The sequence below is a fragment of the Stegostoma tigrinum genome, chromosome 17 (genome assembly GCF_030684315.1).
Source record: "Stegostoma tigrinum isolate sSteTig4 chromosome 17, sSteTig4.hap1, whole genome shotgun sequence".
Lineage (NCBI taxonomy): Eukaryota > Metazoa > Chordata > Chondrichthyes > Orectolobiformes > Stegostomatidae > Stegostoma > Stegostoma tigrinum.
In genome coordinates, this window is record NC_081370.1 from 64,258,925 (window position 1) to 64,382,378 (window position 123,454).

Genomic DNA, 123,454 nt, shown 5'->3' on the forward strand with positions numbered 1-123,454 from the left:
TCCTCCATCTATCTTTGTATCTCCTGCAAACTTAGAATGTCCACAGTTCCATCATCTAGATCATTAATGTACAAAGTGAAAAGTTGTGGTCCCAGCACTGACGCTTGTGGGACTCCACTTGTCACCAGCTGCCATCCTGAGAAAGACCCCTTATCCCTACTCTCTGCTTTCTGCCAGACAGCCAATCTTCTATCCATGCTAGCACCTTGCCTCTAACACCGTGGGCCATTATCTTACTCAGCAGCCTCCTGTGTGGCACTTTATCAAAGGCCTTTTTGAAATCCAGGTAGATAACATCCATTGGCTCTCCTTGGTCTACCCTGCTCGTTACTTCTTCAAATAATTCTAGCAGATTTGTAGGGCATGATCTCCCCTTGATGAAACCATGCTGACTTGGTTCTACTTTACTATACACTTCCAAATATTCAGAAATCTCATCCTTTACAATAGACTCCAACATCTTACTCATGACCAATGTCAGGCTAACCAGCCGTCTTTTGCCTTACTTCCTTTTTAAACAGGGGTGTCACGTTAGCCATTTTCCAGTCCTCTGGGGCCCTCCCTGACTCTTGTAATTCCTGAAAGATCACCAATAATGCTTCCACCATCTCTTCAGCTATCTCCTTAAGAACTCTGGGGTGTAGTCCATCTGGACCGGCGATTTATCCACCTTCAGGCCAATCAGTTTTTTTTCCTTGATGATGGCCACCGTACTCAGCTCTGCGCCCAGACTCTCTTGAATTTTTGGGAGGTTACTCATGTCTTCCACCCTGAAGACTGACATGAAGTAATTATTCAGTTCCTCAGCCATTTCCTTTATCCCCACTACTATCTCTCCGGTGTCATTTTCCAGCACTCCAATATCCACTTTTGCCTCTCTTTTGCCCTTCACATACCTAAAGAAACTCTTACAGTCTTCATTTATATTACTGGCTAGCTTACCCTTATATTTAATCTTCTCCCACCTTTTTTCTGTTCTCATTGTCCTCTGTTGGTCTTTGTAAGCTTCCAAGTCCCCTGGTTTCCCACTGCCCTTCGCCACATCATATGCTTTCTCTTTTGCTTTTATGCTAGCCCTGACTTCCCTAGTCAGCCATGGTTGCCTCATCGTCCCTGTACCATGCTTCATTTTCCTAGGGATGAATTTTTGCTGTGTCTCCTGAATTACTCCCAGAAACTCCTGCCATTGCTGTTCTACTGTCTTTCCTGCTAGACTCCTCTTCCAATCAATTCTGCCCAGCTCCTCCCTCACACCTCTGTGGACATCTTTATTCAGCTGTAATACCGTTACTTTTGCTCCTATCTTCTTCCTCTCAAATTGCAATGTAAATTCAATCATATTATGATCACTGTCTCCTAAGGGTTCCTTTACCTTAAGCTCCCTTATCAAGTCTGCCTCAGTGCACAACACCAAATCCAGTATTGCCTGTTCCCTTGTGGGCTCTACCACAAGCTGCTCCTTGTAGACATTTCACAAACCCCTTTTCTTGCAATCCACTATCAAAATGATTTTCCTAGTCCACCTGCATATTGAAATCCCCCATGATCACTATGATTTTGCCTTTCTTACACACCTTTTCTGTCTCCTGGTGCATGCTGTGCTCCAGCTCCTGACTACTGTTCGGAGGCCTGTACACATCCCCAACTGTCTCCTGGTGCATGCTGTGCTCCAGCTCCTGACTACTGTTCGGAGGCCTGTACACATCCCCAACTATGTTTTTTTTACCTTTGCGGTTCATCAGGGTAGGGACATTACCAGTGTGCACCAAGGCCCCATACTTAATTTACATTTCACCATCTTCGATGCTGGAATTTGATGTCGCATTCCTAGAACATTGCCAGTTATACAAGACTGATTCCTGGAATGACACTACTGACATATTAAGAGAAATTGGATCAGTTAAGACTACATTCACTGGAGTTTAGAAGAATGATGTGATAGGGAACCTATGAATTTTTAACAGGACTAGACAGGGCAAATGTAATAGGAATGTTCCTGATGACTGGGGAGACCAGACCAGCTGTCACAGTTTAAGAATATGGGAGAGACCATGTAGGATTGAGTTGAGAAGAAATTCCTTTTTCCAGAGAATGGTGAGTCTCCGGAATTCTCTGCACAGAAAGCAGTTAAGACCAAACATTGAATGTTTTAAAGGAGTTAGGTATATTTTTGAGGGCTAAAGGGATGAAAGGTATGGGAGAAAGCAGGAACCGTTCACAGAGTTTGATGATCAGCCATGATCATACTGAATGGCAGAAGAGTTGCAAAGGGCCAAATTTCCTGCTTCGTTTTCCTATGTCTAACTGAACTCCAGAGGAGAGGCGAGAAAGAATGCTGTCAACATTCTCTCAGCATGTTTGTGAGTGCTAGCAAAACTAGATTTGGGAATTGGGCGAAAGACTCTCTGCTATTTTGAGTCATACCTAGCACAAAGGAAGACTGATATGGTTTATGGAGATTAATCTTAGTTCTAGGACATCTCTACAGGAGATAGTGTCCTCCATCCAACCTTCTTCAGCTGCTCTGTCAATATCACAAGGCTGATGTTCACTGTTGCATGAAGATAAAGAACAAAAGAAACAAGGAACACTACAGCGGAGGAACAGGCCCTTCAGCCCTCCAAGTCTGTGTCGACACATTTTGGCCTTCCATACCCAAACTGTATTCGCCCAGGTGCTTCTTGAGTGCTGCTATTGTGTGGGCTTCCACCACCTCCTCTGGCGTGCATTCCAGTCACTCACCACCCTCAGTGAAAAACCTGCCTCGCATATCTGTTTTCAACATTCCCCATCACGCTCCCCGCCCAACACCTTGAACCTGCGTCCCCTAGTAACTGACTCCTCCACCCTGGGAAAAAAGACTCAGATTCCACTCTATCCATGCCGTTCGCAGTCTTATAAACCTGCTGTGTTTCAGTGAAAACAAATCCAGTTTGTCCAACCTTTCTTCCTAGCTAAAACCCCCTTACTAAGGAACATCTTGGAAAACCTTTTCTGTAGCCTTGCCAAAGCATCCACATCCTCCTGATAATATGCCATTTAAGTATCAGGCAATCATTATCTCCAACAAGTGAGTGGCTATGCATTACCATCGATGTTCAATGGTATTATATTGATTAAATAGCCCACTTTCCATTTCTTGATGGCTACCACTGATCAGAAACTGAATTGTTATGGTCATATATATATAGTCCTACAAGAGCAGGTCAGAAGCTAGGAATCCTGCAAATTGCAACTCATCTCCTAACTCCCCAGAGCCTGTCCACCAATAGCATATTGGCAAAAGTCAGCAGCATAATGGAATACTCTCTGTTGACATGAATGAATGCAACTCCAAAGCTACTCAAACAACTTGACATCATCCAGGAAAAAGCAACCCATCTGACTGGCATCTTATCCACCGTCTTGAATATACACTCCCTTTTTTGTTTGGATTTGACTTATTGTTGTCACATGTACCTCGTTACAGTGAAAGGTTTTATTCTGTGTGCAGTACACGCAGATCCTGCACAGCCCAGGCCATCGTGGAAATCAACCTACCAATCACGGGCTCCATTTACGCTTTCCATATACAGCACAGAAAGGCTGCCAACATCAAAGACCCATCACACCCTGGTAATGCTCTCCTACAATCTCTTCTGTCAGGCAGAACTTACAGAAGCTTGAACACATTCATCGGCAGGTTCAGCAACAGCTTCTTCCCCACCATTATTAGACTGATGAACGGGCTCTGTAACTTCAAATATTGCTGTTTTTGTTAATGTTGATCTTGTTTAGTGCACACCTTGTATGATTTCACCTGTATGCCTCTGTCCAAGTTTTTTTCACCCTATGATCTGGATGTACTTGCTAATTACGGTCTGCCCGACTGCCTGCAAACAAAGCTTTTCACGAGATTAAGGTACCCATGACAATAAATCAAACCAAACCAGATCAGATACAAAGTGCATAAGAGTAACAGAACACAATGTTACAGCTGCAGAGAAGGTGCACAGAGTGCAAGGTAAACATTAAATTTAAAAATTGAAAGGTCCATTCAGAAATCTAATAACAATGGGAAGAAGCTGTCCTTGAATCTGAGATAATGGGAACTGCAGATGCTGGAGAATCCAAGATAATAAAATGTGAGGCTGGATGAACACAGCAGGCCAAGCAGCATCTCAGGAGCACAAAAGCTGACGTTTCGGGCCTAGACCCTTCATCAGAGAGGGGGATGGGGTGAGGGTTCTGGAATAATTATGGAGAGAGGGGGAGGCGGACCGAAGATGGAGAGAAAAGAAGATAGGTGGAGAGGAGAGTATAGGTGGGGAGGTAGGGAGGGGATATGTCAGTCCAGGGAAGACGGACAGGTCAAGGAGGTGGGATGAGGTTAGTAGGTAGGAGATGGGGGTGCGGCTTGGGGTGGGAGGAAGGGATGGGTGAGAGGAAGAACAGGTTAGGGAGGCAGAGACAGGTTGGACTGGTTTTGGGATGCAGTGGATGGAGGGGAAGAGCTGGGCTGGTTGTGTGGTGCAGTGGGGGGAGGGGACGAACTGGGCTGGTTTTGGGATGCGGTGGGGGAAGGGGAGATTTTGAAGCTGCTGAAGACCACATTGATACCATTAGGCTGCAGGGTTCCCAAGCGCAATATGAGTTGCTGTTCCTGCAACCTTCGGGTAGCATCATTGTGGCACTGCAGGAGGCCCATGATGGACATGTCATCTAAAGAATGGGAGGGGGAGTGGAAATGGTTTGCGACTGGGAGGTGCAGTTTGTTGTGAACCGAGCGGAGGTGTTCTGCAAAGCGGTCCCCAAGCCTCCGATTGGTTTCCCCAATGTAGAGGCAGCCACACCGGGTACAGTGGATGCAGTATACAACATTGGCAGATGTGCAGGTGAACCTTTGCTTAATGTGGAATGTCATCTTGGGGCCTGGGATAGGGGTGAGGGAGAAGGTGTGGGGGCAAGTGTAGCATTTCCTGCGGTTGCAGGGGAAGGTGTCGGGTGTGGTGGGGTTGGAGGGCAGTGTGGAGTGAACAAGGGAGTCACGGAGAGAGTGGTCTCTCCGGAAAGTAGACAGGGGTGGGGATGGAAAAATGTCTTGGGTGGTGGGGTAGGATTGTAGATGGCGGAAGTGTCGGAGGATGATGCGTTGTATCCGGAGGTTGGTGGGGTGGTGTGTGAGAACGAGGGGGATCCTCTTTGGGCGGTTGTGGCGGGGGCGGGGTGTGAAGGATGTGATTAACTGGGTTGTGTTCACAACCTCTCTAATTTCTTACAGCCTCGGATACAACGGTTGCCATACCATGCTGTGATGCATCTGGATAGTGACAGTAGTATCAGTGCAGTAATGCACCAGGACTGATGCTGCTTAAAATCATGGATTCCCCCTTCCTAACTGAACTGTGGGCGTTCTTACTCCATGAAAGAGCGCAGAAGACTAAAAATGTAGCTCATTATAAACTTCTCCAAGGGAATTTGGTTTGGGCAATAAATACTGGCCTATCCAACGATGTGCCCACCCTATGAATGAATAGAAGAGGTGAACAGATACAGCATCTAGGGCGAGTGGGATCTAAGGTTATGAGGAGAAAGCAGGATTAGCCCAATGAGTTGACAATTAGCCATGACTGTGAAGAATGCTGGAGCATGCTGGAAGGGCCGAATGGCTTCCTCCTGCCCCATCTTCTATATTTCTTTTTAAGAAAAATCACAAGTATTCATTCAATGAACTGCTCAACAAGAATGTGATGCATTTTATCTTTTAATAAGAACTTTTTAAAACCTGAAATGAACTGGTATAATATTTTCAAAACCTTTGCTGCACCCAGGTTACAAATATCTTGTCATAATCAAGATGAAAGTAACATTGTAGTTAAATTATCAAATGATTTCAGTGTTTCTCGAGCTACCTGCACCATTTCAAATTATAAATAGATTTTCAAGCATAAAAATAGTCTTTCATTTTTTACTAGGTGTCTACCTTGAATACCAGAATTAAATAATACTGTTTTACACACTGGAAAATATACATAATTTTACATTTCTTCACCACCATACATAGAATAACTTGCAGCAGAGCAGAGTAACTTCTGAATTTAACAGCAAGCAATTATAGTCTGAAACAAAGTTCACAATCTCACCTCAAAGAAAAACATCTTGACAATACACTTCATACAATACACACAATGTACTAAGAATTTACAGAACTTTAATTCATGCTTGTAATTTTTAGTTTATCTAAAGTTTAGAAAACTGACGAGATCAAACGGAGCATTGATTTTGCATCTCATCTCTCCCCTGACTTTAACAGAGTAAATTATGGTAGCACCTGAAACCAAGATTTCACCCCATATTCTCAGTTTTCTAATGGGCAGATTAGATTAAATCATAAATGCACCATCACCCCACTGTCTCACCACAACTATGCATATAGTTCCCAAAATCGTTTCCTCTAGTCAATGTTATGCACCTATAAGAACCCTGTCAAGCACATGAAAACAAGAACATGTAGTGTCACAAAATACACAAAGACTAAGTAGCGAGTTCTGGCCCTTGAGCTCATTATCTTTGAGCAGTACAAGCTTCGGCTGCGCAGCCACCGTTTGAAGGACAGTGCTCCTCTCTTTACCTGTGTGAAAGAAATATAAATAAAAGATAAAACTGTGGGCTATAGTAAAAGAATGGGGCAAGACACTAGCTGGATAATTCAGGTGGCATAGGCATTGAGACAGAATTGCCTTACTTATACTGGAGTCTTTGATTATTAGCAGAGAGAATAAACTAAGAAAATGTTGTCACTGAACACAAGACGCCAAATTAACATTTCAATGGGCAGAAGGGTATCCATTCAAGAAACTGAATTGGAAGCCTATCTTGATTAATATCAGTGGATGGCAAGGCAGTTAGCACAGGATACTTGTAAGACCACATGACAATACGTATTTACATTTGAAATATTGTGAGCAGTTTTGGGCTCTGTTTCTAAGGAAAGATGTTATGGTCTGAAATAGGGTTCAGAGGAGGTTTACAAAAATTATCACAGGGATGAACAGCGTGTTATATAAGGAGCGGTTGCGAACTCTGGGTCTGCACTCTTTCGAATGTTGAGGGGGTATATCAATGAAACTTACAAAATACTGAGAAACCTGGGCAGAGTGGTCGTGGGGAAGATAATTTCACAAGCAGGAGAGATTGGATCCACGGTCACAGCGTCTGAGTGAAGGGATGACCCTTTAAAGCGGAGATATGCAGGAATTTCTTCAGAGGGCGGAGGATCTGTGGTATTCATCACCACAGAAGGGTTCGAAGCCAAGTCATTGATTGAATTTATGGCAGAAATGGGTAGTTTCTTGATTAGTAAAGGGATCAAAGATTACGGACAGGAGGCAGAAGATTGGGGTTGAGAAACATATTAGCCATGATCAAGTAGCAGAGCAGTCTGGATGAGCTTATAGTCCACACAGGAGCAGAAATAGGCCATTGGGCCCATGGGTCTGCTCTACTATTCAATGACATCATGGCTATCTGAGAACCCTCAACTCCACTTCCCTGCCCAGTGCCTATAATCTTTGATTCCCTTACTGATGAATAAACCTTAGAGAGAAAAAAAACATTTTTTAAGGTTTTGGAGTAGATCTGTAGCTCTGTTGTGGGTGTTGAGGTTGGTTGGCTCGCTGAGCTGGTTTGTTGTTCTGCAGACATTTCATTAACGTGCTGGGTAACATCCTCAGCGCAGCCTCTGATGAGGTGTCGGTGTATTTTCCCGTCTGGTTTTTAAAATTCTGGGGTCCATTGCGATAGATTGCCTCACTTCTGGGTTTCCTCTATAGTGGAATGTATATGGGGTTGAGGTCAATGTGTTTAGTAACAGCATGCTTCGTGGGCTGCCATGCTTCCAGGAATTCTCATGCTTGTCTCTGCCTAGCCTGTCCCAGGATCACGGTGTTGTCCGAGTCAAAGTCGTGGTTCTCCTTGTCCATGTGGATTGAGATGAGTGAGTATTGGTCATGTCTTTTTGTAGCCAGTTGGAGTTCATGTATTCTTGTTGTTAGTTTCATAGAACATAGAACAGTACAGCATAGAACAGGCCCTTCAGCCCACGATGTTGTGCCGACCATTGATCCTCATGTATGCACCCTCAAATTTCTGTGACCATATACATGTCCAGCAGTCTCTTCAATGACCCCAATGACCTTGCTTCCACAACTGCTGCTGGCAACGCATTCCATGCTCTCACAACTCTCTGTGTAAAGAACCTGCCTCAGACATCCCCTCTATACTTTCCTCCAACCAGCTTAAAACTATGACCTCTCGTGTTAGCCTTTTCTGCCCTGGGAAATAGTTTCTGGCTATCAACTCTATCTATGCCTCTCATTATCTTGTATACCTCAATTAGGTCCCCTCCCCTCCTCCTTTTCTCCATTGAAAAGAGTCCGAGCTCAGTCAACCTCTCTTCATAAGATAACCCCTCCAGTCCAGGCAGCATCCTGGTAAACCTCCTCTGAACCCTCTCCAAAGCATCCACATCTTTCCTACAATAGGGCGACCATAACTGGACGCAGTATTCCAAGTGCGGTCTAACCAAAGTTTTATAGAGCTGCAACAAGATCTCACGACTCTAACTCAATCCCCCTGTTAATGAAAGCCAAAACACCATATGCTTTCTTAACAACCCTGTCCACTTGGGTGGCCATTTTAAGGGATCTATGTATCTCCACACTGCCAAGAATCCTATCCTTAATCCTGTACTCAGCTTTCAAATTCGACCTTCCAAAATGCATCACCTCGCATTTATCCAGGTTGAACTCCATCTGCCACCTCTCAGCCCATCTCTGCATCCTGTCAATGTCCCACTGCAGCCTACAACAGCCCTCTATACTGTCAACGACACCTCCAACCTTCGTGTCATCTGCAAACTTGCTGATCCATCCTTCAATCCCCTCATCCAAGTCATTTAAAAAAAATTACAACAGTAGAGGCCCAAGGACAGAGCCCTGTGGAACACCACTCACCACTGACTTCCAGGCAAAATATTTTCCTTCTACTACCACTCGCTGTCTTCTGTTGGCCAGCCAATTCTGTATCCAGACAACTAAGTTCCCCTGTATCCCATTCCCCCGACCTTCTGAATGAGCCTACCATGGGGAACCTTATCAAATGCCTTGCTGAAGTCCATATACACCACATCCACAGCTCGACCCTCATCAACTTTTCTAGTCACATCCTCAAAGAACTCGATAAGGTTCGTGAGGCATGACCTGCCCCTCACAAAGCCGTGTTGACTGCATTTAATCAAGCCATGCTCTTCCATATGGTCATAAATCCTATCCCTCAGAATCCTTTCTAACACCTTGCAGACGACAGACGTGAGACTTACTGGTCTGTAATAGCCGGGGATTTCCCTATTTCCTTTCTTGAAGAGAGGAATTACATTTGCCTCTCTCCAGTCCTCAGGTACGACTCCAGTGGAGAGCGAAGTTGCAAAGATCTTCGCAAGTGGCGAAGCAATTGCATTTCTCGTTTCCCAAAGCAGCCGAGGACAAATCTGGTCCGGGCCTGGCGACTTGTCAATCTTAATGTTTGACAAAATTTTCAGCACATCAGCTTCCTCTATCTCTATCCATTCCAGCATGCACACCTGCTCTTCAAAGGTTTCATTCACTACAAAGTTCGTTTCTTTCGTAAAGGCAGAAGCAAAAAACTCATTTAGGGCTTCCCCTACCTCCTCAGACTCTACACACAAGTTCCCTATGCTATCCCTAATTGGCCCTACTCTTTCCTTGACCATTCTCTTATTCCTCACATAAGTGTAAAATGCCTTTGTGTTCTCCCTAATCCGTTCTGCCAAGCTTTTCTCGTGCCCCCTCCTAGCTTTCCTCAGACCATTTTTGAGCTCTTTCCTCGCCTGCCTGTAATCCTCTAGAGCTGAGCTTGACCCTAGCTTCCTCCACCTTATGTAAGCCACCTTCTTCCTTTTGATGAGAAGCTCCACCGGTCTAGTCATCCAAGGTTCCTTTATCTTACCCCTTCTTGCCTGTCTCAGAGGGACATATTTATTCATCACTCACAACAACTGTTCCTTAAACAGTTTCCTTCCTGTTTGTCTGATGTAGTGTTTCTCGCAGTCTCTGCAGGGGATCTTGTAGACGACATTGGTCCTGTCCATGGTGGGGAGTGGGTCTTTAGTTCGAGTGAGCACTTGTTGTAGGGATGATGTGGACTTGTGTGTCACTCTGATGCCCAGCGATTGTAGAAGTCTTGTAGTGTGTTCTGATGTGTACCTGGTGTAGGGTAATGTGATGAGTGCGTTGGGGCGTGTAGACTCTTTCTGATGCTGTTCATGTAGGCATCTCTTGACCCAGTTTTTTGGATATCCATTATCCTTGAACCCTTCAAAGAGGTATTCCCCCTCCCCTTGGACATTTTTTTTCATCTCTACGCAGTGAGTACAACCTAACCTACTCAGCCTCTCCCCACAGAAAACTCCCTCCATACCCTGAATAACCTAGTTAACCTTCTCTGAACTACCTCCAATGCTAGTTTATTTTTCCATAGATAAGGAGACCAAAACTGTTCGAAGTATTCCTGCTTGTTTTGACTCATGCCTTGTATAGTTTTAGCATGATATCCCTATTGTTATTCTATTTCTTTTTAAACTGAAGAAACGACAGTACAACACAGGAATAGGACCTACAGCACACCAAGCCTAGTCCAACATATGGGCGGTATGGTGGCTCAGGCATTCAGCACTGCTGCCTCACAGCATCGGGGGCTGGGTTCGATTCCACCCTCTGGCAACTGTGTGGAGTTTGCATGTTCTCCCATGTCTGTGCGGGTTTCCTCCGGTACTCCGGTTTCTTCCCACAACCCGAAGATATGCAGGCGACGGCTACTGGCCATGCTAAATTGTCCATAGTTTTCACAGATGTGTAGATTACGTGGGTTATAGGGGGATGGGTCTGCGTGGGACGCTTTGAGAGTCAGGGTGGACTTGTTTGGCTGAAGGGCCTGTTTCCACACAGTGAATTCTAAGTATACAACGCCTTTCAAAACTAAAAATCCTTTGCCTCCACGAAGTCAGCATCTCTCTAATCCCTGTCTATTTATGTATCCGTCAAGATCCCTCTCATACCTGCTTTTACCACTCCTCAGGCAGCACATTCCGCATATAGCGCTTTGTACATAAAACTTGCCCCTCACATCATCTTTAAACCTAGATAATAAAATGTGAGGCTGGATGAACACAGCAGGCCAAGCAGCATCTCAGGAGCACAAAAGCTGACGTTTCGGGCCTAGACCCTTCATCAGAGAGCTACGTCAGCTTTTGTGCTCCTGAGATGCTGCTTGGCCTGCTGTGTTCATCCAGCCTCACATTTTATTATCTTGGAATCTCCAGCATCTGCAGTTCCCATTATCTCTGATACATCTTTAAACCTAGCCTCTTTTACCATAAACTTACATCTCCTAGTAACTGACATTTAAACTGTGATATTATAATCTTCAATCTTTAATAATTTCATGGATTGAATGAATCAAAAAGATAAACTACTATACTCAGAACTAACTTTGCGTGGAATAAACTATTAAAAGGATAACGACAAACGTATGCAGGAATTGCAAGCAATTAGCCACATCTGGGAGTGGAGGCTGCATACAGCAAACTGCTTTGACATCTGCTTAATAAACTGGATGCTCTGTGCCATAGACAACTGATTGCCCTGCAGAAGTTTTTAAGGAGTTAACTACAGGAAAGCTATGTCTTTGAAAGATAGTTAAGGCCAAATTTAACAAGGAACAAGTAAATTACTTTTGATGAAAAGGCAAGCTTCAGGCTTGCAGTAATTTAGATGAAATGACTTTTAAAAAAATCATCAATCCATCACCTCAGAGACCATAGTGCGAAAATCTGTATCAGGATCGAACATCACACATTATAGAGGAGGCGATGGCCTAGTGGCAGTATCACTGAACTGTTAATCCAGAGACCCAGAGAATGCTTTGGGGACCAGGTTTGAATCCCACCATGGCAGATGGTAGAATCTGAATTCAATGAATACCTGGAATTAAGAATCTAATGATGACCATGAATCCACTGCCAATTGTTGGAAAAACCCAGCTGGTTCATTAATGTCCTTTAGGGAAGGGAACTGTCATCCTTACTTGGTCTGGCCCACATGTGACTCCAGACCCACAACAATGGAGTTGATTCTTAAGTACCCTTTGGGCAATTAGGGATGCACAATAAATGCTGCCTAGCCAGCAATGCCCTCATCCCGTCAACGAATAATGAATAAAGCAAAAGCCTCAACAGCAGAGCTTTGAAGACCAACACTGCAGAAGGACTGAAGCCTACAAACTTCCAGAAATAGATCAATACTGGTTGAAGTCCTGGCCAGATTTCACCATTAATCAGACGATAGTGAAGTCAATTGCGGGCTTATACTTGCTTACTTAATATTTGCTACATGCAATAAAATCTGAATTATTGTTTTAGTACTTGATTGCCTGTGAGAGTTCTTATTAAGTAGCCAAAGTAAAGGTAACTTGTGATGATTTGCCTGCAAGTATACCCTGGGAAAAAGGCTTGACTATCCATTCTAACCATGTCTCTCATAATTTTGTAAACTTCTAACAGGTCACCATCAGACTTTCAAGTGAAAACAAACTGAGCTTGTCCAATTTCCCCTCATGACAAATATCCTCCAAAACTGGCAAGATCATGGTACACTATTTCTGTACCATCCCCAACACCTCCGCATCCTTCTTATAGTGTGGCGACTAGGACTGTATACAATATTCCAGGCGTGACCTAACTAAAGTTCTGTACAGCTGTAACATGATTTAGCAATTTTTATACTCTATACCCCGACCGATGAAGACAAGCATGTTATATGCCTTCTTGTCCACCTTAACCGCTATATTGCTACTTTCAGGGAACTGTGGACCTGTATGCCTAGATCCTTCTGTATGTTGATGCCTCTAAGGGTTCTGCCATTTACTGTAAATTTTAGACCTTCCAAAATGCATCACCTCCCAAATTCCAACTGCCATTTCTCTGCCCAAGTCTACTGCCTATCTATATCTTGCTGCAATCCTCCAATTCCACAGCTACGCTAACCTTTACTGTTGTCTGCAAAGCTATTAATCTTGCCACCTACATTCTCTTCCATATATATTATATATATATGTGTATATTATGTACATATACATATCCTATATATAAGAACTAAGGTTCCAGCACTGATGCATGCAGAACACCACCGATCATAGGTCTCCAGTCAGGTAAACACTCTTCCACTGCTACCCTCTATCTGTATGACTAAGCCAGCTCTGTATTCATCTCAGCAGCTCACCACAGATTTCACGTAATTTCACCTTCGGTATCAGCTTTTCATGAAGGACCTTGCCAAAGGCCTTGTTAAAGTCAATGTAGACAACATGCACTGCTCTGCCCTCATGAATCATCTTATTTATATCCTCAAAGAACTCAATCAAGATTGTGAGACATGAATTCCCATTCAAAGCCATGCCGCCGCTCACTAATAAGTCCATATTTATCTAAACATGAGTAAGTTCCGTCCTGAAGGATATTCTCCAATAATCTCCCTACCCCTGACGTAAGATCACTGGCCTGTACTTTCCCAGATTAATAAAGGTACAACATTGGCTATTCTCCAGTTCTTTGGAAACTCTCCTGTGACTAAAGTTGACAGGCAGATTTTAGACAAGGACCCAGCAATTTTTTCCCTCCCCTCTCTCAGTATTCTGGGATAGATCCTATCAGCTCCCGAAGACCTGTCTGCCTTAATATTAAAACTCCCAATACATCTTTCATCTTTTACATCAACATGCCCGAGAATATCACCAGGCCCCTCTCCTGACTTAACATCCATCATGTCCTTCTCCTTTGTGAATACCAATGCAAAGTATTCATTAAGGAACTCAAACACATCCTTTGGCTCCACATATAAAATTTCCTCCTTTGTCCTTGAATGAACTTACCCTTTCCCTAGCTACCCTCTTGTTCCTTAGATACATGTAAAAAAGCCTTGGGATTTTCCTTATTCCTGGTGGCAAGATCATTTCGTAGCCCCTTGTCACCCTTCTAACTCCTTGCTTAAGTTCTTTCCTGCTTGCTTTATATTCATCAAGGGCTTTGTTTGTCTTCAGTTTCCTAACTCTGTTTCATTTCTATTTATCACTAAGCTATATTGCTCCAGTCAGCAAGACTCCCTAATCTTGCTTTCCTTATCCTTCACTCGCACAAGAGTATGCTGGTCCTGAACCCGAATCCACTGGCCTTTAAGAGATTCCCACATGACAGATGTGGATTTACCCTCAAACAGCCACCCCAAATTTACATTCCCCTGTTCCTAACTAATGTTGTCGCAGCTATCCTTCCCCCAAATTAGTATTTTCACTTGTGGACTACTCTTATCCTTATCCATAAGTAACTTAAAACTTACAGAATTATCATCATAAAAGCCAATATTTCATCAGAGGATACTGAGTTCTGAGGAAGGGCCACCAGACCCAAAACGTTAACTGTGTTCTCTTTCACAGATGCTGCCAGACCTGCTCAGCTTTTCCAGCAACTTTGTTTTTAGAACATAGAACATTACAGCACAGTACAGGCCCTTCGGCCCACGATGTTGTGCCGACCTGTCATACCAATCTGACGCCCATCTAACCTACACTATTCCATGTACGTCCATATGCTTATCCAATGACGACTTAAATGTAACTAAAGTTGGCGAATCTACTACTGATTCCAATTCTATTCATGTTACTTCCAAAAAAAAATTTATAAAATCCTTGAGGTTTGATCAGCCCATTTGGTTGGACAAATGATACAGCATCTGCAGTTCGTTTGATTTTTATTTCATTTCCCTTCTTTACTGTGACAATGCTGTCACTTTAAAAGGTTACTTAATCCTTTAATTTTTGAAAAAAAGGGTGTAATGCGGAGGCACGGAGCAGTCTACCAGAACCACGAGAGTAAACACCTTGAGACACCTGGGTTTTGTTTCAAAACAGCCTGAATGGTTGTGACCAGACAACAGGCAATAGACAATAGGTGCTGGAGTAGGCCATTCGGCCCTTTGAGCCAGCACCACCATTCATTATGATCATGGCTGATCATCCACAAGCAGTATCCTGTTCCTGCCTTATCCCCATAACCCTTGATTCCACTATCTTTAAGAGCTCTCTCTATCTCTTTCTTGAAAGTATCCAGAGACTTGGCCTCCACTGCCTTCTGGGGCAGAGCATTCCATATGTCCACCACTCTCTGGGTGAAGAAGTTTTTCCTCAACTCTGTTCTAAAGGGCCTACCCCTTATTTTTAAACTGTGTTCTCTGGTTCTGGACTCACCCATCAGCGGAGACATACTTCCTACCTCCACAGTGTCCAATCCCTTAATAATCTTGTACATCTCAATCAGATCCCCTCTCATCCTTCTAAACTCAAGAGTATACAAGCCCAGTCGCTCCAATCTTTCAACATATGATAGTCCCGCCATTCCGGGAATTGACCTTGTGAACCTACGCTGCACTCCCTCATTAGCAAGAATGTCCTTCCTCAAACTGGGAGACCAAAACAGCACACAATATTCCACGTGCGGTCTCACCAGGGCCCTGTACAGCTGCAGAAGGACCTCTTTGCTCCTATACTCAATTCCTCTTGTTATGAAGGCCAGAATGCCATTAACTTTCTTCTGCTGTACCTGCATGCTTGCTTTCATTGACTGATGTACAAGAACAGCTAGATCTCGTTGTGCTTCCCCTTTACCTAACTTGACTCCATTGAGTTAGTAATCTGCCTTCCTGTTCTTGCCACCAAAGTGTATAACCACACATTTATCCACATTAAACTGCATCTGCCATGCATCCGTCCACTCACCTAGCCTGTCCAAGTCACCCTGTATTCTATTAACATCATCCTCACATTTCACACTGCCACCCAGCTTTGTGTCATTGGCAAATTTGCTAATATTACTTCTAATGCCTTTATCTATATCATTAATATACATCGTAAACAGCTGCGGTCCCAGCACCGAACCTTGTGGTACCCCACTGGTCATTGTCTGCCATTCAGATCAAGATTTCTGGGTTTTGGTTTTGTCGGCAGTCAGAAGCTTGTTTGGGGTCTCAAAAACGTTGAAAGCCTCAGTGAATATGTTTTGGCTGCTACACTCTCAGAATTTTCTCTTAATGTTTATTCCTCCAGGATTGGAGGACTGCACATAAGAATCTGTACCTGAATTTGACTTTTTGCAAGGGGATGTTTTCATGGGATGTTCCTAAACCAGAACTGTTAATTTGTTGTAGGTACTGTATCTATTATTTGTTTAAGTTTTCCAATAGTTAAATTATTCTAAATTCCTAATTTTTTTGTTTGTATTTTAACTATAGTATTTATATAGACTGTGTTTTACTTAACATTGAGTGGTTTGGCTAGTAACATCACATTTGAAACATGCACTTCACATCTATCTTTGAAATAAGAAGTTCAGGACTGGGCTACCTTCATAAAATATTTCAAGGGTGTTTAGTGTGGTCCATAACATATTACCCCTTGACCTTGGTAGTTTGTAATTCATGTACAAGACTCCCAAATCTCTGTGCTGTAAATTTCTTTAGTCCTTCCCCATTTACATTATATTCAGCTCCTTGATTCTTCCTGCATACTTTCCCACATTCTATTCCATCTGCAAAATTTCTGCCTACTCACCTAGCCTGTTTATATTCCTCTGCAAACTCTTTAGTCCTCACGAATTGCGTTCTCACCTATTTTTGTGTCAACTGCAAACTTGGTTATTGCATATTCACTTTCCTCACTCAAGTCATTAATGTATATTGTAAATAATTGTAAAGAAGTTCTTGCTATCCATCTTGATAAAACTCGTTACTTTGCCCTCATATTTTCTCCACCTCGTTAGTTTTTTTCGTCATCATTTTTGGCTTTTAAAGCTTTCCCAATTCACTGGTTTATCACTAATCCTTGCTACATTGTATGATTTTTGTTTTGATTTAATACTCTTCTAAACTTCCCTGCTTCTGATACAAATGACATTCTACAAATGTTGGCGAAACAGGGTTTAGTAAGAGAGATGTTGAAGGAAATCAGTATTAACAGGGAAAATGGTATTGAGATAAATTGATGGGACTAAGCTGATAAATCCCAAGGGCTTAATAAACTATATCCCAAACTACTTGAGGAAATGGCCTCAGAAATAGTGAAAAATTAATGGCAATTTTCCAGGATTCTTTAGACGCCGGAACAGTTTCTACATATTCCAGGGTAACTAATATGACCCCTTCATTTATGAAGACAGGCAGAAAGAAATTCAGAAATTATAGACCAGTCAGTCTGACGTTGCTAGTGAGGAAAATGCTAGAATCCATTATAAAAGATTTAATAGCTGAGCAGTTGGAAAACAATGGTAGAATTTCATAAAGTTACAAAAGGAAAATTATGCTTGACAAATCGACTGGAATTCTTTACATTGAGTAGGTTGATGAAGGGAAGCCAGTGAATGTGGCTTACTTGGGACTTTGTTAAAAGCCTGCTGAAAATCCTCAGAAGTGATCAGTGTGTAAAATTAAAGACACATGGGATTTGGGGTAGTGTATTGTTATGGATAGAAAACTGGTTGGCAAACAGAAATAAAGAGAAGAATAAACAGGTTTTTCTCAATAAAGGCAGTGACTAGTGGGATACTGCAGTCATCAGTAAAAGGACTCAGCTATTCACAATATATATATTTGGATGAGGTAACTAAATGCAATATCTCCAAATGTACTGATGGCACAAAGCTGGGTCGGAGCATGAGTTGTGAATATTTGGGGCTTCAAAGAGGCTTGCCTCCTCATTCTTCTGAACCTCAGTGAACATAATGTTGTGAGGAGGATGTAGAGATACTTCATTGTGATTTGTAGAAGCTGAATGAGCGGGGAAATACATCACAGGTATGGATATATGAGGTTATCCACTTTGGTAGCAAAACCAGGAAGATTAAAGTTTTAAATTGACCTATTTTCTAAACAACCTATTCAGAGATGTTATTACACATCTCCAGAGGGATTGGGACTCGAAACCAGTTGAGGGGTAGGGACACTACAGCTACACCTAGATGGTGGTTTATTATCTGAATGGTGACAAATTGGGGAAGGGAACGTGCAACAAATCCTGGGTGTCCTCATACACCAATCACTGAAGGTAAACACATAGGTGCAGTAGGCAGAAAAGAAAGCAAATGATACACTGGCCTTCACAGCAAGAAGATACAAGCAGAGGTGCAGTTATGTCTTGCTGCAATTACGCAGGGTACTGGTGAGAAAATTGTGTGTAGTTTTGAAGTCATCACCGGAGGAAGAATGTTTTTGCTATAGAGGGAGTGGATTGAAGGCATACCAGATGTTTATTGGGATGCAGGACTTATGCATGGGGAAAGGTTGAATCAGTTAGGATTATATCCACAGGGGGCAAGCCTCAGTGAATCCCCAAATATTCTAACAGGACTAGTTAAGGCAGATGCAGGATGTTCCTATTGGCAGGGGAATCTGGAACCAGGGGTCATGGTCTGAAGATTAACGATAAGCCATTTAGGACAGAGATGAAGAGAAATTGTTTTCACCAGAGTGTACTGAACCTGTGGAATTTACAGCTAAAGAAAGCAATCAAAGGCAAAATATTGCATCATTTCAAGGAGTTGGACATAGCACTTGGAGCTAAGGGGGAAATAAAAGGATATGGGAGAAAAGCAGTAACAGGCTATTGAGTTGAATGATCAGCCATGGTCATAATGAACGGTACAACATTCTCAAAAGGCCGAATGGCTTATGACACACCTATTTTCTATGTTTCTGTGGTTAACTATTCTTGGTTTAACCCCTTCCTAAATTTCATCCACCTCACTGGGATATATCTTTGATGTCAGACATGAATTTCTTAAACATGCATCAACAGGGTCTTTTCTGTTTAAGTCCTTTCTCAGATAACAAAGTGTGGAGCTGGATGAACACAGCAGGACAAGCAGCATCTCAGGAGCACAAAAGCTTTGGGCCTAGACCCTTCATTAGAGAGGGGGATGGGGAGAGGGTTCTGAAATAAATAGGGAGAGAGGGGGAGGAGGACCGAAGATGGATAGAGGAGAAGATAAGTGGAGAGGAGAGTATGGGTGGGGAGGGGATAGGTCAGTCCAGAGAGGACGGACAAGTCAAGGAGGTGTGATGAGGTTAGTAGGTGGGAAATGGAGGTGCGGCTTGAGGTGTGAGGAGGGGATAGGTGAGAGGAAGAACAGGTTAGGGAGGCAGGGAAGAGCTGGGCTGGTTTTGTGATGCAGTGAGGGAAGGGGAGATTTTGAAGCTTGCAAAGTCCACATTGATACCATTAGGCTGCAGGGTTCCCAAGCGGAATATGAGTTGCTGTTCCTGCAACCTTCGGGTGGCATCATTGTGGCACTGCAGGAGGCCCAGGATGGACATGTCGTCGAAGGAATGGGAGGGGGAGTTAAAATAGTTCGCGACTGGGAGGTGCAGTTGTTTACTGCGAACTGAACGGAGGTGTTCTGCAAGCAGTCTCCAAGTCTCTGCTTGGTTTCCCCAATGTAGAGGTAGCCACACCGGGTACAGTGGATACAGTATACCACATTGGCAGATGTGCAGGTGAACATCTGCTAAATATGACAAGTCATCTTGGGGCCTGGGATTGGGGTGAGGGAGGAGGTGTGGGTGCAAGTGTAGCACTTCCTGCGATTGCAGGGCAAGGTGCCGGGTGTGGAAGGAGTTGGAGGGGAATGTGGAGTGGACAAGGGAGTCATGGAGGGAGTGGTCTCTCCAGAAGGCAGACAGGGGTGGGGATGGGAAAATGTCTTGGGTGGTGGGGTCGGATTGTAGATGGTGGAAGCGTCGGAGGATGATGCGTTGTATCCTGCAGTGCCACAAGGATGCCACCCAAAGGTTGCAGGAACAGGAACTCACATTCCGCTTGGGAACCCTGCAGCCATATGGTATCAATGTGGACTTCACAAGCTTCAAAATCTCCCCTTCCCCCACTGCATCACAAAACCAGCCCAGCTCATCCCTGCCTCTCTAACCTGTTCTTCCTCTCACTTATCCCCTCCTCCCACCTCAAGCCGCACCTCCATTTCCCACCTACTAACCTCATCCCGCCTCCTTGACCTGTCTGTCTTCCCCGGACTGACCTATCCCCTCCGCACCTCCCTACCTATACTCTCCTTTTCACCTATCTTTTTCTCTATCCATCTTCAGTCCGCCTCCCCCCTCTCCCTATTTATTTCAGAACCCTCTCCCCAACCCCCTCTCTGCTGAAGGGTCTAGGCCCGAAACGTCAGCTTTTGTGCTCCTGAGATGCTGCTTGGCCTGCTGTGTTCATCCAGCTCCACACTTTGTTATCTTGGATTCTCCAGCATCTGCAGTTCCCATTATCTCTGATCACAAAAGTCCTTTCTCAATTCACTTCACACAATTCAAACCTCCATCCCATCTAAGTCTCTTGTTCAAATTTAGCACCATTGTTTCTGACTGAAGTTCTCACTCTTAAACTTAATGCTAAATTCTACCATGTTACGGTCACTGTTACTTAGGGAATCTTTTACTCTGAAATCATTTATTAAACCCGCTTCATTACAAGTTATCATATCTAGCATTGTCTCATCTTTGGTAGAATCCACAACACACTGTTCCAGGAAACGTATCCCAAATATGTTGTGAATATTTACTCAATGTTAACTTTGCCAATTTTATTTTCCTAATCTATACAAAGATTTGTGGTATCTTCATGAAAAAGCATATTTTATTTTTCTCTATTCATTTGTGGGATGTGGGTGTCACTGGCTGGCCAGCTGCTCTTGCCCATCCATACCTGGCCATGAGAAGGAAATGGTGAGCTGTCTTCTTGAAATGTTCGAAGTCCAGCTGCTGTTTTGGGTAGACACATAAAACCATTATGGAGCAAATTTCAGGATTTTGAACCAGCAATGAAGGAATAGGGATATATTTCCAAGTCAGGATGTGAGTGGCTTAGAGTGGAGCTTGGAGGTGGTGGAGTTCCCGTATGTCTGCTGCCCTTGTCCTTCGACATGGAAGTGGTCATGGGTTCGGAAGGTGCTGTCGGAGGATCTTTGGTGAAGTTCAGAAGTGCATCTTGTAGACAGTACACACTGCTGCTACTGAGCATCGGTGGTGGAGGGAGTGGATGCTTGCGGATATTGTGCCAATTAAGCGGATTATTTTGTTCTGGATGGTGTCAAGCTTCTTGAGTGTTACATAGAACATAACAGCACAGTACAGGCCCTTCGGCCCTCGATGTTGTGCCAACCTGTCATACCGATCTCAAGCCCATCTAACCTACACTATTCCATGTACGTCCATATGCTTATCCAATGACGACTTAAATGTACCTAAAGTTGGCGAATCACTACCGTTGCAGGCAAAGCGTTCCATTCCCTTACTACTCTCCGAGTAAAGAAACTACCTCTGAAATCTGTCCTATATCTTTCACCCCTCAATTTAAAGCTATGCCCCCTCGTGCTCGCCGTCACCATCCTAGGAAAAAGGCTCTCCCTATCCACCCTATCTAACCCTCTGATTATTTTATATGTTTCATTTAAGTCACCTCTCAACCTTCTTCTCACTAATGAAAATAGCCTCAAGTCCCTCAGCCTTTCCTCGTAAGACCTTCCCTCCATACCAGGCAACATCCTAATAAATCTCCTCTGTACCCTCTCCAAAGCTTCCACATCCTTCTTATAATGCGTGACCAGAACTGTACACAATACTCCAAGTGCGGCCGCACCAGAGTTTTGTACAGCTGCAGCATAACCTCTTGGTTCTGGAACTCGATCCCTCTATTAATAAAAGCTAAAACACTGTAAGCCTTCTTAACAGCCCTGTCAACCTGGGCGGCAACTTTCAAGGATCTGTGTACATGGACACCGAGATCTCTCTGCTCATCTACACTACTAAGAATCTTACCATTAGCCCAGTACTATGCCTTCCGGTTACTTCTACCAAAGTGCATCACCTCACACTTGTCTGCATTAAACTCCATTTGTCACCTCTCAGCCCAGCTCTGCAGCTTATCTATGTCTCTCTGCAACCTACAGAATCCTTCGTCACTGTCCACAACTCCACCGACCTTCATGTCGTCTGCAAATTTACTAACTCATCCTTCTACGCTCTCATCCAGGTCATTTATAAAAATGACAAAATGTTGTTGAGGCTGCATACATCCAGGCAAGTGAGGAGTATTCTATCATACTCCTGACTTGTGCCTTGTAGATGGTGGGCAAGTTTTGAGGAGTCAAGAGGTGAATTACGCTTCATGGCATTCCAAGCTTCTGACCTGCTCTTTTAGCCACTGTGTTTATGTGATGAATCCGGTTGAGTTTCTGTTCAATGATAACATGCAGGATGTTGATTGTGGGGGAATTCAGTGATGGTGACACCATTGAATGCCAAGGGATGGTGGATAGATTGTCTCTTATTGGTGATGGTCATAGCCTGGCATTTGTGTGGCGTGAATGTCACTTGCCACTTGTGAGCCCCAGACTGGATATTGTCCAGATCTTGTTGCATGTGAACACCAAGTGCTTCAGTGTCTGAGGAGTCACAAATGGTGCTGAACATTGTGTAATCTTTGGCGAACATCCCCACTTCTGACCCTATGATGAAGGGAAGGTCATCGATGATGCAACTAAAGATTGTTGGGCCGAGGACACTGTCCTGAGGAATTTCTGCAGAGATGTTATGGAGCTGAAACGATCAACCTCCAACAACCACAACCATTTTTCTATGTGTCAGATGACTCCAACCACTGGAGAGTATGCCCCCTGAAGCCCACCGATTTTAGTTTTGCCAGAGGTTCCTTGATGCCACACCTGTACAAATGCAGCCTTGATGTCAAGGGCTGTCACTCTCACCCTCACCTCTGGTATTCTGTTCTTTTGCCCACGTTTGAACTAAGGTGGTAATGAGGTCAGGAGGTGACTGGCCCAGTTTGAACCCAAACTGGGAGTCACTGAGCAGGTGTTATTTGATAGTACTGTTGATGGCGCCTTCTATCACTTTGCTGATGATGGGGCAGTAATTGGCGGGGTTGGATTTTCCTGCATTTTGTGTACAGGACATTCTTGGGCAATTTTCCACATTGCCGAGTAGATGCCTGTGTTGGAACTGTACTGGATCAGTTGGCTAGGGGAGCATTACATTCAGTACTATTGATGGAATGTTGTCAGGGCCCATAGTCTTTGCAGTATCCAGTGTCTCAAACCATTTCTTGATATCACGTGGAGTGAATTGAATTGGCTGAGGACCAATGGAGAAGTCCGAGATGGATCATTCACTTGGCACTTCTGGCTGGCGTTTGCTTCAAACATATCTTCTGTACTGATGTGCTGGGCTCTTCTATCATTGATGATCGAGGTATTTGTGGACACCCCTCCTCCGGTGAGTTGTTTAACTGTTCACCACCATTCACAACTGGATGTGGCAGGACTGCAGAGCTTAGATCCGATCTGTTGGTTGTGGGATTTCTTACCTCTGTCTATCACTTGTTGCTTATGCTTGTTTGGCATGTAAATAGTCCTATTTGGTGGCTTTACCAGGTTGACACCTCATTGTCAGGTATGCCATCCTGCATTCTCCATTCAACAGGACTGACCCCCTGGTTTGATGGTAATGGTTGAGTGGAGGATACGGTGGGCCATGAGGTCATAGATTGTACTGGAGTACAATTCTGCTACTGTTTATGGCCCACAGTGTCTCATGGATGCCCAGTCTTGATTTGCTGTATCTGTGCAAAGTCTGTTCTATTTAGTACGGTGATACTGCCACACAACACGACCCAGGTTATTCTCAATGTGAAGGCAGGACTTTGACTCCACAAAGATAGTGCGATGGTCACTCTTACCGATCCTGTTATCAACAGATGTGTCTGCAGCTGGCAGATTGGTGAGGATGAGGTTAAGTGTGTTTTTCCCTCTTGTTGGTTCCCTCACCACCTGCCACAGACCCAGGCTAGCATCATGTACTTTCGGACTTGACCAATTCGATCTGTACTGCTGCAGCTGAGCCACTCTTGGTGGTGCACATTGAAGCCCCCCCCCACCTATAGTACATTTTGTGCCCTTGCCATTCTCAGTGCTTCGTCCAAGTGTTGTTCAACATGGAGGAGCACTGATTCATCAGCTGAGGGAGGACAGCTTGTGGTCAGCAGCAGGAGGTTTCCTTGCCCATGTTTAACTTGAAGCCATGAGACCATGGATCCAGAATCGATGTTGAGGGTTCCCAGAGCAACTCTCACTGTGCCACCGCCTCTGCTGGGTCTGTCCTGCCAGTGGGGCAGGGCATATCCAGGGATGGTGATGGTGGTGTCTGCAACATTGTAAGATATGATTCTGTGAGTAAGACTACGTCAGGCTGTTGCTTAACTAATCTGTGAGACAGCTCTCCTAATTTTGGCACTAGCCCCCGGATGTTAGTGAGGACGACTTGGCAGGATCGACAGGGCTGATTCTGCTATTGTCCTTTCCGGTGCCTAGGTTGATGCCTGGTGACCCGTCTGGTTTCATTTCTTTGAGACCTTGTAGAGATTTGTACATTCAGTTGGTATTCAATGGCTTGCTAGAGGGCACTTCAGAGGACAGTGAGAGTTAACTACATTGCTGTGGGTCTGGAGTCACATGTAGGCTAGGCCAGGTGAGTGGCAGATTTCCTTCCCTGAAGGAAATTAGTGAACCAAATGAGTTTATCTGACAATTGGCAATGATTTCATGGTGATCAGTAATGATCAAGTCCAGACCTTTTTTTATTGAATTCAAATTCCACCATCTGCCGTAGTGGGAATTGAACCTGGGTCCTCAGAACGTTAGCTACGTTTCTGGGATAATAGTATAGCGATAATACCACTATGCCGTTGCCTACCTAGACAACAAATATGGCACAGTACCATTGGTGACAGTGGATGAGGTGGAGAGGGCAAGAAGATATTTTTTGCAAACTGGGTCAAAAATAGCATGTGAAGAAACAAATGTTGTTACACACCTTTCGGACCACAACTTGTTCGCTGGGATCTATGAACAATGCTTCACGTTCCTCATCAGATTCCAGTTGTATGGTGTACTCTCTAGGTGTCTGTCTGACAGCAGTAATGTCAAGACTGGAAAGAACAGAATGTAAAGTAAAAAGAGCTCAATACAATATTCAACAAAGCTTCCAATGCTCCTCAAGACTTAGGACAGAAAAAGCTTCTGAGTTTCTAAATTAGGTTCAAATGACTAAGGAACAGAGGTTTCTATAGACAGTGGATTTTTTTTGAGGGGTTGAAATAGTATGGGGAGGGAGAAAATGCTTGCTAACCAAGTCGATACAAATGTTTAATAACTGGTTAAATAAAAAAGTCAAGGAAGGAATGAGGAGAAATATATTCAGCCAGTTATAACTGTGATTGCATGGCCTGAAAGGGTAGTGGAGCAGAAGCAAAAGTAACATTCAATAGGGAGTTGGAATTCTACTTAAAAGAGGAAGAAACTGCTGGACTATAGCAAGTACAGCAGGAATGCAGGACTCTTTGGAAACCCTCTTTAAATCATTCCCACAGGCTTGATGAAAGAATGAAGTGTTTCTATGCAATTTGATCCTTTAATTGTCAACTCACATGTCTCTTTCCACCGGACAAACACTCAAATGTATAATTCTGGTTAGTTAAAATGGACAGTGTATAATCTGATATATCACTTGGCTTGTTCATGCAGTAATGACTGTATGTATATGTTTAAGCACTTATACAATGAATAACAAAGACGAGGCAACAATGTGATGTTCCAGGAAAATTTAAGATGTTCTGTTTTAACACTGACCCCTTTAGTATTTCTTCAGCTGCTATCAATGCTTCCTCTGCAGCCCTTCTCCTTAGTTCTTCATGTGCTAACATTTCTGTTAACTGGGACAGCTCGTGGTGAGCTGAATCATTACGTTGATCCGATTCTGCAAGCCTAGATCACATGTACAAAAAAAGAGTCTGACCAATGAGCAACTGACTAAAAACGTCTATTTAACAGAAACTGAAGAATCATGCTAAACTTGAAATGTTAACTGTTTCTCTCTCCATAGATGCTTCTAGACCTTGAGTTTATCCAGCATTTTGTGTTTACTTAAGATTTTCAGCATCCACAATATTTTGCTTTTATTGTATGTATGTGCATGGTGCCTTTAAAACCATTGTAAAACCCTGAAGTAGTTCACAGCCAATGGTGCATTTTTGAACCAAGAAACCTGCAAAGAAGAAGATCCATTTTTTTCTGAAGAAGGGTCTCGACCTGAAACGTCAGCTTTCCTGCTCCTCTGATGCTGCTTGGCCTGCTGTGTTCATCCAGCTCTACACTGTGTCATCTCAGATTCTCCTGCATCGGCAGTTCTTACTATCTCCCCAAGAACAAGATCCTGCAGACAGCCAGACAGAAGAAGGGGACCAGCTAGGTACTGAGGAATTCCTCAAGTGTTTCTTGCTTTTACAATGATGTTGGAAAAGAGTGTAATTCATGGATCCCCTCTGGAGGCCAGTCAGAGGCATGGCAGCAGTGTACATGGTCGACCTGCCCAAGTCAGTGGAGGGGAAGAATGGGGAGAATATAAAGAAGAGAGAAAGGTTAATGGGGGTGAAGGTTTTTTGGTGAGGGGAGTAGACGGGCACTTCTAAGGCCACTGACATCTCTCCAGTATGGTATCTTGCCTCCCGGGTGCTGGACTCAAGGATGTCATGCAACAGCTGGAGGGCATTCTGAAGAGGAAGAGTGAACAGCCATTGGTCCTAACATGGACCATGACCCATGCACAGGAAGGAAGTGGTGAGGTCCTGTACGCAGATTTCAGGGAGTTAGGTGGGAAATTGAAAAGTAGGACTTCCAAGGTAGTAACCTCTGGATTACTCCCGGTACAGTAGTGAGTATAGAGTCATACAGTATGAAAAGAAACTCCTCAGTCCACTTGTCCATGCTGACCATGTTTTCCAAACTAAACTAGTCACATTTACCTGTATTTGGTCCATATCCATCTAAACTTTTCCCATCCATGTACCTGTCCAAATGTTTTTTAAATGCTGTAATTGCACCAGCCTCCACCACTTCCTCTGGCAGCTCATGCCATACTTGCACCACCCTCTGTATGGAACATTTGCCTCTTAGGTCCCTTTTAAATCTTTTCCCTCATAACCTTAAATCAATGCCCTTTGGGTTTGAACTCCCCTACCCTTGGAAAGAGACCTTAGCTAGGGTTCAGGGAAGGGGTCACGCGGTTCATTTTATATATTAATGATCTGGATGAAGGGACTGGGGGCATTCTGGCGAAGTTTGCCGATGATACAAAGTTAGGTGGTCAGACTAGTAGTACTAAGGAGGTGGGGAGGCCGCAGAAAGATTTAGGCAGTTTAGGCGAGTGATCCAGGAAATGGCTGATGAAATTCAATGTGAGCAAATGTGCTTTAGGAAAAAGAATACAGGCATGGACTATTTTCTAAACGGTGAGAAAATTCATAAAGCCAAAGTACAAAAGGACCTGTGACTGCTAGTCCAGGATTCCCTAAAAGTTAACTTGCAGATTGAGTCTGTGATTAAGAAAGCAAATGTAATGTTGTCATTTATCTCAAGAGGGTTGGAATATAAAAGCAGCGATGTGCTTCTGAGACTTTATAAAGCTCTAGTTAGGCCCCATTTAGAATACTGTGTCCAATTTTGGGCCCCACACCTCAGGAAGGACATACTGTCACTGGAGCGTGTCCAGCGGAGATTCACACGGATGATCCCTGGAATGGTAGGCCTAACATACGATGAACGGCTGAGAATCCTGGGATTGTATTCATTGGAGTTTAGAAGGTTGAGGGGAGAAACTTACAAGATAATGTATGGCTTAGAAAGGGTGGACGCTGGGAAGTTGTTTCCGTTAGGTGGGGAGACTAGGACCTGTGGGCACAGCCTTAGAATTAGAAGGGGTAAATTTAAAATGGAAATGAGGAGACATTTCTTCAGCCAGAGAGTGGTGGGCCTGTGGAATTCATTGCCACGGAGCGCAGTGGAGGCCGGGACGTTAAATGTCTTCAAGGCAGAGACTGATAAATTCTTGAGATCACAAGGAATTAAGGGCTATGGGGAGAGTGCAGATAAGTAGAGTTGAAATGCCCATCAGCCATGATTAAATGACAGAGTGGACTCGGTGGACCGAATGGCCTTACTTCCACTCCTATGTCTTATGGTCTTATCTGTGCCCGTCATGATTTAATGAACTTCTGAAAGGTCAGGCTTCAGCATCTGACACTCCAGGGAAAAAAAGTCTCAGTCTATCCAGCCTCTCCTTGTAGTTCAAACACTCCAGACCTGGCAACATCCTTGTAATTTTTTTCTGCATGCTTTCCAGTTCAGCAACATCCTTTCTAAAGGAGGACAACCAGAATTGTATGCAATATTCCAAAAGTGGCCTCACCAATGTACTGTACAGTTGCAACATGACGCCTCAATTCCTATACTGAATGCGCTGAACAATGAAAGCGAGTGTGCCAAACGTCTCCTTCACCACCCTGTCTACGTGCGACACAACTTTCAAGAAACTATGAACCTGTACCCCTAGGTCCTTGTGTTCAGCAACAGTCTTCAGGGCCCTACCAAAATACAACACCTCCCATTTATCTAAATTAAATTCCATCAGCCCACTTCTGGGCCTGCAGGATCATCTGATCAAGATCTCTTTGTAATCTTTGGTAACCTTCTTCACTATCCACTATAATAAAATGTGAGGCTGGACGAACACAGCAGGCCAAGCAGCATCTCAGGAGCACAAAAGCTGACGTTTCGGGCCTAGACCCTTCATCAGAGAGCAGAGAGCTCTCTGATGAAGGGTCTAGGCCCGAAGCGTCAGCTTTTGTGCTCCTGAGATGCTGCTGGGCCTGCTGTGTTCATCCAGCCTCACATTTTATTATCTTGGATTCTCCAGCATCTGCAGTTCCCATTATCACTATCCACTATGCCACCTATTTTGGTCTCACCCACAAACGTACTAACCATATTTACTATATTCTCATCCAAATCATTGATATAAATGCCAAACAACAATGGGCCCAGCTCCGATTCTTTTGGCACACCACTGGTCACAGATCTCCAGTTTAAACAACAATCCTCTACCACCATCCTTTACGTTCTACCACCACGCCAATTTTGTATCTAATAGGAACAGAAGAATAGAGCAGATGAATGCAAGTTGGAGAAACGGTGCAGGATGGAAGGCTTTAGATTCCTGAGGGAGATGGGATCTATGAAAGTTGAATGGGTTACATCTGAACAGGCTTGAGTCTTTGAGAGAAAGTTCGTCAATGCTGTTTGGTTGGATTTAGACTAGATTGGCAGTGAATGCAGTGCTGACAAATAGCTCGGAGGAAAAGAGGCCATGATTGAATTAGCAGTTAAAACACTAGTAAATTGGTTTCATTTCAGAGAAACTTAAGTTAGTTACTCGGCCTGGTCTTGGTCTGCTTGTTGTGAGCTATGGCTGCTCAGTTTTGATCTGAATTGCTGACAGATTCCTCATAGGATGCTTCCCTGAAAAGGCACCATCAGAAGGAAAGCAAGACATAGACTCATGGGCTATAATTTTCAATTTTTAAACTGTCAAATGAAAAACCAGACAATGCAGGTTTACAATTTCTAAAACAGCTCTCTCCGTCGATATCTGCTCTTATACAATATCATTTTTGGTTCTCAAAATGTTTCTCTACTTACACCCGTCCTTTTTTAAGCAATTTTCTGACTAAGAGTATTATGAGTGTGCAAACAACAGTAGATGGGAAAAGGTCTGCTGGTTCATCCAGTCTGTCCAGCACAATTGTGACACCTTGTGTGTCATCACATGCACGCTTTCGTCCCCACCCATGTGATCTGCTGGAAGAGGTAAACAGAAAATGCTCAGGTCAATCTGGTGAATAAAAGGGAAACTGCGTATCGCTCCCTGACTGCCTGGGCCTTTGGTGCGTATCGCTCCCTGACTGCCTGGGCCTTTGGTGCGTATCGCTCCCTGACTGCCTGGGCCTTTGGTGCGTGTCGCTCCCTGACTGCCTGGGCCTTTGGTGCGTGTCGCTCCCTGACTGCCTGGGCCTTTGGTACGTATCGCTCCCTGACTGCCTGGGCCTTTGGTACACACCCTACTTTTTTTTGTATTTTTTGTGTAGGCAGTCAAAACATGTCCAGGAGATCACACTGGCCCTGTTATTGTGATGCTGTACCTACCTACTTAGCAGGCAGAAAGACGAAAAGAACTGTGGATGCTGTAAATCAGGAACAAAATGCCAAGTTGCTGGAAAGGCTCAGCAGGTCTTGTAGCATCTGTTAAGAAAAGATTAGAGTTAACGTTTCAGGTCCAGTGACCCTTCCTGAGTTCTGAGTAAGGGTCACCGGACCTGAAATATTAACTCTGATCTTTTCTTCATTGGTGCTGCCAATGCGCAAGCATATCATCCCCAACCAGAGTCAGACCCAGTTCTCACTCTCTGTTGTATATGCTGGTGGCAATGTGCAGTGAAAATGGAGTGTCATCTCTTGGTTGTAAGCCTAGGCCAATCTTATGAAGCCCCAAGACTGCATAAAAGTCAACTTCCATTCGCAAATCCCAGGTTTATTCGAAAGGAGTCTGTGTGAACAACATCTTAATTTAAATCTAATAATGCTACATCTGAAACTAGAGAGTCCGATCAATTAAGGCATCACTAAATTCCTTACTATTTCTTTTCATACCCTTCGATATGAGTCGTGTTGGTATAATTTTGCTGTTTGGGCCAATGTCTCGGAAGTCCTTTCTCCTTTCATTTAACAGCCAATAGTAATCACAGAGTTCTAGGCCTTTCTACCACCTTTTCAGTTTAGCCACCACAGAGTTATCTTTTGATGTGATTAATTATATGCTGTAAAGGTGGTGATTAACTGACCCTCTGTTTTGTGAAATTCATAAACTATAATTTATTTCTCGACCAAACTCAGAATTACTTGAAACATATACAGGCACATTTTCAAATAACAGAATTTCTCTTTAGGCTGTGAATAGATTAAATCATTGTGGTATTTATTGCTGTAAAACTGCAAAACAAACAGCACTCACCTTCTCCGTAGCTCACTCAGCTCTAAGTTGTCAATTTCAACTATAACACTAGCACGTTCTTGTGGAGCCCCTGGTGGAACTTCTTCATTTGCTTCATTCTACAAATACAATTGAAAAAGGATGAGAATCCAATTTTCCAACAGTTGTTATGCCTATAAATTCAAGGAAAACTGAAGTCAATGGGCAAACCAAACACTGTCTAGCTTTAAACTAACTTGACACAGGTGTCAAAACTATAAAAGAATAGTTCAGGAGGACAATACCAGGGCTTGCAAAATACTCAGGGATATGGCTGGCACGTGAACAGAAAATAGGCAATTAATACATAAAGCCATTGTACGGGAGAAAGAAGTTCAAAGCAGAATTAACGTGCATGTATGCATATACATAGAATACAGTAAATAAGGTTACAGTTGCAGATTGCAAGTGGAAATAAGATACTGTGGCAGTGATAGAGGCCAGGCTCATGGGAAGGGCAAAACTAGATGCTAAATATTCCTGGTATCAGTTATTCAGGAAAAAGAGAATTTGAAGGAAAGGAGGAGGGGTAGCAGTTCTAATCATTCTTCTCTGAGACCTCCTTAGCTCATTCTCTTTCTTTAAGATTCTTATCAAAACTTATCATTCCAGCTAAACTTCTGGACATTTAAATACTTCCTCACATGGCTCAGTGTCACGTTTAAGAAAAGAACAAAGAAAATTACAACACAGGACAGGTCCTTCAGCCTTCCAAGCCTGCGCCGATCGAGATCCTCTGTCTAAACCCGTCATCTATTTTCTAAGGGTTATTAATGACTTGGACGAGGGAATTGAAGGATGGGTCAGCAAGTTTGCAGACGACACAAAGGTCGGAGGTGTCGTTGACAGTGTAGAGGGCTGTTGTAGGCTGCAGTGGGACATTGACAGGATGCAGAGATGGGCTGAGAGGTGGCAGATGGAGTTCAACCTGGATAAATGCGAGGTGATGCATTTTGGAAGGTCGAATTTGAAAGCTGAGTACAGGATTAAGGATAGGATTCTTGGCAGCGTGGAGGAACAGAGGGATCTTGGTGTGCAGATACATAGATCCCTTAAAATGGCCACCCAAGTGGACAGGGTTGTTAAGAAAGCATATGGTGTTTTGGCTTTCATTAACAGGGGGATTGAGTTTAAGAGTCGTGAGATCTTGTTGCAGCTCTATAAAACTTTGGTTAGACCGCACTTGGAATACTGCGTCCAGTTCTGGGCGCCCTATTATAGGAAAGATGTGGATGCTTTGGAGAGGGTTCAGAGGAGGTTTACCAGGATGCTGCCTGGACTGGAGGGCTTATCTTATGAAGAGAGGTTGACTGAGCTCGGTCTCTTTTCATTGGAGAAAAGGAGGAGGAGAGGGGACCTAATTGAGGTATACAAGATAATGAGAGGCATAGATAGAGTCGATAGCCAGAGACTATTTCCCAGGGCAGAAATGGCTAGCACGAGGGGTCATAGTTTTAAGCTGGTTGGTGGAAAGTATAGAGGGGATGTCAGAGGCAGGTTCTTTACGCAGAGAGTTGTGAGAGCATGGAATGCGTTGCCAGCAGCAGTTGTGGAAGCAAGGTCATTGGGGTCATTTAAGAGACTGCTGGACATGCATATGGTCACAGAAATTTGAGGGTGCATCCATGAGGATCAATGGTCGGCACAACATTGTGGGCTGAAGGGCCTGTTCTGTGCTGTACTGTTCTATGTTCTATGTTCTAAGGGTCTGTTGCTCCCTGCTCATTAATGTACCTGTCCAGATACATCTTAAAAGACACTACCGTGTCTGTGTCTACCACCTCCACTGGCAACGCGTTCCAAGCACCCACCTGCGTAAAGAACTTTCCACGCATATCTGCCATAAACTTCCCTCCTCTCACTTTGAGCTGAAGACCCCTAGTAATTGAGTGCCCCACTCTGGGAAAAAGCTTCTTGCAGTCTGCCTTGTCTATACCTCTCATGATTAGTTTGATACTGTACCCACGAAGTACTAATGTTTTCCCACATTACAATCTAAATGTAATGTTTCAGAATTTGTGGAAGATACAAAGCAGAAATGTTATGAGTAACTTGCAAAGTGGCTTCATGGCGGGGGCGGGGGCCGGGGCTGGGGGGGGGGGTGGTGGTGCAGAGAGGGTGATAGACATTAGCTTTAGGAAAAGTGGTGACACCTCACGTCCAGACAGATAAATGAGGCGGCAGGTAGTGCAGATTGTCCTGTGGATATTCCCCTCTCAGACAGGTAAATCAGTTTGGATACTGTTGTGGCGGAATAGCATCTCAGGAGACAGCACAAGCAGCAGCTAGGCCGGTGGCTCCACAACTGGTTCTGCTATACAGCAGCATGGGACAAAGTCCAGGGGCTCGATAGTAGTAGGTGATTCAATAGTCAGGGGCACAGACAGGCATTTCTGTGGCCACGAAAAAGACTCTAGGATGGCGTGCTGCCTCCCTGGTACCAGGGACCTGGTGTCTCGGAGCAGGTACAAGACATCTTGAAATGGGAGGGAAAACAGACAGAAATCAATGTCCACACTGGAACAAATGATGAAGACAGGAAGGAGGAAGAGGTTCTGCAAAGATAATTCAGTGAGTTAGGTAGGGAGCTAAAATGCAGGGCTACCAGAGTAGTAATCTCAGGGCTGCCACCTGTGCCGTGGGCTAGTGAGGGTAAGAACAGAGAGAGAGTACTGTTGAACACAGGGAACGGTGGAGAAGGAGGGAGGGCTTTATGTATATGGATCATTGGGATGTGTTCTGGGGAAGGCGGGACCTGTACAAGAAGAACAGGTTGCACCTGAACTGGAGGGGCACCAATATCCTGGGTGGGAAGTTTGCTAGAGCCCTTCAGGAGGGTTTTAACTAGTGTGGCAGTGGGTGGGAGTGGGAACAACAGGATAGTAAGTGCATGGACTTGGGACAAAGGGAAGACTGGGATATGCATTGCACCCAGTAAGATCAGGCAGAGGGAAGTCATGGGGCTCAGAGGTACTGGAATGCATTTAGTTCAATACAAGACATATAACAGGTAATACAGATGAATTAAGAGCATGGGTTACTGCATAGAATTATGATGCTACTGCCATTACGGAGACATGGTTAAAGGAGGGGCATGACTGGCAGCTTAACATTTGAGCACATCACTGTTTTAGATGGGAAGAAAGGGAAACAAAAGGGGTTGCGTTGCTGGTTAGGGATCACATCACAGCTGTGTTGAGGGAGGACACATTGGAGGAATCATAGGTGGATCTTAGGAATAGGAAGGTTAAATCACAATGCTGGAGTTCTCTACAGACTTTCCACCAGCCCACGTGAGACAGAGGAGCAGATATGTAGTCAGATACTAGCAAGATGTAAAACAGCATGATAGTCGTGTGGGTGACTTCAACTTTCCTCTGAGTGTCTGGGACTCTCTTAAAGCCAGGGGTTTGGCTGGAGAGCAATTTGTTAGATAGGTCCAAGAGGGCTTTTTGAGACAGTTTGTTGACAATTCAACCAGAGAGGAGATCACACTAGTTTTAGTATTAGGGAATGAGCCAGGGCAGGTGATCGATGTTTTCAGTAGGAGAGCATTTTGGGCTTAGTGACCATAACTCCAAAAGATTTCAACTATTTATAGACAAGAAGAGTGGTCCTTGGATGAGGGTGCCTAATTGGGTAAGGGCCGATTTAATCCAAATTAGACAAGCACTGGGGAATGTGGATTGGGAGCGGCTTTTTTAAAAGGCAAATCTACGCTGGCATCTGGGAGCTTTTAAAGACCTCCAAATGATTAAAGTGCAGGACATGCATGCTCCTGCAAAACTGAAGGATAAAAACGGGAGGATTCAGGAACCATGGACAACAAGGAAATTGTAATTGCTCCTGAGATGCTGCTTGGCCTGCTGTGTTCATCCAGCCTCACATTTTATTATCTTGGAATTCTCCAGCATCTGCAGTTCCCATTATCTCTCATACGATAGGTCTAGGCAGCTTCAACCTGTCAAAACCCTTGAGGAGCTTAGAGAAATTAGTAAGTAACTTAAGCTCAGAATTAAGAAGGCTAAAATGCCTTTAGAACACAGAACATTACAGCGCAGTACATCCCTTCGGCCCTCGATGGTGCGCCGACTTGTGAAACCAATCCAAAGCCCATCTAATCTACGCTATGCTGTTATCGTCCATATGTTTATCCAATGACCATTCAAATGCCCTTAAAGTTGGCGAGTCTACAACTGTTGCAGGCAAGGCATTCCATGCCCTTACGACTCTCTGAGTAAAGATCCTACCTATGACATCTACCCCATATCCTTCGCATCCAACCCTATCGCAGGTACCCAATGAACACAGGCCACCAAGTTCTCAGCAACAAACCGAAACAAACAGACAAAACGTGCCCAGAAACCATAACCACTCTCCCCTACATCAAAGACATCTCGGAAATGACTGCCAGACTACTCGGACTTCTTGGCATCATGGTAGCCCACAAACCCACTAACACACTAAAACCGCAGCTAATGAACTTAAAAGACCCTATACAGACAACAAGCAAAACAAATGTCATTTACAAAATACCTTGCAAGAACTGTGACAAACACTACATTGGACAAACAGGCAGAAAGCTGGCCACCAGGATACATGAACATCAACTAGCCACAAAACGACATGACCCACTATCACTCGTATCCTTACATACAGATGAGGAAGGACACCACTTTGATTGGGACAACACATCCATCCTAGGACAAGCCAAACAGAGACATGCACGAGAATTCCTAGAAGCATGGCATTCCAACCGGAATTCCATCAACAAACACATTGATTTGGAGCCAATCTACCATCCTCCGAGAAAAAGAACAGGAAATGACATCACCAACGCAGTAAATGACATCACCAGCCCAAGGAAACCTAAACAGATAAATAGAAAGCGGGACATAACACCAGAGCTTCGTCGGAGGCTCATTGATGATGTTAACTAGAATGGTGACAAAACGTCTGAAAACGAGCCTTCCAGCTCAGCGAGCAAACTTACATCCAGAACCTCAACCTGAGCTACAAATCTTCTCAAAACTCGCTATGGGGAACCTTATCAAATGCTTTACTGAAATCCATATACACCACACCAAGTGCTCATCCACCTGTTTAGTCACCTTCTCAAAGAACTCAATCAGGTGCGTGAGGTACGACCAACCCTTCACAAAACTGTGTTGACTATCCATAATCGAATCATTCCTTTCTAGATGATTATAAATCCTATCTCTTACAATCCTCTCCAACACTTTACCCACAACCAAAGGTCACTGGTCGATAATTACCAGGGTTGTCTCTACTCCCCTTCTTGAACAAGGGGACAACATTCGCTATCCTCCAGTCTTCTGGCACTATTCCTGTAGACAATGACGACACAAAGATCAATGCCAAAGGCTCTGCAATCTCTTCCCTAGCTTCCCAGGGAATCCTAGGATAAATCCCATCCGGCCCAGGGGACTTATCTATCTTCACACTTTCCACCCCGTCCAGTCTAATAGCCTGTATCTCAGTATTCTCCTTGACAACATGATCTTTTTCCTGTGTGAATACTGACGAAAAATATTCATTTAGCGCCTTTCCTATCTCTTCGGACTCCACACACAACTTCCCACTACTGTCCTTGACTGGCCGTAATCTTACTCTAGTCATTCTTTTATTCCTGATATACCTATAGAAAGCTTTAGGGTTTCCTTGATCCTAACTGCCAAAGACTTCTCATGTACCCCTACTGGCTCTTCTTAGCTCCCTCTTTAGTTCCTTCCTGGCTAATTGGAACTCTCAAGTGCCCTAACTGAGCCTTCACATCTCATCTTTACATAAGCCTCCTTCTTCCTCTTGACAAGAGATTCAACTTCTTTAGTAAACCACAGTTCCCTCGCTCGACCACTTCCTCCCTGCCTGACAGGTACATGCTTATCAACGACACACAGTAGCTGTTCCTTGATCAAGCTCCACATTTCAATTGTGCCCAGCCTCTGCAGTTTCCTTCCCCATCCTATGCATCTCAAATCTTGCATAATTGCCTTTCCTCCAGTTATAACTCTTGCCCTGCGGTATATACCTATCCCTTTCCATCGCTAAAGTTAATGTAACCAAATTGTGGTCACTATCATCAAAGTGCTCACCTACCTCCAAATCTAACACCTGGCCTGGTTTATTACCCAGTAACAAATCCAATTTTGCCTCGCCTCTTCTTGGCCCAGCTACACACTATGTCAGGAAACCCTCCTGCACACATTAGACAAAAACTGACCCATTTGAAGTACTCAAACGATAGCAATTTCAATTAATATTTGGGAATTTAAAGTCCCCCATAACAACTGCCCTGTTACTTTCGCTCCTATCCAGAATCATCTTTGCAATTCTTTCCTCTATATCTCTGGAACTTTTCGGAGGCCTATAGAAAACTCCCAACAAGGTGACCTCTCTTTTCCTGTTTCTAACCTCAGCCCATACCACCTCAGTGGATGGGTCCTCATCAAACGTCCTTTCTGCCACTGTAATACTGTCATTGATTAACAATGCCACACCTCGCCCTCTTAACACCTTCCCTGATCTTACTGGAATGTCTAAACCCTGGAACCTGCAACAACCATTCCTGCCCCTGCTCTATCCATGTCTCCAAAATGGCCACAACATCGAAGTCCCAAGTACCAACCCATGCTGCAAGTTCACCCACCTTATTCCAGATGCTCCTGGCATTGAAGTAGACACACTTCAAACCACCTTCCTGCCGACCGGTACAGTCCTGCAACCTTGAAACCTTATTCATGACCTCATTACTCTCAACCTCCTGCTCACTGGAGCTATAATTCAGGTTCCCAACCTCCTACTGAATTAGTTTAAACCCTCCCAAAGAGCATTAGCAAATTTCCCTCCAGGATATTGGTACCCCTCTGGTTCAGGTGTCGACAATCTCATTTATAGAAGTCCCACCTACCCCAGAACGAGCCCCAGTTACCCAGGTATCTGAATCCCTTCCTCCTGCACCATCCCTGTAGCCACGTGTTCAACTGCTCTCCCTCCCTATTCTTCGCCTCGCTAGCACGTGGCATGGGTAACAAACCAGAGATGACAACTCTGTTTGTTCTAGCTCTAAGCTTCCATCCTAGCTTCTTGAATTTCTCATCTCATCCCTTTTCCTACCTACGTCATTGGTGCCTTTGTGGACCATGGCCCTGGGGCTGTTCCCCTCCCCCTCAAAGATCCTGAAAACACGATCTGAGACATCACAGGCCCTGACACCTGGGAGGCAACACACCAACCACGAGTCTCCCTCGCTCCCACAGAATCTCCCATCTGTCTCCCTAACTTTGGAGTCCCCAATGACTAATGTTCTCCTCCTCTCCCCGCTTCCCTTCTCAGCAACAGGGACAGACTCTGTGTCAGAGACCTGTACCACATGGCTTACCCCTGGTAAGTCGTCTCCCTCAACAGTATCCAAAACAGTATACTTGTTATTGAGGGGCATGGCCACAGGGAATCCCTGAGCTGTCTGCCTGTTCCTTTGCCAGCTCCTGACTGTAACCCATCTACCTTTTTCCTGTACCTGAGGTGTGACTACCTACCTGTAGCTCCACTCAATTACCCCCTCAGCCTCCCGAATGATCCGAAGTTCATTCAGCTCTAGTTCCCTGATGTGGTTGGGTGCACTTCCCACAGATGAAGTCAGTGGGGACACTAGTGATGACCCTTACCTTCCACATTCTACAGGAGGAGCATGCAACTGCCCTAATATCCATTCCCACTGTTCTGAATTCCCAAACAGGCTATTGAAAAAAAACTAGTTACCTTACCAAATCGGCACTCAAACGTTTTTTTTTGCTTAGAGGAGGACGACGGGTGGGAGACACTGCCTATGTAGTGTTTTGGGGAAAGCAACTGCCCAAAAATATTACCTCACTTACTCAGCTGTCTCATGTCCGCTCCTGCTCAACCTGCGCAGACTCTGGCTTTGCTTTCCGACCTGCTCCCAGAGGATTTGGTGTCTAGGTGATCACCCCGAAAAGGTAACAAAGAGAGGAGGAAAAAAAATGCAAATAGCTTACCTGCTCACCACACTTAGTCGTTATTATTAGGTTAGAGGAGGTTGAAGGTTGGGAGACACTATGCGTGTAGTATTTCAGGTATCAGTTAACTCCCAAATTTATTGGGTGGAAGCTTACCTTCCATGGCTGCTCTTGTGCTTCCTCCCAGACTCCCGCCGCTGAAACAACTGAAAAGCCGCAGTCAGGTGAGGTAAGACTTTTATAATAGAAAAGCTTACCTTCTCAGGCTACCTGCAGGCTTCCTCCCGGACTCCAGCTGCTGAAACAACTGTAGCAAACAGGATCAAGGAGAATACCGAAGGTTTTTATGCATATATTAGGACAAAAAGGGTAATTGGGCAAAGAACAGACCCAATCAAGGGCAAATGAGAGAAGTTATACATGGAGCCACAGGAAGTGGGAGAGGTCCTTAATAAGTACTTTACATCAGTATTCATCGAGGAGAAGGACATGACTGATGTTGATGTTCGGGGTGAATGTGTGAATACTCTCGAGAACGTCATATTAAAGGAGGAAGTTTTCAGTATCCTAAATTGCATTAAGGTAGACAAAAGCCCAGGGCCAGATGGGGTCTATCCCAGGTTGTGGTGAGAGGCAGAGGAAGAAATAGCTGAGGCATTAGCACATATCTTCACATCCTCTTTAACCACAGGTGAGGTTCCAGAGGACTGGAGATTAGCCAATGTGGTTCCCTTGTTTAAAAAATGAAGCCGGGAAAATCTAGGAAATTACAGGCCAGCAAGTTTGTCATCTGTAGTGGGGAAGCTTTTGGGACAAAATACTGAGGGACAGGATATGTGCATATTTGGAAGAAAATGGACTGGTTAGTGACAGACAGCATGATTTCGTACAGGGAATGTCATGTCTCACCAAACTGGCCAAATTTTTTGAAGAGGTGAGAAAGATGCTTGATGAGGGAAGAGCTGTGGATGTTGTTTATATGGGCTTTAGTAAGGCATTTTGATAAAGTCTCACATGGCAGATTGGTTGAAAAACTAAAATCACATGGGCTACAGAGTGGGCTGGTTTGAATGATACAAAACTGACTTGGTCATACAAGACAGAGGGCAGCAGTGGAAAGGTGTTTTTCCAGGGTGGAGACGGATAATTAGTGGTGTTCCAAAGGGATCAGTCCTGGGTCCTCTGTTATGATCTGGAGGAAAATGTAGGTGATCTGATTAGTAAGTTTGCAGGTGACACGAAGATTGATGGAGTTGCTGACAGTGCTCATGATTATGAAAGGATACAACAGGATATAGATAGGTTGGCGACTTGAGTACAGAAATGGCAAATGGAGATTTATCCAGACTAATACAAGGTGATGCATTTTGGAGGATCAAATTTAGGTGTGTATTATACTGTAAATGGCAGAACCCTTAGGAACATTAACATTCAGATGGATCTGGGTGTGCAGGTCCACAGTTCCCTAAAAGTGGCAACACCGGTGGCCAAAGTGATTAAGGCTGCATATGGCATGCTTGCCTTCATCAGCCGGGACATGGAGTACAAGAGCTGGCAAAACATGGTGCAGCTATAGAAAACCCTTGTTAGGCCACATTTGGAGTACAGTGTGCAGTTTCGGTTCCCACGTTACCAGAAGAACATGGAAGCTTTGGAGAGACTGCAAAGAAGATTCACCAGGATGTTGCCTGGTCTCCACTGACTATGAAGAAAGGTTAAAAAGACCAGGATTGTTTTCACCAGAAAGACGGTGGCTGAGAGGAGACCTTACAGAGGTCTGCAAAATTATGACAGGCACAGATAGGGTGGATACTCAAAAGCTTTTTCCCAAAGTTGAATTTTCAATTACAAGGGGGAACAGGTTGAAGGTGAGAAGGCAAAAGTTTAAAGGAGCTGTGTGAAGGAAGTTTTTCACGCAGCGAGTTGGAACAGCCTGGAATGCACAGAGGTGGTGGAGGAAGGCATGTTGACGATATTTAAGAAGCATCTGGTTGGTTACATGAATAGGGAAGGAATAGAGGGATATGGACTGAATAAGGGCAGTAGGTTTGTTTTTTTTCCCCAGTTTAGTCAGGGCCGCATGATCAGCACAGGTCTGGAGCCAAAGGATCTGTCCTTGAGTTGTACACCTCTTGTGTTCTTCTGTTTAATAAAAGCAGATGGGACCGTAAACTGATTACTGCAGCTGGGTCCTGAGATTTCAGTCACTATTGCCGGTTTACTCATTCATTCATGTAATTTTATGGGAGCGCTATTGATAGTAAGTTTCCTACAGGAGATAAGAGGCCCTATTCAATGTGTATCTCACAGGCACACACTAATGGAAAAAACTTGTTTGTTGTCCTGTAAACTAATCAAGTACCAGTGGATTGTTTTAAGGCCTGATTAATATTATAATCCTTTCATGGTTTCGGGTAACAGAGTGTCTGGAACGGTATTGTTCTGAACAGCTTACAAAATTAACACATAGTTAGGGATAGCCTGTGATGTACAGACAGGTCTGGACACTGCTAGCAGCATGCGGCCAGGAAAGAGTTAAACTGTGGAAGTGCAGTATGGGGTAGAAGGAATGTTTTAATTTAGCCTACCTTTAATAGTGAAATATATTACAAGACCGCGGCTCAATGAAAGAAAGAAATACGGTAATAGTAACATAATGTGCTGTTGATTGTTCAGTAAAATTTATGAATGAATGAGAACACGGTGGTAGCATCGATAGGCTGCTTGTGAATGGAGTGGTTAAAAAAGAGCTCTTTAATACAGAAGTAAAGCAACTTATAATCTAATATCTCACAAAACTATAGAATGTTTTAAGGTAATTGATTCTCTGCACTACTGAAGACATGCCATGTAAACACGCTGCTTGCTAACTCATTTGGGTAAGCTGGGCAGAACCATAGGAGACCACAGGATATTCAGGGGCAAAGGTTACAAGATAAGCAAGTGACCACAGAAATGAACGGGCACTGCATGCTTGAATCTGACTTGTAGATACGTGATACACAACTTGATGTAATCAAAATGCCTAGTTAATTGAATTATAAATTTGATATATTTAATTTGCAGATCTGATGTAATGTGATTAACTCTCTAGGTCACTTGATCTACAGCTTTGATGTAATCGCCACCCATTTGACTGACTTGTGCACTGAATATGATCAAGTGCATTGTAAGTTAATCTGTAGATTTACATAATTTAGATTTAAGAAAGTAGAAATATCGTGTTGCTCTGTTGGCTGCGTGAGCTCGTTTGTCTTGTGTGATGATCTTTAGCTCCTCTCCATGCTGTAATCAATTGCTGCTCGAATACATTGCTGTTCCTGCTGAATTCCTGTTGCCTTCAGAGTCTTCTTGCCTCAGACACTGAGGTCACTCCCACAATAACAAACAGCAATGGGCCTTGCATCGATCCCTGAGGCACACCACTCGTCACAGGTCTCCAGTCCACCAAGTATCCTTTCACTATTACTCTCTGTTTTGTACCATCAAGCCAACTGTGCATCCAATTTATCAGCTCATCCTAGATTCCATGTGATCTAACCTTCCAGAGCAACCTAACATGTACAGCCTTACTGAAATCCATGCAGACTACGACTACAGCCCTGCCCTTCTCAATCTTCCTGGTCACTTCATCAAAGAACTCTAACAAATTTGTGAGGCATGATCTCCCGTGCACAAAGCCATGCTGATTACTCCTAATCAAACACTGTCTTTCCAAATGCATGTATATCTGATCTCAGAATCTTCTCAAGTGACTTACCTAGCACAGATGTTAGGCTTACTGGTCGATAATTCCCAGGTTTTTCTTTGCAGCTCTTCTTGAATAAGGGCACAACATTCACTACCCTCCAGTCTTTGGTGGCGAAAGATGATACAAATATATCAGCCAGGGTCTCCGCAATTTCTTCTTTAGCCTCTTGCAGGGTTCTTGGATATATCTGGTCAGGACCAGGAGATTTATCCACTTTCATACATTCTAGTATGTCCAACACCACCTCTATAGTAAAATGGACCGCGTCCAAGATATTACCCTAACTTCCTTAAGTTCCCAAGCTTCATGTCTTTCTCCACAGTAAGCACAGGACAAATATTCATTGAGGACCTTGCCCATCTCCTGCAGTCCCACACATACATGTCCACTTTGGCTCTTGAGGGGTCCTATTCTCTCTCGAGTTATTCTTTTTCCCTTAATATATTTAAAGAATCTCTATGGATTCACCCTAATGTTCTCAGCCAAAGCTATCTTGTGCCGTCTTTTCACCCTCTTGATTTCCTTTTTCAGCAAACTCCTGTATCCCCTATAAAGATAGCAAGAACTGCTGATGCTGGAGCCTGAGATAACACAGTGTGGAAATGAAGGAACACAGCAGGCCAGGCAGCCTCAGAAGAACAGGAAAGCTGACATGTTGGGTTGGGACCCATTTCTGAAGAAGGTCCCAATCCGAAATGTCAGCTTTACTGCTCCTCTGATGCTGCCTGGCCTGTTGTGCTCCTCCAGCGCCACACTGTGTTATCTGTATCCCCTATATACCTCCAGGGATTCCTTGATACCAGCTACCTATACTGGAACCATGGCTTTTCTGGTCAAAACCTCAGTATCGCTTGTCAGCCAGGGTTCGCTACTCCTGCTAACCTTGCCCTTCACCCTGGAAGGAATGCGTAGACCTTGAACTCTAATTATTACACTTTTAAAGGCCACCCACTTGCCGGAGGTCCTTTTGCGAACAATATACTCCGATCAACCCCAGCATGCTCCTGTCTAATTCCATCAAAATTCCCTTGCCCCAAGTTAGAACCTGAACCTGTGGACCAATTATGTCCCTCTCCATAGCTATTTTAATATTAACTGAACTACAGACAGTGGTCCCAAAGTGGTCCTCTACTGTCAACTCATTCACCAGTCCTGCCTATTTTCCATGAGTAGGTCGGGTTTTGCCCCTAACTGAATTGGATCTTCTATATCAGAGATAATGGGAACTGCAGATGCTGGAGAATTCCAAGATAATAAAATGTGAGGCTGGATGAACACAGCAGGCCAAGCAGCATCTCAGGAGCACAAAAGCTGACGTTTCGGGCCTAGACCCTTCATCAGAGAGGTGATGAAGGGTCTAGGCCCGAAACGTCAGCTTTTGTGCTCCTGAGACGCTGCTTGGCCTGCTGTGTTCATCCAGCCTCACATTTTATTATCTTGGATCTTCTATATATTGCTTGAGGAAACTTTCCTGAACACACTTAACAAACTGTACTCCATATTAGCCCTTAATACAATGGCAGTCCCAGTCTATGTTAGGAAAATTAAAATCAACTACTATGACAACCCTGTTGCTCCTGCAAGTCTCCTCAGTATCCCTGCTTATTTGTTTCTCTAAATCCCGTTGACTATTTGGGGGGCCTACAGTACAAAACCATTAATGTCACCATCCCCTTCTTATGTCTTAGCTTCACCCACAAAGCCCCACTGGATGATCCCTCAGTTCTGACTACTGCTGAGATAGAAACCTTAATCAAAAATGTAACTCCCCCTCCCCTCTTTCCTCCACCTTTGTCCAGCCTAAAGCATATTAAGCTGCCAGTGATAACAGAGTGTGGAGCTGGAGGAACACAGCAGGACAGACAGCATCAGCAGAGCAGGAAAGCTGACATTTTGGGTTGGGACCTTTCTGCAGAAATGTCCTGTCCTTCCCTTAGCCGTGCTTCTGTAATGGCTATAATACTCCGGTCCCATGTATCAATCCACACTGAGTTCTTCAGCCTTGCCCGTCAGCCATCTTGCATTGAAAGAAATGCAATTTAATCCAACAGGGGCATTCCTCGCTTCTTGTCGTGTTCCAGCCTGACATGTCTCTTCAACTCTGATTACTGTAACTCTTTCCAGCCTCGCACTGGCCTCCCTGCTGCTAAGGATTCCACGTCCCTGCCAATCTAGTTTAAACCCTCCTTTGTAGCGTGAGTAAATCTGGCTGCCAGGATACTGGTCCCCTCCAGTTGATAACAAAATAATGTATTATTTAATGCTTGGGTGCCTCAGCAGAATCAAGGTTTGACAATTTTTCTTTTTTGTTTGTATTTTAACTGTGGTGTAAGAATAAAGTATGCTTTGCTTAAAGCCCAGTGGTGGACCAATTAAATCTTATCTGGAATACAGCGCATTACACTTGTCTTCAAATATAAAAAGTTCGGGTTTATGCTATCTTCTTGATACATTTTGAGGGGGTCTAGTCCATAACACTCCCTTCAGTCTTAAACTAAGGTGTGGAGATGTTTCCTGCTGACTCCATTGTGTTGTGTTCTATTCACAAACCTGCCTGCATCTAGGCTTGGGCTCACAAGTGGCTGGTAACATGAGCACAAAACAGTGACACAGTCAGGTGGAAAACAGTGACACAGTCAGGTGGAAAACAGTGACACAGTCAGGTGGAAAACAGTGACACAGTCAGGTGGAAAACAGTGACACAGTCAGGTGGAAAACAGTGACACAGTCAGGTGGAAAACAGTGACACAGTCAGGTGGAAAACAGTGACACAGTCAGGTGGAAAACAGTGACACAGTCAGGTGGAAAACAGTGACACAGTCAGGTGGAAAACAGTGACACAGTCAGGTGGAAAACAGTGACACAGTCAGGTGGAAAACAGTGACACAGTCAGGTGTTTGCAGATTCCAAATCTCTGGCTCCATGCCAACTTTCAATTACAGGTGGCTTTCAAATTCAAACCACATGACCAATCAGCACCGTCAAGTCAATCTTCTAAAGAAATATCAAATTAAGAGGAAAGTATATAAAGGTTAAAGCGCTAAACTTCTGAAAGATGTGCAAGAGTTACAGAGCAGCAATGGCCAGCAATTAGGTGTGAATTCGATAGTGCTTAGCCCAAAAACAAGCTTCCATCTGGACTGAAGTGGAATTCAAGGTCAGTGCTGTGATTGTTCTTATGCAACATCAGTTGAATCTGGTATTTAACAAATGCAATGACACTTTCTTCATATCACTGGACTCTAATGCTATATCTATTGAATAGTGAACATAATTACATATTTAGAATATACAGATGCATTAAACTACTCAACACTAATAAAAAGGTATTTTTACGATACGTATTCAAAACAGGGCCAAACAATTGCCTCATTCTTTATGTTCTTCCTAAGGTTTCCTGTCCTAATCTTCGCTTTACCATTTCAACTTTGTGCATCTACTTTTCAAACTTTTTTAACGTTGAGAAGTAAATCAAGAAAGAAATGGCTTTGGATCTCCTGAAGAGCATTAAGGTGAATAAATCCTTAGGGCCCAATAGTACCTACCCCAGTTTACTGAGAGAGGCAAGAGAGGAGATTGTTGGCGCCTTGACCAAGTTCTGTGTATCCTCGCTAGCCACGAGAGCAGTTGTGGAGGATTAGGAGTAGTTTTTTTTGGGCAGGCGGTCCATGAATAGTGGTGTTCCGCGGGGAACCATACTGGGACCTCTGTCGTTTGAGCGATATATAAATGATTTAGATGAAAACGTAGAAGGGTGGGTTAATATGTTTGCAGACGATACAAAGATTGGTGGAGTAGTGGACAGTTGGGAAGGTTGTCAAACGATACAGCGGAATATAGATCGACTGTAGAAATGGGCAGAGAAATGACATATGGAGATTAATCCTACTCAGTGAGAGGTACTGCACTTTGGGACATTGAATACAACATAGCGATATCCAGCATCGTAACAGATCCATCAGTCCAACTCATCCATGCTGACCAGATGTCCGAAGTAAATCGAGTGCCATTTGCCAACATCCCTCTAAACCCTTCCTAGTCATATACCCATCCAGATATTTTTCAAATGTTGTAACTGTATCAGCCTCCGCCTCTTCCTCTGGTAGCTCATTCCATACATGCACCACCTTCTGCATGAAAAAGTTGCCCTGTAGGTCCTTCCGTGTTGTGCTCCTCATGCTCAATGTGGGAGCTCAGGGACAGGGCTGATGTCCCTGACTCCTTCACGTGCAGCAAGTGTGTCCAGCTGCAGCTCTTGTTAGACCACATGACGGCTCTGGAGCTGCGGATGGACTCACTTTGGAGCATATGCGATGCTGAGGGGGTCGTGGATAGCACGTTTAGCAATTTGGTCACACCGCAGATTAGGATTGCCGAGGGGGATAGCGAATGGGTGACCAAAAGGCAGAGGAAGAGCAGGAGGGCAGTGCAGGTGTCCCCTGCGGTCATCTCCCTCCAAAACAGGTATTCCGTTTTGGATACTGTTGGGGGAGATGGCTCACCAGGGGAAGGCAGCAGTAGCCAGGTTCATGGCACCGTGGCTGGCTCTGCTGTACAGAGGGGCAGGAAAAAGAGTGTAAGGGCAATAGTCATTGGGGATTCAATTGTAAGGGGAGTAGACAGGCGGTTCTGCGGTCGAAAATGGGACTCCCGAATGGTATGTTGCCTCCCAGGTGCACGGGTCAAGGATGTCTCCGATCGGCTGCAGAACATTCTGAAGAGGGAGGGTGAACAGCCAGTTGTCGTGGTGCATATAGGGACCAATGATATAGGCAGAAAACGGGATGAGGTCCTACAAGCGGAATTTAGGGAGTTAGGAGCCAAGTTAAAAAGTAGGACCTCAAAGGTAGTAATCTCAGGATTGCTGAAAGAAATGAAAGAATGATCAGGATGAATGCGTGGCTTGAGAGATGGTGTAGAAGGGAGCGGCTCTGATTTTTGGGACATTGGAACCGGTTCTGGGGACGGTGAGACTATTACAAATTGGACGGTCTACACCTGAGCCGGACTGGAACCAATGTCCTTGGGGGTGCTTTTGTTAATGCTGTGGGGGAGGGTTTAAACTAATGTGGCAGGGGATGGGAACCAAATATTGGACAGAAAAGAGGTGGTAACGATAGCCGGTAGGGAACTAGATAATGGAGTCAGTGTGACTAAAGGGAATAGTAGTCGGGGAGCAGATGATGAACATAAAGGGACAAATGGTCTGAGGTGCATTTGTTTTAATGCGAGAAGTGTCGTAGACAAGGCAGATGAGCTTAGGGCTTGGATCGGTACCTGGAAGTATGATTTTATTGCTATTACCGAGACTTGGTTGAGGGAAGGGCATGATTGGCAACTAGTTGTCCCAGGATATCGATGCTTCAGGCGGGATAGAGAGGGAGGTAAAAGGGGTGAGGAGTTGCAGTACTGGTCAAAGACGATATCACAGTCACACTGAAGGGGGGGCCCCATGGAGGGCTCAAGCAGTGAGGCAATATGGGTAGAACTCAGAAATAGGAAGGATGCAGTAACAATGTTGGGGCTGTACTACAGGCCTCCCAACAGTGAGCGTGAGATAGAGGTACAAATATGTAAACAGATAACGGAAAGGTGTAGGAGAAACAGGGTGGTGGTGATGGGAGATTTTAATTTTCCCAACATTGACTGGGATTCACTCAGTGTTAGGGGTCAAGATGGAGCAGAATTTGTAAGGTGTGTCCAGGAGGTTTTCTAGAGCAGTACTGTATTTAGTCCAACTCGGGAAGGGGCCATACTGGACCTGATGTTGGGGAATGAACCTGGCCAGGTGGTTGATATTACAGTAGGGGACTACTTTGGAAATAGCGACCACAATTCCATAAGTTTTACAATACTCATGGACAAGGATGGGAGTGGCCCTAAAGGAAGAGTACTAAACTGGGGGAAGGCCAACTATACCAAGATTCGGCAGGATCTGAGGAATGTAAACTGGGAGAAACTGTTTTAAGGTATATCCACATTTGACATGTGGGAGGCTTTTAAGGAGAGGTTGATTAGCGTGCAGGAGAGACATGTTCCTGTGAAAATGAGGAATAGAAATGGCAAGATTAGGGAACCATGGATGACAGGTGAAATTGTGAGATTAGCCAAGAGGAAAAAGGAAGCATACATGAGGTCTAGGCGACTGAGGACAGACGAAGCTTTGCAAGAATATCTGGAATGTAGAGCGAATCTGAAACGAGGGATTAAGAGGGCTAAGAGAGGACAAGAGATATTGCTGGCAAACATGGTTAAGGAAAATCCCAAAGCCTTTTATTCATATATAAAGAGCAAGAGGGTAACCAGAGAAAGGACTGGCCACTTAAGGACAAAGAAAGAAAGTTATGCGCTGAGTCAGAGAAAATGGGTGACATTCTCTGATGAAGGGTCTAGGCCGAAAACGTCAGCTTTTGTGCTCCTGAGATGCTGCTTGGCCTGCTATGTTCATCCAGCTTCACACTTTATTATCTTGGATTCTCCAGCATCTGCAGTTCCCATTATCTCTGACATTCTTAACGAGTACTTTGCATCGGTATTCACCAAGGAGAGGGACTGACAGATGTTGAGGTTAGGGATAGATGTTTGCTTACTCTAGGTCAAGTTGACATAAGGAAGGAGGCAGTGTTGGGTATCCTAAAAGATATTAAGGTGGACAAGTCCCCAGGTCTGGATGGGATCTATCCCAGGGTACTGAGGGAAGCGACAGAGGAAATAGCGAGGGCCTTAACAGATATCTTTGCAGCATCCTTAGACATGGGTGAGGTCCCGGAGGACGGGAGACTTGGTAATGTTGTCCCCTTGTTTAAGAAGGGCAGCAAGGATAATCCAGGTAATTATCGACCGGTGAGCCTGACGTCAGTGGTCGGGAAGCTACTGGAGAAGATACTGAGGGATAGGATCGATTCCCATTTGGAAGAAAATGGGCTTATCAGTGATAGGCAACATGGTTTTGTGCAGGGAAGGTCATGTCTTACCAACTTTATAGAATTCTTTGAGGATGTGACAGTTGATTGATGAGGGAAAGGCTGTAGATGTCATATACATGGACTTCAGTAAGGTGTTTGATAAGGTTCCCCATGGCAGGCTGATGGAGAAACTGAAGTCACATGGGGTCTAGGCTGTGCTAGCTAGATGGATAAAAAACTGGCTCGGCGATAGGAGACAGAGTACTAGTAGAAGGGAATTTCTCAAATTGGAGACCTGTGACCAGTGGTGTTCCACAGGGATCTGTGCTGGGACCACTGTTGTTTGTGATATATGTAAATGATTTGGAGGAAGGTGTCGGCGGTCTGATCAGCAAGTTTGCAGATGACGCTAAGATTGGTGGAGTAGCAGATAGTGAAGGGGACATACAGAGATTACAGCAGAATATAGATAGACTGGAGAGTTGGGCAGATAAATGGCAGATGGAGTTCAATCCGGGCAAATGTGAGGTGATGCATTTTGGAGGATCAAATTCAAGGGCAAACTATACAGTAAATGGAAAAGTCCTAGGGAAAATTGATGAACAGAGAGATCTGGGATTTCAGGTCCATTGTTCCCTGAAGGTGGCAACGCAGGTCAATAGGGTGGTCAAGAAGACATATGGCATGCTTTCCTTCATTGGGCGGGATATTGAGTACAAGAGCTGGCAGGTCATGGTGCAGTTGTATAGGACTTTAGTTCAGCCACATTTGGAGTACTGTGTACAGTTCTGGTCGCCACATTACCAAAAGGATGTGGATGCTTTAGAGAGGGTGCAGAGAAGGTTTGCCAGGATGATGCCTGGTATGGAGGGTGCTAGCTATGAAGAGAGGTTGAGTAGAATAGGATTATTTTCATTAGAAAGACTGAGATTGAGGGGGGACCTGATTGAGGTCTACAAAATCATGAGGGGTATAGACAGGGTGGATAGTAAAAAGCTTTTTCCCCAGAGTGGGGGACTCAATTACTAGGGGTCATGAGTTCAAAGTGAGAGGAGGAAAGTTTAAGGGAAATATGCGTGGAAAGTTCTTTACACAGAGGGTGGTGGGTGCCTGGAACGCGTTGCCAGCGGAGGTGGTAGACGCAGGCACATTAGCGTCTTTTAAGATATATTTGGACAGGTACATGGATGGGCAGGGAGCAAATGGACAAAGACCGTTAGAAAATAGATGACAGGTTCGACAGAGGCTCTTGATCGGCACAGGCTTGGAGGGCCGAAGGGCCTGTTCCTGTGCTGTAATTATCTTTGTTCTTCGCTCTCTTTTAAATCTTACCCCTCTCGCCTTCAGCTTATGACCTCTAGTTTGGGACTCCTTATCTATTTACTCTATCCATGCCCCTCATGATTTTATAAACCTTTATAAGGTCACCCCTCAGCCTTCAACTCTCCAGGGAAGATACCCCCAATCTATTCAGCTTCTCTCTATAGCTCAAACTCTCCAACCCTGGCAATATCCTTGGAAATCTTTTTCTGAACACTTTCAAATTTCACAACATCCTTTCTATAGCAGGGAGACCAGAACTGCAAACAGTATTCCATCAGTGGCCTACACAATGTCTTGTACAGCTGCAATATGACCTCCCAACATTTATAGTCAATGAGACAGTAGGAACTGCAGATGCTGGAGAATCTGAGATAAGGTGTAGAGCTGGATGAACACAGCAAGCCAAGGGGCAGGAAGGCTGACATTTTGGGCTGAGACCATGGGGAACGCGGGTGTATAGGGGCTGGACACCATGGTAAAGATGAGGTGTTGGCAACTGGGGAATTGGAAGTCTTGCATTCCCCATGCAGATGGTCTGAAGGCCCTCCGCTTTTTGCAGCAGAGAGCGGCGGGAGATGGGCGGAAGTGAGGTCGCAGTACAGAGGCAGTCGGGAAGGTGAGTGAGTGCTATTTAAGTACTTACCTCGAAGCCAGCGGGCCCTTTTGCCGCAGAGAGCGGCAGAAAGAGCGGGAGCAGAGAGCGGAAGAAGTGGAGCTTGCTGGGAAGTTGAGTGATTGTTTTTAAGTGGGTGCCCTTTGACTCCTTTCTGTGCTTTCACTTGTTGTTGTTAAATGTCTTGTGCTACAATGGGTGGTGTCGTCAGTGAACTTGTAGACGGCATTCGTTCGGAATTTGGCAACACAGTTGTAGGTGTCCAGGGAGTACAGTAGGCGACTGAGGAAGCATCCTGGGGATGGGGGGGTGGTGGGCTCCAGTGTTGAGTGTTATTCTGGAGGAGGTGCAGTTACTCATCCTCAGTGATTGCGGCCTGTGGGTCAGAAAGCAAAGGATCCAGTTGGAGAGGGTGGAGCCAAGACGAAGGTCACGCAGTTCTGAGATCAGTCTGGGCGGGATAATGGTGTTGAAGGCGGAGTTATAGTCAATGAACAGGAGCCCCATGCAGGTGTCTTTGTTGTCCAGATGTTCCAGGGATGAGTGCAAGGCTAGGGATATGACATCCTCTGTGGACCTTTTGTGTCAGTAGGGGATCAAGGCAGGTTGGCAGACTGGAGTTGATGAGAACCACGACTAGTCTCTCAAAGGACTTCATGATTACTGAAGTCAGAGCCTTTGTGCGGTCGTCATTAAGGCACACTGCATCTGTTTTCTTGGGTACGGGGATATATGATGGTATTCTTGAAGCAGGTGGGGACTTTGACTTATTGGAGGGAGAAGTTGACTATGTTGGTGAATACCTTCGTCAGTTGATCGCACAGGATCTGAGTGATTGGCTGGGGACACTGTCCGGGCCCATTGCTTTCCATGGGTTGACTCCCAGGAAGACTGATCTGAATTCTGAAGCGGTGACAGAGGGAACAGCTATGTTGGGGCAGGTATTGCTACACCGTGGAATTCTGCATAGAAAGCATTGAGTGTGTTAGGGAGGAATGTGTCATAGTCTGCTATCTTACACGGTTTCATTTTGTATCCTGTAATTTCGTTTAGTCCTTGATACAGACAGCAGGGTTCTGTTTAGTAGGTTTGGGTCCATAACTTGGTCCATTACTGCTTCCTGGCCTCCCTGATGGCTTTGAACGGCCATATCTGGATTTTCTGTCTTGGTTGGGGTCACCTGACTTGAATGCTGCAAGTCTGCTCTTCAGCAGGGAGTGGGTTTCCTGGTTCATCAAAGGTTTATGGCTGGAGAACACTCGGATTAATTTCTTTGGTACACTGTGTTTGCTAATGAATCTGTGGTGCTGGTGGCATACTTGTCTAGGTTTTCTCCCGAATATTTGAATGCGATCCAGTCCAACGAGTCCAAGTGTTCCCAGAGACTGTCTTCTGCTGCCTCAGACCAGCACTGTACTTCATTTCGTGAAGGATTCTCCCATTTTAGCTTCTGCTTGTAAGCTGGGAGGAGGAACACAGCGCTGTGATCGTATTTTCTGAAGTGTGGGTGGCAGATTAAGCAATAGACATCGTTGATGGTTGTGTAGCAGTGGTCCAGAGTGTTCGATCCTCTGGAGGGACAGGAGAAATCCATACAGGTCATGTCCATTGCCCTGCCCTCATCAATCCTTATGATAGTAAAATGTAGGGTATGCAGGGTAGTTTGATCTTAAGAGGAGGATAACAGGTCAGCACAATATCGTGGGCCGAAAGGCCTGTACTGTTCTATGTTCTAATCTGCTTTGTTACTTCTTCAAAAAACTCAATTAAGTTCATGAGACATGATTTCCCACACAAAGTCACACTGACTATCCCCAATCAGTCCTTGCCTTTCCACTTACATGTAAATCCTGTCCCTCAGGATTCCCTAGCACAACTTGCCCACCACAGAAGAAAGGCTCACTAGTCTACAGTTCTGTCGCTTTTTCTTACCACCCTTCTTAAATAATGGCACCACGTTAGCCAGCCTTCAGTCTTTCGGCTCCTGACCTATGTCTATACACAGTAAACACGTGCAAAATACTCATTTGGTATCTCCCTCATCTCTTCTGGTTCTACACACAGGTGGCCTTAATGATCTTTAAGGGGCCCTATTTTCTCCTTGGTTACCGTTTTGTCCTTAATGTAAAGCTATCTCATGCCCCCTTTTTGCTGTGACTGCTTTTATACTCTTCTAGGGAATCACTCGATCCCTGCTGTCTATACCTGACATATGCTTCCTTCTTATTCTTGACCAAAAGCTCAATTTCTCCATTCATCCAGCATTCCCTACACCTACTAGCCTTGCCCTTCATCATAACAGGAACATATTGTGTCTGGGCAGTTAATGGCAGGACTCTGAACAGCACTGATGCACAGAAGGATCTTGGGGTTCAAGTCCATAGCTTCCTGAAAGTTGGTACCAATTAGATAGGGTGGTAAAGAAGGCATATGGTATGTTTCCCTTTAGTGGTCCAGTACAAGAATCAGGATGTCATGTTGCAGCTATCCAAGATTTTGGTTAGGCCTCACTTAGAATATTGCATTCAATTCTGGACGCCATATTACAGAAAGGATGTGGAAGCTTTGGAGAGGGTGCAGAAGAAGTATACTAGGATGCTGCCTAGATTAGTGCACATGAGCTGTGAGAAGAGGCTGGAAAAGCTTGTGTTGTTTTCTCCGGAGCGGTACAGGCTGAGGAGAGACTTGATAGAAGTGTATCAAATTATGAGATATATACATAGAGTTGACGGTCAGAATCTTTCTCCCCAGATTTGAAATGTTTCAGACTTGAGGGTATCCATTTAAGCTAAGGGGGGCAAGTTAAAAGGAGATGCAAGGAGCAAATTTTTATTTTACACAAAAAATGATAGGAGTCTGGAATATACTGCCAAGGTAGTGATGACAGCAGATACAATAAGGGCATTTAAAGGACTTTTAGATAAGCATACAAATGTGCGGGGAATGGAGAGATATGGGGAAACTTAGTGGCTCAGTGGGTGGCACTGCTGCCTCAGTACTAGGGACCCAGGTTTAATTCCATGCTCGGGCAACTGTCTGCATGGAGTTTGCACATTCTCCCCTTGGCTGCGTGGGTTTTCACCAGGTTCTTTGGTTTCCTCCCATCGTCCAAATTTATGCAGTTTAGGTGGATTGGCCGTGCTAATTTGCCCTTATTGTCCAGGGATATGCATGTTTAGTGGATCAGCTGTGGGAAATGCAAGGTTACAGGGACAGAGCACGGGGGTGAGTCTCGGTGTCATGCTCCTCAGAGTTGGCGTGGACTTGTTGAGCTGAATGGCCTGTTTCCATACTGTAGGGATTCTATTAATTTCTATAGTATGGTCCAAGGGCAGGCAGAAGGGATTGGTTTCATTTGCCATCATGTTCAGCACAATATTGTGGGCCGAAGGGTCCGTTCCTGTGCTGTACAGTTCAACGTTCTATGAAATGAGTGAATCATAAAGTAACTTGATAGCCCATCCACTTACTTGCTCTTCATTGGGCAATGAGCGCATTGCCTGGTACCGTCTTTCCAGTTGATAATAGCGATCCTGAAGATCCCCATAACGTGACTGGGTATCACGTAGAGTCTGACAGACTACTTTTAGCTGGTTAGATAATGTGGATCTCTCTTCAATGCTCTGGATAATCTGTGAGAACAAATTAGTGAATAAGAGCTGATCAGATCGTAAGCCGCACAATCTTCAGAATTAAATTCATACTTTATTCATAGGTTATAGAAAGCTTAAAGGAAACATTTTACATGAACTGAACCGCAGAAATATGTTACCTTGCTATTCAGTTTTTGAAATTCTTGTTCTTTGCGGTGAATCTCTTGTAAGTAACCCTGGGCTTCACTCTGCAGTTGTTTCTTTTCCATTAGCAGAAACTTCACTTGCTCAGTATTATTCTCACTGCTCAGCAAGGATTCAATCTCTAAAGGCTGAAAAAAAATGATCATACTGACATTTAAAACATTTTAATACTTATGTAAAACATCGGCGTCAACCGCTATGTTTATGTACAAAAACTCGCTTTTACTGGAAGGTGGTGGAATATACAGATAAGGCAGCAGAGGAGCAGGAGAGTCGACGTTTTGAATACATAGTCAAATAAACATCTTCCCAGATTTCCCAAACACAGATTGTTATCTTGCTACCCCATGATGATAACTGGTGTTTAACATCTATCAGATAAAAATATATTTTAAGAAGCATGATACATTTAAGGGGTAATGTAAAGAGAATAAAACTTAAAAATCGTCATAATCCCGGAGACCACTGGGCTGCTCTTTCCTTCGAGGCAGACGAATGGAGGTAATTTAACTTGAGTGTCGCCATACCTCAGGTGAGAGGGGACTTTGAGAAGGAGGGACCTTCAGGGTAACCTCAGCTCGTACAGGAATTGAACTCACTTTTCCTTCATTCATTCATGAGATGAGGGCGTCGCTGGCTAGGCAGCATTTAATGCCCATCCCTAACTGCCCAGAGGGCTAGCAAGAACTGTCCAGAGAGCAGTAAAGAGTCACCACATAGGTCTGGAGTCACCTGTAGGGCAGACCAGACAAGGATGGCAGTGTCGTTCCCAAAAGGACATCAGTGAACCAGATGGGTTTCTCCAACAGTCAACAATGGATTCACAGTCATCATTAGACTCTTAATTCTAGATATTTATTGAATTCAAACTTCACCATTTGCCATGGCAGGATTCGAACCAGGATCTTCAGAATATTATCTGAGTCTCTGGATTATCGGTCCAGTGACAATACCACTAGGCCATCACTTCCCCAAAAAGATAATTGCTATGGTCACATACCAGGCGTAGAGCAAAATGCGCTAATCGATTTGCATTGTAAAGACAATAGGGACAGTGATTCATGGTTGTCTCTCTGCTGGTAAGGCAAGCAGTCCTGAAGCTGAAGTACCTTGATGCTTTTGTACAGGTGCATGAATAGGAAAAGTTTAGAAGGACATGGGTCAAACGCAGGAGTAAACTTGGTCAGCATGGACGAGTTGGACTGAAGGATCTGTTTCTATGCTGTATAACCCTATTACAGAAACCTTCATTGGGGAAGCTTAAAGTGAATCAAATAACAACAAATACAGAAGTGTATTTAAAAAGTTACCTTCGTCTGCTGCACACTATTTGCCAGTTCATGATTCCACGCTTCCTGGTTCAATTTTCTCAGATCAGTAATTTGTCTATCACGGTCAACCACTTTTAAGAGATATTGTTCTTTTGTAGCAGTAGACTCTGAAAGCACTAAGGACTTCTCTGATCTAAAAGGGAAAACAATAATGTGTCATTTTATCTTGAATTTTGAAAATAAGTCGTGAGACCTTGCATATCAAGTAATAAGGGTACTAGTTCTGAAGAGGTTGAGTAGATTAGGAATATTTACATTAGTAGGGTGGAGGTTGAGGGGGGGACCTGACTGAGGTCCTCAAAAACATGAGAGGTATAGGTAGAGTGGATAGCAAGAAGCTATTTTTCCCAGAGTGGGGGACTCAATTACTAGGGATCACAATTTCAAGGTGAGAGGGAGAAAAAGTTTAAGGGAGATATGCATGGAAAGTTCTTTACGCAGAGGGTCATGGGTGCCTGGAACCCGTTGCCAGCGGAAGTGGTAGAGGCGGGCATGATAGAATCATGTAAGATGTATCTAGACAGATACATGAATGGGCAGGGAGCAGAGGAATACAGATCCTTGGAAAATAGGTGACAGCTTCAGACAGAGGATCTGGATTGGCACAGGCTTGGCAAGCCGAAGGGCCTGTACCTGTGCTGTATTTTTCTTTGTTCTTTAATTGATTCCATGCAAATCTGAGTAGGACAAAGCCATTATTCAATCAGTGCTGGCTTTGGGGGAAAAAAAGTACCACTCAAATACAAACCAGTTTCTGTAAGATGAGATACAAACCAATTAGTCTGTTTAGTCCCAAAATTAAACTGAAGAGAAAAATCACCTCTCCGTACCACAAAACGAAGTGAGTGTCTTGAAGGAGGGTCATTGGACTCGAAACACTCTTGCTATTTCCCTCTCCACAGATGCTGCCAGACCTGCTATATTTCTCTGGCAATTTCTGTTTCATCTCTCCATAAGTTGATTTATGGTAATAAATAGCATTATAATTCAAAAATTAACCTAAATTAACCAGACCTGCACAGCAAATTTCCCCTTGCCAACATAAAACTTTTAAAAGCAGTTGTTAAGCTTGCAAGAAGCAAGCTCACTTGTGATTCAGAAATTGACTAAGAGCAAGTTATGGGGTCCAGACTGACATTCCTGTGCAGGGCAAAATGACAGCAATTTTGTTGGTGGTTCTGTTCTCTGAATAAGCCCTTACGCTAACAATCCATCTGCTTCTCAAGTGGATGAGAAAGGTCTCAGGGTACTAAGTAAATATGAATTGCATGGACTCTGGTCAATATTTTGCACAAAACAAACAACATTAAAAAAGGCTGTTTACTCATTTGCTACTGGTGGGGCCTCTCTTCATGCAAGTTGACTGTTGCAGTAGCATGCACAAACTACACATTTACGGTAATTCATTGGTTGCAAGGTACTTTGGGGTGTTCTGTGGCATTACGCGAATGCAACTTCCTTATTCAAACTGAAATTTAAAACAAATAATCAAGATAAACCTTAGTTCAGCCAACTCATTCTGAAAGGAGGAAACGTCTTGTTCAGTGTGTTCTTGTAACTTTGCTTGATGTAGTTTTTCCAATTCTTCAATTTTATTTCTCAGCCATATTATTTCCGAGGAGTTCTGACATAAATTCTGGTCTTTAAGGCAAACAGTCATTTTTAACTGCAAAACAAGTAAACCAATTCTTAACTTTTATGTGAGCATGAATGTAAAACATTGTTATAGCATGTGTACTGATCTCATCCATTGATGCATAAATTTTGCTCACTATATACCAAGTCCTGGCACAAAGCATTTTTTTGGCTGGTAATATTACATATTTTAATTGAAGCATCTTGCAACAGTCCTCTACTAAACCCATTTGCTGTAAAGCAGCCCCATTACTTTATGTCATTGCAGGGCTCCAATTCAAAATGCATTTCACTTTGCAAAAACGTAATGGTCAAATCTAAAATAGGGCTCGAATTTGCACAAAACAGTGAACTCAATGGTGTTCTACCTTGTGTTCATCTGGGTGCTTGATTTGGAGTTGCTGGATTCCTCTAATCGTTCGCTGTCTCTCTCACTCAGAGGCATCACTGATTTCTCAGAAAATTCTGTCTGAGAAGTCAGCTCCTTATTCTCATGTATATTATCCCAGCGTTCTCCATTACTCACCAAATCATTTGATGATCCAACTAGTTCTTCTTGAGTTCCTTCCTGAACTATTTCAACAGCTTTCTCAGAGATTTTAAACACAGTTTCTGACTTGGTCAGGCTCTCAACTTCAAAGAGTTTATTTTCATGTTCCTCTACAATTGTTGTTTTAAAGTCAAAGTCTTTTTTTAGTTCATTTGCTTCTGATTTATCTTGTGTGCGCAAAGGGACAGTCTTGAGTTCCATCATTTGTCCCATAAGTTGCTTGTTTTCTACTTGTAAGGATCTTATGCTTTCATTGCATTTTTCAAGGGATTTCTGTGCTTCTTTCCATTGTTCTTCAAAGTTGTTTTTATCTGTCTCAAGATTCTTAATTTGCTGCAGTTGCTTTTGAAGTAGCTCCTTCAACTGATTATCTTTTAAGCACAAGACCTGGTTAAGTTCCTCCCTGTACTGTATCAATTGTGCTCTAAGCATTGCATTTTCAGAATTAAGGTCATCCATTTGGTTCAGCAAATTTCTGATTTCTTGTTTAAGTTTGTTGTTTTCAGTCGCACTGTCCTGAATTAAACCATCCTTCTGACTTAGCATATCAAGGTGGCGTTGTTCAAGTTGCGTATATTCAGTTAAGATACGGTCTCTATCATCTTGAAGAGAAGCCATGGATTTTGTAAATGCATCCGTTTTGGCGATAGCTTTGTCTTTGTCTTTTCTGTTTTTATCAATCTGCACCTGCAATTCTTTGATTTCATTGGCTGCTTTATGGCTATCATGCTGGAAAACCTTCAACTTATGCTTATAGACCTCCATTTGTGTTCTATATTGTTCCTGTAATTCTGCTACATACTCTGATATTTCACCTTCTTTTGATGAAATAAGTTTTGAAATCTCCATATCTTTATTGTTTAGCATTAGCTTCAGCTGTTGGGAAATAGCATTTTGCTTCTCTAGGTCAGCATTTAATTTTTCATTTTCAGAAAGAAGCTGATGACTTTCAGATTGTTTCTCTGCCAAATTTTTTTCTAGCATTTGCTCAGTTATTTTCAACTTGGTCACTGAATGGCTCATATCAGAAAGCTGTGTGCTTAAGTCATTATTTTCTTGCAATAATTTGCTCAAAGTTGCTTCTTTCTCTTTTAACAATCTCTCCATCTCTTCAAGCTTCTCAGAGTGTTTGCAAATAAGCTCTGTCATATTTTCTAATTCATTCTGGTGTTTCACCTCTGCGTTTTTGCTGCTCAGAGTAAGTTCATTTATTGTCTGCTCCAACTTTAAAGATCTGTGTTGCAGCTCTTGAAGATCAAAAGATTTTAGCTTGATTTGTTCATTAAGTTTCTGTAACATTTCTTCCTTTGCTTGCACTTGATGTTCTTTATTTTGGATAGTATCTTTGAATCGAGATTCCCATTCCTTGCTTTCTTCAATAATTCTATCTCTGTCATCTTGAAGAGAGGACATACATTTTGCAAATGCTGCCAAATTTGCCAAATTACTATTCAACTCATCCTGAAGCTTTTTAATGAGCAGGTCACGGCCATTTTGTTCAGCCTGTACTTCCAAGAGTTCGGCAACCACCCTATCTTTATCACGCTCCATCAAATCCAGTTTGTCCTGATAACTGACTATTTCTTTTTGATGAATTGTTTTCTGTTGATCCAAAATCAGAAGGAGTTTCTTCTCTTTTTCAGTAATTTGGGCTTTCGCTTTCTCCTCTTGTTTTTGTAGTTTTTTCATTAACTCTAAACACTGTGCATGAACACCATCGGCTTCACTTTTGGAATTGAGGAGCAAAACTTTATTAGAAGCAAGTTCTTCTTGAACAATTCTGACTTGCTCTTCAGATTTGAAGACTTTTGTAGTTGCACACTCTAGTCTATTTTGCATTTCTTCACAAGCAGAGTCAGATGCTTTGATTGATCGTTCTAAGTCCAAAATGAGCTCCTGGTATTTGATGCAGTCCTTCTGTAACTGATTTATTTCCTGTTGTTTCTCTTTTAATAGTTCCTGCAGTTGTTTGGTTTCACCACTGGATCTGGCTTTATCGCTCCGAGCAGAACGGAGCTTCTCCTCAAATACTTTTGCCAGTTCTGTTTCCTGGGCTTCCTTTGCATTGACCAACTGGCATTTCTCTTGTCTGAAGCTATCCAATTCATTGGAAAGTGAATTATTTTGTACATGAAGTGTCTTCAGTGCATCTGTTAATTGATCAAGTTTGCCTGCATTTTTAAGTAACTCTGCTTCCAGATGCTCTTTTTCATTTTTGACCTTGTCAGACATTTCTTGAATATTTTCAAGTTCTTCTTGGAGAAGGGATTTATCATCTTCTAAAATTTTTACTTTTTCATTTAAGTTCACAATCTCATCCTGACAGGCTTTCACTATTTGTTGAAGTTCTGTAACTGTACCTTCTTCTTCTTGGCTCTCCTCCTTGTGAGACAACTTCAATTGTTGAAGTTTCTCAGTCAATAGTGGTCTTGTTTGCTTCGCACGTTGAAATGTTCCATCCTCGGACTCCAAAATTTGCTTGCCTGGAGATAACGGCTCATTTATTTGGGATTTATTATCAATTTTGGATCCTTTCGACTGATGAAATGATTCTTTGGCCTGTAGCTCATCAAAGATAGATGTGGATGTATTAAGTTCCTTCAGTAAATGCTCATTTTCCTTCTGAGTTTTATTAAATTCAGACTTAAGTTTCTCATAGGTTTGCTTTAGCAATTTGTTCTCCTCTCTGAGTTGATTGCATTGAACAGACAATTCATTTGTGTGACTCTGATTTGCAGAAATAGCTTGCAACTCAGTGCTGATTCTTTCAATTTCATCTTCAAGTTCTTGAACTCTCTGTTGCTTGGATTTTGCAAGTTTTCTCATTTTGTCCTTAGTTTTTTCATTCTGATCACTCACCTCCTCAAGCTGTTTCTCAATACGTTGCCTCTTAGCCTCAACTTCGCGGAAGTTGTAAACAATCTCTTGCTTTTCCTTTCTGGTTGTTTCAACTATCTGTCTCATTTTATACATTTCATTTCCAATGTTTTCATAGGACTGCAAAAGGGATTCATATTCATGCTTTAATTCATCATGTTTTGCTTTCAACTCTGACAGCTCAGTTGCCTGAGAATTTTTCAATGAATCCAGCTGGTGAGAAAGGTCTTGCTTCTCTTCTGTTATTGTTTCTAGTGTACGCTTTAGACTTTCATTTGCAACATTTAAGTTCTGTTTTACTGCAAATATTTCATCTACTTCAGAAAGAAGCATCGTCTTTTCTTCATGATGTGCTGAAATAACTTGCTGTAAAGACTCCAGCTGTTTCTTTATCTCAACTAAGCTTCTTTCAAGGGTAGAAATCTTGGAAATAAGAACTTCTTTTTCTGATGTTAAAGCATTAATATTATGCTTAAGAGTTTTATTTTCTTTCAAGGCCTCTTTCCGGGATATTAGTGCAGCTTGTAGCTTTCTTTGAATCAGCTCTTTAGACGTGCACTCTTCAGGATTGCCTACTGCCTTCCGTTGAACTTCAGTGGTAGAAATCTTTCCTCTTTCCTTTTCTGTTTCATAAAATAATTGCTTTTGAACTTGTAATCCCAGTTCTTCCACGGGCTTCTCTTTCGCAGACAATGTACATTCCAATGTCTCTTCAGCGTTATCCTGTTCTTGTAACCTCTCATACATCTTTGCTCGCTCTGACTGCACAGGCAGTATTTGTGTATGCAGCTTCTCTTCATCTGCTTTTTGAGACTGGGAAGCTTGCTGCAATATTGATTTGACTTCTGCATTCTCCCCCTGGAAAATATTAAGCTGTGCTTGAATCTTATCTTTCTCTCTATGTAAATTCAATAGCTGAGTTTTGAGACAAGTCAAATCTTTAGCTGAATTTTCTAGAGTTTGACAGCAATTTTCTTTATCTTTCAGCGCTCCCTCCAGGGCAATTTTGAGGCTTTCAGCTTCAGCTTGTATTGAACGCAACTCATTTTGAAGCCAGTTATTCTCTGCAGCCTGACGCTCCTTTTCCTCTTGATACTGATGCTTGAGACTGGTTAGAGAATGCTTTACCATTTGAGTTTCTTCAGATGATTCAATAATCTTAGCTTGTGCTCTTCCTAACTCTTGTTGAAGTTGGTTGTTCTCACGTTGAAGGTTTTTCAAATCAGTATCCTTAACTGCTAATGAGGAAACCATGCTTGTTAATTTCTTTTCAAGGATCTGAACTTCATCTTGCTGACTTAAGGCAGCAAGCATTTTGCTTTCCTGCTCCTCAAGTTGAGCTTTAAGCTGTTCCAATGCCCGTTCTTTGTCATTAAGCATAACAGTGACAGACTGCAACTGCTTTTGCAGAGTCCCTGTTAGTTCTCTATTACACTCAAATTCCATTAGCTTTGTTTGATGTGTTTGGAGGAGTGCAGCTAATTCTTCTTTCACATTTTCGAATTCTTTGGTTTGCACAGAATACATTTCTGAAATGAGATTATATTCTTCCTTCTGTAGGGACAACTGCTCTTTATGGTTTTTATCCTCTTCATGAACCTTTTTGATAGCTTCTTTTCGAGCCAAAAGAGCTGCCTGAAGTTTCTTTTGTAAATGTTCCTTTTCTTGTTTAAGCACATTTAGTGGCTCAATGAAATCAATATTACCATTTCCAGGATTGACATTCCTACCAGATGATTCAATGCTGGAACACTCTGTTTGTTTCGGTAAAGAAATTTTCATTTTCTCAAGATCTGAATTAAGTTGAATGCGTTCATCTTCAAATGCTATTTCTCTGTCTTTTAAAACAGCCTGGAGTCGGGCAATTGAGGAATCTTTCTTTTGGATAATTTGAAGGAATTCAGCAGACATGGCTTCTTTTTCCATTTCATATTTACTGAACTTTCTTTCCAACTGTTCTATATCAGTTTCTTTTTTGGAAAGCGTCTCACTAAGAATATTTATATCGCTGTCCTTTTCTACCAACTGTTGTTTGAGGGCTTCAAGATGTGACTCAAGCTGTTTAATTTGTTTCTGACTAATTGTCATTTCTGAGGTCAACTCTTGTGTCTGACTTTCAAGCATTCTGTAATTATGCTGCATTTCTGTGATTTGCTGATCTTTCTCTTTTTCAGCAATGGCTCCTTTCTGTAACTCTTGAACTTTCTTCATCAGATCCCTTCTAGTTATTAGTGCAGCTTGAAATTTCTTTTTGAGTATGTCCCGTTCCTTTGTAAGCACTTCTGTTTGTGAAAGTAGCTGTTCATTTTTGGCAACAATGTCTTCGTATTGGATTTCTTTTGTATTCAAAATAATTTCTTGTTCTTCTAGTTGTTTCTTATATTTGGCCAGTTCATCTGTAAGCTTTTCTACCTTTTCATTAGAAACATGGTGCTGAACTTTAAGCTCTTGTATTTGACCAGCCAAATGTGTTTTCTCTTCTGCTGCTTTAACCATTTCCTTTGATATAGATTCTGTAAGCTGCATGGTTGTAGCTTCTTTTTCTCTCAGCTGCTGGCTGAGAGAAATTACCATCTCTTGGTGTTGGTTCACTTGCAAAGTCAGTAAGTGTGCTGCTTGTTCCTTCTTTTGCAAGGAATCAAAATGCTGAGCCTCTTCCTTGACTGTATCCTCCAAAGTACTGGTCTGCTCTTTTGTTGAATTATTTTGTTGGACACTCTCATCTAAAAAAGGTTGTTTTTCTCTTAGTATAGCTTGTGGTTGTATCTCTTGGAGATCAGCTACTTGTCGTTGTAAAGCTTCTAGTTCTAAACGATGACTTAACTTGGTTTGCTTGAGCTCATTACAAAGTGAGAGCTTTTCTTCTTCAAAAGATTTTAATTTATTGCCCAAGCTTCCTGTAATTTCTGAACTTTGTTTTTCACTTTCTGAAATTCTACTTTGCAAGTTTTCAATTTCTTTTTCTTTCTCAGACAGAATTTGCTTTAACTCAACAACAGCAGATTCAGTACTTAAAACAAAAGCTGACAATTCATCCAGTTTGGATTGTTTCTCAATAATTTGTTGACTGAAGTTTGATGCCAACACTTCCTGCTCTTTCAGACGATTTGAACTGGTTTTTATTACAGATGACTGTTCACCAAGTTTCTCTTGCAAATTATCTAGTGCCTTTTGCAAGCTGTCTATTTTAACATCTTTCAATTCTAACTGATTCGCTAAATTGTTCAATTTCTCTGTTAGCAGATTATTTTTCTCAGTTTCCCTACCAAATTCGAATGATTTCCTTTCTGATTCGGTCAGATTTTGTTCTAATTTTTTAATTTCCACTTTCAGTTTTGTTATTTGCTCTGATTTAACACTGACCTGATTTTGAAGAGATTCATTTTCATCTTTCATGCGCTGTGTAACATCAAGTTTCTCCTTGATATCACACATTGTTGCAAGCTTTTCTTCAAGCACCTGTAATTCATTCACTTTCTGCTGATATGAAGCACTCACTTGTTCCTTTTCAATCTTCATCATTTCAATCTGGTGATCCAATTGTGAATTTTCCTTTTTAAGTTGATCACACTGCTGATAAAGATGTTCAACTAGTGCTGTTTTATCTTGATAGTCTTGAGCAGATTTTTCACTTAACGCCTTTAGCTTTGAGTCAAGTTTCTCAATGTGATGTGTCTGATCCAAATATTTCTTCTGAAGGATTAGTTCATTCTGTTTTAAATCCTGGTTAATCATGTCAAGATGTTCTGCAGCTTCTTTATATTGGATTTTTTGTGCTTCTAGAGTTACAATTTGACTCTCCATGTTCCTCTGACTGATAGCAAATGTTTCAACTTTTTGCTGTAAAACATCCTTGCAGTTAGTTAGTGATACCTGACTCTTTTGCAATTCCTCTTTTAGTGACTTAACTTCAATCATAAAAGCATTTGCATTACTTTCTATGACTTGAATACTGGCATCCTTTGCACAAAGTGCTGCCTGAAGTTCTGTAATTTCTTGCTCCTTCACATGAAGCATTTCAGAGAATTCCTCAAACTGTTCAGTCTGCGCAGCATACCTTTCTTGCAGGTGGCTAAAGGCAGTTTCTTTCTCCTGCAGTAACTCCTCAAGTCGCTTCGACTCAGACATCAGGTACTGCACTTCACTCTGGAGTCGAGAAACCTTTTTGGTACTCTCAGTGAATTCCAATTTCAGAAAATCACACTCACTTGCTCGATCTTGCCATTTTCTGACAAGTTTTCTTTCCTCTAAAATTGAAGCTTCCTTTTGTACAAGATCCTGTTTCAATTGACTTATTTCTGATTTCTGTTGGTTCATTTGATTATTACATTGTGAAAATAAATGTTCAAGATTATTAAATTTTTCATTAAGTTCTGTATACTCAGTTTCCTTTGTTTGTATTTTTAACATTAATGCTTCATTGCAAATTGTGGTACTTTCCTTGATCTGTTGCACTATCATCTCCTTTTCTTGAATAGTCATTCTCAGCAGTTCAGCTTCAGCACTGACAGCTGCCAGTTGCTCTCGAAATTGTGAAACTGTATCCTCTGTTTCAGAGAATGTTGCTTTGATTTTGACACACTCTTCGACTTTACAGGCCAGCAGCTTGTCTCTTTCTTCAATGTTGCATTTTAACTCATTTGTTTTAGAAGTCATGTCCCGGATTTGGTTCTGAAGTTTCAAAATGATTCCAGTATTTTCCACAGATTGCAATTTTAATGCCTCATGTTCTGCTGTCATTTTCTGAAGCTCTCCATCTAAGTAAGCCTTCTGTTGAAGAGCTGTCTCTTTCTCTTGCAAAGTCTGTTTAAGCTGAGCAGTTTCAGATGTGATAATTTGCACCCGAGCTTGTAAATGCGAAATTATCTGCACATACTGACTCATCTGACTGTCCTCCTGCAACACCTCACCTTGCTCCTGTTGCAGCAATATTGTCTGCTGATTTGGTGCAATCTGTTTCCCTTCAAGATTCAATGTAAACTTCCCATTACTAACATCGCAGGTACAGTCATTTTCATTCATCGAGGTTATCATTTCCACCTTTTGTGACAGCAAGGATTGAAGGGCTGTAACCTCATCTGTTTTACTGCATAGTGTAGAATTCACATTTTCAAGGTGCTCTTTAAGTTTCTGATTTTCAGTGACAAGAATTTTTGCCTGATCCTGTGCAAGGGCAGCCACAGACTCACAGTCATTTATTTTTTCCAGCAGTTGACTTTGCTCAGCAGTCCACTTACTTAAAGATATTTGCAGCTCTTCATTTTCACTCTGAAGACATTTTTTGTCAACAGTCAGTGTTTCCATTTGCTTTTGCAAGAATACAATTGTATCCGCTTTCTGATCAAGCTGTTCTTGTAGTGCATGACATTCGTTGGACTTATTACTTAGGAGCGATTCTCTGCTTTCGAACAGTTGCCTGAGATTTTCCCTTTCTTCAGTCAATGCATGTATTTGACTCTCTAAGCTTTTAGCAGTAAGCTGTTGTTGACTCAATGTTTTCTGCAGATCACTGCACTCAGATAGCTTTTGTTTTAAAGCTACATCTTTGACCCCAAGTTCAATATTGGAATCCTGAATTTGATCTTGTAGTCGCATCAATGTTTCCTGTCTTTCACGGAGCTGGTTTTGGAGTGAGATACATTCAGTAATTTTACTGTTTAATAAATCCTCCTTTTCAGCATGCAAAAGACGAAGTTCCCCAAGCTGGACTGTCAAGGACTGCAGTTGCCCTCGAACCTGCTCAGTGCTTTTCTGATTCTCTAGAATTTGATCTTTTAGCAAGTTACACTCGTTTATTTTTTCACGTAATTGCTTTTCCAGTGTTAGTTCCTTCTGTTCCAATGTTTTCAGAAGTTCTAGTTTTGGGACGACAGATTCTTTATGTTTTTGAAGCTCAGAAACTGTACTTATGTACAGTGAAATGTGCTCTTCTTTGGAAGCGATTCCTTTTTCTAACTGCTTGACAACATCATTTTTCTTTAAAAGCTCATCTTCTTTACTATTGACAATTTCCTTGAGATTTTCATTTTTAACGTTCAGTTCTTTTAATTGATGCTCTAAATTGAGCTGGATCTCCAAAGTATGAGCAACTCTTTCATTTGATTCAGATAGAAGTTTGGCTTGCTCTGAAAGGCTTTGAACTTGCTCCTTCACTGTTGCCTGCAGCTGCACATTTGTTTCATTAAGTTTTTGTGTTTGTCTTTGTGAGTCAGTGAATAATTTGGTCATCTCATCTACCTGCCTTTTCAAATCTTGCCTTTCAGCTTCTTTAGCTTGTATTTCTTGGACAAATTGAGAATTGGTTTCTTGAATAGCTTGAAGCCTGCTCTCCAAAGAGGCAACATGCTCCAACTTCTCCTGCAGCCTGATTTCAGCTTCTTCTTTATGTTCAGCAAATTTCTTGGACAACTTTGTCAACTCCTCCTCTTTTCCAACCGTATCAGCGATCAGATTGTTACATTGATTCTTCAAAGTTTTCAGCTCATTCTCCAAACATTGTTCTTTTTCCTCCTTCTCCCGGAGAGAACTGTCAAGTCTTGCTCTTGTCAAGTTGCTTTCAATCAACTGAACCTTGAGACTTTCAATTTCTTCTTGGTTTGCAGCATTTGTTTCTTGAAGCTGTTGAGTGGCTATGATGATCTTATTTTCAAGAAAGGATATCTGAGCACTACAATCCACAAGATGAGCTTTATTTGATATTTTCTGCTTCTGTAATTCCGAATGTAGACCTTGAATTGTGTTATTATTTTCTCCAATCTGTTTCAATAAGGATGCAATTTCTTTCCCCTTTGTTTCGTTGTCACTCCTAGCATTGCTGAGCTCAGACTCCATCTGAGAAAGTTGATCCACAAGTGCAGAAATGCTGGCTTTCATGGTCTGTTCATCAACAGTTTGAGTTTTCTTTAGTAGCATGATCTCCATTTCAACCTTTTCTAAGGCTGCCTTAAGCTCTTCAACCTCCTGCTCCTTACATTTATTTTGCTCTTTCAGTATTTTACTGTGCTCTGAATATTCCGCCACAGTCTTAGAAAGGTCAGTCAATTTGTGTGCCTTCTCTGCAATTGTCTCTTTAAGCAGGTCAATCTCTCTTTCACAGCTTTGTAAATCATCTATCAGGCGGGCTCGCTCCTCCAAGTGGATTGAATTAAGCCGCTCTAGCTCATCATTTGCCTGGTCTAGATCCTGGTGTAGAACTTCCATTGCAACTTCCTGTTTCTGCACCTGAATATCACGAAAGAAGATGTTTATATGACAGTGTAAATACATGGTGGTTTTTTGGAAGACAATGAAATGTGAGGCTGGATGAACACAGCAGGCCCAGCAGCATCTCAGGAGCTCAAAAGCTGACGTTTCAGGCCTAGACCCTTCATCAGATGGAGGGTCTAGGCCCGAAACGTCAGCTTTTGTGCTCCTGAGATGCTGCTGGGCCTGCTGTGTTCATCCAGCTTCACATTTTATTATCTTGGATTCTCCAGCATCTGCAGTTCCCATTATCACTGGTTTTTTAGAATATGCTTTTTACAATGACCTTCAACAGAAAAACAAGATTAACATTTGTTTGATTTTGCACATTACTGATGATTAAATTACTTTATGACAATTTCTCCAAACATTTAAATGAAAGCAAAAGCAAATAAGTACAATATCTCACTGTAATCAAGAAATAACATTGGAAATATCAATATGAGGAAAGGCAATTTGTTCTGCCAAAGCTCTCATCTCTAGAGTGGTCAAGCAGGCATACGTCACGCTTTCATCCATCGGATTGGGTATGAGCACAAGAGTTGGCAGGTCATATTACAGTCGTATAAGACTTTGGGTCGACCACATTTGGAATACTGTGTACAGTTCTGGTCGTCACATTACCAATGGGATGTGGATGCTTTGGAGAGGGTGCAGAGGAGGTTCACCAGGATGTTGCCTGGTATGGAGGGCGATAGCTATGAAGAGTGGTTGAGTAGATTAGGATTATTTTCATTAGAAAGATGGAGTTTGGGGGGTCAGGTGATCCTGATTGAGATCTACAAAATCATGAGAGGTATAGACAGGGTGAACAGCAAGAAGTTTTTTTCCCCCCAGACTGGGGGACTCAATTACTAGGGGTCACGGTTTCAAGGCGAGAGGGGAAAAGTTTAAGGGAGATATGCGTGGAAAGTTCTTTACGCAGAGGGTGGTGAGTGCTTGGAACGTATTGCCAGCGGAGGTGGTAGAGGCAGGCACAATAGCGTCATTTAAGATGCACCTAGACAGACAGATGAATGTGCAGGGAGCAGAGGGACACAAATTCTTGGAAAATAGGCGAAATGGTTTACATAGAGGATCTGGATTGGCGCAGCCTTGGAGGGCCGAAGGGCCTGTTCCTGTGCTGTAATTTTCTTTGTTCTAAAGCTGTATTGCAACATCTCATACTTTTGCATATCCCTACGGTTTTGTGCCACATTCTCACCTGGTGAATTGATCTCAACATTTGTCACTCTTACATAATATCATTTTCCTCATTGAACATATTTCTGGTGAGGTTCAACGTAGTGTTTTAAGAAAATAATTCTAAACCACATTGACAAATCCGTATTTTGACTTCTTTTTACTTGTATATGCATACCTCAAAAGGAATTTTATCTTGCGCAAAGCAAGTTAAGAATTACAATTTGTTCAAATATATTTGAAGTTCTCCAATTCTGTTGAATTCACTAAAACAAACTGAAATGCCTTAAAATCACACCACTGGAAACTTGCTAGGACTGAGTACATGCAGTTGTTGAGTAAACAAGTCTGAATTTGCATTTTGTACAAATCTAGTTTATGTTGCAGTTGGCAAACTGAAATCCACAGTTTAAATTCTGTAGCAGTCAGCTCTAAGCAGGATTTTCTGTCAAAGATTCCACTAAACATCAGCTCAATTCAGGAGCAGCTGAAACTGAATCGTCATTAGCCAAGTCAGAATGGTGTTTTGTATTAAGACCATTTATAATAAGTTAAAGTAGCACAAGCTAATTAATTCAGAGAGTTAAGAAGAGGGAGTGAGACATGCTCTGTTGGTTTTTGGTAAACTTCTTCAGCCTCTGAGAACTGATTCTTACTCTGTGATAGGAGAAGCTGCTGCTAAATTCAGTGAGTATTTAATAAATAGGAATTATCTTATTTGCAAGGTTCAAAATAATTTAGCAGCTGGTGATTAGGTTAATAAAGTATGCAAAAACATAACTAAATATAAAATTGAATACAAAAATAATTCAGCTCCTTACAGCACATTTAAGGATGGCAGAACACAGTTGACATCGCACAGTTGCAGTATGTGGAAGTTGCTGGACACAAGTTTGGTCCTGCACAAATATGTCTACGGCAAGTCTCACTTTTGAGCAGCTTCAGGTTACACTTTAAGAGCTGATGGCTGAGGTACAGACATGGCATAGCATCAGGAACAGTGAAAATGAAGTGGATTCCACTTCAGGATGATGAGTGTCCTGGAGGTAAACTTGCAGGTGATGGTGTTCCCATGTAACTGTTGCCCCTGACCTTGTAGACAGAAGTGACTGTGGGTTTGGCAGGCAGTATCTAAGGATCTTTGGTGAATTTCTGCAGTGCATCTTGAAGGTAGTACACACTGTTGCCACTGAGCGTCAGTGGTGGAAGGATTGGATGACTGTGGATGTGGTGCGAGTCAAGCAGGCTGCTTTGCCCTGGATGGTGTCAAGCTTTTTGGGTGTGGTTGGAGCTGCACTCATTCAGGCAAGTGGGGAGTATTCTGTCACACTCCTGACGTATGCCTTGTAGACGGAACATAGAACACTACAGCGCAGTACAGGCCCTTCGGCCCTCAATGCTGCGCCGACCTGTGAAATCCATCTGAAGCCCATCTAACCGATACCAGTCTATTATCATCAATATGTTTATCAAATGACCATTTAAATGCCCTTACAGTTGGCGAGTCAATGATGCATTGATGAATGATGGGCAGGCTTTGGAGAGTTGGGAAGTGAGTTACTTGCTGATGTCTCGGATCGTGTCTTTGGAGTCCTGAAGGGAGAGGGTGACGAGCCCCAAGTCGTGGTCCACATTGGCACCAACGACATAGGTAGAAAGAGGGATAGGGATGTCAGGCAGGATTTCAGGGAGCTAGGGTGGAAGCTGAGAGCTAGAACAAACAGAGTGGTTATCTCTGGTTTGTTACCTGTGCCACGTGATAGCGAGGCAAAGAACAGGGAGAGATTTCAGCTGAACACGTGGCTGCAGGGATGGTGCAGGAGGGAGGGCTTCAGGTACATGGTCAATTGGGGCTCATTCTGGGGAAGGTGGGACCTCTACAAACAGGGCGGTGTCCACTTGAACCAGAGGAGCACTAATATCCTGGGTGGGAAATTTGCTAGTGCTATTCGGGTGGATTTAAACTAGCTCAGAAGGGGGATGGGAAACTGAGGTGTAGTTCCAGTACACAGGAGGATGAGCGTAGGGAGGACATTTACAGGACCTCACTGTCACAGGAGTGTGCTGGCAGACAGCAAGCTGGGTGGAAGCGTGTCTACTTTAACATCAGGAGTATCCGGAATAAGGTAGGTGAGCTTGCAGCTTGGATAAGTACCTGGGACTTTGATGTTGTGGCCATTTCGGAGACATGGATAGAGCAGGGTCAGGGATGGATGTTGCAGGTTCCAGGGTTTAGATCTTTCATTAAGGTCAGGGAAGGTGGTAAAAGAGGGGGAGGTGCGGGTTTGTTAGTCAAAGACAGTATAACTGTGGCTGAAAGAACTTTTGATGAGGACTCGTCTACTGAGGTGGTATGGGCTGAGGTCAGAAACAGGAGAGGAGGGGTAACACTGCTGGGAGTTTTTTATAGGTCCCCGCAAAGTTCCAGGAATGTGGAGGAGAGGATCAGCAAAACTATTCTGGGCAGGAGTGAAAAGAATATGGTGGTCATTATGGGAGACTTCTCTAACATTGACTGGAAATGCTATAACTCTAGTACGTTGGATGGATCAGTTTTTGTCCAATGTGTGGAGGGGGGTTTCCTGACTCAGTATGTCGAAGGGAGACAAGAGGGGAGGCCACACTGGATTGGTACTTGGTAATGAACCAGGCCAGGTGTTTGATTTAATGGTAGGTAAGCACTTTGGAGAGAGTGACCATAATTCGGTTATGTTTACTTTAGCAATGGAAAGGGATAGGAACGTGCTACAGGGCAAGAGTTATAGATGGGGGAAGGGCAATTAAAATGCGATTAGGCAAGACTTAGGAGGCATAGAATGGGTTAGCAAAATGCAGGGGATGGGGACAATCGAAATGTGGAGCTGGTTTAAGGAACAGATATTGCGTGTCCTTGATAGGTATGTCCCTGTCAGGCAGGGAGGAAGCGATAAGGGAAGGGAACCGTGGTTTACTAAAGAAATTGTATCTCTTGTTAAGCTGAAGAGGGATGCTTATGTGACGATGAGACAAGATGGTTCAGATGAGGCAATGGAGAGTTACAGATTAGCTCGGAAGGATTTAAAGAGAGAGTTAAGAAGAGCAAGGAGGGGACATGAGCAGACATTGGCAGGTAGAATAAAGGAGAACCCTAAAGCTTTCTCTAGGTATGTGAGGAATAAGAGGATGACGAGGGTTGGAATAGGGCCAGTCAAAGACAGAAGTGGGAAGTTGTGTGTGGACCCTGTGGAGATCGGAGAGGTGCTAAATGATTATTTCTCATCTGTTTCACTGAGGAACAGGAGAATATTGTAGAGGAGATGACTGAGTTACAGGCTACTAGAATTGAAAGGATTGAGGTTAGTAAGGAGGAAGTGTTATCAATTCAAGAAGGTGTGAAGGTAGATACACCCCCTGCGCCAGATGGGATTTTTTCGAGGATTGTCTGGGAGCTAGGGAGGTGGTGGTGGAGCCTTTGGCCTTGATCTTTGAGTCGTCATTGTCTACAGATTGAGGACTGGAGGATTGCAAATATTGTGCCCTTGTTCAAGAAGGGCCATCGGGATGACCCAGGTAACTGCAGGCCTGTGAGCCTTACGTCTGTTGTAGGAAAAATTTTGGGAAGGATTAAAAGATATAGTATTTATAATCATCTGGCAAGCAACAGTTTGACTGGAGATAGTCAGCATGGATTCGTCAAGGGCAGGTCGTGTCTCACAAACCTCATTGAGTTTTTTGAGAAGGTGACCAAGCATGTGGATGAGGGAAGGGCAGTTGACGTGGTGTACATGGACTTCAGTAAGGCCTTTGATAAGGTTCCACATGGTCGGCTATTGGAGAAAAGACAGAGGCACGGGTTTGAGGGAGATTTTGCAGTTTGGAGTAGAAACTGGCTTTCTGTAAGAAGACAACGAGTGGTGGTTGATGGAAAATATTCGGCCTGGAGTCTGATTACTAGTGGTGTGCCTCAAGGATCTGTTTTGGGACCACTGCTGTTTGTCATTTTTATAAATGACTTGGACGCAGGCCCAGGTGGATGGGTTAGTAAGTTTGCAGATGACACTCAAGTCGGTGGAGTTGTGGACAGTGTGGAAGAATGTTGTAGGTTGCAGGGAGACTTGGATAAACTGCAGAATTGGGCCGAAAGGTGGCAAATGGAGTTTAATACGGATAAATGAGAGGTGATTCACTTTGGGAGGAATAATAGGAAGGCAGAATATCGGGTCAATGGAAAGATTCTTAGTCGTGTGGATGTGCAGAGGGATCTTGGTGTCCATGCACACAGATCCCTGAAAGTTGCCACGCAGGTTGATAGTGCTGTTAAGGTGGTTTACGGTGCGTTAGGTTTTGTTGGTAGAGGGATTGAGTTCCAGAGCCGTGATGTCATGCTGCAACTGTACAAAATGCTAGTGCAGCCTCATTTGGAATATTGCGTGCAGTTCTGGTCGCCCCATTACAGGAAAGATGTGGAAGCACTGGAAAAGGTGCAGAGGAGATTTTTTTTTAGACTGGATTCCCTACAGTGTGGAAGCAGGCCCTTTGGCCCAACAAGTCCACACCACCCCTTGAAGCATCCCACCCAGACCCATTCCCCTATATCCTACACACCCCTGAACACTATGGTCAATTTAGCATGGCCGATCCACCTAGCCTGCACATCTTTAGACTGTGGGAGGAAACCAGAGCACCCGGAGGAAACCCACCCAGACACAGGGAGAATGTACAAACTCCACACAGATAGTTACCCGAGGCTGGAATCGAACCCGGGTCCCTGGCGCTGTAAGGCTGCAGTGCTAACCACTGAGCCAGCGTGCCACGCCTCAGGATGTTGCCTGGTCTGGAGCGCAGGCCCTATCAAGAAAGCCTGAGGGACTTGGGTCTGTTCTCCTTGGAGAGAAGGAGGCTAAGAGGGGATTTAATAAAGACATTCAAGATGATCAGAGGATTAGATAGGGTGGACAGTGATAGTCTTTTTCTGAGGATGATGACTTCAGCTTGTACAAGGGGGCATAGCTACAAATTGAGGGGTAATAGATTTAAGACAGATGTCAGAGGCAGGTTCTTTACTCAGAGAGTGGTAAGGGCGTGGAACGCCCTGCCTGCCAATGTAGTTAACTCAACCACATCAGGGGCATTTAAACAGTCCTTGGATAAGCATATGGATAATGATGGGATAGTGTCGGGGGATGGGCTTAGATTAGTTCACAGGTCGGCGCAACATCGAGGGCCAAAGGGCCTGTTCTGCGCTGTATTGTTCTATGTTCTGTGTTCTATTCCTAGGCTCTGACCTGGTCTTGTAGTTATAGGATTACATAGCTGGTTCAGTTCAAATTTTGGTGAATGGTGACCCTCAGGATGTTGACAGTGAGACGATCAGCAATGGTAATGTCAAGGAATATCAAGAGCAATATTTTCCCGAGATGGTTCTTGCTACGCATTTGGCAGTGTAATTATTTTTTAACAGAATTCGTAAAATCCCTACAGTGTGGAATCAGGCCCTTCAGCACAACAAGCCCACACCGATCCTCACAGCATCTCAACCAGACCCATCCCCGATAACTCACCAAATCAACTCATCCCTGAACACTACGGGCAATTTAGCATGGCCAATCCACCTAGCCTGCACATCTTTGATCAGAGGTATAGAGAGAGTGGACAGCCAGAGACTTTTTCCTAGGATGAAGGTAGCTATTACATGGGGGCACAGTTTTCAAGTGTGTGGAGGTAGATATAGGGGAGATGCCAGAGGTAGGTTCTTTACTCAGAGTGTGGTCGGGGCGTGAAATACATTGCTGGAGAGGGTAGTGGAGTCGGCCTCATTAGTGGCATTTTAGTGGCTATTCGATAGGGACATGGATGCTAGTACAAGGTAGGGGTGGAGGTTAGATCGACCTTAGGTTTAGGGTAGAGGTTCAGCACAACATTGTGGGCCAAACAGCCTCTACTGTGCTGTTCTGTACTGTTCTATGTTCTACGTGGGAGGAAACCGGAACACTCAGAGAAAACCCACGTAGACACACGAGAATGTGCAAACTTTACGCAGGCAGCAGCCCAGGGGTAGAATCAAACCCAGGACCCTAGTGCTGTGAGGCAGCAGTGCTAACCACTGAGCCACTGTGCCGGCCTTTACCTCTCATCAGTTCAAGCCTTGGCTTTGCTTATTGCACATTGAAGAAGGCTACTTCAGTTTGAGGAGTCTCAAAGGTGGTGCTAAATATGGCTGAATCATCAGCAAACATTTCTTCTTCTGATAATGGTGGGTCATTGATGAAGCAGTTGAAGATGGTTACTCTGAGGAAATCCCTGTCCATGGACTCAAATGTTTAGTCTCTAACACCCACAAACATTTTTCTTTATTCCAGACATGATTCTAACCAGTGAAAATTTATTTTCCTGATTTGCACTGACTCGAGTCTTTCTCGGGCTATGTGATGCCACATTCAGTGAATTTATCCACGACATTCAACCTCAACTCACCTCTGGAGATCAACTATTTTATCCATTTTTGATTAACAACTATAATGAGCTTGGGAGCAGAGTGGGCCTGGCAGAACAAACTGCTCCCCAAGCTGAGCATGAACATGTAGGTTATTGGTAAGCAATACAACAAGAATTCTTAGACCAGTAGTTTTCAATTGCTGTGCTGCAGTGTGGTGTGGGGGATGGGGATGGTGTGGTTTGAGAGGGTGGATAGCTTCCGGATGTATAGCTTCTGGGTGTAGAGCACTGTTATTTAGAGTCATTGTCAGAGCTCTACAGAATGGAACCAGACCCTGCAGTCCAACTCATCCATGCCGGCCAGATATCCAAAATTAAACTGGTCTCATTTGCAAGCATTTGGCCCATATCCCTCTAAACTTTTCTTGCTCATGTCCCCATCCAGATGCCTTTTAAATGTTGTAATTGTACCAGCATCCACCACTTCTTCTGGCAGCTCAATCCATACACGCACCACCCTCTGCGTGAAAAGGTTGCCCTTTAGTTCCCTTTTATATCTTCTTCCTCTCATCTTAAAACCTAAATCCAGTAGTGTTGGAATCCCCCACCAGACCTTACGGTAGTCACACCTACAGGTGTTGTCAACAACAGATCCTGTTGTGGCAGGCAGACAGCTGAGAATGAGATCAAGTTTGTTTTTCTGTCAACACTTGCTGCAGACTCAACTCGTAGCTATAGCCTTTAAGATTCCACATGCAGTAGTACAAGCTACCACTTTGATCAACATTGAAGGCCTCCATCAGAATGCATTCTACACACTTGCTATAGCTAGTGCTCCCTCTAAGTGGTGTTCAATGCAAAGGAGGTCTGATTAACCCAGTAACTATGAAGTAAAAAAGCTAAAACATTAAAAAAAAACCAGCTAGTCATCCACCAAGTTAAACCACCATATTTCATAGAATTTCATACAGGAGGTCAATTGGCTAATCATTGTCAACACTTTTGGAACAACTATCTAATTGTTGTCTGACCCACAACTCTGCTCTTTCCCCACTATTTAAGTATTAGCAATTTAGCAGGTTATGTATTACTCCTGTTTACTGACTACAGCTCAGCTTTCAGCATTATAATTCTAACCAAACTAATCTCCAGACTCTGAGACCCAGGTCTCTGTTCTCCCCTCTGCAACTGGATTCTTGACTTCCTGGCCCACAGGCTGCATTCAATGAGAATAGGCAACAGCACCTCCCCCATGACAATCCTCAACATTGGCGCCGCATAAAGCCATGTACTCAGCCCCTACTCCCTGTGACCAAACTTCATCTTAACTCCAACTACAAGTTCACTGACAGCACCACAGTAGCACACCGGACCTCAAATGATGAGAAAGAATACAGGAAAAAGACAATGCCTGGTGGTGCAGTGTAAAGATAGCAATCTCTTCCTCAAATTTAGCAAAATGAAGAGTTGGTCATCGACTTCAAGAAGTAAGGAGGGGGCGGGGAGGAGCATTCTATCCGCATTGGTGGAAATGGTCGACAGCATTAAGTTCCCAGAAGTGACGATCATCAACAATCTATCCTGGTCCGCTCACATTAATGCGATGGTCATAAAGGCACAACAATGCCTCGACTTCCTCAGGAAGCTAAGGAAATTTGGCATGTCTGCAAAGACTCGCACCAATTTTTATACATGCACTATAGAAAACATTCTATCTGGATGCATCACAGTTTGGTATGGTAACTACTTAGTCTACGAATGTAAGAAACAACAAAGTTGTGAACATATGTGTGAGTGACAATGGGAACTGCAGATGCCGGAGAATCCAAGATAATAAAATGTGAGGCTGGATGAACACAGCAGGCCCAGCAGCATCTCAGGAGCACAAACCCGCAAGCCAACCTTCTATCCACTGATTATATCTATACTTCCCACTGCCATGGAAAGGCAACTAACAAAACCAGAGACTCCTCTCACACTGGTTATAATCTCTTAAAGACTTCTTCTGTCGGGCAGAGATACAAAAGCTTAAACACATGGGCCAACAGATTCAAGAAAAGCTTCTTCCCCGCTGCTATTAGATTCCTGAATGGACCTCTCAATTTCAACATTAATGTTAACCTCGGTCTTTGCGCACCTTCTCCGCAGCTGTAAATTGTATCCCTTGCTCTGATCTATTACCCATCTGGACTTTGTATGGCATGATCTGCTTGTACTGCACACAAAACAAAACTTTTCACTGTGCCTAGGCATATGTGACAATAATGAATCAAATCAAAATTACATACTTTTTCTTTGTTTGAAGAAAGTTTCTCTGAGAGGCCCTGGACCACATTTTTCAGATCAGCACATTCTGTTTCAAAAGAGCTGTATTTCTTGTGAACATTTCCTAGCTGAGAGAGAGAGAGAGAGAGAGAGAGAGAGAGAGCGCGAGACATAGAGAGAGACAGAGACAGAAATACATTCTTTAGTATCACTCCATAAGATCATAAGGCATAGAAGAAATTATGCCATTCAGCCCAACAAATCTGCTCACCATTCAATCATGGCTATTAAGTTTCTTGACCCCATTCTCCTCTTTCTCCCCGTAACACTTGATCCTCTCGACAATCATGAACCTACCCACCTCTGTCTTAAATATACTCAATGACCTGGCCTCCACAGCCTTCTGTGGCAGTGAATTCCACAGATTTATCACTCTCTGACTGAAAAAGTTTCTCCTTATTTCCAATCTAAAAGGTCTTTCCTTTACTCCAAGGCTGTGCCCTTGAGTCCTCATCTCGCTTACCAATGGAAACCATCTTTCCAATATCCACTCTGTCCAGGGCATTCAGTATTCTGTAAATTTCAATTAGATCCCCCCCCCCACCCCTCATTCTTCTAAACTCCATCAAGTATAGACCCAGAATCATTACACGTTCTTCATACGTTAAGCTTTTCATTCCTGGGACCATTCTTGGGCCGTTCCAGGGGCAGTACATCTTTCCTGAGATATGGGGCCCAAAACTAAGCACATTATTCCAAATGTGGCCTGAGGCACTCATTGCTAATGTAGCATGCAAGTCAAACCAGTAAGCACTATTTGCAAAAATATAAATAAACTGTTTTGTTCACCATCATACACAAACAAAATGAAGGTTTGTGATTTCTTGTACTCTAGACAAACAGGAGGAAACCTCACTACTTGCATGGAGCTTGCAAAGGAAGGACTGGCTAAAGGAAGAGGATGAAACTTCAAAATTACACAGGGAGTGAAAACCATGTTTGTCATTTACTTTAGTCATCTTTGAACAGGGCTAGATGTCAGAATCTGTAACGGGACAAAGTCTAGTCACTACTACAATCCTTAATAGAAATCAAAACCAATCAAAATAAACAAAATGAATTCCATTTTCACATTAAGACTTAAATAAGAAAACATAAAATTGTATCACAAGGCAATGGTGGTACAGTGAGATAAATGTTTGTCAACAATGGGAGGAATTAAGCCAAGGGTAATTTTAAAGTACGACTTTCAATTGTATAGCATTTCTCATGTAAAATAAGGTGGCAGAGCACTTAAGATTGAGCTTGATACAGAGCACAGATAGAAAGAGTCAATTGCAGCCACAATCCAGGACCAGAATCAAAGATAAAATCGTTTTCTCTGCCTATATATTGTATGTATATACTTCTAACGAGTTAAACGAATCAGATTCAACTCTCTCTGTAATTACATGGTTGTATTTGCCCATATTAGAACACTTACATTTTCTTCAGTTTGTGATAGCTTTACTGTAAGGTCTTGGTTAATTATCTTCTGGGCTTCCAGTGATTCCTTCAAGTTATCCATCTGTAGCAGTTTTGCTGAGGTTTCTGCCAGCAATTTATCTTTTTCTACGAGTGAATTTTCCAAGAAGTCCTTTTTGTCGCTGACTCTAGAAATTAATTATGTTGTTGAACATTAAGAAGTGTGAATTAAAATTCTGTTACATTACATATAACGTACAAAAGACAGAAAGACAAGTTGTTGTTCTCTTCACAGCAGGGAAGGTTAAGGGGAGATCTAATGGATGTGCTCAAAATGGTGTCACTTTTTAGGACAGAATAAAGAAAAACTGTTTCTACTGGCAGGTGGATCAGTGAATCGATTTAAGATAATTAGCATTAGGAAGAAAACAAAGCGTACTGTTATGACACGGAGTCAGTCGGCCGAATCAAATCAACCTTTCCACCTCTGTATTCTCAACATAGTAAAACCTTCAAATACTCACCTCAATGATATCTAATCAGACTTTTGAATCACCAATCCCAGATTCTAGGAACAATTAACTTCCCGACATTAGTTTTATACCTCAAACTAAAGACTTAGTTCATTAAATACACAATAATGCTAGCAGAGAGAATATTAAACAACATAGTAAACTGATTAGTGTTGGTGCTTTAAACACAAAACATCCATTTTCAGCCTTATTCACACAAATACAGGCACACCAACAAACTAACAGTTAAGGGATAAGCAAAATAACAAATCTGGCTCGACTGCTAAATGGCTTTTATTATGCGTGGTTTCACAGGCATATATAGAGGCATGCAGCACAGAAAAGGCCCTTTGGTCCATCAAGTCTGCACCAACAATAACTACCACAAAAGATATGCTAATCCTCATTCCTTGCATAATTCCTTTGTCGAATGTCATGATATTTCAAGTACTCATCCAAAAATCTATTTCAAGGATCTAAGGTTTCTGGCCACAACTATCTTCCCAGGCAATGCATTCCAGATTCCAACCACCTTCTGGGTGAAAAAGGTTTTTCTCAAATCCCTTGCAAATCTCCCACCCCTTGCCCTAAAACTATACTCCCTTGTGACTGACCCCTCAACCAAGGTGGACAGCTGCTCCCTACTCACCCAATCCATACTCCTCATAATCTCATATGTCTCAATCATGTTTCTCACTCCTCCCTCAGCATTCTCCGCTCAAAAGAAAACAATCCAAAACTATACAGTCTCTCCTCATAGATCAGTTGCTCCAACACAGGCAACATCTTGGTGAACCTCCTCTTGACCTCTTCTAGTACTATCACATTCTTCCTGTAGTGAGGTGGCCAGAACTGTACACAGTACTCCAGCTGTGGCCTAACCAATGCTCTGTACAACTCCAACATTACCTCCTTGCTCTTATACTCTATGACATGGCTGATGAAAGCATGTGTCCCATATGTCTTAACTATCTCATTTACATGCCTTGTCGACTTCAGGTATCTGTGAATAATTAACCCAAAATCCCCCTGATGCTGAGCTACCCAGTGTCCTGTCATGCATTAAATACTCTCATCTTGTTTCTTCTTCCAAAATGCATCTCACACCATCTGCTATCTGAGCAACACATTGAAATCTTCCTATAAATGCATTTGATAAGGTTCCACATGGTAGGCTTATTCCGAAAGTAAGGAGGCATGGTATTCAGGGAAATTTGGCTGTATGAACACAAAACTGGCTGTCCAATAGAAGACAGAGGGTGGCAGTAGATGGAAAGTAATCAGCCTGGAGCTCGGTGACCAGTGGTGTTCGGCAGAGATCTTTGTGTTCTTTATAAATGACTTGGATGAGCAAGTAGAAGTGTGGGTTAGTAAGTTTGCCGACGACACGAAGATTGGTGGAGTTGTGGGCAGAGTGGAGGGCTGTTGTAGATTGCAATGGGACATTGACAGGATGCAGAGAAGTGGCAGATGGAATTCAACCCAGAAAAATGTAAAGTGATTCAATTTGGAAGGTCAAATTTGAATGTAGAATACAAGGTTAATGGTAGGATTCTCGGCAGCGCAAAGGAACAGAGGGATCTTGGGGCCGATGACCACAGATCCCTCAAAGTTGCTACCCAAGTTGATATGTTTGTTAAGAAAGCATATGGTATGTTGGCTTTCACTGGCAGGGGAATTGAGTTTAAGAGCCATGAGGTTATGCTGCAGCCCTAGAAAAACTGGTTAGACCACAGTTGGAATATTGTGTTCAGTTCTGATCACCTCATTGTAGGAAAGATGTGGAAGCTTTACTGAGGGTGCAGAGGAGATTTACCAGGACGCTGGCTGGACTGGAGGGCTGGTCTTATGAGGAAAAGTTGAGGGAGCTAGGGCATTTTTCACTGGAGCGAAGAAGGATGGGAGGTGACTTGATAGAGGTGCACAAGATGATGAGAGGCATAGATAGAGTGGACAGTCAGAGACGTTTTCCCCAGGATAGAAGTGACTATTACGAGGAGGGCATAATTTTATGTTGATTGGAGGAATGTATAGGGGAGATGTCAGAGGTTGGTTCTTCACAGAGAGTGGTGGGCAAGAGTAATGCACTGCTGGCAGTGGCAGTAGTATCAGATACTTTACAGACTTTTAGGTGACTCTTGGATAGGCGCATGGAGGACAGTAAAATACAGGAACAAAAACAATGTTGCTGGAAAAGCTCAGCAGGTCTGGCAGCATCTGTGGAGGAGAAAACAGAGTTAACGTTTCGGTCTGGTGACCATTCCTCAGAACTGTTGGCGGCTGGGAAAATTTTTCTGAACAAGGGTCGAAGCCCGAAACATCAGCCTTCCTGCTCCTCTGATGCTGCTTGGCCTGCTGTGTTCAGCCAGGTTGACACCTTGTTATGTCGGATTCTCCAGCTTCTGCAGTTCCTACTATCTCTCCACCTTACCAATCTTGTTGTCATCTGCAAACTTGCCTTTTAATTGCCCTATATTTTCATCGGTCCTAGCTCCTCGCAGTTTCTCCCCCTGTGAACCGAAGCAGCTCGCCACAGAACATCCCAGGGAATCTTTGCTGCACCCTGAGTCCTTGATGCCCTCCTGAAAGGATTGCATGGTGCCCAGGACAGGGACACTGTACTCCAGCTGATGGCTAGCCCAGTTGTTTCGAGTGTCATTTCATCTGACTATGCCATGTCTGTCAGAAACACAGAAGATAGACACCCCTCGAGCGGCACTTGATTGTTCCAGTTTTTCTGCATTTCTCCCTCTAGTCAAGGTGGTGAAGAATGCAGGAGCAGGAGTGGGCCATTCAGCCTCATATTGAGTCTGGTCCACCATTTAATACAATTATGGCTGACAATCAGCAAAGATACTCAAAAGACTAAGTTTCCACAGCCATTTGCAGCAAATAATTCCTAAAATTCACAACTTTCATCTCAAATGGAGGCAAGCTTGTTCTTATTGTAAATTTGTGTTCCTGGTTCAAGACTTCCCAAACAGGGGGAAGTCTCTGATCTGCAATTATTTTATCTATTTCTAAGTATTTTGTACATTTCAAGACATTAGCCATAAGGCAGAGCAGGACATGGGCTTAAATTGGGCTGCTTGAGCCTTGTAGCAGCTACAATTCATGAAGAAAGTGGATCAAAACAAAATTCCTTACCCAATGAGATGCCCCAACTTCTGCAATCTGTTTAAACACAATACTCTTCCTAGGGGTGCTGTTTATTTGGAACTTCTTGAATCAAGGCTCAGCATGCAAGGAGTTTCCAGGCTGGTCTCACAAACAAACGGGATCAGCGAGGGTTCTAACAATACTTACTAGTTTGGCATATATATCACTCCAACTTTGCCTTATCTCATCTAATTTAAAAAGTTTGCCTTAACCAACAAGAGGTTGAACATGAGGATCAAAAAAAAAACTTTAGTTGGGAGACCAGGTGCCACTTCTTGACGCCATTTTTAGACAAACATGTGTTATATAAAGCTTCTGAAAAACAACACCCAAAGAACGCGAAGGATACCAAGAAGTAATGTCCATAATTGTTGAACTAACTTTCTGAAAACTCAAATCTGAACAATTGTATTCTACATCAATCTGAAATATAGAAGTTAACGTTCTTACTCTTTCAACTGCTCATTTAGATTGGTAATAAGATTATGGTGTTGCTCAGAATCACGGCTTTGCTGGCATCGCACAAGGGACAGTTGATTCTGCAAGCGTTCGGATTCACTCTGCATCAGAAAGAAAGAATTTTTAGCAGGTTTAGACAAAACTCTGTTTTTCATGCCTTCTTTGATCCAAAGTTTCAGACTTAAAGTTTAACCTTCCAAATTACATTATAGTTTGGGTAAACAAGAAACTAAGGCGACAAAATAGAATGCTTCCAATCTTATCAAACTCGTCGACTTGAATGGCATCAACTCATTTGAAATTCCTCAGCCATATTAATCAAGTTTTAATGCATTTATGGCATCCTTTTTCAACAGTGCAAAATACATGTATAGCTGCACATTTAAAAGATTAAACAGTGCAACGATAAAAAACCCAATCACTTCTTCATTTTTTATGAAATCCACTTCTCTGCACATCTAGTTAAAGAACTATAATGGTGGACATTTAGATGCGACCTTGCTCTTCTGTGTCCTTCGACATCCCTTGAACATTCAACAAAGCATAAGATTTAGCACAGCAAACAGGAACAATCAACTCACCACAACTTTTCTCTCACATGGTTTACAGAACATAGAACAGTACAGCACAGTACAGGCCCACGATGTTGTGTCAAACTTTTACCTGAAACTAAGGTCTATCTAACCTCCACCCCTACCTTATACTATCATCCATATGCCTATCTAATAGCCGCTTAAATGCCCCTAATGAGGCCAACTCCACTACCCTCTCCGGCAATGCATTCCATACCCCTACCACTTTCCGAGTAAAGAACCCACCTCTTGACGTCTCCTCTATATTTACCTCCACTCACTTTAAAACCATGCGCCCTCATAATAACTACTTCCACCCTAGGAAAAAGTCTGGCTGTCCACTCTATCTATACCTCTGATCATTTCGTACACTCCTATCAAGTCATCTCTCATCCTTCGTCGTTCTAAAGTGAAAGCCCGAGATCTCTCAACCTTTCTTTGTTAGACCTTCCTGGCATTCCAGGCCACACACTGGTAAATCGCCTCTGCACTTTTTCCAATGCTTCCACATCTTTCCTGTAATGCAATTCACGTTGGGGGTAAGCACAAGATTCTAACACTTTATAGAAGCATACCTTAGGAAATCACAGATGCACTGCATATGATTTTCCACTCACTGATGAATTTTGCAAGACACACTGAGTGCAAACATAGGAGCTCCAAATCATGCCCCGACACACTCAGCACACTACCCTGCATCAGGAACATGTCAGAACTCACCACAAAACTTCTACGACCTCTGGACATCAGAGTGGCGCACAAGCCCACATCAACGCTACAACAAGTGCTCACTCGAACTAAAGACCCACTCCCCACCATGGACAGGACCGATGTCATCCACAAGATCCCCTGCAGAGACTGTGAGAAACACTACATCGGACAAACAGGAAGGAAACTAACAACAAGAGAACATGAACGCCAACTGGCTACAAAAAGACATGGCCAATACTTACTCATCTCAATCCACATGGCCAAGGAGAACTGCGACTTCGACTGAGACAACACCAAGATCCTGGGGCAAGCTAAGCAGAGACAAGCACGAGAATTCCTGGAAGCATGGCACTCCACGAAGCATGCTTTTAATAAACACATTGAACTCGACCCCATTTACATTTCTCTATGGAGGAAACCCGGGAGAGAGACAATCATCGCGATGGACCCCAGAGTTTAAAAACCAGGCAGGAAAGCACACCGATGCTTCAGAGGCTGCACTGAGGATGTTACCAAGCATGGTATCGAAATGTCTGCGGAACAACAAACCAGCTCGGCGAGCCAACCAACCTCAACACCCACAACAGAGCTACAGATCTATTCCAAAACCTTAGAATCATAGAATCCTACAGCATGGAAGCGGGCTATTTAGCCCATCAAGTCCAAACTGACCCTCCAAAGAGCATCCCACCCAGACCCACCGTTTATCTTATCCCTGCACTGTCCACCCTAGACGCTAGCACAGCCAATCTATCTCAACTGCACATCTTTGGACTGTGGGAGGAAAACAGAGCACCCGGAAGAAACCACTCAGACATGGGGAGAATATGCAAACTCCACAGAGACAGTTGCCCAAGGCTGAAATTTAACCCGGTTCCTGGCTCTGTGTGGCAGCAGTGCGAACCACTCAGCCACTATGCTGCCCTCAAAAGTACAAAGCGACTTTGGAGTCCAAGTTCAGGATTCTCTTTAGGTTAGTTGTTAGTTAGGGAGGCGAAGACAAATGCAATGAGAGCATTCATTTCAAGAGGACTAGAATACAAGAGCACGGACATATTGACAAGGTTGTATAAGGCTCTGGTCAGAGTGCATTTCGTAATATTGTGAGCAGTTTTGGGCCCTGTATCTAAGGAAAAACATGCTGGTCTTCAACGGGCCCAGAGGAGGTTTACCAGAATGATCCTGGGTATAAAGGACTTGTCGTATGAGGAGCAGTTGAGGACTCTGGGTCTTTACTCGATGCAGTGTAAAAGAGTGGGGGTGCAGGAGGTGGGGTGTGGGGAATTGCACTGAAATTTACAGAAGCAGATACAATAGCAATGTTTAAGAGGCATCTTGACAGATACAGACGATGTAGAAGCAAAAGGTTTTAGTTTAAAAAGGTGTTACACATAGGTGCAGTTTTTGCGAGCTGAAAAACCTGATCCCTTGTTCAAATATGAAGAGATAATAAAATGTAAGGCTGGATGAACACAGCAGGCCCAGCAGCATCTCAGGAGCACAAAAGCTGATGTTTTGGGCCTAGACCCTTCATCAGAGACATCTGATGAAGGGTCTAGGCCCGAAACGTCAGCTTTTGTGCTCTTGAGATGCTGCTGGGCCTGCTGTGTTCATCCAGCCTCACATTTTATTATCTTGGATTCTCCAGCATCTGCAGTTCCCATTATCACATCACAAATCTGAAGAGGCCTGGATAGACTGAATGCTTAGAGGATACTTCCACCAGTCAGAGAGACTAGGGCCCAAGGGCTCAGCCTCAGAGTGAAGGCACTTTAGAACCAAATTGAGGACGAATTTCTTCAGCTGGAAGGTGGTGAACCTCTGGAGCTCATTGTTGCAAAAAGCTTGGAGGCCAAGGCTTTGAGTACATTTAAATCAGAGATTGATAGGTTCTTGATTCATAAGGCGATCAAAGTTTACTGGGGGGTGGCGGGAGAACAGTGTCAAGAAATATATCAGCCATGGTCAAATGGTTAAGACTCAACAGGCTGAATGGTCTAATTCTGCTCTTGTATCTTAGGGCATTATGGCCTGATAATGTACATTCCCGAGTAGTTAAGAACATCACACTAAGAATGGTGGCTGCATCAGTGGTCACCTTTCAAGATTCTTGTTTTTCAGAATAGAGGCCGGTAACTTGTGGTGCTCCACAGGGATCAGCCCTAGGTCCGCAGTTGTTTTCAAGTATATATAAATGATCTGTAGAAAACTGTAGACGGTCTGAGTGGTAAGTCTACAGATGACATGAAGATTGGTGGAGTTGCTGACAGTGCCAAAAATTGTTCAAGGATATAGATTGGCGACTTTGGCACAGAAATGGCAAATGGAGATTTATCCAGACAAATACGAGGTGATGCATTTTGGAGGATCAAATTTAGGAGTGAATTATACCGTAGACGGCAGAACCCTTAGGAACATGAACATTCAGACAGATCTAGGTGCGCAGGTCCACAATTCCCTAAAAATGGCAACACGTGTGGCCAAGGTAATTAACGAGGCATATGGCCTGTTTACCTTCATCGGCTGGGCCACAGAGTACAAGAGTTGGCAAAACATGTCGCAGCTATACAAAACCCTTGTTAGGCTGCATTTGGAGTGTTGTGAGCAGTTTTGGTTGCCACATTACCAGAAGGACGTAGAAGCTTCGGAGAGAATACAGAGAAGGTGCACCAGGATGTTGCCTGGTCTTGAGTGCATTGGCTATGAGGAAAGGTTAAAAAGACTAGGATTGTTTTCACTGGAAAGATGGCGGCTATGAGGAGACCTGGTAGAGGTCTGCAAAATTACAAGAGGCACAGATCGGGTGGATAGTCACAGGGTTTTTCCTAGGGTTGACATTTCAATTACAAGGGGGCACACATTCAAGGTGAGAGGGGGAATGTTTAAGGAAGATAGGTGAGGGAAGGGTTTCACACAGAGAGTGGGAGGAGCCTGGAACACACACAGAGAAGAGGTGGTAGATCCAGGCACGTTGGTGACATTTCAGGGGCATCTGGATGGTTACATGAATGCAGGGTAAATACAGGGATCCGGATCAAATAAGGACAGAAAGTTTCTTTTTTAGTTTAGTCAGGGTATGATTATCAGCACTGGCTTGGAGGGTCTAAGGGCTCATTCTCGTGCTGTACTTCTCTTATTCTTTTTGTCCATTTGTTCTGTAGAACCTGGGCAATTCCTATGTATCGGAGGGGAGCTAATGTGTAGGCGATGGACTAGTAGTTGATTGCCAGACTTTAATAGAGGCCTAGATTTTTTAAAAAAAGTCATTAACAGGATGAGGACGTCGCTGGCCAGGCAGCGTTTATTGCCCATCTCTAATTGCCCAGATGGCAGTTCAGGCTCAACCACATCGAGTAGGCCAGACCAAGTAAAGACGGCAGTTTCCATGCCTAAAGGACATTAGTGAACCAGACTAGTTTTTCCGACAATCAGTAATGGATTCATGATCACCATTAGATTCTTAACTCCAGATATTTTTATTGAATTCAAATTCCACCCTCTGTCATGATGGAATTTGAACCCGGCCCGCAGAATGTAAGCTCGGTATCTTTGTTTAACAGTTCAGCGATAATACCAGGAGGCCATTGCCTCCTCAAATGTGCTGGGGACCTGGGTTCAAATCCACCAAGGCAGATGATGAGACAACATGGTATGAAGCTGGATGAACACAGCAGGCCAAGCAGCATCAGACGAGCAGGACAGTTTGATGTTTCGGGTCAAGACCCTCCTTCAGAAGTGGGGGAGGGGAGAGGATTCTGAAATAAATAGGGAGACGGATAGAAAATGGGTAAAGGAGAAGATAGGGTGAGAGGAGACAGACAGGTCAAAGAGGTGGGGTTAGAGCCAGTGAAGGTGAATGTGGGTGGGGAGTTAGGGAGGGGATATGTCGGTCCAAGGAGGACGGGCAGGTCAAGGGGGTGGGATGAGATTAGTGGAAGGAGATGGGAGGAATGGTTATGGAGGCGGGGGACTAGCTGGGCTGGTTTTGGAGGTGTGGTCGGGGAGGGGAGATTTTGAAGCTTGTGAGGTCCATATTGATACCCTTGGGCTGCAGGGTTCCCAAGCAAAATACGAGATGCTGTTCTTGCAGCTTTCCAGGTGGCAACGCAGGGGGCCCAGGATGCACATGTCGTCCAAAGAGTCATGGCAGGTGGGATGAGTTGAAATGGTTCACGACTGGGAGGTGTAGTTGTTTGTTGTGAACTGAGTGTAGGTGTTCCGCAAAGCGGTCCCGAAGCCTCTGCTTGGTTTCCCTGATGTAGAGAAAGCCACAACTGGTACGGCGGATACAATATACCACATTAGCTGATGTGCAGGTGAACATCTGTTTGATGTGGAAAGTCTTCTTGGGGCCTGGGATGGGGGTGAGGCGTAGGGGCAGGTGTAACACTTCCTGTGGTTGCAGAGAAAAGTGCCAGGAGTGGTGGTGCTTGAGGGGAGTGTGCAGCAGACAAGGGAGTCACGGAAAGAATGGTCCTTCCAGAAAGCACATCAGGGTGGGGAGGGAAAAATGTCTTTGGCAGTGGGGTCAGATTGCAGATGGCAGAAATGTCACAGGATGATGCATTGGATTTGGAGGTTGGTGGGGTGGTACGTGAAGATGAGTGGGATTCTGCTTTGGTTATTATTATTGCGGATAGGGGGTGTGAGGGATGATTTGCGGGAAATGCGGAAGACATGGTCGGGTGCATTTTTGATCACTGTGGAGGGGATGTTGTGGTTCTTGAAAAAAGGACGACATCTGGGATGTTCGGAAACGGAATGCCTCATCTTGGAAGCAGATGTGGCCAAGGCAAAGGAAAGGTGGGTAGGAGGAGGAATATTCTAGGGAGTTGTGGGAGTCAGTGGGCTTAAAATGGATATCGGTTTCCAGGTGAATGCCAGAGATGGAGACAGAGAGGTCCAGGAAGGAGAGAGAGGTGTCAGAGATGGTCCAGGTAAACTTAAGGTTGGAGTGGAAAGTGTTAGTGAAGAGGATGAACTGTTTGAGCTCCTTGTGGTAACATGAGGCGGCGCCGAAACTATCATCAATGTAACAGAGGAAGAGATGGGGGATAGGGCTAGTGTAGCTTTGGAAGAGGGATTGTTCCACGTATCCTACAAAGAGGCAGGCATAGCTTGGGCCCATGGCCACACCATTTGTCGGTAGGAAGTGGGAGGAATTAAAGGAGAATTTGTGGAAGTTGTCCTCCTGCACTGCCATGATGACGCCACCCGAAAGATGCAAGAACAGCATCTTATATTTCGCTTGGAAATCCTGCAGCTTAAGGGTATCAATGTGGATTTCACAAGCTTCAAAATCCTCTCTTCTCCTGACCACATCCCAAAACCAGCCCAGCTAGTCCCCACCTCCCTGACCATTCCTCCCACCTCAAACCCCACGCCCCCTCCTTGACCTGTCCGACATCCCTGGACCGACCTATTCCCTCCCTAACTCCCCACCTACATTCACCTTCACTGGCTCTAACCCTGCCCCTTTGACATTTCTGTCTCCTCTCACCTTATCTTCTCCTTTATCCATCTTCTATCCACCTCTCCCTGTCTCCCGATTTATTTCAGGATCCCCTTCCCCTCTCCCATTACTGAAGAAGGATCTCGACTTGAAACGTCAAACTTTCCTGCTCCTCTGACACTGCTTTGCCTGCTGTGTTCATGCAGCTTCAGACAATGTTCATCTCAGATTCGCCAGCAGCATCGGCAATTCCTACTATCTCTGCAACAATGAATTGAAAATACGCAATCCCTCTTTTTTACAAAAAGGAGAGATAGCATGGAATTACAGACTGGTTAAACCAACATTAATAGCAGGGAAAATGCAGGACTTTGTTATAGAACATAGAAAAGTACAGCACAGTACAGGCCCTTCGGCCTATGATGTTGTGCCGTGGAATAATCCGAATCTTTCTAGGCCCGAAACGTCAGCTTTTGTGCTCCTGAGATGCTTCTTGGCCTGCTGTGTTCATCCAGCCTCACATTTTATTATCTAGCATCCTGGTAAACCTTCCTTTGCACCCTCTCCAAAGCCTCCACATCTCTCCTATAATAGGGCGACCAGAACTGGACACAATATTCCAAATGTGGTCGCACCAGGGTTTTGTAGAGCTGCAGCATAACCTCGCAGCTCTTAAACTCGATCCTCCTGTTAATGAAAGCCAAAACACCATATGCTTTCTTAACAACCTTATCCACCTGGGTGGCAACTTTGAGGGAGCTATGCACTTGAACACCAAAATCCCGCTGTTCCTCCACAGTGCCGAGAATCCTGCCTCTAATTCTATATTCAGCATTTAAGTTCGACCTTCCAAAATGCATCATTTCACATTTATCCAGGTTGAACTCCATCTGCCATTTCTCAGCTCAGCTCTGCATTCTGTCAATGTCTCACTGAAGCCTGCAATGGCCCTCGATACTATCAATGGCACCTCCAATCTTTGTGTCATCAGCAAACATACTAATCCACCCCTCAACCACCTCATCCAAGTCATTTATAAAAACTACAAAGAGCAGAGGCCCAAGAACAGAGCCCTGCGGGACACCACTCAGCACTGACCTCCAGGCAGAATACTTACCACCTACAACCACTCTCTGCCTCCTGTCAGCCAGCCAATTCTGAATTCAGACAGCCAAATCACCCTGTATCCCATACCTCCTGACTTTATGAATGAGCCTGCTGTGGGGAACCGAATCAAATGCCTTGCTGAAGTCCACGTACACCACATCAACTGCTGGACACTCGTCAAGCTGTCTCGTAACCTCCTCAAAGAACTCAATAAGATTTGTAAGGCATGACCTGCCCCTCACAAAGCCATGCTGACTCCCTTTAATCACGCTATGCTTTTCCAAATAGTCATAAATCCTATCCCTCAGAATTCCTTCCAAAACCTTGCTGACCACAGATATAAGACTGACTGGTCTGTAATTTCCAGGGATTTCCCTATTCCCTTTCTTGAAAAGAGGAACAACATTTGCCTCCCTCCAATCTTCCAGTACGACTCCCGTGGAGCGTGAGGAGCAAAGATCTTCGCCAGCGGCTTAGCAACCTCCTTTCTCGCTTCCCGGAGCAACCTAGGATAAATCTGGTTTGGCCCTGGGGACTTATCAATCTTAATGTTTGCCAAAATGTCCAGCACGTCAACTTCCTCAATCTCGATCTGTTCAAGCCTGTTTTCCTGCTCCTCAAAGTTATCATTCACAACAAGGTCCCTTTCCTTAGGGAAAACCGAAGCAAAAAACTCATTTAGGGCTTCCCCTATCTACTCAGACTCCATGCACAAGTTCCCTATGCTATCCCTGATCGGCCCTACCTTCTCCCTGATCATTCTCTTATTCCTCACGTATGAGTAAAATGCCTTTGGGTTCTCCCTAATCCTTCCTGCCAAGCCTTTTTCGTGCCCCCTCCTGGCCCTCCTCAGTCCACTTTTGAGCTCCTTCCGAGCATGCCTGTAATCCTCTAAAGCTGTGCTAGGCCCTTGCTTCCTCCACCTTACGTACGCTGCCTTTTTCTTTTTGACAAGAAGCACCTCTGCACCTGTCATCCAAGGCTCCTTAATCTTACCCCTTCTTACCTGTCTCAGAGGAACAAATGTATACATCACTCGCAACAACTGTTCCTTAAACAGCTTCCACATGTCTTCTGTGCCCTTTCTGTGGAACAATTGCTCCCAATCTGTACTTTCCAACTCCTGTCTGATAGCATCATAGTTTCCTTTTCCCCAGTTAAATATCTTACCCTGGTAACTGCTCCTTTCACTTTCCATGGCTATGGCAAATGTGAGGCTGTTGTGGTCACTGTCGCCAAAGTGTTCTCCCACCACGAGACCTGACACCTGTCCTGGCTCATTGCCGAGAACCAAATCCAAAATGGCCTCCCCCTTCGTCGGCCTGTCCACATACTGAGTAAGGAAACCCTCCTGAACACACCTGACAAAAACGGCTCCATCCAAACCATCTGCACTAAGGAGGTTCCAATCTATATCGGGAAAGTTGAAGTCACCCATAACAACAACCCTGATACGTTTGCACTTTTCAACAATCTGCCGGCCAATGAGTTCTTCGATCTCCCTACTGCTGTTTGGGGGTCTGTAGAAAACCCCCAGTGAGGTGACTGCTCCCTTGCTGTACCTAACTTCCACCCATACTGACTCAGCAACCTCAGCCCATACCACCTCAGTAGACGACTCCTCAAAGGTTCTTTCAGTTGCCGTTATGCTGTCCTTGACCAACAAAGCCATACCTCCCCCTATTTTACCACCTTCCCTGACCTTAGTAAAGATTTAGTTGCACAGAACTTGGAAACAGTGACAGGACTAGATAGAGTCAGCTTGAATTTACAAAAGGGAAATCGTGCTTGACAAATCTCCTGAAACTTTGACTGAATCTAATGACAAGAGTTGTTAAGAGGTAGCTAGTGAATGCGCTTTACTTTTAAGAGGCTTTCCATGGGTTAGCTTTCATGAGGCTTTTTCAATAAGGTCCCACACTGGAGATTAGCATCTAACATTGAAGTGTTTGGGATGTGGGTAGTGTAATGAAACAGACAAAGAATTGGAAGGCAGCAGGAAACAGAGTCAGAATAAACGGGTCTTTTCTGAATGGCAGGCAGTCACTAATGGGGTACTGCAGGATCAATTCTTGAACACTATATTAATGAATTAGATGGAGGAACTAAAATTATCATCTCCAATTTTACAGATGGCACACAGCTGGTTGGGAGGGTGAACTGTAGTGAAGGTGCACAGATGCTTCAGGGTGATTCGGACACGTTTATCAATGTATGGCAGATGAAGTATGAACAGAATCCACTTTAGTAACAAAAACAGGAAGGCAGATTATTTTCTGAACAACATCAGATCGAGAACGCAGGAGGCACAACGAGACCTGGGTGTCCGTGTACACCAGTTACTGAAAGTAAGCATGCAGGTGCAGCAGGTGGTAAAGAAGGTATCAGAGATAATAGGAACTGCAGACGCTGGAGAATCTGAGACAAAAAGGCGTAGAGCCGGATGAACACAGCAGGCCAAACAGCATCAGAGGAGCAGGAAGGTTGAAGTTTCAGGCCTAGACTCTTCTCCAGAAAAATCATTTTTTCTGAAGAAGGGACTAGGCCCGAAACGTCAGCTTTCCTGTTCCTCTGATGCTGCTTGGCCTGCTGTGTTCATCCGGCTTCACACCGTGTTATCTCAGGGGCAGGGAATCCTTTTTGTAATTACACAGGGACTTGATGAGACCACATGTGGAGTATTGTGTGCAGTTCTGGTCTCCTTATCAGAGGAAAGATGTTCTGGCTATAGACAGAGTGCAACAAAGATTTACCAGGCTGATTCTTGGGATGGCAGGACTAAGGATTGAACACAGAATGGATCAGTTAACATTCACTGGAGCTGAGAAAAATGAAGGGATATCACAGAAACCTATTAAATTCTCATAGAAGTAGACAAGGTAAACACAGGAAAACTGTTCCTGAAGACCAGGTAGTCCAGAACCAAAGGTCACATTCCCAGGAAATTGGGTAGGACATTTAGGATTGAGATGAGGAGAAATTTCTTCATGCAGAGAGTAGTGAGCCTGTAGAATTCTCTGCCACAGAGAGCAGCCAAAGCCAAAACACTGAATCTTTCTAAGAAGAAATTAGATACAGATCTTAGGGCTTAAGGAACCAAAGGGTTTGGGGGATAAAGCCAAAATAGGGTACAAGTTGATCAGCCATGAACATACTGAATGCGTTCAGCAGGCTCAAAGGGCCAAATGACCTATCTGCCCCAACTTTCTATGTTTCATGAACTCTCAGCAGATTTCTTCAGCAGTACTGTCAATTCTAAGATGATCATTTCACCAGAAGGCCACAAATTTGTTCCTGCAGAATCTAGGCTACTTCATAGCTAGCTGTTGCCCTTTCAGTTAGATAAATGTTTCACTGTTACACTAACAGACCATGATTACTGATGTCTACAATTATTTTTCCTTCTTCTAGATCTCTTTGATACTCTGGTTAGCACTCCCTTTGCTTAGCACTGCTGCCTCACAGTGCCAGGGACCCGGGTTTGATTCCGACCTCAGGTGCCTGTCTGTCTGCGTGCAGTTTGCATATTCTCCCCTTGTCAACATGGATTTTTGCCGAGCTCTCCAGTTTCCTCCCATAGTACAAAGATGTGCAGGTCAGGTGGATGAGCTATTGGAAATGTGGGGTTATGAGTGAGGGTCATAGGTCCGAAGGGATGCAGAAAGAGGCCATTTGGCCCATCAATTTGCACTATAGGATTTCTATAATACTCATAAACATAAGATCATGCAGCTTGGAGCTGGAGGAACACAGCAAGCCAGGCAGCATCAGAGGAATAGGCAAGTTGACGTTTAGAGGCAGGACCCTTCTTCATTTTTCTGAATCCTCCAGCTCCACAATGTGTAATCTCTGATTCCAGCATTGGCAGTTTTTATGATCTTTGAGCGACTCATGAACATAATGTTGTTGTACCCGAATCATTCACTTCGACGGGGGTCGGTTAGCACAGTTTGGATTACAGAGTGATGCCAATAGTGCGGGTTCAAGTCCCGTACCATGAAGGACCCACCTTCTCAACCTTGCTCCTCACCTGAAGCATGGTGACACTCAGGTTAAACTCACCAGCAGTCTTCTTTCTAAGGAGAGAGCAGTCTCATGGTCCTCTGGGACTATGGTCACTTTACCTCTCACTGTCATACTTCTTAGACATGGGATCTATTTGACAATCATGCAGACATGGATGATTTGTCTCTTCGAATTGGTGGGAAAATCACAGCCTCTCCATCTATAATCATTGGAGATTAGAAGATCAAGAAGGTCCTTAATGCAACATACAAGATTCTAGGGGGGTTTTACCAGGGTCTGCTGAGAAAAAGATTTCCCCATGATGAGAAAACAAAGCATAGACAATATAGCAAAAAAAAACTCCTCCCAATTTAAGATGTCTTGTATGGTTGCAGCCAGAAAAATGGGCTTAAGGCCTCATTCAGATCAGTCTTGACCTCACTAACTGGTGCAGCATGCTTGAGAGGTCAAAGGTTCGAACACTGCTCCTGTTTTTTAGAAATTTTCTAATCCATCTGTTCAGAGATGTTATGATATTCCTCTGGAGCAGGTAGAATGTGAACCTAGGCTTCCCAGCTCAAGGAAAGAACCACAAGAACCCCTCAAATTTCACCATTTGTACTGGTGGGATTCAAACACCTATTCCCACAGCATTAACCAAGGTTTCTGGATTACTAGACCAGGGACATTACCACTACACCACTACCTCCGCGTCCATATTTCTTATGCTTTTATTGAGTGCCTAAGTCACTAGCTGCAGATGTAAATTACTGACAAGACCTGTCCCACCAGGCACAACAAGCTTCCTGGTAAATGGCCTGACTATAATTATTTATTATCTCTCATTATCTATTGTTTGCTCTCTGTGCAGTCTGGCCATTCCCTGCATACACTGAAAGTTTACATAGTATTCACCTGATTCTACCATCGGCAGACATTCACATGGTAACATGGGTCATTAGCTAGTATTTTCTAAAGCTACCTTCACAATTGATTTGATGAATTGTTTCTCTTCTCTTTTCTCAATATACAGGCTGCGCATAGTTACCTGCAATCCCAGTTAAGCAGGGCAAAATTGCAGAAGAAAATTTTTTTTACATTTTACCAGTGTATGGTCATTTTGAATTTTGTAGTAAAACTGTTCTGCTGTAACATAGAAGCTAGAACATTACAGCGCAGTAGTGAAGAATCTACCTCTGACATCTGTCCTACATCTATCACCCCTCAATTTAAACCTACGTTCCCTTGTGCTAGCCATCACCATCCGGGGAAAAAGGCTCTCACTGTCCATCCTATCTAATCCTCTGATCATCTTGTATGTCTCTATTAAGTCACCTCTTAGCCTTCTTCTCTGGAACGAAAACAGCCTCAAGTTCCTCAGCCTTTCCTCATAAGACCTTCCTCCATAACAGGCAACATCCTGGTAAATCTCCTCTGCACCCTTTCCAATGCTTCCACATCCGTCCTATAATGAAGTGACCGGAACTGCAACATGACCTCATGGCACCGAAACTCAATCACTCTACTAATAAAACCTAACACACCATAAGCTTTCTTAACAACCCTATCAACCTGGGTGGCACCTTTCAGGGATCTATGCACATGGTCACCAAGATCCCTCTGCTCATCCACACTACGAAGAATCTTACCATTAAGCCCAGCACTCTGTATTCCTGTTACTCTTTCCAAAGTGAATCATCTCACACTTTTCTGCATTAAACTCCATTTGCCACCTCTCAGCCCAGCTCTGCAACTTATCTATGTCCCTCTGTAACATGCAACATTCTTCCACACTACCTACAACTCCACCGACTTTAGTGTCATCTGCAAATTTACTAACTCGTCCTTCTACGCCCTCATCCAGGTTATTTATAAAAATGACAAACAGCAGTGGCCCCAAAAGAAGCTGACAGCACCAATGTTTCATTTAGCACAATGCAAAACCAGCTTAATATCAATGGAAACCCTACTGTGTGGGAGGAGGCCTCTGAAAAGCATCCCATGAACACTCCCAACCCCCAAAACACCCTATCCCTGTAACTCGGCATATCCAATGGCTAATCGACTTAGCCTGCATATCCTGGATACTATGAGTGATTCAGGATGGCCAATCCACCTTACCCGCACATCTTTGGACTGTGGGAGAAAACTAGAGCACCTGGAGGAAACCCAGGCAGACACAGGGAGAACGTGCAAACTCCACACAGACAGTTGCCTGGGGATGGAATTGAAGCCGGGTGCCTGGCACTGTGAGGCAGCAGGGCTAGCCTCTGAGCCGCCCCTAATAAAGCTATCAAATTTATATGACGTTGGGGAAAGAGCTGGAGTGCAACAGTGAACAGCTGTTTTAGTATCATGGTAGTGAGATTAATCGGATAACACTTTCATAGAACCAGCACATGTATGATAAACTCCATGACATGTAGAATTAGGTGAAGCAGTAGGCCATTTGGCTCTCAAGCTTTGTCATTCAGTAAAATCAGGGTTGTGTTCCTCCACTAAGGTTACCTCTAGCCGTTGCATCAATTGCATCCTTCAAGAGTAGTGTTACCGCTTCCTCTTTACCCAATTTCCTATTCTTTCTGAATGTTATTAAAAAGCAGACCAGGCTCAAAGAACTGAATTCAGAAACATAATCTTCATCATCCTAACATCAGTCAGGAGTCGGGGGGGGGGGGGGGGGGGGGGGGGGGGGTGTTGCTCAGTCAAGGCTCTCTTGCCAAGTTTGTCCCAGGGAGGGCCAGTGAGACCCCTGAGGGTTCAGGCAATAATGATCAGGGACTTATCCAGTTCATGGAGTCTTTGGATGAAAAATGTGTAAGATAAACTCTTTACTTCTACAAGACTGTTTTTAAATTTAAACTATGTTGGTTTTTGGACCCACCGAGGTATAATCTAAGAATGAGAGAACCAGAAGCCAGTCACTAAACGTTTTGAATCTATTCCATTGTTCAGTCAGATCAAGGCTGATCTGTACACTATGCACTTGAGCTTTATAGAGGGAAGAATGAGAAATCATTCTTTTTGAAAAGATGATGCCAGTTGTCACATTTTCCACTTGAAAGATATCTGTAGTTGTGTAGAATGTAATTATCTATTCTGAACATTTTAAAATTATGTATTTTTCCAACTGTATCTGAAGTCTAGACACCCCTGTAATCTGCATTAGTTCTCACTGTTCACAGTTATTTCCCATCAAGTTCTGTCACACTTGGCTTTCTTAACGTAGTTAGGCATAACCACAACACAACGACACAATTTAAAAAAACGTTAGGCAAAATAACTACCTATATATGAAAACCAGAACCGACAGTACACAACCGAGAATGCGCTGCAACTCTTATTCATCACCTTAAAAGTGAAGCAAGATCAAACACACACCTCAGTGTGGAGAACCCTCAGTAGCTGCCCCTCTTCACATACACCAAAGGTCACCTGCATTAGACAGTCTTATTACTGGATCCTTGAATTTAAGTATTTTCACATGTTCATGATGAAAATTTTAACAATTCAAAAAGTCAACCTTGGCAAATAATCACACAGTTTGGGCTTTTGATGCTCTTCAGCAATGTTTAAGGCAATACGAAATGGCATCAGCAAACAGAAAATTTCTCCATTTCTGCAGGTAAACAGAAGGGAGGAATTATTCAACTGCTATGCAGGTCATGGCTTCCAAACTGCCAAATAGAGCGGAAAATAAAAAGAAAAACTCAACTTTTGATTTGTAAATGAGAGATGCAGTTAAAACAAAATCGTTTAAAAGAAAAACACATGACATGCATGATTTTATTGCAAAGGTTGATATAAAATACGACCAGCCTGACTATTAAGCACATAATGGAGCATCAGTCCCAGACATTTCAGAATATTGTTTGTTCAAACTCAAGCGCTCTTTTCCTCTAAGCTACATTTACAAACACCATTTCCACTGCATTCTTGGTCTTTACACAACAAGATCTGTCCTACATCAAGCTACTCATGAAACCGGAACTAGGTCACTCTTTTCATCCTTACCTGATGGAACTCTACTCTGGTACGGAGCTGTGCTTTTTCCTCCAAGTCCTGACAGCGCTCCTCCAACATTAAGATTTGCTCCTGTAGTCTGTTCCGTTCTAGTTCTAGCTCCTCAACAACTGTCCTCAACCCTGTGTAATTATAAATGCATTACTGCAAAGTACTGAAATGAAAATTAAAACCACAATTATTATTGGTTATAAGTTGTAGATTTCTTGTTAAAATAATTAATAAATATAGATTACCTTTCTGGGCCAAATTTACTCAAAAACCTTGGGCTTGATTTTGCTGTAGAATGAACAGCAAGGTGATCAGCACTGATCGCAATTTGCAACAATTTCTTTTAATCAGATGTGAGATGTGGGTGTCACTGACAAGGTCGATACTTGACCATTCCTAATTGACCTTTACCTGACTGCACTCTGAAACGGACTAGTGAAACACTTAAGAATCAGTCACATTTCTGAGGATCTGGAGTTACATCAGGCCTGTTGGGATGGCAAATTTCTTTCCATAAAGCCCATCAGTAAACCAGATGGGATCTTATGACAATCAGCCATTAGATCAGCTTTTTTAAAATTCCAGATTTTTGTTGAGTCCTAATTTGTAATGGTGGGATTCAAAAGCCCATGTTCCCACTGCATTGGGCTGTCGCTATAGATTTCTAGTCCAGTGACATCATCACTACTCTTCCACCTTGCCTAAAATTGTGCAGTTAAGAATGGAAATCAGGAGATCCCCACTGCCAAATTGATCCAGAAGCTATATCACAATGTTGCAGAGTAGGCAAAATGCACGGAAAGGTGTGAAACTAGTATATTTGACCCAATGGATGCTTAGTAAACAGGCTGAAAAAGTTTCAGAAACTCAGCAGATCTGGCAATATCTATGACTAAAGAGTTATACCAGACTTAAAATGCTAACTCTGTTTCTCTGTCCACACATGCTGCCAGATCTACGAGGTTACTCCAGCACTTTCTGAATTTGCTTCAGATTTCCAGCTTCCACAGTATTTTGCTTTTATTCCAGAAAAGGCTCAGGCTTGTCCTTTACAGTTTAAGTAGCGTTTTAATAGCATAAACAACCCTTGTTTGATAGTTATTTATCTGACATGGAAAACTGACTCCTACAAGTGGAGGAGTCTCATTTCTTCAGATTTTAATTATTGTTGGGGGATTTTAAAAATTAAATTTTGTTTTACACTTTCATCATGTTCTTTTTATCTGTTTCTCACTGTCAACCCCATTTTTATTTATTTTCTGTTCCTGATTTGACACTAAAATATTGTGAAAGTTAATTAATGAATCTTCAGTGCCTGTTTAAAAAGAAATTAAAAACAAAGAACAATACGGCACGGGAACAGGCCCTTTAGCCCAACACGACTGTCCTGACACATGATGCCTTTCTAAACTCAAAGCCTTTTGCCGCTACGTGGTATGTATCGGTCTATTCCCTGCCCATTCATGTAACTGTCAAGATGCCTCTTAAAACAGTGTTATCGTTTCCACCTCCACCACATCCTTTGAAAGCACATTCCAAGCACTTACACGCTGTGTAAAAACTTGCCTTTCACATCTTTTTTAAACTTACTCACTTTTCACTTAAACCTATGTTTCCCTAGTAATTGGCATTTCTACCCTGGGGAAAACAGTTTTGTTTGCCCTGCCCACTTTGGTGCAAGATTTCATGGGTGGTCATTTCCTATGGAAATTTGATGGTATGCCCTTGAAAAAAATACATTTTATTCAGGGGATGTCAGTTTCGCTGGCGTGGCCAGCATTTTTTGTCCATTACTGAGTATCCTTCAGTAGGGAGTGATGAGCTGCCTTCCCGAACAGCTGTAGCCCATGTGCAGTAGTATATCCACAATGTGTTAGGGAGGGAACTCCAGGATTTTCAGCCTGTGACACTGAAGGAGTGGCGATATATTTCCAAAGTCAGATGTCACACAACACCAGATGATAGTCCAACATGGTTATGTGAGATAATTAGGTGATGAAGGAACGGTGTTCTGAAAGCTTGTGATTTCAAATAAATCTGTTGGACTACAATCTGGTGTCGTGTGACTTCTTACTTTGTTCACCCAGTCCAACACTGGCACGCCCACATCACATTTATTTCCATGACAGTATGGTGAGTGGCTTACAGAGAAACGAAGGTGGTGGCATACCCATGTGTCAGCTGCCCTTGTCCTTCCAGATGGAAGTGGTCCTGGGTTTGCAAAATGTAATCTCAGGATTGTTGGTGAATTTCTGTACTGCATGTTGTAGATAATACATACTGAGCGTCAGTGGTTGAAAAAAAATTGACATCTGTTGATGTAGTGCCAGGCGTGCTGCTTCAACTTTGATGATGTCATACTACTCGAGTGTTGTTAGAGCTGCACCCATCCAGGAAATTTCAGAGTATTCCATTTCACTCCTGACTGGTAGCATTTAGCTGGCGAATAGACTTTGGGGAGTCAGGTAATAAGCTATAACGAATAGCTGATGCTGTTGGTTTGCGGTGAGCGCAAAATCTTAAATCTATAAAACTCTGGTTAGACCACAGTTGGAATATTGTGTTCCGTTCTGGTCACCTTACTACAGGAAACATGTGGAAGCTTTACAGAGGTTGCACAGGAGATTTACCCAGATGCTGCCTGGACTGGAGGGCAGGTCTTATGAGGAAAGGTTGAGGGAGCTCGTGCATTTTTCATTAGAGTGAAGAAGGATGAGAGGTGACTTGATAGAGGTTTACAAGATGATGAGAAGCATAGATAGAGTGAATGATCTGAGACTTTTTCCCAGGGCAGAAATGACTAATCCGAGGGTGCATAATTTTAAGGTGATTGGAGGAAGGTATAGGGGAGATGTCAGAGGTAGGTTCTTCACACAGAGAGTGGTGGGCGTGTGGAATGCGCTGCTGGCAGTGGTAGTGGAGTCAGATACTTTAGAGACTTTTTAGTGACTCTTGGATAGGGACATGGAGGATAGTAAAATGTAGGGTACGCAGGGTAGATTGATCTTAGTAGGATAATAGGTCAGCACAACATTGTGGGCTAAAGGGCTGGTATTGTGCTGTACTGTTCTATGTTTACATATGTTTTGGATTATGCTCATGAGCTTAATGATCATAAGGTCGATACTTAACAAGCTGCAACTTTCCTTCACGCATTAGATGAATATAGAAACTTCAAAGCTAGAAATAACTGCAAATGTTTACATTATTCTATCCATATGATGGGTTAAAATTTGTCTCAAGCCCCCTACAATGTGCTGAAACTCTGAAAACCACGGATCAGAAATCCTCTACTCTTCTACTTTCAAAGATGAAGAGCTAAGAGATATAGACGAAAGTGACTAAATGGACACAGAAACAAAGGAGTCAGAAGAGAGCAAGTGATGAATGAGGGAAGATAGAAATTGGATAAAGTAAAATTGAGGACAGCTGGAGAAGATACTGAGGGATAGGATCTATTTAAGTTTGGAAGAAAATGGGCTCATTAGTGATAGGCAGCATGGTTTTGTGCAGGGAAGGTCATGTCTTACCAACTTGGTAGAATTCTTTGAGGAAGTGGCAAAGTTGATCTATGTGGGAAGGGCTGGAGATGTCATATACATGGACTTCAGTAAGGCATTTGATAAAGTTCCCCATGGTAGGCTGATGGAGAAAGTGAAGTCGCATGGGGTCAAGGGTATACTAGCTAGATGGATAGAGAACTGGCTAAGCAACAGGAGACAGAGAGTTGCAGTGGAAGGGAGTTTCTCAAAATGGAGAGCTGTGGCCAGTGGTGTTCCACAGGGATCCGTGTTGGGGGCCACTGTTACTTGTGATATACATAAATGATCTGGAGAAAGGTATAGATGATCTGATTAGCAAGTTTGCAGATGACACTAAGCTTGATGGAGTAGCAGACAGTGAAGGGGACTGTCAGAGAATACAGCAGAATATAGGTAGATTGGAGAGCTGGGCAGAGAAATGGCAGATGGAGTTCATACCAGGCAAATGTGAGGTGATGCATTTTGGAAGATCTAATTCAAGAGCCAACTATACGGTAAATGGAAAAGCCCTGGGGAAAGCTGATGCACAGAGAGATCTGGGTGCTCAGGTCCATTGTACCCTGAAGGTGGCAACGCAGGTGGATAGAGTAGTCAAGGCGGCATATGGCATGCTTTCATTCATTGGACGGGGAACTGAGTACAAGGGTTGGTAGGTCATGTTACAGTTGTATAGAACTTTGGGTCGACCATATATGGAATACAGCGTACAGTTCTGGTCACATTACCAAAAGGATGTGGATGCTTTGGAGAGGGTACAGAGGAGGTTCACCAGGATATTGCTCAGTATAGCTGTGAAGGGAGATTGAGTAGATTAGGGTTATTTACATTAGAAAGACAGAGGTCGAGGGGGGATCTGATGGAGGTCTACAAAATCATGAGAGGTACAGACAGGGTGGATAGCAAGAAGCTTTTTCTCAGAGTGGGGGACTCAATTACTAGGGGTCACAGTTTCAAGGTGAAAGGGGAAAAGTTTAAGGGAGATATGCGTGGAAAGTTCTTTATGCAGAGGGTGGTGGGGGCCTGGAACGTGTTGCCAGCCGAAGTAGGAGAGGCAGGCAAAACAGTGTCATTTAAGATGTACTTAGACAGATACATGAATGGGCAGGGAGTAGAGGGACACAGATCTCTGCAAAATAGGCAACACGTTTAGAGAGAGGATCTGGATTGGTGCAGGCTTGGAGGGTCGAAGGGCCTATTCCTGTGTTTAATTTTCTTTGTTCTTGTTCTTTATAAGAACAGGGATCTACCACTGAGGGTCTATAAGGCTCTGGTCAGGGCACGTTTGGAGTAGAGTGCACAGTTTTAAGCCGCATATCTCAGAAAGATATAGTGGCCCTGGAGTGGGTTCAGAGGAGGTTCACGAGAATGTTCCCAGGAATGAAAAGCTTAACACATGAGGAATGTGTGAGGACTCTGGGTCTATAACCAATGCAGTGTAGAAGGATGAGGGGGGGATCTAACTGGAACTTGTAGTCCACTGAATGGTCTGGACAGAGTGGATGTTGGGAAGATGTTTCCATTGGTAGGAGAGACTTGGACCCGAGGATACAGCCTTAGAGTAGAAGGAAGACCTTTTAGAATGGAGATAAGGAAAAACTACTTTAGCCAGAGTGTGGTGAATCTATGGAATTCACTGCCACAAAAGGCCGTGGAGGCCAGGTCATTCAGTACATTTAAGACAGAGATAGATAGGTTCTTGATTGTGAAGGGGACCAAGGGTTAAGGGAGAAAGCTGAGAGAATGGGGTTGAGAATCTTATCAGCCATGACTGAACAGTGAGCAGACGCGGTGGGCTGAACAGCTTAATTTCTGCTCCTATGTCATATGATCTTATGGAGTGGCACAAAACAATGTATTTTTGTCTCTGTCTCTCTATCTCAGCTAGGAAACGTCAAGGATGTCAAAGGGTGGTTGGTGAGACTGTCTCTTAATGGGCATAGCCTGGCATTTGTGGGGCACGAATGTCACTTGCCACTTGCCAGCCCAAGCCTGGATATTGTCGAGATGTTGCTGCATGCGAACACAGATGGCCTCAGTATCTGAGGAATCGCAAACGGTGCTGAACATTTGCAATCATCAGCGAATATCCTCAATTCTGACTTTATAATGGAGGGAAGGTCACTGATGAAGCAGCTGAAGATGGTTGGGGCTAGGACACTACCCTGAGGAACTCCTGCAGAAATGTCCTCAAGCGGAGATGATTGACCCCCCACAACCACGACCATCTTCCTATGTGTCAGGTATGACTCCAACCACCAGAGAGTTTGCCTTCTGATACCCACTGATTTCAGTTTTGCCGGGGGTTCCTCAACACCACACTCTGTTAAACGCAGCCTTGACATCAAGGGCTGTCAATCTCACCTCACCTCTGGAATTCAACTCTTTTGCCTATTTTTGAACCAAGGCTGTAAATGAGATCAGGAGCTCAGTGACACTGACAGAACCCAAACTGGGCGTTGCTGAGCAGGTGCTGCTTGACAGTTCTGTTGATTACACCTTCCATCACTTTACTAATGATCAAGAGGAGACTGATGGGGCGGTATTTGGCCGGGGTGGCTTTGTCCTGCTTTTTCTGTATAGGACATACTTGGGCAATTTTCCACGTTGTCGGGTAGATACTAGTGTTGTATCTGTACTGGAACAGCTTGGCTCTGGGAGCAACAAGTCCTGGAGCACAAGTCTTCAGTACTATTTCCGGAATGTTGTCAGCGCCCGCAGCCTTTGCAGTATCCAGTATCTCCAACCATTTCTTGCTATCAAGTGGAATGAATTGAATTGGCTGGAGACTGGTTTCAGTCATGCTGGGGACCACTGGAGGAGGCCGAGATGGATCATCCACTTGGGACTTCTGGGTGAAGATTGCTGCGAAAGCTTTTGCATTGATGTGCTGGGCTCTTCCATCATTGAGGAGAGGGATATTTGTGGGGCTTCCTCTGCCAGTGAGTTGTTTAATTGTCTACCACCATTCATGACTGGATGTGGCAGGACTGCAGAGCTTACAACTGATCCAATGGTTATGGGATTGCTTGGTTCTGTTTATCACTTGCTGCTTTCGCTGCTTGTTGTGCAAGTTGTCCTGTTTGGGGGCTTCATCAGGTTGATACTTCATCTTTAGGTATGCCTGGTGCTGCTCCTGGCATGGCCTCTTGCACTCTTTGTTGAACCAGGGTTGATCCCTTGACATGACAGTAATGTTTGATGGGGGCATATGCTGCACCATAAGGTTACAGATTGTGCTGGAGTACAATTCTGCTGCTGTTGATGGCCCAGAGTATTTCATGGATGTCCATTCTGGAGACAGGCAGGGGTGCGGGATTTCTGGGTAGAATAGTCTTCTGAGGGTCGGTGCAGACTCAATGAGGTGAATGGCCTCTATCTGCACTGTGGGCATTCTATGATTCTGATTTCCTTTGTCTGTAAATACTGCCGGAAATATCCAATTATAACACAGTGTTGAAAGGGAAATAACTTCATAAATGCCGGTATCCCATCCCCAGTCACCCTTTATTTATACATGTAAAGTCCTTGACATTCATTAAGCTTCCTTAGAGCCAGCTCTAAGAGTGAACTGAACCTCTGACACTACTGTTTCGATCTGTTGGCTAGGACTGTGTGACTGGGCTAGATTAACAGCCCCAATCAGGAACTCACATTCTATGAGGCCCAGGGCAATAAAATGGGAGGCTGGATGAACACAGCAGGCCCAGCAGCATCTCAGGAGCACAAAAGCTGACGTTTCGTGCCTAGACCCTTCATCAGAGAGGGGGATGGGGTGAGGGTTCTGGAATAAATAGGGAGAGAGGGGGAGGCGGACTGAAGATGGAGAGAAAAGAAGATAGGTGGAGAGGAGAGTATAGGTGGGGATGTAGGGAGGGGATAGGTCAGTCCAGGGAAGACGGACAGGTCAAGGAGGTGGGATGAGGTTAGTAGGGAGGAGATGGAGGTGCGGCTTGGGGTGGGAGGAAGGGATGGGTGAGAGGGTGAACAGGTTAGGGAGGCAGAGACAGGTTGGACTGGTTTTGGGATGCAGTGGGTGGAGGGGAAGAGCTGGGCTGGTTGTGTGGTGCAGTGGGGGGAGGGGACGAACTGGGCTGGTTTTGGGATGCGGTGGGGGAAGGGGAGATTTTGAAGCTGCTGAAGTCCACATTGATACCATTGGGCAGCAGGGTTCCCAAGCGGAATATGAGTTGCTGTTCCTGCAACCTTTGGGTGGCATCATTGTGGCACTGTAGGAGGCCCATGATGGACATGTCATCTAAAGAATGGGAGGGGGAATGAAAATGGTTTGCAACTGGGAGGTGCAGTTGTTTATTGCGAACCGAGCGGAGGTGTTCTGCAAAGCGGCCCCCAAGCCTCCGCTTGGTTTCCCCAATGTAGAGGGAGCCACACCGGGTACAGTGGATGCAGTATACCACATTGGCAGATGTGCAGATGAACATCTGCTTAATATGGAAAGTCATCTCGGGGCCTGGGATAGGGGTGAGGGAGGAGGTGTGGGGGCAAGTGTAGCATTTCCTGCGGTTGCAGGGGAAGGTGCTGGGTGTGGTGGGGTTGGAGGGCAGTGTGGAGCGAACAAGGGAGTCACGGAGAGAGTGGTTTCTCCGGAAAGCAGACAGGGGTGGGGATGGAAAAATGTCTTGGGTGGTGGGGTCGAATTGTAGATGGCGGAAGTGTCGGAGGATGATGCGTTGTATCCGGAGGTTGGTGGCGTGGTGTGTGAGAACGAGGGGGATCCCCTTTGGGCGGTTGTGGCGTCATCTAAAGAATGGGAGGGTGAGTGGAAATGGTTTGCAAGTCATCGAAAGAATGGGAGGGTGAGTGGAAATTCTTCCCCTCCACCCACTGCATCCCAAAACCAGTCCAACCTGTCTCTGCCTCCCTAACCTGTTCTTCCTCTCACCCATCCCTTCCTCCCACCCCAAGCCGCACCTCCATCTCCTACCTACTAACCTCATCCTACCTCCTTGACCTGTCCGTCTTCCCTGGACTGACCTATCCCCTCCCTACCTCCCCACCTATACTCTCCTCTCCACCTATCTTCTTTTCTCTCCATCTTCAGTCCACCTCCCCCTCTCTCCCTATTTATTCCAGAACCCTCACCCCATCCCCCTCTCTGATGAAGGGTCTAGGCCCGAAACGTCAGCTTTTGTGCTCCTGAGATGCTGCTGGGCCTGCTGTGTTCATCCAGCCTCACATTTTATTGTCTTGGATTCTCCAACATCTGCAGTTCCCATTATCACCTTCTATGAGTCCCACTTGGTTGACCTGTTACAATCACTTTAAAATTTTCCCCAATTACATGTCAAGAATTGCAAGTGAAACATACAGGATCTTTTCCTGCTCTTTTTATGCCCTTGGCAAGGGGAAAACTTTAACCTGACATCTGCAGTTTTGCAAAGCAACTTGAATCAGAATATGCACAGGCTAACATTACACCTTTGCCAAATGTGTACTCATTCAAATAAGCTTTGGTGAAGTTAACACACCTGAATTGCTTGCAGATTGATGACAATTGTTTACTGTCATGATGTTCTCACAGCAGCTTGTTTTTATAGCAATACTTGAGCTACTACTTTTTGGTTACAATCATGAGTCTTTAGCTGCTCTGTTTTATAAAACAGTGATCTAACCTACTTGTACTTAATTTTAAAACCAAAAGAACTGTGGATGCTGTAAATCAGGAACAAAAACAAAGTTTCTGGAAAAGCTCAACAGGTCTGGCAGCATCTGTGGAGGAGAAAACCGAGTCAACGTTTTGGATTCGGTGAGCCTTCCTCTGTTCTGAGAAAGTGTCACCGGACCCGATTCATTAAATCTGTTTTCTCCCCCACAGATGCCAGACCTGCTGAGCTTTTCCAGCAACTTTGTTTTTGTTCATGTTTACCAATTAACCTTGTACTACTTATTTTATGACAAATCACAGAAGACAGACAAGAAACAGTCAATGTTTGGATGAATTCTCAACTCCCTCGCCATTTAATTTTGCAGTGAAATAAAGTGGAACTTGACCTGAAGATTTAAACACTTCATGATACCTTATAAGGAAAACTAGCCAGTTTATCCAGCATGCACATTCTTTTTAATTGATAAATATCGAATTTCAATGGCACAAATTTAAGAAGGGGAGAAAACAAAATCCAAACAACGCTCAAGGTGGAACGTGTCAACAAACAAAATGGATTATTTAATCAAAAAGCTCTGAATATTTAACAAATGCATCTCAAAATTAATATGCTGTGCGCGCCTTCCATAACTGTCTAGTGGGTATCACACCTGTATGATGGCAAGTGTACTCTGACCACAAACCTCCCAAGTTCTCCCCTTCAGTGTTGTCAGCATTATCCATACTAATGTTGGATTCTTCAAAATGGTGCTTTTCATATTCAAAGTCGACCTAAAATAAAATTACATTTACTTGTTTGAAGATGCAACTTACAAAACAATTCTCATTTTTTCCAAACTCCTTCCTCATCTGGACACCACACCACGGTAAATAGACAACCAGCATTTTAAACTTTGCTCTGCTTATTTCAAAGTCAAACAGAATTAACAACAACAAATCACTGTCAAATAAAAAAGATCTTCAGCTTCATAATTTTAATGTAGATTTTTTGATTTATTTACATACTGCACTCAATGATTTGATGCTATCTGAAACCAGTTGGTATGCTAGTTTCACTGCATAGGGAGAGGGTAAAAACTGATACCTTCAGAAAATGTTCCAGCAGAGGAGGAGTCAATGCAGCCCAGTGTGTCTGTACTGGTTAATTGGTAGAGCTATTTAAATAGTCATGCAAAAGTTGGCAAAATTACTGTGTCTAAAAGTTATCAACACTGCAGGTATTGCTTGCATTTCCAGAAGTATACTTTAATTAAGTTAAAAACAGAACGCTCATTGCATTGTATCAGATCACAAGATCATAAAACAGAGTAAAAGTAGCCCATGGATCCCATCGAGACCAGTCTGTTATTCAAAGAGATCACGGCTGATCTGATAATCCTCAGCTCCATTTTCCTGCATACTTCCATGACCTTTTGGTGAGAAAATAGACCTGAATATACCGAACAATCCAAGGCCCTTAAAAGCCCTCCAGGATAGAGAATGCCACAGATTTGCCACTGGAGAAAACAAAAATTCCTCTTCATTTGTCTTAAATAGAAGACTCCTTGCTCTGAGATTACATCCTTTGCATCAAGGGAAATAACTGCTCTACATGGGAGAGTGCCTGAAAATTTTACATGTTTCAATAAGGTCTCTTTTCATTCTTCCAAACTCCAGTGAGTACAGGCCCAACTTACTCAATATCTCCTCATAACAAAATGCCTCTATGCCCAGGACCAACTGAGTGTACTTCTCTCAACTGCCTTGAATGCCAATATATCTTTCCTTTGATAATTAGGTCAAAATCGTTCACTCCATTCCAATATGAGTGCAACTAGTGCCTTATATAATTTTAACAAGGACTCCCAAACAATACAGGAGGGTCACCATACCCAAAGGGTTAATTCTGTTTTTCCCTTCACAGATGCTGCAAGACCTGCTAAACTTCTCCAGCAACTTGGTTTTTATTTCTCTTGCTATTTTAAAATTCTATTCCTTATGAAATAGAGGCATTCCATTTGCCTTCAAGTACTCACTGAACATGGATGCTAATTGTTTTTTAAAGACCTGCACACCAGGCCTCCCAAATCCGTTCATATTCAGCTTTCTGTAGTCCTGTGTTCAAATAATACTTAGCTCCTCTATCCTTCCTGCCAAAGTCCATAATTTCTCACATTGCTTTTTTGCTTCAGCAGAGAGTGGCGGGAGCTGGGCAGAAGTGAAGTCGGAGCAGAGAGGCAGTTGGGAAGGGAAGTGACTGTTATTTAAGCACTTGCTTCGAAGCCAGCGGTCTTTTATTCAGCAGAGAGCGGCAGAAGCTGGGCGGAAATGAAGTCGGAGCTGACAGGCAGTCGGGAAGGTAAGTGACCGTTATTTAAGCACTTACCTCGAAGCCCCAGGTCCTACACAGTAGGGCCTCCCTCCCTCCCTCCTCCTCGAACCGAATTAAAAGTCCACAGACTCGCAGCAGGAAGAGCAGGAGTGTCGATCAGAGGCCTACAGGTAGGTGAGTCTCTGCTTTAAAGATCAGCAAATATCTACCTTGACTGGCGGAGCCCTCCATTCCTGTTCCAGCAGCAGAAAGAGCGGGAGCTCTAACCAAGAAGGGCTCTCGTGTGTTGTTAAGGTAGGGCTTTTCAATTTATATCCTCGTGTATTGTGTAATTGCTTAAAAGTTTAATTGCTTAATTGAAAAACAGTGTAGCAGAGAAGTACTAGAAAGCATTTAATACATAAATTGTAAAAGTTGACTAAATAAGTAGTAATGGCTGGGCAGGTGATGTGCTGTAGCTGTATGATGTGGGAGCTGGCTGATCCCATTGTGAACCGCAGCCACCACATCTGCAGCAAGTGTTGGTTGCTGGAAGAACTCCGGATCAGAGTAAATGATCTGGAATCTGAGCTTCAAACTCTGCGGCACATCCGGGACGGGTAGAGTTACCTGGACACTTTGTTTCAGGAGGCAGTCACACCCGATAGATAATTAACTCAAATTCAGAAAGTGTTCAGGGACAAGGTGTGACTGTAAGTGAGGCAGGTAGGGGGATTCTGAGTTCAGGGGTGCAGGAGCCTCAGCCCTTGACCTTGACCAACAGGTATGAGATTCTTGATCCTGTACGGATGAGGGAAAGGACTGTGGACAGGATAAGCCAGCTGACCACGGCACCGTGGTGCAGAAGGTCATTCAAGAGCGGGGAGCAAAAAGTCAGGTAGTTGTTATAGGGGATTCTATTATTAGGGAGACAGATAGTTTCCTATGCAAGCCAGATCGGGAGTCCCACATGGTGTGTTGCCTGCCCGGTGCCAGGGTGCGGGACATCTCCGACCGGGTTGAAAGGATATTGGAGCGGGAGGGGGAGGGGGAGGATCCAGTTGTTATGGTCCACGTTGGGACTAACAACACAGGCAAAGCTAGGGTAGAGGACCAGTTCAGGGATTATGAAGCACTAGGAAAGAAACTGAAGTACAGGTCCTCAAGGGCCATAATCTCCGGATTACTGCCTGAGCCATGTGCTAATTGGCACAGGGAAAAGAAAGTTAGGGAAGTAAACACGTGGCTAAGGAATTGGTGTGGGAAAGAGGAATTCCATTTCATGGGGCATTGGCATCAGTTTTGGAACCGGGGGGATCTGTACCGTTGGGACGGTCTCCACCTGAACCAATCTGGAACCAGTGTTCTAGCGAAAAGGATAAATAGGGTGGTCAGTAGGACTTTAAACTTCTGAGTCAGGGGGAAGAGAAAGTGAAAGAGACAGGGAGTATGGAGTTAAATGGAAAGATAAGCAGCAGGATAGCATGTGGACAGGTGGATTTAACCTCAAAACAGACTAGGAATACAGCAAAAAGGAAGGACAACTTAAGACATTTTGGGATTTCCAACCTCTCGAATAATGATAAGAAAGTTAGCATTAAGGCACTTTACCTAAATGGTCGTAGTATTCGCAACAAAGTAGATGAATTAACATCACAAATCCTCTTGAATGATTATGATGTGACAGGCATCACAGAGACATGGTTGCAGGGAGCTCAGGACTGGCAGTTAAACATCCAAGGATTCACAACATATCGAAAAGACAGGGAGGTGGGCAGAGGGGGTGGAGTTGCCTTGTTAGTTAAGAATGGAATTAAATCTAGGGCCAGAGGATGTGGAGTCTGTGTGGGTGGAATTGAGGAACCACAAAGGCAAAAAAACTACAACGTGAGTTACGTACAGACCTCCTAAGTGATCAGGACCAGGGGCGCAAGATGCACCGAGAAATAGATAGGGCATGTGGATTGGGTGAATAACGTTGCCGGTGGATCCATAGAAAGGGAATTCATGCAATGTTTGCAGGATGGCTTTTTGGAACAGTTTGTGATGGAGCCCACAAGGGAGCAGGCTATTCTGGACTAAGTGCTGTGTAATGAGCCAGACTTTATAAAAGGCCTTAAAGGAACGGAACATTTAGGAGGCAGCGATCATAATATGGTAGAGCTCAGTCTGCAGTTTGAAAGAGAGAAGGCAAAATTGGATGTAATGTTGTTGCAGTTAAATAAAGGTAATTACAGGGGCATGAGAGCGGAATTGACGAAAATTGACTGGAAGCAGAGCCTAGTGGGGAGGACTGCAGACCAACAACGGCAGGAGTTTCGAGGTGTAATTGAGGACACAGTACAGAGGTTCATCCCAAAGAAAAGAAAGATTATCTGGGGTGGCATTAGACAGCCATGGCTGACAAAGGAAGTCAGGAAATGTATCAAAGAAAATGAGACAGCCTATAAAGTGGCCAAGAGCACTGGGAAATCAGAAGATTGGGAAGGCTACAAAAACAAACAGAGGAATACAAAGAGAGCAATAAGGAAGGAGAAGTTCAAATATGAAGGTAATATTAGAAATGATAGTAAAAGCTTCTTTTAATACATAAGAAACAAACAAGAGGCCAAAGTAGATATTGGGCCACAGTGGAAGACATGAGTAGTATGCCAACAATTAGGGAGAGCCAGGGGGCAGAGTGGAGTATGGTAGACCTTACAAAAGAGAAAGTGCTAGAAAAGCTAAAAGGTCTAAAAATTGATAAATCTCCTGGCCCCGATGGGCTACATCCTAGACTTCTGAGGGAGGTGGCTGAGGAAATAGCGGAGGCTTTGATTGTGATCTTTCAAAAGTCACTGGAGTCTGGGTCCCAGACGATTGGAAAATTGCTGTTGTAACCCCCTTGTTTAAGAAAGGATCAAGGCAAAAGATGGAAAATTATAGGCCGATTAGCCGAACCTCGGTTGTTGGCAAAATTCTAGAATCCATTATCATAGAACATAACAGCAAAGTACAGGCCCTTCGGCCCTCGATGTTGTGCCGACCTGTCATACCGATCTCAAGCCCATCTAACCTACACTATTTCATGTATGTCCATATGCTTATCCAATGACTTAAATGTACCTAAAGTTGGCGAATCTACTACCGTTGCAGGAAAAGCATTCCATTCGCTTACTACTCCGAGTAAAGAAACTACCTTTGACATCTGTCCTATATCTTTCACCCCTCAATTTAGAAGCTATGCCCCCTCGTGCTCGCCATCACCATCCTAGGAAAAAGGCTCTTCCTATCCACGCTATCTAACCCTCTGATTATGTTACATGTTTCAATTAAGTCACCTCTCAACCACCTTCTCTCTAACGAAAACAGTATCAAGTCCCTCAGCCTTTCCTCATAAGATCTTCCCTCCATACCAGGCAACATCCTAGTAAATCTCCTCTGCACCCTTTCCAGAGCTTCCAGATCCTTCTTATTATGCGGTGACCAGAACTGTACACAATACTCCAAGTGCGGCCGCACCAGAGTTTTGTACAGCTGCAGCATAACCTTTTGGTTCTGGAACTTGATCCCTCTGTTAATAAAAGCTAAAACACTGTATGCCTTCTTAACAGCCCTGTCAACCTGGGTGGCAACTTTCACCAATCTGTGTACATGGACACCGAGATCTCTCTGCTCATCGACACCACTAAGAATCTTACCACTAGCCCAGTACTTTGCCTTCCGGTTACTCCTACCAAAGTGCATCACCTCACACTTGTCTGCATTACACTCCATTTGCCACCTCTCAGCCCAGCTCTGCAGCTTATCTCTGTCTCTCTGCAACCTACAGCATCCTTCGTCACTATCCACAACTCCACCATCCTTAGGGTCGTCTGCAAATTTACTAATCCATCCTTCTACGCCCTCATCCAGGTGATTTATAAAAATGACAAACAGCAGTGGACCCAACACCGACCCTTGTGGTACACCATTAGTAACTGGTTTCCAGGATGAACATTTCCCATCAACTACCACCCTCTGTCTTCTTTCAGCAAGCCAATTTCTGATCCAAACTGCTATATCTCCCACAATTCCATTCCTCCACATTTTGTACAATAGCCTACTGTGGGGAACCTTATCGAACGCCTTGCTGAAATCCATATACACCACATCAACTGGTTTACTCTCATCTACCTGTTTGGTCACCTTCTCAAAGAACTCAGTAAGGTTTGAGAGGCATGATCTTCCCTTCACAAAACCGTGCTGACTATCCCTAATCAATTTATTCTTTTCTAGATGATTATAAATCCTGTCCCTTATAACCTTTTCTAACACTTTACCAACAACTGAAGTAAGGCTCACTGGTCTAGAATTACCAGGGTTGTCTCTACTTCCCTTCTTGAACAGGGGAATAACATTTGCTATCCTCCAGTCATCTGGCACTATTTCCTGTAGACAATGACGAGTTAAAGATCAAGGCCAAAGGCTCAGCAATCTCCTCCCTGGCTTCCCAGAGGATCCTAGGATAAATGCCATCCGGCCCAGGGGACTTATCTATCTTCACTCTCTGTAAGATTTCTAATACCTCTTCCTTGTGAACCTCAATCCCACCTAGTCTAGTAGCCTGTATCTCAGTATTCTCCTCGACAACATTGTCGTCTTCTAGAGTGAATACTGTTGAAAAATATTCATTCAGTGCTTCCTCTATCTCATCTGACTCCACTCACAACTTACCACTACTCTCCTTGATTGGCCCTAACCTTACTTTCGTCATTCTTTTATTCCTTAAATACCTATAGAAAGCCTTAGGGTTTACCCTGATCCTAACCGCCAACAACTTCTCATGTCTCCTCCTAGCTCTTCTGAGCTCTCTCTTTAGGTCTTTCCTGGCTACCTCGTACCCCTCAAGCGCCCGAACTGAGCCTTCACGTCTCATCCGAACAGAAGCCTTCTTCTTCCTCTTGGCCAGAGATTCCACCTCCTTCGTAAACCACGGCTCCCACTTCCTCTACAGCTTCCTCCCTGCCTGACAGGCACATACTTATCTTGGACATACAGGAGCTTTTCCTTGAATAAGCTCCACATTTCTAATGTGCCCATCCCCTGCAGTTCCCTTCCCCATCCTATGCTCCCTAAATCTTGCCTAATCTCATCGTAATTGCCTTCCCCCCAGCTGTAACTCTCGCCCAGTGGTATACACCTATCAAGGATGACATTTCTAAATTCCTGGAAGTGCAGGGTCAGATTAGAACAAGTCAGCATGGATTTAGTAAGGGGAGGTCGTGCCTGACAAACCTGTTGGAATTCTTTGAAGAGGTAACAAGTATGTTAGACCAGAGAAACCCAGTGGATGTTATCTATCTAGACTTCCAAAAGGCCTTTGATACGGTGCCTCATAGAACATAGAACAGTACAGCACAGAACAGGCCCTTCAGCCCACGATGTTGTGCCGATCATTGATCCTCATGTATGCACCCTCAAATTTCTGTGACCATATGCACGTCCAGCAGTCTCTTAAGTGTCCCCAATGACCTTGCTTCCACAACTGCTGCTGGTAACGCATTCCATGCTCTCACAACTCTCTGTGTAAAGAACCCGCCTCTGACATCCCCTCTCTCCTTTCCCCCAACCAGCTTAAAACTATGACCCCTCGTGTTCGCCTTTTCTGCCCTGGGGAATAGTTTCTGGCTATCAACTCTATCTATGCCTCTCATTATCTTGACCTCAATTAGGTCCCCTCTCCTCCTCCGTTTCTCCAATGAAAAGAGTCCGAGCTCAGTCAACCTCTCTTCATAAGATAACCCCTCCAGTCCAGGCAGCATCCTGGTAAACCTCCTCTGAACCCTCTCCAAAGCATCCACATCTTTCCTATAATAGGGCAACCAGAACTGAACACAGTATTCCAAGTGCGGTCTAACCAAAGTTTTATAGAGCTGCAACAAGATCTCACGACTCTTAAACTCAATCCCCCTGTTAATGAAAGCCAAAACACCATATGCTTTCTTAACAACCCTGTCCATTGGGTGGCCATTTCAAGGGAGGCTGCTGAGCAAGGTGAGGGCCCATGGTGTTCGAGGTGAGCTACTGGCTTGGATTGAGGGTTGGCTGTCTGACAGAGAGCAGTGATTTGGGATAAAAGGCTCTTTTGCGGAATGGCAACTGGTGACGAGTGGTGTCCTGCAGTGTTCAGTGTTGGGGCCGCAGCTGTTCACCTTATATATTAAATGATGTAGATGAAGGAACTGGGGGCATTCTGGTGAAGTTTGCCGATGATACAAAGATAGGTGGACAGGCAGGTAGTACTGAGGAGGTGGGGAAGCTGCAGAAAAATTTAGACAGTTTAGGAGGGTGGTCCAGGAAATGGTTGATGACATTCAACGTGAGTCAATGTGAGGTTTTGCACTTTGGAAAAAAAGAATACAAGCATGGCCTATTTTCTAAACGGTGAGAAAATTCACAAATCAGAAGTACAAAGAGATCTGGGAGTGTTGGTCCAGAATTCTCTAAAGGTTAACTTTCAGGTAGAGTCTAATTAAGAAAGCGAATGTAATGTTCTTGTTTATTTCAAGAGGGTTGGAATATAAAAGCAGCAATGTGCTTCTGAGGATTTATAAAGCTCTATTAGGCCCCATTTAGAATACTGTGTCCAATTTTGGGCCCCACACCTCAGGAAGGACATACTAGTCCAGGAGCGTGTCCAGAGGAGATTCACACGGATGATCCCTGGAATGCTCGGTTTAACGTATGATGAACGGCTAAAGATCCTGGGATTGTACTCATTAGAGTTTAGAAGGTTGAGGGGAGATCTAATAGAAACTTACAAGATAGTGTATGGTTGAGAAGGGGTGGACGCTAGGAAGTTGTTTCCGTTAGGTAGGGAGACTCGGACCTGTGAGCACAGCCTTAAAATCAGAGGGGATAAATTTAAAACAGAAATGAGACGACATTTCTTCAGCCAGAGAGTGGTGGGCTTGTGGAATTCATTGCTATGGAGTGCAGTGGAGGCTGGGACGTTGGATGCCTTCAAGGCAGAGATCGACAAATTCTTGATCTCAGAAGGAATCAAGGGCTACGGGGAGAGTGCAGGGAAGTGGAGATGAAATGCCCATCAGCCATGATTTAAATGGCAGAGTGGACTTGATGGGCCGAATGGCCTTACTTCCACTCCTATGTCTTATGGTCTTATGGTTGTCCACCTGCCAAATTTTTACACGTTCACTTAACCTGTTTTTATCGATTCATCATCCTCACCATTGACATTCTGACTTATTTTTGTGTCATCCACAAACTTGACTATAGTACATATCAGTTTTATTCATTTCCAGGATGAGGCCATCACTGATTAAATCAATAGCTACTGCCCAATCCAGAGGGCAGTTAAGGGTCAACCAACTGTTGTGGGTCTGGAGTCACATGCAGACCAGACCAAGTAAGAATGGCAGTTTCCTTGCCTAAAAGACATGAGTGAATCAGATGGGTTTTTCCAACAGTCAATAATGGATTCATGATTATCATTCGGCTCTTAATTCCAGACTGAATTCAAATTCCACCATATATTGTGGCAGGATTCAAACACAGGTCTCCAGAACATTACCTGGGTCTCTGAATTAACAGACTAGCGATAACACCCCCAGGTCATCATCTTCCCATTCCTCATCAAATGAACATTCTCTTCTATACCGTGTCAATAATTGTGTAACAGGAAGTGGTGCTGGGACCACAATGTGGAGCTGGAGGAATACAGCAAGCCAGGCAGCAGAGGAGCTGGAAAGTTGACATTTTGGGTTGGGACTATTCTTCAGAAACCAGCCCAAAACATCAGCTTTCCTGCTCCTCTGATGCTGCCTGGCCTGCTGTGTTCCTCCAGCTCCACACTGTGTTATCTCTGTCTCCAGCATTGGCACTTCTTACTATCACTAACTCCTGTGGCACTCCATTAGTTACAATTTGCTATCTTAAACTCCCCTTTAGTTCTGCCTTCTATTAGTTCGTCAATTTTCTGCCCATGCTAAATAAGCTACCTCCAAACCCATAGGGTCTTAACTTGTGTGCAGTACCTTATATTTTAGAGATGTGATAAATACATTATCTTCTGGAAATCCAAACACAAATTAGCTCATTCTAATTTAAAGTAAAGCATTGAAAATAAACTACAAGATTAAAGCATTTGACTTGACCAAAGATCAGTTAACATCTACCTTCTCAAAATTAGTGCAAGCCTAATTTAGTCTTCGCCAAGCTTAAAAGCAAAATATGGCCATATAATACAAAATGCCAGGCATATTAGCTACATAAAACTTCACATAAAAGACAGAAATCTAAAGACAAAGAATGCTTATTAGTCTCCTCACGTACCTCGAGATTTTGGGTGCTTGTGGTGCGTTTCTCCTTCCTTGGTGCTGTCCTAGCCTTCGAAGTTGTACCAGTTCCTCCTCCAGCTCCTGCTGTCCTGAGACTAAAGCTGGATCAGAGCAGCCAGGAAAGAACCAGTCATCCTCAATCAGTTTTGTGCCACAGGAAGACAAGTCATTCAGACAGACAGCATGAGCACAGACAGAAACAGAGCACACATTGATCCTAAACACTGTTCACCACCTAGTGACTTCCCAAAGTAAAATTATTATTTCAGATTTAACTATGTTATAGCATTTTACACAGATTGTTTACTCTAACTTGTAAATTGTTCAGGTAGTAACAAAATTAAATTCAATTTGTGTTACTTGTTCCCAGAAAATCAAACTGATTTATGTGCTCATTTTAGCTTCGGAGTCTTGCAAAACTGTTAAACTTGCAACAACACAGTGAGGAGCTGGCAGAACACAGCAAACCAAGCAGCATCAGAGGAGATGGAAAGTTGATGTTTTGGGGTCAGACCCTTCAGAAATGGGGAAGGGGAGGGGAGCTGGGAAAATAAATAGAGACAGGAGGGGTGGGACTGGGGAAGGTAGGAGTGATGGTGATAGGTGAGTGCAGGTAGGCAGTGGTGGGGATTGGTCAGTGGGATGGGTGGGCCAGATAGCTGGAACAGAAAATGGACAGATTGTGTAAGGTCAAGGAGACATGGGGGGGGGGGGGGGGGAAGAGGGAGGGGGAGGGGGATGGGGATGGGGGGGGGTGAAGATGGGGATGGGGGGGGGGTGAAGATGGGGATGGGGGGGGGTGAAGATGGGGATGGGGGGGGGTGGGAGATGGGGATGGCGGGAGATGGGGGGGGCGGGAGATGGGGGGGGCGGGAGATGGGGGGGGGCGGGGAGATGGGGGGGGCGGGAGATGGGGGGGCGGGAGATGGGGGGGGGCGGGAGATGGGGGGGGCGGGAGATGGGGGGGGCGGGAGATGGGGGGGGCGGGGAGATGGGGGGGGCGGGAGATGGGGGGGGCGGGAGATGGGGATGGCGGGAGATGGGGATGGCGGGAGATGGGGATGGCGGGAGATGGGGGGGGCGGGAGATGGGGGGGGCGGGAGATGGGGGGGGGCGGGAGATGGGGGGGGGCGGGGAGATGGGGGGGGCGGGAGATGGGGGGGGCGGGAGATGGGGCGGGGCGGGAGATGGGGCGGGGCGGGAGATGGGGCGGGGCGGGGAGATGGGGCGGGGCGGGAGATGGGGGGGGGCGGGAGATGGGGGGGGGGCGGGAGATGGGGGGGGGGGCGGGGAGATGGGGGGGGCGGGAGATGGGGGGGGCGGGAGATGGGGGGGGGGCGGGAGATGGGGGGGGGCGGGAGATGGGGGGGGGGAAGATGGGGGGGGGGGAAGATGGGGGTGGAGATGGGGGGGAGATGGGGTGGGGGGGAGATGGGGTGGGGGGGAGATGGGGTGGGGGGGAGATGGGGTGGGGGGGAGATGGGGTGGGGGGGAGATGGGGTGGGGGGGAGATGGGGTGGGGGGGAGGGAGGTGGGGGGGAGGGAGGTGGGGTGGGGGGGAGGGAGGTGGGGTGGGGGGGAGGTGGGGTGGGGGGGAGGTGGGGTGGGGGGGGAGGTGGGGTGGGGGGGAGGTCGGGTGGGGGGAGGTCGGGTGGGGGGGAGGTCGGGTGGGGGGGAGGTCGGGTGGGGGGGAGGTGGGGTGGGGGGAGGTGGGGTGGGGGGGAGGTGGGGTGGGAGGGAGGGAGATGGGGAGGGGGGAGGGAGGGATGGGGTGGGGGGGAGGTGGGGTGGGGGGGAGATGGGGGGGGAGAATGAGAATGGGGGGGAGAGTGGGGTGGGGGGGGAGAGTGGGGTGGGGGGGGAGAGTGGGGTGGGGGGGGAGAGTGGGGTGGGGGGGAGAATGGGGTGGGGGGGGAGAGTGGGTGGGGGGGGGGAGAGTGGGGTGGGGGGGGAGAGTGGGGTGGGGGGGGGAGAGTGGGGTGGGGGGGAGAATGGGGTGGGGGGGGGAGAATGGGGTGGGGGGGGGAGAGTGGGGTGGGGGGGGAGTGGGGTGGGGGGGGGAGAGTGGGGTGGGGGGGGAGAGTGGGGTGGGGGGGGAGAGTGGGGTGGGGGGGGAGAGTGGGGTGGGGGGGGAGAGTGGGGTGGGGGGGGGAGAGTGGGGTGGGGGGGGAGAGTGGGGTGGGGGGGGGAGAATGGGGTGGGGGGGGAGAGTGGGGTGGGGGGGGAGTGGGGTGGGGGGGAGAATGGGTGGGGGGAGAGTGGGGTGGGGGGGGAGAGTGGGGTGGGGGGGGAGAGTGGGGTGGGGGGGGGAGTGTGGGTGGGGGGGGGAGAGTGGGGTGGGGGGGGGTGAGTGGGGTGGGGGGGGAGAGTGGGGGGGGGTGGTGGGGGGGGGGGGGAGTGTGGGGTGGGGGGGGGAGATGGGGTGGGGGGGGTGAGTGGGTGGGGGGGTGTGGGGGGGGGGGGTGTGGGGGGGGGGGGGTGTGGGGGGGGGGGGGAGTTGGGGTGGGGGGGGAGTTGGGGTGGGGGGGGGAGATGGGGTGGGGGGGGGGGGGTGGGGGGTGGGGGGTGGGTGGGTGGGGGGGTGAGGGTGGGGTGGGGTGGGGGGGGTGGGGTGGGGGGGAGGTGGGGTGGGGGGGTGGGGTGGGGGGGTGTGGGGGGGGTGGGGGGTGGGGTGGGGGGGGTTGGTGGGGGGGAGTTGGGGGTGGGGGGGGGGTGGGGTGGGGGGGGGGGGGTGGTGGGGTGGGGGTGGGGGGGGTGGGGTGTTGGTGTGGGGGGGTGTGGGGTGGGGGGGAGGTGGGGGGGGGGGGGGTGGGGGTGGGGGGGGGGGGGGGGTGATGGGGGTGGGGGGGAGGGTGGGGTGGGGGGGGGTGGGGTGGGGGGGTGGGGGGGTTGGGTGGGGTGGGGGGGGGTGGGGTGGGGGGGGGGGTGTGGGGGGGGGTGTGGGGGGGGGGGGGGGTGGGGGGGGTGGGTGTGGGGGGGGGGTGTGGGGGGGGGGTGTGGGGGGGGGGGGGGGGGGTGGGTGTGGGGGGGTGGGGGGGGGGTGGGGGGGTGTGGGGGGGGGGGGTGGTGGGGTGGGGGGTTTGGGGTGGGGGGGGTGTGGGGTTGGGGGGTGATGGGGGTTGGGGGGGGTGTGGGGGGGGTGGGGGGGGGTGGGGTGGGGGGGGGTGTGGGGGGGGGGTGGGGG

The 123,454-nt window shown here is 44.4% G+C and overlaps 1 protein-coding gene across 3 annotated transcripts; it reads right to left on the reverse strand.

Moving 5' to 3' along the window:
• Positions 1 to 5,725: 5,725 nt before the first annotated feature.
• LOC125459525 (golgin subfamily B member 1-like) lies at positions 5,726 to 120,374 on the reverse strand. Of its 3 annotated transcripts, XM_059652215.1 has the most exons (15): positions 120,266 to 120,374; positions 110,343 to 110,430; positions 100,495 to 100,625; positions 84,625 to 84,734; positions 80,523 to 80,691; positions 79,063 to 79,167; positions 59,036 to 69,157; positions 58,374 to 58,540; positions 56,854 to 57,007; positions 55,519 to 55,671; positions 55,217 to 55,378; positions 31,137 to 31,234; positions 25,865 to 25,999; positions 25,050 to 25,164; positions 5,726 to 6,610 (listed from the first exon to the last, which is right to left on the reverse strand). In XM_059652215.1, exons 2-15 carry the CDS (start codon positions 110,380 to 110,382, stop codon positions 6,452 to 6,454), a joined length of 11,820 nt encoding a protein of 3,939 aa, XP_059508198.1. In that variant the 5' UTR covers positions 110,383 to 110,430; positions 120,266 to 120,374; the 3' UTR covers positions 5,726 to 6,451. The 3 variants fall into 3 exon arrangements, with proteins under 3 accessions (XP_059508198.1, XP_059508199.1, XP_059508200.1); XM_059652216.1 differs by lacking the exon at positions 79,063 to 79,167; XM_059652217.1 differs by lacking the exons at positions 5,726 to 6,610; positions 25,050 to 25,164; positions 25,865 to 25,999; positions 31,137 to 31,234 and adding an exon at positions 52,952 to 53,317.
• Positions 120,375 to 123,454: the final 3,080 nt, after the last annotated feature.

Bases quoted from the DNA above. Each gene is read 5' to 3' on its own strand.
- LOC125459525 (XM_059652215.1), bottom strand. From the start codon at position 110,382: ATGGATAATGCTGACAACACTGAAGGGGAGAACTTGGGAG. The intron at 58,541-59,035 runs GTGAGTAATGGA...CTTGTTTTGCAG, and splicing joins TTGGATCATCAAATGATTTG to TTAAAAATGACTGTTTGCCT. The intron at 57,008-58,373 runs GTTTATCTTGAT...TTTCCCTTTTAG, and splicing joins AATGAGTTGGCTGAACTAAG to ATCAGAGAAGTCCTTAGTGC.